This window comes from Lygodium microphyllum, chromosome 3 (genome assembly GCF_053477565.2).
Source record: "Lygodium microphyllum isolate KBCC chromosome 3, Lygodium_microphyllum_v1.1.10, whole genome shotgun sequence".
Classification (NCBI taxonomy): domain Eukaryota; kingdom Viridiplantae; phylum Streptophyta; class Polypodiopsida; order Schizaeales; family Lygodiaceae; genus Lygodium; species Lygodium microphyllum.
This window is the reverse complement of record NC_141137.1, coordinates 55,889,491-56,006,058: the sequence shown is the minus strand read 5'-3', so window position 1 is coordinate 56,006,058 and position 116,568 is coordinate 55,889,491. Positions and strand designations below refer to the sequence as shown.

Here is a 116,568-nt window from a genome sequence, read left to right as displayed (position 1 = left end):
ATGATTTGCATCCCTTGCACTCATTAAGGAGCATATGCAAGTAGTGCAGCTCAATGATGGCCTATGGAACAAAGTAGATCGTACTACAAGTGTCATCCTTTTTTTGCCTTCTGCATAAATTTCTCTATGCAATCCAGACCCAATTAGAAGGGAAATCCTAGTACAATAAATCATTTGCATTAAGATTCCTCTGATTGCAAAGAAACCACTTTGTCAAGGTACTTTGTCAATTAGCATCATTTGCAACCAATTGTCCAATTCCATCATTGTCATGAAAAGTGATTATGTTTTGGCCAGACAAATGGATTTGCAAGCATCGCACATCTAGTTTCTCATTGTGCAATTCAAAATCATAACTCCTCTAGCATGCCTCTAAAGCTGAGATGTACCTAGCATCCAAGTACATCTGGATCTCATGAGCATCATCACCATGACCCTAGGCATCATTTAGTTCTATTGAATTTCTAACCATTGCTTGAAACTTGATAGTAGCATGGTCATGCCCCTTGTAAACGTACTTGTAGAGGTACTTCACTATAGATATGGTTGAGCAAACCTCCACACTAATACATGCTTTGTATTTCCAAGAGAGGTACGGATTGTAGGGCACAACCCACTAGTTATCAAGGTAAACACCCCTAACCATGACCAATCTACTGTCATTCCTTCTCATGTATATAGGGTAGCCATTCTCATCATCCACCATTCTATTTGCAATGCTTTATGGATAATGTATTGCACACCTACCATCTATCATGCATGGACTATTAGCCCTCTTCTTGCTTCATCTTCCTCTTGTTGGAAGCATTGGCATCCTCTATTGCCCATAGGGATTTGAGAGTGAAATATTCAGCTATATGAGAAGGAAGAAGAATACAAGTTTGAAATGCATGGGGCACATTTTGGGACCAGGCATCATGAGCTTCAAACGCAAGTCCTATTCTAAAGGTCTAGTAGTCCCAATCTCCTATGGTCCACAACTCCTCTACTGGTTATAGTCAGAGGAGCAATCCACCACTTCTCTCTCTCATGTGCTATATAGCCCACCAACTTCTCTAGTGAGAAGGAGCCCCCATGTGTAGGGCTGTAACATCCTACTTCAATTGTCTAGAGGTATCCTTCTCTTGTTGCTGATTGATGTTGAACCTCATCTTTAATTTGATAGACTATGCCTTCTACTTAGCATTTCATTTTTCTTTCTCCTTAGTGATCATTTGCCTTTATAAGTTATACTATGACGCCTATTCCACAATGTAGCTTTGCCCTATGTTTTTGTTGATTGCCATTTCTTCCTTTGGCTTCAAAAAACAACACATGCTTTCTATGCTAAGGCTCCCCTAGAATAGCTGGCGATGGCCACTTAAGCATGTGGTCCCCTCAAAGCTATTTTTAAGATCTCACGTATATTCAACTTAATTCATAAATGCATTGGATTTCATAGGTTGGGCTTAGACAACTATGTTAAACTTGGGGACAAAAGCCTTCGAATTGCGTCAACATGCACTAGGATAGTGGATGAGACAGACATAGGAGCCTGATGGTAATATCCTTGATTGCCAGTATCTATGTAGAGGGTAGCGTCTCTTTGCGTCTCTCACATGCATTTGTTTATGCTGCAGGTTTCTCCCCTTTGATCTTGATACTTTCCTTTATTTTATTTTCTTTGCTTCTTATGCCTATCCAATTACGACAAATCATAGACTTATATATTGTTCTCCACTACCGTGCTAATGCTGAAGATGATCATCAAGGTTGAACATGTTTGAGATGACTTGACGCGCAATCGCACGACTGCTTGGCTTGGCACACAATCTTGCAGCTGTACACACTGTTTGTTAAGGGTAAATGCACCTATGCCTAGCCACTCGTGTATTAGTTACACTAATAGTACCCACACCATGTATTAGTTATCCACGCACTTGTACATTGCAGGCGACAAGTGCCCATCATTGTCACTTTATTCTTTATTCTTTCAGTGACATTTGAATAGAGGCAATGCTAGTCACACATTGTGACTGTTGTAGTTCCCACATATTGTGTCTCTTTCTCTTGCTCTTGCTCCTTCCACCATAGCTCTTGGCTTCCACTCCGTGCTTCCACTTTAATGCTCACAGCAAGACATGTTATTACTCTTAGTTGCCCCACCAAAATTGGAGGTGGTTGCTTAATATTTGACATCTCTAATCTAGCGTGATGACCAATCAATTTTGCCACTTGTAGAAAAATATGAAATATCATTTTATTTTTCAATGAAAGTATTAAAGCAGTGGCTCATTTCTATTTTCATATCTATCCCTATATTCGTCCATGAAAGTTGGTTAGAGGTCGTATGCTTTTGATTTTAGATTTTTGTATGGATGGCTTATGGTGGTTTTTGGGTGCATGCTTATTATTTATTGAAGCGCTAACTCCAGACTATTTTTGTGCATAAAATTTAGCTGTCTATTTTTTTGGTCTTTGGAATTCTTGAAAATCTCTATTTATAGTTCGGGGATTGGGGATGCATGGTTACTTGCCATGTATGACAGGAGATACGTGTGGGTGTTGTTTGAATTCTAGTCTGGTAAAGCAGTATAGCTGTAGGGCCTGCCTAGCCTCGCATAAATACACAGTTTCTTACGTGATTGCGTGCGAAGATGGCGATAAAAATTGCAGGCAGTCACTCGAGCCTCCCTAATTCGTAATGCACACAGCCCGATCGAGACAGGGGAGGCATTGGACTGCTGCTCCGAGCTCGACTTCCTCAGCTGCACCTAGCCATGGATTCTCACGAGCCGGCACCTGTATGCTTGTGTGCTCTTCAATGGCCTGAAATGACTGATGCACTCGGGGATCGCATGATACTGCGTACAGATTCAGCTGTCATGCAAGTACTAAGATGAACAGTTTCACTACTCTTGTTAATGGCTTGAGATGACTGATGCACTCGGGGATCGCATGATATTTTGGACAGATTTCAGCCGTCTCTCTGGATACAAGCTCAAAGATAGACAGCTTCAGTAAGCTTTTTATTTAAGCTTTAAACTTGGTGGAGGATCAATGATGGTTATGCAGTGTTGTGACGGCACCTGTATGCTCGTGTGCTCTTCCATGGCATGACATGATTGGTCCATGTAAGGATCAGATGATACCCTGGATAGATTTTAGCCGTATTGCTGGATGGACAGTCTCAGTACCTTTGCTGAAAGCTTTTAGTTTACACTTTAACCTTGCTGGAGGATCAATGATGGTCACGCAGTGCTCTGGCATGCATTGGTTGACACACCGCTCAATGCAGAATCCCAAAAATTAAAGTGTCTATTTGCTTATGGTACAGGAGACTAGCATTCCAACCCTCATGCCCATGGCAGCACGCCTTAGTCATCAAAGGTCTGAGATCAGAAGATGGGCTTCTGGCTTATACTTATCCAACCGCCGTAGCTGGCTGGTTGTTGTTTGGGTTTTTGTTTTCATCTCTTTTGCCCTTTGGCAGATAAGAGTGGTTACATGGGTTAGGCCAGTTTCTCTTGGCATAGCAATGCCAATCCCTCAACTGCGTCCATATGTTTATAATCTTACTCAATTTGGAGCTGTGGGTGATGGAAAGACACTAAATACAGCAGCTTTTAAGAAGGCTGTTGCTGCCATTGCTGCAGTAGCAGAGGCTGGAGGCGGGCAGCTTGTTGTGCCAGCTGGAATGTGGCTTACTGCCCCATTCAATCTAACCAGCCACATGACATTGTTCCTTGCAGCAGGCTCTGTAATTCTGGGTGTGCAGGTATGCCCTTTTTATATGTTTTCTGTTGGTTGCATGTTCTTGACGTCTATGCAAGCACTATTGTCATGTGCCAACAGCAAGTGGCACACATGCCCCTATGGTTCTGGCTGGTGATTGGTAATAGCTTTGGCATGCAGGATGAGGCCTATTGGCCAGTCATGCCTCCATTGCCATCTTATGGGCGAGGTAGAGAGTATCCTGGGCCTCGATATGGAAGTCTTCTTCATGGACAACACCTAGAAGATATTGTAATCACAGGTGGAATTGATCACTGTTTGATGCCTTGTACTCGTGGTGGTTGCAAATCTTAGTTTCTTGTACTGACAGCTTGTACCATATGACAAGACCTTTTTGGTGGGAGTTTCAAATATTAGATGAATGGAGATTGTGATGTTGAAAAACATGTTTGTTCCACGAGGAGAATTGCAGATTATGATTTCATTATGTACTTCCACAGTGTTCTAGTTGTAAATGTGTGGTATATATCTGGAAAGGTAAGGATGGGCTTGAGCCTTTTTTGATTTTTCAGCATCATTTGGATTGCAGGGCATAATGGCACAATTGATGGTCAAGGAAGGAGCTGGTGGCTTAAGCACAAGGCCAAAAAGCTTCAAATCACCCGGGGTCGTCTAGTTCAGTTGATGTGGTGCAATCATGTGCAGATATCAGATATTACATTAAGGAATTCCCCTTTTTGGACAATTCATCCATTTGATTGCCGCAATGTGACTATCCAGGGAGTGACAATCATTAATCCTGTTGATGCTCCCAACACAGATGGCATTGACCCAGGTAATGTTGTTCACTTGCAATAGTTGCATGTAGTCTGTCAATGAATAAAGCGATCTATTGTGACTATTGTTTTGTAAGATGGATAAATGAATTGATTGTCATTGGTGATATACTAATGTGAGACCTGTTGTCAGATTCCTGTCAAGATATGCTGATAGAGAACTGCTACATTAGTGTTGGAGATGACTGCATTGCTATTAAGAGTGGATGGGATCAGTATGGTATTGCTTATAGTCAGCCTTCAAGTGACATTATCATTAGAAACATCACAGCACATTCACCTATAAGGTGAGTCTGGATCCTCCTAATTTGGTTTTGATTTTGGTTTAAAATGGAAGTTGACCATGTGGGAAATGTCTGGTGCGTAGAAAACTATCCAGGTCTTTAAAATTGTCAGACTCCTCAAAGCTGAATTACTGGATGGAGGAAAACTACCAAATTGTCTCTCCTTTGTCTGTAGTTAGTCTAATTAGGAGCCATTTGAGGAGTCTTACTGGATGGAGTAGAACTACCAAATTGTCTCACCTATGTCTATAGTTAGTCTAATTAGGAGCCAAAACAAGAGAGCTCCAAAAATACCATCTGTTAGTTGCGGGCCGTATGCAGGATATGAACCATCACACCAACATTCAGTGATACCATTCCAAATGGGATGCAAAAGAACATTCAACACCCCAGGGTTCTCATGCTCTGGTCGTTGTAATGATCACTGATGAAGAAGAGATTCTCTGTTTTGGCTGGTAGTTGCAGTCCTGGCAGCAGAGGTCGTGTTTGGGGCATCAAACAGCTGTGTTTTAGGGCTGGATGCTGCATTTTTGATGGCAGGTGGCTTCATGGGCAGCAATCTGGGGCTGTAATGACTGTGTCTTGGCTGCATGCAGGGTCAGCAAAGGCTGGAGGATTTCACCAAATTTATTGAAATTTTACTTATTTGAGTGAAATTTCTCAATATTGGACCCATAAAACTAGGGGCTTTTGCTGTATTGGTGAAATTTTGTTCACCTGAGTCAGATTGGCTGTCATTGGTGCACAATTGGACTTGAGAAATTTGGGGCTTTTGCAAAATTTTGTGAAATTTTGCTACTTTTGCCCGTTTTATGCTTTTGGGAACATGTATGAGAAATTTGGGGCTTTTGCAAAATTTTGTGAAATTTTGCTACTTTTGTCTGTTTTATGCTTTCGGGAACATGCATTAATGCAATTGGGGCAGATCGGTTAGTGAAATTTTGGGGCTTTTGCTGAAATCTGTTGATTTTGGCAAAGTCAATGCTTGAAATGCACTTTGGGAATATTGCTGAAGCAATCTTGTGGTTATAAGCAGAGTGATTTGAGCATTTTTATCTCCCACTTGTGCGATTTTGAAGAAATTGCTTGGTGTTCTGTGTATCAGAAGTTGATATGGACACATATGTATGCAGTACACATGTTGGACCGCTCCCATTGTGTCCATGTATTGCTGATTATTCATGTTGCAGCAGTCTTAGTGATCATTTGCAGATCTAGGCTTGTTGTACATGTATTTTTTGGTGATATTGCTGAAGTGGGAGTTACCTGGCAGTGACGTATGCATTTAATGTATGCTGACATTGCAGTCATACTGCTGAAAGTCATTCGTTCTACTGCTGTACATGTACTTGGACTGAATCTTGCTATTATTTGCTAAAACATTGGGCTGAAAGCAGCTGAATATTCAGCTCATTTTTTGCTGTCATAAATTGCAGCATTGAATTTCTGGTTTATTGCTGAAAAATGGCTGCAAATGCTTCTAGCAGCAGTGACACTAAATCCCTCTTTGAAATCAAGAGGTTTGATGGCACTGGCTTTGACTTGTGGAAGGATAGGATGCAAGGCATTTTGTTTCTCAAGGACTGTGAAGACGCTCTCTTGGTGGAGAATAAGCATGCATCTATCACAGATGTGGATTGGGCTAGACTTAATAAAAAGGCCATTGCATACATTAAGATGGCAGTGTCTGATGATGTACTTACAGACATCAAGCATCTTGATACAAGTTATGCTATATGGAAAAAGCTTAATGACACTTATGAAAATACAACTCGTGTGAATTAAGTGCATTTTATGCGTAAACTTCTGAACATGGAGTTGGATGAGTCTAAGCTAGCATTTGAGCATTTGAGTGCTTTCATAGGGGTTTTGAGTTAGTTGCAGGACTTTGGTTTGGCGGCTTCCGATGATAAATTGAAAGCTATTTTCTTACTGATGACTTTGCCTGATAGCTGGGAATCTTTGGTTGTGTCACTTACCAACAATCGTGCTTTGACTTTTGATGGTGTAAGAGGTTCAATCCTTAATGAAGAAATTAGAAGAAAGTCTAGTGGTAAAAGCAGTGGCTCAGCTTACCATGTGAGAGGTAGGTCTGAAAAGAGGGGTCATGCAACTAGTAAAGGAAAAAGCAGAAGCAAAAGCAAGGGCAAACATCAGGATGCCACATGCTATCAGTGTGGGCGTAAAGGGCATAAAAAGCCCGATCGTTGGTACTTCAAGAAAGAGCAAGAAAGAAAGAAACAATAGGGTAAGAAAAAGAAGGATGATAAGAAAGATGATGACAGCTCTTCCTCAAAAGAAGTTGCAAAGGCAAATGTTGCATCTTGTGTGGTGATTGAAGAGCTTTCTGACATTGAAGAGATACTTATTGTAGCCTTATGTAATGATGCAGATATTATGGCAGCAGCAGGTGATATGCACATCACCAAAAGGGAGGTAATTGAGGCCTTACTTTCAGCCCATGATGGGCTGTCATAATCATGGATAGTGGACAACGGTGCCTCTTTTCATGTTATCCCCGCTTTGGAGTCATTTTCTGCATACATTGCAGGTTACCTGGGCAAGGTTTACTTGGGTAATAACTATGTATGTGAGATCGAGGGTGTTAGCACCATTCACTTGGCTCTTGAAAATGACCAAGAGCTGATTTTGCAGGATGTTAGATTTGTACCTGGCATAAAGAAAAGTCTACTATCAGTTGGGCAACTTGATGCTAAAGGGTACTTTACTACCTTTGGTGGTGGATCTTGGAAGGTCCATAAGGGTTCTATGCTGATTGTTAAAGGCAGCTAAAGGGGGACTTTATATTACTTGCATTGTAAAGTATTACATGGCAAGTTTTTAGCTGTGCCTGAAGTCCATTCATAGATGGAGCTTTGGCACAAAAGACTTGGTCATATCTAAAAGGCTTTGGTGTTGAATTTTGTAATGATTGCTTTTATGGAAAACATGTGAAGTCTCCTTATTACTCTGGTGTCATTAAGAAGTCTAATGCTCTCGACTTAGTACACTTTGATGTGTGCACTATACCTGTTAATTCGTATGGGGGTGCACGCTACTTTGTTACTTTCATTGATGATTTCAGTAGTCATGGGTGTATGTATTGAAAAGCAAAAAGGAAATGTTGGATGCCTTTAAAAAGTTTCATGCTTTTGTTACCACACAGAAAGGATTTAAGTTGAAAGCCATAAGAACAGATAATGGGGGTGAGTATGTCTTAAATGAATTTAACAAATTTTGTGAGATGCATGGCATTAAGAGGGAGTTGACAGCCCCTTATAATCTGTATCAAATGGCGTGGCTGAAAGATTTAACCGCACACTTTGTGAGAGGGTCAAATGCATGTTGTCCATAGCTAATCTCCCACAGCAGTTTTGGGGAGAGGCTCTTAAAATTGTAGTTCATGTATGCAATGACTCTTCCAATTGTGTATTGGAAAATGGCATTCCTGAAGAGGTTTGGTCTTTCAAACGTGCTTCATATGACCATTTACGTGTCTTTGGTTGTGATGCCTTTGTGCATGTACTTGTAGAACAGAGGACCAAACTAGACATGAAATCCATCAAGGGCATCTTCATGGGATATGGAGATGAGGGAGAGATGGGTTATAGAGTTTGGCTTCCTCAGGGCAGGAAGATAGTACGTAGCCGAGACATAGTGTTTAATGAGGCAAAGTTGCTGAAAAATGCTACACATGGTGATCTTGACAAAAAGAAGGTCAAATTTCAGCATGAACAGCCAGCCATTTTGTAGCCATTAGCTGAAAATTTTGTCCCTTTTGATACTGAAAATGAGTAGCAACCTATTATGCTATAGCCGGAAGATTATGGACAGCAAATAGATGCACATGATGAAATAGGACAGTCAGAAGAACATGCTGAAAACAGATTACAGCAGCAAGAAAATGCTGAAAATCAGCCTCCTGGTGATGGTGTGCACATTCCTCATGATTTAGGCCCACTGCTTGATAATACAGATCATTGGATAAGACGGTCTATACGTGTTAGAAGGCAGCCACAGAGGTTTCAGCCATCTTTGGATTGCATTTTGTTGACTGATGAGGGTGAGCCTCTGACATTTAAAGAGGCACAATCATGTGAAAACGAGAAAGTGGGAGCTTGCTATGTAGGAAGAGATGAAGTCTCTATATGCAAATAACACATGGGAGCTTGTACCTTTGTCTAAGGATAGGAAAGCTATTCCTAATAAATGGGTTTACAAAGTGAAATGTATTGATGGGAAGCCCAAATACAAGGCACGGTTGGTTGCTAAGGGCTATACACTTAAGGAAGGCATAGACTTCAAAGAGGTCTTTTCACCGGTGGTGAAGATGACTACGCTCCGTGTTTTGTTTGCTTTCACAACATCCTTGGATTTAGAGTTGGATTAGATGGATGTGAAGACTGCTTTTCTTCATGGTGACTTGGATGAAAAACTATACATGAAGCAGGCAGAAGGATTTGTTATTCTAGGAAAAGAGCATATGGTTTGTAAGCTAAAACGCAGCTTATATGGGCCGAAACAAGCCCCTAGACAATGGTACAAAAAATTTGATACCTTTATGCTCAGCCATGGATTTAAACGTAGTCATGCATATCATTGCTTATACACTAAAAAGGTTGATGATGGAAGTCTTATTGTGCTGGTTTTATATGTGGATGATATGTTGATTGCAGGACAGCATAAGAGTATTTTGAATACTCTTAAAAGGCCGAGTTCAGCCTTCTCCATGAAAGATTTGGGGGCAACTGAACACATTTTGGGCATGCGTAGTAAAAGAGACAGAGGGCAGCATTTGTTTCTGTCACAGAACAAGTACATCAGTAAAGTACTTGACAGGTTTAATATGACTGATGCTAAGCCTCTTGGTGTGCCTTTACCGCCACATACAAAGCTTAGCAAATCTGATTGCCCTAAGGATGATGCAGTTGCTAGCACCATGAAGGGTATATCTTATGCATCAACTTGTGGATCTTTGATGTATGCTATGGTTGCAACTCGCCTTGACATTGCTTATGCAGTGGGAGTTGTTAGTAGATTTATGTCTAACCCTGGCAAGCCACATTGGGAAGCAATGAAATGTATCTTCAGATACTTGAAAGATACACAAGAAAAGTGTATATGCTATGGAAAGGGTACATTAGAGTTGTAGGGAATTTGTGATTCAGACATGGCAGGAGATCTTGACACCAGGAAATCTACCAGTGGGTATGTTTTTACTTTGGTTGGTGGGGCTATCTCTTGGTGTTCAAGATTGCAGAAAATTGTGGCACTGAGTGCTACAGAGGCTGAATATATTTCAGCCATAGAAGCTTCTAAGGAAGCTATTTGGCTTGGCTGTCTGGTCAAGGATTTTGATCTTTCTTGACGTACTCCAGTGCTTGGTTGTGATAGCCAGAGTGCAGTATGTCTGGCTAAGAATGCCATGTTCCATGCACATACCAAACACATAGATATTCGGTATCACTTTATTCGACAGGTCTTGGATGATGGTCTTGGCACATTGACTAAGGTCAAAACCCAAAATAACCTTGCAGATATTTTGACTAAGTGTCTTATAAAGGCTCAGTATGAGCATTGCATTTGTTTAGTGAGAGTTGGTTAGCTTAAAGGTACCACTTCAGGCCTTTAAGTGGGAGGTTGTTAGGTGTAAAGTCCCTTCGTCTTTGTGTAAATAGACTTACGCCTATGAATACACACTTAATGCATCCTAACATATAAATACATTCTTTTATTCTTTGTGTACCGTTACAATCTGGTACACATGTCTTTGCGTTCATTCTCTCTAACTTTGAGCTCTACAGCTTGTGCATCGTTCTCACACTCCATTGCGCTCTCTCTCCCCTTCACGACACACTCTCTAGCTCATTATCCGTGCCCTGATCCTTAAGATACAGGAGGTCAAGGTACAATATTCATTCACTGCATAGTGTGTTTGCTGCATGAGCATCGTATATTCAGTAGTCATATCACTTCATTCATTCACAATGTTTATTGTCTCTGAGTTACCCTAACTCTAATTGCGCTTTTTTATTAGTCTGTTCTTTGTTGTACGGTTTCTGTTTATGTTTCTGTGTTAGGGTATTTCTTTATATGGAATCAAAGCATGGTACTCTCCAAGAAACCTAGGCCTTTGATTTGAAAGCTCTACAGAAGAAGCAAGAATAACAATAGGTTTAAATGACTTCGAACACAACAACACCGATTCAGTCTCCAAAACCAACTATGCCGAGAACCAAGTAATGGTGGGCTAATCAGCTTGCTCCACAAAGTTCCGACATGGTGGAAGACACTTTTGATTACATGGAAGAAAAGCTAGGCAAGTTGACCTCTGAAGAATACAAATTGATCATAGCTTATAGACAAAAGAAGATTGAGGAGCTCGATAGAAGGATTGCCGTTCAAGAAAAGTTCTAAATGAAGGTATGCATGTATTTCTCTCTTTAGACGTTGTACGTAAATCTAATGATGTTGCAGGGCCGTTGAGACCTTCATCAGGAATAGGTCCCCCTCTTGGAGAACAAGACCCGGAGTATGTTTCTTTCTTTCATCCTCTTTTGTCCACTCCGGTGCAAGGTACTTTAGATTCGTCTTTTGTTCCTTTTTCTTTTACCTCTTTTGCTTCCCAATATTTTGGTAGAGATCATGTGGAAGAAAGAGTCCAATTTGTTGACTAAGAAAGGTACTATTGAAGACCAATTTTTATATAGTAACACACGTCGTGGGGATTATAATTAAAAGCCAGGTACCTCTTTTTCTAACCTTCCTTCTTTTTTGTTTATTTCATAAAATCAGAATGAATTTGGTGTTCCTTTTTCTTCATTGCATGGTGCATCATCATCTTCACATTTTTATTTCCAATCATTCAATGATAAAAATGAAAGCAATGCATCTGCACCTCACACAATACATTTTTAAAACCCAACCATCCCACCACATTTTTCCGTTGCTTTTCTACTTCCATTCACACCATTTACATTTCCATTTCAGACACCTCATGTCTTATTGCACATCACACCGCGGAGTTATGAAACCATAGGCACATTCTTTAGGACCTCATCCTTCCCTCAGCTGGGTGGTGTTCCACCTAATTAACATACATTTTCGGGATCATTGCAGCCTGGGTATCCTCCCCAGTCTTTCTCGAGTGTGGATTAGTTGATTCTATAGTTTGCCTCCGTGGGTTTACCTAGTAGACCTTTTGGTCATATTGCTATGCCCCAACCTCACTTTGAATAGGGCTTCCGTGTCCCAGCGCCTCCACCTACATCGGTACCTTATGCAAACATTCATGTTCCTGTGTCTCTGTCTCAATCGCCACTCATTGGATACTCACAACCTACTTCTGCCTACCCACCTCTATCTCCTCCTTCCATCTATTAGATATATCCACCTCCACCATCTTATCCCCTACATCCATCTTAACCCACCTACCTGACACCTCATGGTTCTAGCTCATCTTTTGCTTAGCATGCATTTAATGACAAGACTCGTTTTAACGGGTTAAACTTGACCACTTGGTCGAACTTGATAAGACATGTCATTGACTTCCAGAACCTATGGAATCTTGTGCAAGGGTTGGAATCCCAACCCGATCCTGCACTTGTTCCATACGAGGTTGTCCACTCATGGAAGGCTAGGAATGCCTCTGCTATTATCGAGCTGATGTAGGGCTTATTGCCTGAGTTTCATTTTGAGCTTCAACATTTTGACTTAGCATTTGAGCGATGGGTACACTTGACTGACCGTTATGTAGCTCGGGACAGGACCCGTCGTATCACTCTTAACCATGAGCTCCAGCTTTTTAAAATCATTGACCGGGATGACTTGAAAGTCAAGTTGGCTGAGTATTAGCGTCTTCTCGTTGAATTCTCCACTATGGAGACTCCCAAGTTCTCTGACGATCAGGTCACATTGTTCCTAAATAAACTTTTTAGGAAATATTTCAATTTTGTGGAAGGTATAGTTTCAAAGCCTACCATGCCTACATTCTATAAATTTGAGTGTCAGCTGTTGCATTACACACGGTTGTTTGATGAGTTTCATATGAATTCCTCTTCAGAGGGGACTCTTGTTGCTCATTCTCAGAAATGGCAACGAGGGAAGGGAAAACAAAACTAAATCTCCACTCAAAATCAAAATTAAAATCAAAAGCAAAAGCAAAAGCAAAATCAATCTGGGGAATCACAAGGAACATTCGAATGTCTCAAACTTGGGTGGCAAAATGTACCTAAAAAGAATAGGTATTGTCAACATTGTTAAAAGGCTGGCCATTTTGATGAGGAGTGTCGATTAAAGGCAAGAGGCACAACACCAAAATCTACATCACAGACCCTTGCTCTCCAGTCGGATAATCCCCGGCAAGGGAGGTAGGGTGATGGTAAGGGGTAGTTTAAAGGTCAAACTCATACTGCCACTCCTCAGGCATCTTAGTCGACAAGGTTCTCAACTCCAGAGGGCTTATTTGACTGGTCTGCAGAGGCTCACATCGTCTCCATAGAGACATCTGATGCGAGTCTTGTCCACGTCTGTGAGTTGCCTCAAGACGAGGTTACCGCAGTGGCCCACTCGTCACAGCCGAGCACTTCAGCTCGTGTTTGGATTGTGGACAGTAGAGCTACACATCATATGACTCCTATAGTGGATATTTTCCGTTCCCGAGCCCTTGCAGCCGGACGGGTCTACGTAAGAAACAACTCCTCGATCAAGATTCATGCTCAAGGTTGCGTCGGTTTTGCCACTGATAAGGGTCCAGATTTGGCTTCATTGGACAATGTATATCATGTCCCTCAGCTTGGGGTAAACTTGTTATTTGTTTCGTAGCTTTGTTGGTTGGGGTGAGCAGTTTTCTTTACAATGACCACAGTCTAGGTCCTTGACTCTTAGATTGGTTTAGTGATTACTCGTGGTGAGGCAGAACCTAATTGCCTATACCACATGACACATTTTCTGATCGAGCCGATAGTTGAGGGCTTCGTGTTCCATAGCTTCTACACCTAGCCACATCTCGGGAGCCTACGAACAATGAGCGCCTTTGGCATTTTCGCTTAGGGCATCTTGGTTATGACTCTCTTTATGAGGTGTCACACCGTGAGCTGGTTAAGGACCTTCCACGCCTAAAGCTAGCTCGAGATGTTTGTAAAGCATGTCAGCTCGGGAAGCAGCACCATACCTCATTCCCTCAGCAAGCCTCACATCGTGTTGAGGTGCTTCTTAGATTGATTCATGTTGATCTTTGTGGGGCGACACCACTGCTGCCTTGAACACTGCGCTGTACTTCTTTTTGATAGTGGATGATCATTCCAGATACATGTGGGTGTATTTTCTCAAGCTGTTAACGTTTTAGTGTACATCCTCAATTGGTGTCCGACTGTAGCTCTTTCTCAGAAGACCCCATATAAGACATTTTTTGGCTCTCTGCTTGTTATTTCCCACTTCAGAGTCTTCGGGTGTCGTGCGTACACGCAGATACGTCTGATGACAAGATAGGAAAGCTCAGTCCTCGAGCTGATCTCCTTATTTTTGTGGGATATTCCTCTGAAGCGAAAGCCTATCGTTTGTTTGATCCTTGGGCAAACAAGGTGATTGTCAGGCGGGATGTTGTCTTTGACGAGAGGGATATCGTGCTGTCCTTTGCACAAGACTCCAATCCGATTCCCTCTTTCACATCATCAGAGATCGTGCTTACTCAGCTTGGTCTACTTCCTGCTCTTGACATTTTTACAGATTCTTCCGCTCTCAGATTCCCTCCGCGAGACCCGTTACCTCGTTGGTACCAGCAAACCTTGTGGGATTCATGGATCCTACCACTGGATTCCACTCCGGAGGGACCTAGAAGATCTACCCGGCTTGGTCCTCAGGCATCATTTGTGTCTCTATTTACAGCTGGTTATATAGCGCATTCTGAGTCGCAGGAGGCTCTTTAGCACTATCAATGGCGAGAGGCCATGGAGAAGGAATTAGAGAGTATTGATTGAAATGAGCCTTGGACATTGGTGGATCGTCTGAGTTAGAAGAAAGTCATTGGAACAACGTGGATTTTTAGGACCAAGCTAAAAGTTGATGGAACTTTAGACAAGTACAAGACTTGCCTTGTAGTGTACGGGTTTCGACAGAAGCATGGCATTGATTATGAAGAGACCTTTGCTCCTACTGCGCGGTTGACTTCCTTTTGGTTGCTCCTCGGGCTAGCCGCTTACCACGGTTGGCTGATACATTAGATGGAAGCCAAGAGTGCCTTCTTGAATAGTTTCTTGGAGGAGAAAGTCTATGTGGAGTAGCCACTGGTGGTGGTGGGTGTGTCTGATAGTGAATGAGGGGGGAAAGGTGGGTAGGCAAAAATAAGCTGGGAGTGTCCAGCGAGTGCTGATTGCTGCGAAGGCATTGGAACATCAAGGTTTCCATAAGGTGCCGATGGAGGTGGAGGCACTGGAACACGAAAGCGCTATCTAAAGGTTGGCTGGGGCACAACAGAATGTCCAGAAGATCCACTAGGTAATGCTATAGAGGCAAGCTGTGGAACCAATTGATCCACACTTGGGAGAGACTAGAGGGAGGGATACCCAGGTTGCAATGATCTTGAAAGTGTGTGATAAGAAGGTGGAACACCACCCGACTAAGGAAAGGATGAGGTCCTAAAGGCAGTGTCTATGTTTCCATAACCCCTCGGTGCGGTGTGATGTGCAACATGAGGTGTTTGAAAAGGGAATGCAAATGGTGTTAAAGGAAGTAGAGAAGTAGCGGAAGAATGTGGTGGGATGGGTGGGTTTTGAATTTTTGGTGTGAAAGATGTAGATGCATTTTGTTCATTTTTACCATTTGATGATTGAAAATAAAATGATGATGATGATGATGCATCATGCAATGTAGAAATACGAACACCAAATTCATTCTGATTTTGAGAAGTAGATTGAAAAGAAGAAGGTTAGAAGAAGAGGTAACTTGCTTTTTCTTATAATCTCCACGACATGTGTTAACATACAAGAATTGGTCCTCAAGAGAACTTTTTCCGTAGTCAATGGATTGTACTCTATCTCCCTCATGATTTCTACCAGTATATTGCAAATCTGAAGAAGTAAAAGATGAAGAATAAAAGAAGAATCTAAAGTACCTTGCTCCGGAGTGGACGGAAGAGGATGAAAGAACAGAACATACTTCGGATCTCTTTCTCCAACAGGGGGCCCCATCGCTAAGGGAGGTCTTGACGGCCTTGCAATATCATTAGATTTATGCGCAACATCTGACGAGAGAAATTCATGCATACCTTTATTGAGTAGCTTCTCCTGAAGGGCAATCCTTCGATTGAGGTCCTCAATCTTCTTTCGTTTAAAGACCATGATGACATGATATTCTTCAGTGGAAAGCTCGTGTAGCCTTTTTTTCGTGTTGTCAGAAGTATCTTCCACCATGTTAGAACTTTGTGGAGCAAGCTGTTCTACCAACTCTCCCTCGGTTCTCGGCATAGGTTGTTCTGGAGACTGAATTGATGTTGATGTGTTCTAAGTCATTTGAACCTATTGTTGTTCTTGCTTCTTGTGGAGAGCTTTTAGATCAAAAGCCTAGGTTTCTTAGAGAGTACCAGGCTCTGATACCATGTAAAGAAATACTCTGACACAAAAACACAAATAACAATAGTACGACAAAGCATAAATTGATAAAAGAACACAGTTAGGGTTATGGTAACTCAGGGACAATGAACGCAGAAAATAACTGAAGTGATATAACTGTTGAATATAGAATGCTCATACAATAAACACACTATGTAGTGAATGAATACTGAACCTCGAACTCTTGTATCTCAAGGATTAGGGCAGGGGTAATGAGCTGGAGAGAGTGTCGTACTGTGAACAGATCCCGAATCACAGCAAGGTAGCCTCCAGTTGTCGAACAACAACAAACGCAGTAGTGAGAAGCTGGATGTGATGCAGACGGCAGTGAGGAGAGAAAATATGCAGTAAACGCAGGCTGATGAGGTAGAAAAACAGCCAAACGCAAGCTGTAGATGCTGGGCGACAGAAGAGGAGAGAGAAAATCTGTCAAACGCAAGCAAGATAGCCTGGTGACAGCCTGTAGGAGCCAGTGGCAGTTGGAGGAGAGTGAAAACTTTCAAACCCAGGTAGGACAGCCTGGCGACAGCTTGTAGGAAGCAAACGCAGGGGTGTGATGACGTGGCAGGTTGTAAGACCGCAAGTCTGTGCAAGAATAGTAGTCGCCTGGGTGGGATCAGCTCCAAACTACATGAATAGGGCTGGAAAACAGGCGCCAACTGATGTAGACAACAATGGACAGCTTCGGCTGAGATATCCTCCACGAACGGGGTGTGGGCAGCAAGCTGAAACACTTGAAATCTACAAAAACGAGATTAAGGGCTGAATGGAGGGCAGCATACGTATTTATAGAAAGTTTGGGCCCTCCCAAGTGGGTTTGTGGTTATGGGACATAGAAACTCTCTAGGATCGCGTTTCTTTTAAATAAAAAAGGTTTCTTCATTAATTAAGTTTGTTTTGGGGCTGTTTAAGTAAAGCTAATGCAATTTTAGCTCAACACCAAACGCTTGTTGAAAAGTTCCAGCCAGCATAATCAAAATATAATTGACTGAAAGAGTCCAAAGCTTTTGCTAGAAACCCATAGGATGTATCTAGTACTAAAATATCTCAATTGTTCTTGCCAAACCACCATAGTAAAGCATAGAGTGGACCAAAATCATGGCTGAACTATCAATGGCATTTATAAAACACATCGCTGTTCATAAAAACAGCTGAATAACACCGAAAACTAATGATCATTCACTACAAACCTGCAAATGGCAATAAACCTTTGATGATCATAAACTGATGTAAATGTATGGTTTCAGAGCCATATATGAAAAATCATATAATATGCATACTAATTACATTGACTAGTACACGGAATAGTAATCTCATGGCAAACATATTTTCAACAAGAGTACCTTGGATGCATGTGGAATACATTTGAGACCATTATATACACGAGCTATCCATCACAAGAGAAGTGGAAGTGCTATCTCCTCCTTGAGCATTAGGTACTGCTCTAGACCTTCTATTGTGTTGCACTTGAAAGAGCTCGAACTAAAGTCGGCTCTAGTTGAAATACCTCTAGGTAATGCTACAACAACTAAGAGTGGTTTGCCAAGTCACCCTTTTCTTTCCATTTAGCACCTATTCATAGGTAAAATAATCCTAAAATTTCACCAAGTAGCATATGGAAACTTTACCTCTTATTTTCCTCAGGATCAGAACTATGTGAAGCATTCATATGACTAGCATTAATACCATGATTTCCAAGCATACCAAGGTTAGCAAATGTATTACCAAACAATGTGCCATTTTTGTGCTCCAAGCATCATGCCAACATTATTATACACGGGGTTTTGCATTCTAGTTGCCATACCCAAATACATTGGGCATTGCATTCTATTCCCCTCGTCATACTCGGATACGCTGGACCTTGCATTCCATACATTGCTTGTTGCATACCATAAGGATTCGGGCCACACATTTCCATAGATGGTCCTTGACCAGCCATTGCATGGAAAATAGATGCACCTCCAAAGTATCGCGGGTGCCCACATTAGCATGCATGCCTTACCATCCAAAACTGATTGGATTGGCTCTACCAAGTTGGCCTTGCATTTGTAATACTTGGCCCATTGCATCTTTTGCTTTTGGTCATTACCAACATCTTGTGGACTTGTGACTGAAACGACTCTTCTTTCGGAACCTCATGCTATCTTGAACCTCTAGAAGATGACTTTTTTTTCTTGCCTTTGCTGTCCTTTGAATGTCATTCTTGGCATACCATGGTTTCTTAATAGATTATTCTCTTTATTCGTTGACTATAATACTCATGTACTATCTTTTGAACTGGATGATTGCTATTTTAGGATTGAGGGCTGTTCACCCTCCAAGACTATCGAAATTAATATACATATTATATCTTCTTTGGAATTAAGTAGATGTTTTTGTGATCCGAGTGTTGTTACTTATGCTTGTTTCATTGAAAAAGTTTAATTGTCTATGTTATAGTGTACCTCAATTTCTTTCAATAATAATCTTGATATTATTAGATATAAGTAAATTTTTGGATTCAATTCTACATGAGTACGTTGATATCTTTCCATCCAAATTAGCCAACAGACTTCTGCCATCTTGTGGTATATTAGATCATAGTTTAAGACATTGCTTGGTAGCCATCTTGTCTCTCACAACCCTATAGGTTTAGCTTGAAAGAGGAGGATGCAATAGCTAGGGGACTTCATGATTACCTAACTAAGGGTACCTAGTAAATCTTCGTGGGATGCACTTGTCCTTCTCGCTAAAAAGAATGATGGTACGATACGCTTTTATGTAGATTACAAGAGTCTCAATACGTTGATTGTTAAAAACAAATATTTGTTATCTCAGATGGAAAAACCTTATAGGTCGGCCTTGTGATGTGTGATATTTCACCAAGATCGATCTTAGGTCTGACTACCATTGGATATGGATAGCTTCGGAGAATATCTAGAAGACTACATTTCGAATGTGACATAGACACTATTAAATTTTGGTCTTGTCTTTTTGATTAACTAACACTCTTGCAAATTTCTAATAGATGATGAAGGATTTATTTCATTTGTATCTCAAGAAGTCGGCAATCGTTTTTCTTGACTACATACTTATTTATAGTAAGATTGGAGGAGCATGTGAACGGCTTGTCTATTGTCTTATATCTTTTAAGATAAGCAATTATTTTCAAAACTATCCATGTGTGGATTGTTTTACACGGAGCTTTATATCTTGAATATGCCATCTCGATTGATCGCATTTATATTGATTTTGAAAGGTTCCAGTGCTTGATTAGTCTATTTCAAGGACTATAAAGTAAGTAAGATCTTTTTTGTGTTTTATTGGATTCTTTGGAAGTTCATTAAGGACAATACTCATATTGCTGAACCTTTAAGTAGTTTGCTTAAGGGTATCTAAAGTAAGAAAAAACATGTTAGTTCATTTATCATTTGGACTAGTGAGCTTGATCAATGTTTTCAAACATTGAAATAGTTGGTTACTATTACAACGATGTTGTAGATTATCGATCCAAATAAACCTTTTGAGATTTATACGGATGCAAGTGATTATACTATGTGTGTTGTTCTTTAATAGGATAGGTAATCCATTACATTTGAGAGTGGTAAGCTAATAGACTCTCAAATACGTTACACCGCTCAATAGAAGGAATTGTTGGCAGTTATGCTTGTTCTTAAAATTTGGTGTCATTATTTGTATGGCCTCATTTCATTATTTGAGTTGACCACAATTGGCTGAAATACCTTTGCGATTAGCCCGATCTCCGTGGCCATAAGGTGAGATGGGTGGAGCTCATGCAGGAATTTGACTTCGAGATTCGTTATCAAAAGGACGTAACTAATGTGGTCATTGATGCTCTCGGTTGGATCCTTGAAGTTAATGCCTTGTCCTGCTCCAAGATATCCACAGATTTTTATCTTTCTCTTAAAGGGCATTGCCAAAATGATCCTCACTTTGGTAGAATCTGGGAACTAATTCAAGAGGGATCTAGTAGTCCATGAAGCTTTGGTGGTCCGGATACTTGGAAGCTGGCTAGGGAGAGAAAGATGGCGGAAGATTACTTTTTAAATAAGACAAAGTGTGTATGTTTGACGATCATGATATCTATAAGAGAATTTTGTAGGAGTGTCATGATGTGTTGATTAGCCTTAGTTACTCGTTATTGTTATTGTCTGTACATGAAGACTTTGGTCGAATCTTATGTGCGTGAGTGTCTGTGCGTGAGTGTCTGCAGTGTTAGCTCAATAAAGTTAAACGGCATAAACAATTAGGAATGTTACATCCTTTACCAATTCTAGATAGGAAGTGAAGTAGCATTTCTATGGAACTTGTAGTAGGATTACTCTGTACAAATTGAGGTTGTGATGCAATTTGAATGGTAGTTGATTAATTAACAAAAATGGCTCAATTCGTTCCTACAAGATAACCATGAAAAGCCATGAATTGGATAGTCTCTTTGTTGAGCATTTCTATAGGCTTTGTGGTTTGCTTGATGGGATAGTCAATGATTGAGATCCTAAGTTTATTGGCCGTTTTTGGCAGATGGTTTTCCAAAACTGAAAACTTGATTGCCCATGCCATCCTTGGAGCATCTTGAGACCGATATAAGATTGAGAGGACGAATTAAACTATTCAGGATATGCTCCATACATATATTTCTTATAGACAATTTGTTTGGGAGTGTTATCTTTCTTAAATTGAGTTTGTTTATAGCAGTGCTAAGCATTTAGCTACTGGCTATAGCCCCTTTATGCTTATGTATGTTTATGAGCCAAAACCATTGATTGTTGTCATGCTCAAGGGGAAAAATATAATTGGTGGTTGACTTGAAACGCGATATGCAGGAGATATTGATGATTGTAGGGAAAAGAATTAAAACGGCCAAGGATCGTGCCATGTTTTATGCTAACCAACATGATATATCGTACTCCTCAAGAGCTCCTACAAGGCATGTGGGTTTAATTTAAAGTCCCAAAGGACTTTGATTCAATGAGTATTAGTAGGTGTATAGTTGTCTTTGAGGTATTGTGGTCCTTTCCAAATTACCAAGAAGATAAGTAGTGCATTCTACAAGTTGGATTTAGCTTCAGAGATCTGAGTTTACCATGTGTTCCTTTCCAAATTACCAAGAAGATAAGTAGTGCATTCTACAAGTTGGATTTAGCTTCAGAGATCTAAGTTCACCATGCGTTCCTTGTATGTCGTTTGCAAGCATAACTTGGGTAAGGTGAACTAATTGTTTCGATTGAGGAAGTCTCTTGGCTTGAGGACATTGTTTGATATATTCCACTTGAACCCGAATTTGTTCTCAACCATAGGACTAAATGATCTTGTTGGATCATTTGTCTTGAGTATTTAGTCAAGTGGAAGAACCACCCAAAGGCAGAGGCTACTCGGGAGTTGGTACATTTGTTAAAGTCTCGTTTTCCCCACTTCATTTTTGAGAATATTGCTAAGGACAACTATCATTCATAAGGGAGAAACTGTTAGATTTTTGGACATCTTGATGGGCGGTAGTAGCATTGGTCACAATGGTCATTAAGTGACTTAGTGTAGATGCACTAAGGTCACTTTAGGGTTAGGATAGATGAGTGCTATTTATAGAACTCAAGGCCCTAGTGTGCACATTCACTGTGTGATTACCACTCTTGGACTCTTGATCCTTAGTCCAATTCATTCATACATTGAGATGGTGTGGGTTGGTGGTATAGGACGCCACCTCTTGGGATGTGACTTCCAAGCTCAGGGGTGAGCCTGTTTGGCTCTATGGCTGGGAGATGAGTCTGATGTCGAGCTCCTTTATACTCATAGATATAGCTTGTTTCATGTCTTGTATGTAGGTTGGATCCTAGATGGGCATTTTAGCTATTTTACCAAGGGAGCCCAAAGTTACCCTAGAGAGGCCAAGGTATCCGACAAAGGGTGCTCGTTGGCTACTTTTGTTTTGATTGAGTGTTTTTGTTCTATCAAGCGTTTGTGCCCAAGAGGAAAGTGAAATGGCATGGTTAGGTCCAACATACCATAAAACAAACAAGCCATCGCAACTAGCCATGGGTGTTATCGAAGAAGGAAAAGGTATGGGGGTAGATGTGTAGAGTTGCCCTAGAGATTGCCTAGGGAGATTGCCATGTGAGTTGCCACGAATATGTTGGATCCAGAGTACACCACTCTCTCTGATTGAAAATGAATAAAGATGAACAGATGTATCTTTTCAAGATCAAAATTCCAACGCATGTGGTAATGCAAAGGACAATGCAATATATCATGTTCATGCAAAATGCTATGCAATGGTGCCGCTTGGATAGTGCCCTCATAGGGATATACCGATCTTGGGTAAAAAGTATTGTAGAATTGGGAAGTTGACCAATTTGGTCAAGATATCTACAAAATGGTCTGATGATGGCACAAACTCTAGGTAGATGGTGCCTAGCTCAACTCGCTCTTTGGTGAAATGGTAGTGTGCTTCTATGTGCTTTTTATTCAGAAAGATGATGAGGCTACCTGTAAGTGTGATGGCATTGTGGTGGTTGTAGACGATCACGTTCAGAATGTCACAGGGAAACTAAAGCACTGCCACTAAGCTCCTTAGATAGACGGCCTTGGTTGTGCCATCATAAATTGCCACGTACGCTGCCTTGGCAGTGAAGATAGCCACTATCTCTTGTCTATTGTTGTTGGACCAAACAATGGGAGCCATACCTAGGGAGAATATATAACCACCATGGGAACATTTGGTATTGGGAATGCCTGCCCAATCGTTGTGCAAAGTTAAACTGTGACCATATGCCAATCTACAAGAATAGATACATTGATTATATCTCAACACATGTATGCATATAATCCAATGTGACATCTTGGATGCATCAAAATACTAGTTGAGCAAAGACATTGACTAATGTAGCAACTGATCCTAGTGAGTGGCTAGTGTAACTAACAGGTGGAGTGATATCAACCACGCATTGGCAGTAAAGATCTCTTCATAGTCAACATTGTGCTTTTGTCGAAACCCTTGTACCACAAGGTGAGCCTTGTACTTGTCCAAATTTCCATTAGCTTTTAATTTATTCCTAAAGATCCGCTTAGTCCCAATGACCTTCTTAAGGCTTGGATGATCCACTAAGGTCTAGTGCTTGTTCTGTTTAATGCTCTTAAGCTCCTTTTCCATGGCCTTTTGCTGTTAGGGATACTATAGAGCCTCCTTCCAACTCTCTAGCTCAAAGTGTGCTGTAATTGCAAGCCAAATAGATCTTCTTGGGCCCTTTGGGATGGAATCTTGTGGAAGGATCCCCGATCTTGCATGGTTTGCTAGTTACCAACGAGGTAATGGGTCTCTAGTAGGAGTTCTGGGAGCTGTACAAGTGGGTTACGAGTAGGTAGTAGACCCGGTTTAGATGACACTGTCTTAGGCAATGTAGGCTGAGGAATCGACTTGGAGACCAGCCATCTGAATCATATTTTGGAAAGAGCATCTGCTGAAGATAAATGAGATGAGTGGTATCTCTTTTGCACGCACCTCTTTTTCTACTTATTTGTGGATAGGAGATACCTTTTGATCTTGCCTACAGGGCACCCTAGTTTTATCAAATTACCCCTGCTTGCAAGCTTTTGGTTGGGGTTTTAGTTATAGGGAAGGAGCCATAGAAGGACTTTCAAAACACCAACTTCACTACTATGTGTTCAGGAATGTTAAGGGAATATCAAGCTTTTGTTCTCCTAACAATAGGGGTACCTTGGCTACACCAATCATGAAAATTTGTGGATGAGACTGACAAGTGTTAGCAGTTCAAACAGCTCGTGTGAGTTTGATCTATGCTAGGCATAACTAGTTATTTAGGCATTTTATTATGGTTATTATGATGCTTAGTTGGGGCATTTTATGCTCGTTGACCTACCCCTATTTGGCATTATTTTCTTCTTTATATACCAGGCTCCCACATTCAGTCACATCATCGCCTATAGTTTCTGTAGAGAGAGGGAGTCGATGCGAGTGTCTTGGAGCTAGAGATTCACTGTTGTACACGTCATTCTCATGTTTGGTATATGGATTCCATTTCTTGAGCACATCTTTGAGTTCTCTTCTTTTGCAATGTTCTTTTGTTTTCTTTCTTTTCTGTCTTGTGTTCAACAATTTATTTCAGCATTTGTCTATGCTTCCATTGTTGCACCACTTCTAACATGGTATTAGATTGCAGGATCTAGGTTCTTGTTGTGATTTTTCTGCTGATTATAGGTCTTTCTTTCCCTTGTGATTCTAGCTTGCAATGTATACATACATACATACATACATACATACATACATATATATATATATATATATATATATATATGTATGTATATATTCTTAAGGATTTTGAATGCTTTATGGTCTTGATTTTGATCAGTTTTATTCACATGCTTGGATATTGATTTGGCATATTTATATATAGCTGGTCTTATTGAATTTTTAGCCAATCATAATGTTGGAAATTACATAGATTGCATAAATTGTGGGTAGCAAATTGACGAAGGACAATATGGTCCTATTGTATGGAGAATTTCTTGATGCAAAGAGGTCTTTGGGACCTTATTACAGGTGAAGATGCATATCCAGAATTACCTGATGAGCCCATTGAAGATCAAAAAAGAATATACAAGGATTGGACTTGCAAAAATAAAAAAGTCTTGTATTGGATACATTCAATGCTCCACTAGCCTGCGTTTTTCATTTCCTACCCCTAACCATGGCTGGTGATTGCTTGTGCAAGTGGTTTTTACTGTTTTTGGCAGTTTTTGATTGGTTTTTCTTTAATTTGCAGCACAGCAGTTGGCCTTTGTTTTTTATTAGATTTTTGGTTACACTACATGTGAACTCTCATTTTGTGAAGTATTTGTTGTTGATTTGGCTGTATCCTCTCTTTGTGTACCCTCTAATCTCTTTCTTCTTTTCTTCTCCTCTCTAGATGGCTCCTCTGTGCACTTCTACAAATGATAAGTTACATGGACTTGACTATCTTACATGGAGTGTTGTGATGAAAGCCTAGTTTGTGTAGAAGCGGATTTGGTACATTGTATGTGGAGCTATTCCTCGGCCTCAATGTCTTGTTTTTCTTCTCGAAGATTTTGATGAGGACAACCATGAGAAAGCTATGTTTACATGGGATTCGGATGATACATGTGTATATTTTGCACTGCTTCAATGCATTTCTAAAGAAGTCCTATCAACGATTATCTCTTGCAGGACATTGCTAGAAATATGGTTGAAGCTTCAAATCTTGTACGAGGAACCTTCCACCATGTGTGCCACGACTCTTTATGGATAGCTTCAGGAGATGAAGTTTGAGCCGGCGGACATCGTTCAATCATTTTTGCTCTGTGTTACACAAGTAGAGGGCTAGTTTGGACACATGCACTCTGCCTTTCCACGGCACATCTAGTGGAAACGGTACTCTACAAGCTCTCCCCAGAGTTTGATGGAGTGGCCAATGCTATGCAAGCGCAAACATCATCTACATTGTGAGCTTTTCATATATGTTCTCAATGTTGCTTGAGTATGAGGCATCTTTGTGTTTACAAGGAAGGCTTCCATCTCATTATGGAGGTTCTAGTGAGGCATTCACAGCTTCAGAGAGGGGTGACAGGAAGAAGTCGTCGAAGGCGAGTGTCATCATTGTGGTAAGAAGGGCTACTTGCGGAAGGACTACAAGGAGTTAGCAGCCGCACGGAAGAAGTAGGAGACGATGAAGAAGCGGGATGTGGACTCCTTTGGTGAGTCACCCTCTTCCTCAGACTCGGACTCCAATCCTTTGACCAAGGAGAAGTCTAAGGTGCGAAAGGGCTCCACTTCTTCAGACCAAGGGAAGGCCTTGACTGCCTCTTCCTTTACTGCTTTCTAGTCTAGGTGATGTGGTCATCCCTCATAACTCTCCAGTGCCAGAGAGGGAGTGTAAGAGGGTGGTGTAATGGGGCAGCTGAGTCTCATCTATACAAGTATACATGTGCACAAGTTCTAGAGAGGGATGTCTCTGACACATCTGTAAGAGTGAAGTACAACAATGGAGCAGAAAGAAGTGTATACGACTAATAGAGAGAAGGAATGGTTACGAATGTTTGCATAATGAAATATAAAGTGCAAAGTACAAAGTCCAACCCTTAGACTTTAGGGTTGAGTAAGTGACTTAAAGTGCATTTACGCACAAATGTGTGTATTGTGGAGTAAGTGACCAAAATGTGTAATGTAAACACACAAATGAAAATAAAAGTGAGTAGGGGAAAAAACCTCTCTTACGGAGAGTAAAATGTGCCCCAATGTTCTACGTCGGATCATTGACACTCCTATGTGTTAGGATTTGCCGATTCTATGGGCAGTGCCCAATGTAATTTGTGTGGTGTGGACACTTATTAAAGTGTCAATGTAAGGTGTGTACACCTAGTGTCTTAGAAACTTAAAGTAGTGACACTAGGCTCTAGAGTAAAATAAACCTAACTCTAGTTAGTTGGTGGAAGGCTGTTAGGTCAACCCTTGACCTAAACATAAGTTGTACTTTCACTTTATCTTTCATTCTAGTAAGTACACTCTTCTCTTTTTGCTTCAACTCACTCTCTTGCTGTCATTGTCTCTCTTCTCTCTCTCCATAGCTGACCTAAACATAGGTTATACTTTCACTCTATCTTTCATTCCAACAAGTACACTCTTCTCTTTTTGCTTTAGCTCACTCCCTTGCTGTCATTGTCTCTCCTCTCTCTCTCCATAGCTTGCTGCCATTTTCCAACATTTGGTATCAAAGCAGTTCGTACGCGTGGATTCTGTTCAGCCACCGTCAGCCAGTGCCATCTTGCCCAAGGTCCTATTGCTGCCAGCTTGGTTCTCAGCTCAAGGAAGAGTTTTTAGCTGCTGTGAGGTGCTGCTGAAGTGGAGGAGGAGCTGTAGCTGAGCCATCTCTTGTCTACTCCAGATCTGTCCAGTTCAGCCATTAGCTCCAAATCTGTCCATTTGCTCCAGATCTGTCCAACTTAGTCATCTGCTCCAGATCTGCTGTTTTCAGCCTGTGCGCAGCCCTGCATGCAGTTTAACGTGCAATCCCACACAGCGCTGCACGCAGCCCGATGAGCTGCTGCTGTTTTCAGCTCTGCCCGCTATTTTCTCAATCTTGCCCGCCAATTTCTGCAAACCCTAAAAAGTGCAGAAACCCTAATTTTCAGATTAGGGTTTTCTCGAAATTTCTGGAATTTCCAGTCTAATTCAGCCATCTCTTCTCAAATGTCAACTCGTGCTCCCCAAAAATTTGGGGCTTTTGCTAATTTTTGCTCCCGGGGTTCGAATTGATAACCAATTCGAAGAAATTTCTCAATTTCTTGGACATTCCCACCAAAATTTGGGGTTTTTGCCCGATTGGAGGCCCTTTGCGCAAATTGTTACCAAACTCATAGACATTGTGCAATTTCTTCCACATTGGCTTAAGAAAATTTGGGGCTTTTTAGTTTTTTGGATCTGGCACGCATCACGAGGCAGATTTCAGCTGCTGTTCACTGTTGATATGTATCTCGATGCGACATTTTTGTAGAAGTTCTAGCTGTAAGGTACAAATTTCTTCAATTTCTGTGAAATTTTAGAAAGAAATTTGGGGCTTTTGCTCGACATGCACTCCAAGGCAAGCAACAAGTAGTACAACAACATTTAATTGCTGTTACAGTCAGATTGGGTAGAGAATTTCGGGAAAATTTAGTAAATTTTGGTAAGAATCAGCATTAAGTTATTGTATTTTGTACTTTTGTGGACACATATTTCGAGGCGGGTGTAGTACAGTAATATAGTGCTGTAATTTGCTGGTTGAGTGTTGATTTGGGTGGCATTGTGCACACTTTGGCATTTGAGTGACAATTTTGTACTTTTTTCTTAATTTCGTGGGGGATTTTGGTACTTTGAGGAGTATACTCTAGACTTCAGCATTGAAGAATTTGGTTGCAGATTTTTGTCTATCATTGACAGTATGGCACGTCAAGGGAATAATGATCAGAGCAACATCCTTGGTATCCTCACTCAAGAGGACAAACTTGATGGCTCAAACTACCCACTATGGAGTTTTATGGCCTGTATTCTTCTTGTGGCAAAGGAGTTGTGGGACTATGTTATAGGTGATTTGCAGCGCCCAGGAGGTCTTGCATCTCAGATACCTCAGCATAACACTTGAGGATTGGTTGTTGGTGCTGGTGGTGGTGGTATTGGTGCCGCTACTGCTGCTACCCCTCCTCTCCCTTCTACCGAGGATCAGAGGAAATGGGACTCAAAAGATGCATAGACACTTTCTTTGATCGCATTGTCGGTGAAAAGGGCAATTATTCTGCACATTCGGTCTTATAAGATCTCAAAATTAGCATGGGATGTACTTGAGCGTATATTTGCAGCACACAATGAGGCCAGGATATCCTATCTCTGCAGAGAGTTGGCCAATGTGACCATGGATGAAGGTGATAGTACGACAGAGCACCTTACTCACATACAAGATTTGCGTGAGCAGCTACTCAATGTTGATGAGGTCATTCAGGATGCTGAATTGGTAAACATCACACTGAACTCTCTTCCAGAGTCATATCTTGGTTTCCACACCTCTTTGATGTTGTCTTTGAGGGGGGCCAGCATCCCCTTACATTAGTGGAGTTGGAAGGCCTCTTACTACAAGAGGAACAGACTTGGAAGAATGTGGCATTGCATTTAGGTGATGTGGCTATGCTTTCCAAGTTCAAAGGCAAAGGAAAAGTCAAGTAAAATGTAAAAAATCAGCAAAAGGGTAATGTTGGACAGCCATCAAATAAGGTTGTCTAAGACACAGAAAAGACTAAAAAGAAGGGGAAATGCCATTATTGCAAGAAGCCCGGTCTCTATATCGATGAATGCAGAAAGAGATTGGCCAAAGAGAGGAAAAAGAACTCCGGTTTGGCTGTCCAAGAAACATCAGCCAGCAAATCTACTGATGATGATACTTCAACCAACTTTATAGAGGAGGACTATTCATTTCTCACATGCAATTATGATTCTTCAATGACTGATTCGGCATTTAATGCTGCTGAAATGCAACAAACATGGTATTTTGGTAGCGGGGTGTCAAAGCATATCACTTCCAGAAAGTGTTTGTTTACCTCTTTGCATTCGGCCCCTGTTGGAAAGCATGTTAGATGTGCGAACAATAGTAGTTATGATGTATGTGGCATTTGGATAGTCACTATTACTGCTGCAGATGGTTGCGATTTCATGCTTCTAGATGTCTTGTTTATACCTAGCATTACAAAGAACTTGTTGTCTATCTTTGCTTTTAATAAGCATGGCTTTTAGGTCATCTTTAAGGATGACTAATGCATTGTTAGAGACAGAGAGATGGATTATGCACTTAGGTTGTTCAGCACCTTGCATAAGGGTCTATTTTTGTTGGATACATATGATAGATAGTCTCATGATGCTTTAGCAGTCACTACTCTTTTGCCTGCTATGCAAAATGCGGAGCTATGGCATGCCCGCTATGAACACATGAGCTTTGAGAGTTTGATGACCCTTTGGAGGTGTCATATGGTAGATGCATTGCCTCAAGTGGAGACTCCACCTCCTCATGCATGTGAGGGATGTATTTTGGGCAAGATGCATGGTTTGCCTTCGAAAAGGATGGCGCCGTGTGTGTTGTCCAAAAAATGCAGCTTATTTACTTTGATGTTTGTGGTTCCATGAGGAGACGTGCACTTGGAGGTCATTAGTACTTTGTTACATTTATTGATGACTACTCTCGGTATACATGGATGTATGGGCTGAAGGCAAAATCATCTTGTTGCAAAGCTTGAAGTTGAAACTAACTTAAAAGTGCAGACACTTCACACAGATAGAGGGGCGGAGTACATGTCTCGTGCTTTTGAAACATATTTGCTTGATCATGGCATTACGCATCAAGCCACTGTTAGAAGGACTCCTCAGCAAAATGGTGTTGTTGAAAGGAAGAATCAAACTCTTATGGAGATGACTCGTTGTATGCTAAAAAGCAAGGGGCTACCTCATAAATTTTGACTAGAAGGCCTTCAGTGTGCAAATCATGTGTTGAATCGTGCACCCACTAAGGCACTGAAGACGATCACACCGTTCGAAGCTTGGCATGGTAAGAAACCCAAAGTAGACTACTTTTGGGTGTTTGGTTGCATAGCCTATGCACATGTTCCGAAAGAGCTTCGTGGGAAGTTTGATGACAAGGCTATAAAATGCATGTTTATTGGCTACAGTTCAGAGAGCAAGGGCTATCGCTTGTATGACCCACGCACGAAGAAAGTCTTTGTCAGTAGGGATGCTCTATTTGCTGAAAATGTTGCATTTTCACATGATCAGTTTCAAATGCCAGCCACCCATGACATTGGTGATGTCTTTGAGGGCCTTTTGCCACTTACTTTGGAGTCTGTGCTTGTAAATGGCAGGACAAACTTAATACAACAAGCTGTTGCTGCACCATATACTCCCGAACAGTGGGGTATCGATGATGGTTTGCCACATGCAGTGGAAGAAGCAATACAACATGAAAGGGCTGCTGTAAATGCAGCCAAAACAGTCCCAAGATGGCTGTTACAAACTCTCTAGGAGAGTAAAATGGATGCTCCTATACCTCAACGCACTAGAAGGGCTGCCAGAAATGCAACAAATGATGCAGGAGGGGCACATTTGATTGATTTTACGGAAGTAGATTGTGATGAGCATGTGTTTATGAGCTCACTATTGGATGATGATGAGCCTACTTACTTGGATAAAGCTCAGCAAGATGTACATTGGATGCAGGCCAAGCAGGATGAGTTAGACTCTATTGCCACTAACTCTATATGGGATCTTGTGGATTCCACCTGGCAAGAAGGCCATTGGCACAAAATGGGTTTTTAAACTCAAACGCAAGGTTGATGGTACAATTGATATGTACAAAGCACGGTTGGTAGCAAAAGGCTATGCACAAAAGAAGGGCATAGATTATGAAGAAACTTTTGCTCCTACATCCCGTATGAGTACAGTAAGATGTGGGATCGCTATGGCTGCAAATTATGGCTGGAAAGTACATCAGTTGGACATTAAGACAACATTCTTGAATGGGGATTTGCATGAGGATGTTTATATGTCACAATCTCTAGGGTTTGTGGTTAAAGGGAAAGAGCACATGATATACAAGCTGCATAAAGCTGGTCTCAAACAGGCTCCTCGTGCATGGTACTCCAAAATTGATGCTTATTTGGCTAGCAAAGGATTAAAAAATAGTCCAACTGCTCCCACTCTATACATTAAGAATGGGGGGGGGGGGGGGGAGGGGGGGGGGACTTGCTGATTATCATTCTTTATGTAGATGACATGTTGCTCACTGGACCTACAGAAGAAAAAATTGCAGATTTTAAGGCTGAATTAAAACATGCATTTGCTACGTTAGATATGGGCTGCCTACACTATTATTTGGGGATTCAATTCACCCAAAATCAGCATGGTATCATCATGTCACAGTCACAATATGTGGATAAGCTGTTACATAGGTTTAGCATGCAAGATTGCAAACCTACGTGCACTCCTATGGGGCTAGGCTTAAAGCTGTCTATGCATGATGGTGAAGAGATGTCTGTGTTGCAATTTACAGCCAGGCTATTGGTTGTCTTATTTATCTTTGCAACACATGCCTTGACATTCGGTATGCAGTATCTTAGGTGAGCAGGTATATGCATAGTCCACGGACCATACATTGGCAAGCTGTTAAGTGGATATTCAGATATTTGCAAGGTACTTAGTCACATGCATTATTATTTTCTAGGGGGGGGGGAGACTTACACTTACAAGCTTACAGTGATTCAGATTGGGCTGGTGATGTAGACACTACACAGTCTACTAGTTGATACTGTTTCTTTCTAGGCCGCTCATGCATTTCATGGCTAAGCAAGAAACATGCTACAGTGGCTACCTCGTCTTGTGAGTCTGAGTACAGGGTAGCCTTCAGGGCAACAGTGGAATGTGTATGGTTGCGCAGATTGTTGGTTGATCTGCATTTACTATTGGAGGGTCCTACACCCATTCTTTCTGATAGTTAGAGTGCTATTGTAGTAGCACGAAATCCTGTGTTTCATGCTCACACGAAACACATAGAGGTGCATTACCATTATGTCAAAGAGAGATACTACGTAGGAGAGATCGGCTTGATGTATGTACCCACACAGAAAAATGTTGCAGACATTTTCACCAAGATACTACCATGCGAGAAGTTTGAGGCTTTTCGAAAGTCCTTAAACTTGCTACCCTTTGGTGATTGATCATCCTTGTACTTCATCAAATTGGCACTGCAAGGGGGTGTTAGAATTTGCCGATTCTATGGGTAGTGCCCAATGTAATTTGTGTGGTGTGGATACTTATTAACGTGTCAATGTAAGGTGTGTATACCTAGTGTCTTAGAAACTTAAAGTAGTGACACTAGGCTCTAGAGTAAAATAAACCTAACTCTAGTTAGTTGGTGGAAGGTTGGCTAGGTCAACCCTTGACCTAAACATAAGTTGTACTTTCACTCTATCTTTCATTCTAGCAAGTACACTCTTCTCTTTTTGCTTCAGCTCACTCTCTTGCTGTCATGGTCTCTCCTCTCTCTCTCCATAGCTGGCTGCCATTTTCCAACACTATGTGAGCGTAGGCGTGAGTAAAACCCCAACAAACCTCCTTGGAGTGATAGGTGATGAGCATACAGGGGTTATGTACCAAAGGAGATCAAATTTAAAGCTTTGTAGAATGCTTCAAATTTGTCGAGAGGAAGAGCTTTGGTGAAGATGTCTACCGCATTCTTGTTAGGACAGCAGACAAGGCTGATATCCCTTGCATGTAGCCTCTCTCTGATAAAGTGATATTTTATCTCAATGTGTTTCGTGCGTGCATGAAACACTGGGTTCTGTGCCATTGAAATGTAACTCTGACTGTAAGTAAATAAAGGAGTAGGCTCAGTGACAGATGCATCGAGATCAGCCAACAAACTTCTCAGCCATACACATTCAACTATAGTAGTGAAAGCCATGAAATGCAAGAAGAGCCAAGAAATAAACAATTGCCATTGGCAGAGTGACAAGAATCAAAATCACCAGCCCAATTTGAATCACTGTAAGCATGTAATTGCAGCACCCCCCCTTGGCATAAAGCAATCCAAGAGTCTTGGTGCCTTGCAAATAACCAAAAACACGTTTCACATTTTGCCAATGTGACATGCGTGGGTTGTGCATAAATCTGCTGTACAACAGCCCATTGGTTTTGCATTCAAAGGATCCGAACACTTCGTATGGAAGTTGAAAAGGCCTTGTATGGCTTGAAACGAGCTCCATGAGCTTGGTACACAAAAATTGATGCCCTTCTTACTCAGCCAAGGGTTCATAAACAGCCCATTAGAGTCTACTCTTTACATGTGCAAAGAGGGGCATCCTTCCTGGTCATCTATCTATCTGGACGAACTTCTGCTCACAGAGACACATGTTGATCAAATTTCAACATTTAAGTAAAATTTGCAGCAAACTTTTGATATGTCACATTTGGGGCCTTGGCATTACTATTTGGGCATTCAGTTTATTCATGATGCTAGAGGCATTGGATTGTCACAATCTAGATATATTGGTAAACTTCTTGACAGATTGCAAGCCAGTAAGCATACTGATGAAGACTGGACTTAAGTTGTCTTTGCATGATGACAGTGATATGTTTGATAGGCATGTATATGCTCTAATAATTGGCTGCCTCATTTATTTATGCAACACATGGCCAAATATTCAGTTTTCAATTTCAGCCAATGGCTTTCTTCCTTACAGGCAATTTAACTAAATGCCATGTTTGATTCTTCATGATAGAATCATATTCAGCTTGCATTGCTGCCATCCAATGCACACTCTGTTGTGCATCCTCATAAGAATCAGGCTCATCATCATCGTGTGTTTGCTGCCATTACAAACTCCATAGCATTAGCATAATCATGCAAATGTGTTTGTCTTCGAGTACGACTAGCAAGAGGAGCATTCAAATGACTATCTTGCATAGTCTACAAATACCATCTAGATATGTGCCTATTTTCTTGATTATGTACATGCTCATGTTGAACCTGTTGTTCAACATCTTGTTGAATATTCTAATCAGCTAGGCCAAATTTCTGCATTATTTAATAAAGCAGTAACTGGCTGAACATTTTGTTCATTTAATGGAGGTCTAGTTGCGTCATCAAAAGAATTGGGCAACATCCCTTCAAACACATCTTTTGTAGCTTGATATGTCATAATCAGCAAGAGATAATTCTGTTTTTTTTCCATGAAAAATCACATCTCTATTGATAAAAACTTTCTTGGACACAAGATCATACAATCTATATCCTTTACTTTCACTATTGTACCCCACAAATATACATTTGATAGCCTTATTGTCCAACTGTTTTCTCAATGCTTTGGCATTTTGAGCATATGCAAGACACTTGAAGGTATGAAAGTGACCAAAAGGTTTAGCGCTGTTCCAAGGCTCAAAAGGTGTAATATTTTTCAATGCTTTAGTAGGGCACCTATTCAAAACGTGACAAGCACACATAATTGCTTCTATCCAAAAAACATGTGGCAATTTCTTATTGTTCAACTTTTTTCTCAACGCTTTGGCAATATGAGCATATGCAAGACACCCAAAGGTATGAAAGTGACAAAAAGGTTTATCGTTGTTCCAAGCCTCAAAAGGCGTAATATTTTTCGATGCTTTAGTAGGGCACCTATTCAAAATGAAACAAGCACACATGACCGCTTCTATCTAAAAAACATGTGGCAATTTCTTAGCTTTTAGCATAGATCTGGCCATCGCCATGAGTGACCGATTCTTCCATTTTGCAACTCCATTCTGCTATGGAGTATATGCATTAGTAAACTAATGTGCAATACCTTTTTGCATTGTTGGCACATTGAACCGATTTCTCCTTGGCAATGTGTTTCATGCATTCTATGATATAATGACTTGGCTTTTTACAATAATGGCGCTTGCCCTTCTTAGTTTGTATGCCCCTTGCTTCTTGTTGTTCTGTGAAGTTTCAAAATTTCCAGAACTCTATAGAGCATTCTTGGGCTGATTGCCCTTATCTTTTTGCTCTGCCACAAAAGCTTGTTCAGAAGCTACTACATCCGCACCACTATTCTTTTTTGTTTGCTCTTTTTCCAGCAATAAGCTAACCAACTGAAGAAAAGCAAGTGGATGTGGAGAAACGTGCATTGTAAGATTCAATGTAGTGTGGAAGGACAAACAAGATGGTGGCAAAGAGTTCAAAGTAGTAGAAATCATTTGAGTATGTGAATAATACTCTATCTACATCAAGCAACTGCTCATGCAAGTCTTGAATCTTATTAAGGTGATCTTGCATGGCATTACCTTTGTCCATCTTCACATTTTCAAGCTCCGTTTTCAAAAAAGAAATGCGTGCCTCATTCTTACCGGCAAACTTGTGCTCAAGTGTAAGCCATGCTACTCGTGAAGTAGTAGCAGAACGAATATGTGGGATTATTGGCCATTGAATTGCCAATGAAATAAGTGACAATGCTTGGCATCCCTAGTGTCCCAAGCCCTCTGAGTAGTTGTTCTTTGGGGTGGTGGCTGTGCGGCAACTTCTTGCCTTTGTCCACGTCCTATTGCTTGTTGAGAGTTTGTTGTGGCACCCTCTTGCCTTTGTCCACGACCTCTTACTTGTGGAGGGTTTGCCGGGGCCAAATCACCAGACGTACTTTTTCCCCACTGACATAATCCCATAGACGTTTTGCACAAGCACATTTTTCATCATAAAGGACCACAGAGAATAGTTGTTGCTATCCAATCTATCCTCTTTCGAAACATAAGTGAAGACATCAGTCTGTCCATGAGCTGCCATAATAAATGTCACTTAATCAAATGCAAAAAGAGCAATTATAGAAGCTGACTGACCTGGAAATTTTCAAATTCCCAGAACTTGCAGCAAATGCCAAGCTGTAATCGACCAAATTTGGTGAAAAGAACCACCAAATCGTGTCATACTTAGTTAATACTACCTCAATGTGCTGAAATTTTCCAGATTTTAGCAAATAACACGCTATCCAATGCAATAACAGTGCTCAGTAGTACTAAAAACACAAAAGCCCCAAAATTTGATTGTCCAATGTGCATATGTTTAGTCAATTATAGACTAAAAACACATTACATGTGCAAATGTCTGCCAAAAATATAAAAATTCCAATTTTTTTGATCCAAAGTACAAAGTACAACCCTTGGGGTTGAGTAAGTGACTTAAAGTGCGTTCATATACAGATGTGTGTATTGTGCGGTAAGTGACCAGAATGTGTAACGTAAGTTCACAAATGAAAATAAAAGTGAATTGGGAAAAAAACCTCTCTTACGGAGAGTAAAAAGTATCCTAGTGTCCTATGTGCGGATCACTAGCACTCCTATGTGAGCAGGCATGAGTAAAACCCAACAATATGCGATCAAGGTCCGGTAGGTTCAAATCCTGGAGCTGGCCTTGACATCTAGGTTTATGAGGAGCTATCATTTGACACAGAGCGGGATTGGCTCCTAGTCCGAGCTCGCGTGAGGAGACACTTTGGTCACACATGTTTAGAGGCATTTTTGATAGGATGGTCTTGTATGCTATTGCGAGACATTGTTGACAAATACAGAGATATGTTATGACTCTTTTCTATTTTCAGGAGTTGGTACAATTGACATCGACATCAGGTTCTCTTCGAGGCACCTTGGTGGTGGCTTGATCACCCATTGCTTGGGTATCCATGGTTCTATTGTGGTGGTTCTATGTTGTACGGATTGTGATGAGTTATCATCTTTGTATCATTGTATTGTACCAGATCACCCATGATTTGAGAGAGGATATTAGCAGTTCAAACAGCTCATGTGTGAGTTTGCGGGCATGGCTAGGTTATTTAGGCATTTTATTATGGTTATTATGATGCTTATTTGGGCATATGCTGGCCAACCAGCATTAAATGCTGGCCGACCTGCCCCTATTTTGGCATTATTTTCTTCTTTATATACCCGGCTCCCTCCTCATTTAGTCACATCATCACCTACAGGTTTTGTGGAGAGAGGGAGCCGGTGCCAGTGCCTTGGATACTGATACTCACTGTTGTACGTGTCATTCTCGTGTCTGGTATATGGATTCCATTTCCCGAGCACATCTTTGAGCTCTGTTCTTTTGCAGTGTTTTGCTTTCTTTCTCTTCTGTCTTGTGTTTAGCAGTTTATTTCAGCACTTGCTTGTGCTTCTGTTGCTGCACCACTTCTGACAACAGGCAGCATGTGATTTGTAAATGTTCTCAGATTGCTACAGCAGCTGCTTGTGTAACCAGTTTACATGCAGCATTTAAAGTGGCAAAGCTACGTTGCCTTTGCACTAGGTAGAAAGCATTTTTTATTTGGAGAACACCTCCTTCAACGCATGAAATTTAAAAGTGTAAACAATGGAAAGTAAGTGCCGTTCTTCATCTGTTGAGTGTCATTCCTTTTTTGGAATGTATAATAATGGTTTTTAAAAACTTACCAAGGGGCTGGACTAGTTAGAATAGTTGATCATCTGGAAAAAAATGTGTGTGTGATCTTCAGTCCTCCAAAACAGAGTCTTTGGTGTCACTAAGGATGTGCTCTGCTCTGCCTTCATTGGGATATTGATGAGTGTTGATGTTGTTGGATATGTCCTGGCCCTCCTGAAGTTCTGACAAATTTTTAACTGTTGTTTTTTATCGAACTTGGAAGTCTTCATGTTTAATCAAATCTCATTATACCTGTTATATCATGTACTCTAGTTCTAGATCTTTGTTTTAAAACATGTGGGAATTTAACAGTGCAGGAGTATCAATTGGCAGTGAAATGTCTGGAGGAGTAAACAATGTAAGTATTGAGAATCTCCATGTATGGCAGTCAAAACGTGGAGTAAGGATCAAAACAGCACCAGGAAGAGGTGGATATGTAACCAACATATCTTACAAAAATATAACATTAGAGAATGTAAGAGTAGGCATAGTAATCAAAACAGATTATGATGACCATCCTGACAAGTACTTTGATCCAAAGGCTTTGCCTCTTGTGGAAAACATTTCATTTGACTCTGTGCATGGACAAGGCGTAAGAATACCAGTACGCATTTATGGCAGTGCAAAGGTGCCTGTGGAGAAGGTAGAGTTCCATGATTTTGATGTAGGAGTGACGAGAAAGAAAAAACACATATTTCAATGCTCTTATGTTCATGGGAAGGTAGTTGGGAAGGCATACCCACGTCCATGTGGTTCCCTTGATATTTATGATGAAAATGGCAACAAAATACAGGCTGCCTCTTTAGCAAACTATACTCAAAATTGAATGCACAGTTAAGTACTTCGTACATACAAGCCTGTTGTTTGATCTGGACAGAAGATTACAGGTGGCCCTATTGACGTACATTATGTGTAAAGGGCAGTCTTTGAAAGACGTTAATTGGGCAACTTTCTTAAGCATGACCAAAAGAATTTTGTTGAGTGCTATTATTCAGTTTGGTGTGCTATTATTGATGAGTCAGAAACCATGATCTAGCAACAATTTCTGGACAGATTTAAGTTGAGGAAGACTGCAGTGTGCACAGGGAGCACCTGAGGTGGAACAGAGTGCTTTGGCAGAGCAGTTTTTGGGAACTGGAAGCAAAGGCAGTCTTTATGGTGCAATCTGAACTGAAGAATCTGAAGTCTAGTGCATTGGTTTTCAGTAGTGAGGGCAGTAGATGTTCTACACAAGTGAACTCTTTTATGCAGCTGCTGACAGGCAGAAGCTTTGTTGAAAACAGGCAATGGAATTTGCTCTTATAGATTACTCTTTACCATCTTTGGTGCTGTCCATTTTTATATTGTGTATGCATGCATGCACGCACAAAGTTTTGCTCTAGGGACCAGAAGATGCACTAGCTAGAAAAAGGAAGACCTAATGCATTCTCAATGGCTTCTCAATCTTGTAACCTCTCTACTGCTGCCCTAACAATTAGGCCTCTTGGAGTCCGCAACAAAAAGAAGAGAACAATTTTTTTGCATTGTTGTGATGAATATGTGTGGCAATTTCCAATTTCTTTCGACAAGAAAAGGGGTGTGATTTTCAACTTTAATCAAATGCATGGAGGTTTGACAGAAGTATCTTCTCCATAAAGGTTATAATTCAGATTTTTGTATTTGTTAATCGTCATTCTTTTACTGTCTCGATATATTTGAAGGATGTGAACTAGCTCAAGAACATGAGAGCAACAGGCTACATGATTTTATCCTGGACTTTGTCGTATGTGCTTAGGATAGGCATCTTTTTGACTAGCTTCCTCATGCTATGTGGTAAGCATCAGTGGCAGCACAGAGAGAGAGAGAGAGAGAGAGAGAGAGAGTATATTAACGTCTCTAAAAGGCCAATGTGGCCTATGAGACCAAAGCAATACATACAATGATGGTGTATTTCTCATCTGGAACGAGAAAAAGATGAAAAACATGCCTATAAGACTGAAAAAATGAAATAGTGTCCTATAAAAGGGAAACATGTCAATGATCTAAAAGTGAGAGTAGAAAAAGGAAAACTCTCCATCAATGATATGTTTGTTTCCTAAGGAGGTGTATCTCTGCATGGCTGAGGCGTCTCGGCATTTGTCTCCTGTGGCGCTCAATGATGGCTTTAATTTGTCTGTGGTGTGGATATCTAGGCCTTCGTTCGGGTGGACGTGGGCGTCTCGACCGGCTAAGTGCCACTGCTCTATCCAAAGGGACACCTACAGAAGATGAGGTCCAATGATGATGTACTCCTGTAGGCTGTGTGGTAGTAGTAGTGGTATCTGCCATACTCTGTCGTGTATCAGTGAAAAAGTCAGTGATTGCTCTCTGTCTATGTGAGCCGAGCTATGGGGGCCTCCTACTTCGTAGAATTGTTGCTCTGCGCCTCTGGAGCGCCAAGAGGAAGAATCCCAAGCATCTTTGATCCTCAAACTGCATGATCCGTCTCAGGGGTCCAAAATCCTCTCAAAACAGACAGTGGTATCTACCTCGTATGTCATAATATACAGTGCATCAACAGATGTAGTGTTCCTCTGTCTTTGGCTCTCTGTCGCATAGTGGGCATATGCGTTCTTCTGTCTGTATACCCTCCTATCTGCCTGTCTCAATCCTCAGGTGGTGGGATGAGGTGCAGATCTGACCAATAACTGTGCGTAGTCCATGAGGCAGCTGTGTGTCCATGTAATTGGGTTGGGTGATGAAACCATCCTCAGATACCTGAAGGAAGTGGGTCTGGTAGTGTGCCATCCTTGTGCCATGGGGGGAGGGGGGTCGGACCTAGGTCTTCTCCCTATCTAACTTCAGTATGTCTGCTTTGATCACATGGTTTAGCTCTGATCGGCTTAGGTCAAGTGTAGGGCAATCCAGGCTATAGTCAAAGGGGGGGAAGTTTGTCAATCTGCGGCCCATGTAGACTCATCCATGTACTCATCTGAGCATACCAACAATGTCTGTCACCATTTGCTGCTAGTTGTCTAGAAGAGGCCAGGGCTAGCTGTGGGTATCTATCTTGGGGGAGCTCCCATAGTCTATGTATGAAAGTCACTGCTTGGACCAAGGCCTCAGCCATCATGGGTGATGCTTCTAACTCAGCTCTAATAATCTCATGTGGGGTCGAGCTTTTCGCTCGTATCATACGTGAGATCATCATGACCAGTGGTCTTTCCATATGCTCCCACCTGTCATAGTATTCCTTCTCTGGTCCATCCTGGTCTCCCAAAGGCTGTCTCCTTGTGTGAAAGAGACTCGGGCTCCAAATAGCTGTCCCATATAGGAGTGTGGGTGTAACCAGGGTGTCAAAAAGCCACAATTTGGTGTGCGGCTCATGAAATTGTATGTGAGCACATTGCCTCTCCAATGCACCTAAGGCTGCATATGCTTTTGCCAAACGAGCCTCTGATGTCTCTCTCCAAGAGAACTGTGGTCCCTTCAATGTGACCCCCAAATAGACATATTGCCTAACCATCTCCACTGGCTCTCCATCAAAAGTAAATTGGTGCTTAGCTCTTGTCACCCAAGCAGCTGAAGTGTTAAATACCATAACTTTAGTTTTCCCAAGGTTCACCTTAAGATCTCTATCTCTGCAAAAAGCTGATAATGCATCCAAGTGTCTATTTAGTCCCTCAGGTGAGTCAGATATAAGTACAATATCATTGGCATAAAGCAATAATGGTGTCAGCACTTGAGCTAGGCTGGCTCCGGCCCCACCAGTCCTGTCCACATATTTTGAAATTTCGTCTATATACAGCCCAAATAGTGTCGGTGAAAGTGGACAGCCTTGTTTCACCCCAATGGTGCTATTGATTGTATCTGAGATGCCCTCAGGTGTTCGTACTCTGCCCGTCATCGTCTCATACAAGGCATAGATACTCCACTGTATCTCTATAGGCACATCAATGTTTTGCATTCTTCTCATTAGTCTAGCACGTGGCACTGTGTCAAAGGCCTTGCGAAAGTCCACAAAACAGCAGTAGATCTTTTTCTTGAATGCATTGCCTTCTTCGATGATTGCCCTCAATGTAAAGATATGGTTTAGAGTTGTATATCCCCTCCTGAAGCCAACCTGGCCTTTTGATCTCAGGCCATGCATCTTGGTCCATTCACTCAATGCTTGTTCCACGATAGAGCCATATATCTTGGCCAGTATGTGTCTAATCATGATAGTTCGGTAATTACTAGGTAGTGCGGGGTCTCCACTCTTAAAGAGCGGCACAATAATATGGTGTGACCAACAGGTTGGAAATCCCTCACAAGCTGCCCTATTAAAGATGTGAGCCAGTGTTGGTGCCAAAATATCACAGGCATGCGCGAAGTGTTCAGCCACTAAACCATCATGATCTTGGGCTTTTCCATTTTTCAGTTTCCATATGGCATTCCTCACTTTTTTTTCTGTGAAAAATCTGTAATTTCCTGGTCTTGAGGTTGAGGGGAGTGGCATAGGCTCTTGGTCAGGAACATCATAGAGTGTGCAAGCATATCCATGCCAATCATCCGGTCTAGTAATCTGTAGGGGTGGTTGGTTCTCATGCATCTTTTTCCATGCTTTCTTGTTGTCCCGCCCCAAGAACATGGAATATATTTCTGATCCTTCTCTAACTTTGACATGTTTCCAACATTTTCATTATCAACCTCATTCTTAGTAAAAACCAAGTATGTTGAAAGGAGATTTTGGAAATGGTAGCATCCAATACAATAGGAACACATTTTCCTTTCAACTTTATGAATCAATCATTGCATGCACATGAAGGCATACCAAGCAAGACATCACGTCCCTCAAGTGGATCAATAAAGAACTCTTCACTGTCCACATATCCCTGAATGTGCAAATGAAGCTTTTCAATGAGTGGTATGACAGGCTCTATATGGTCCTTACATGCCATATCCACTTCTCTCATGGGTACCATCGCATCCTCTCTGATGCCTAGACGGACTGCAATGTCTGTAGAGATACAATTGGCTCGTGCTCCATTATCAAGACATGCTAATCTTTGATTTTTCCCCATGCTCTACATAACTTAGTAGCATCATCATTGGGCTAATCACTAACAACATCCGGCATCAATCTAACTAATCTATTAGGCTTCTTATCCTTGGGATCTCTTTAATTTTCTAATTTTGCAACTTTCTAGCTATTAGGACAATTCTTAGCCATGTGACCCTCTTGTTCATAAACAAAACATTTACTTGTAGCCCTTAATTCCCTATGTTATGTAACTATTTTCTAGCCATTTCCTTGCTCTTTTGACCTCTTTTCAAGCTGATTTTTAGATCTTTCCCTTTGCTTAGCCTTTGGCAACTTCTTATTCAACTTCTCCCTACTTTCTTAGAACCCTGAATCTTTCCCATGTAGCAATGCATCAGTTGTAGCAGCAGTCTCTATGTGGAGCCCCAAGAGGAACACCTAGGAAAAGGGAATTCTCTTGCAAGTAAATCTATCTTGTAACATCAACAAGCTTTTTTATTAGATTTTATATGATCACAATGAAGAAAAGAACACCAGGCACAACAATTCTTCATGCAGCATCATGTAGATCTCCCACGGATTTGATAGAATCAACCATATTCTTCAATATCTTCATAAAATCCATCAATAGAACAAAGAAAGCAAAGGAATACACCATCTTTGAATGGAAATACATCACATAGTATTCATCTTGAATATCTTCATAGTCTAGTCTGCTCAAGTATTCCAGCTTCTTTTTGCTTACCAATCGTTCGAGCATGCTTATGTGTACATATGCCAAGTGCCATCTCTTGCTGAAAACGTGCTCGTGTCTCTCTGCACTCATCATCATACCAGCCATTCTGTGGGGCATTACCTCGTGGAGGTTTATCTGACGGTGTAGTGTGTGGGAAAGAGTATGCTGTTGAAGTGTGTATTATCTCGGCCAACTGTCCTGTAAACTCATCCAGAGAGGCCTGTGTGTTTAGCTTCCTCAATGCATCTCGCACAGTAGTGTTGTATATGTGTGAGGTCGCTTCCACAAAATCATAGCGCGGTAATTTTGGTATGTGTAGCTGTGCTTCGTGTATATATGCCCATATTGCATTGTGAAAGCTAGAATAGCATGGTCTGCTGCTAATCCAATTGGTCTGTCTGGGATTTCAAAGCTTTTTATGTTAGGTAGCAAGTTGGGTGATCCAATCAAATAGTCCACAGTGCTTGACCCTTTCTTGTTATTCCAACACGTGAAACCATTAGATCTTGGCCACTGTGGCAGCTCGTTAAGGATGACCAAAGCATGTGCACTTTCCAATGCCAGTATGTGTGTTCCATATTCTGTTATCTCCCTATCTTGGGCTGTTCTAACTAATCCCACTTCATCTAATGCAATATCTTTGAACATCTCATCACTAGTGTTAAAGAAAGTAGATTGGTTGCTTCCTGTGCGTGCATTAAAGTCTCCTGCTAGTAGAACATCCCCAATTCTCATGTATCTCATTATGTCCTCATATAGTGGTGTATACGGGGATGCCTCTTTAGGGGCAAACTTAGAGTATGCAGGGGGAAAATAGCATATTGCAATATATATGTCTCGAGTTCTGCTTGTACGTAACCTGATCCACATGTATCTTGCCTCTATATCTCTATGTACAACTTGGACTGTATCTCGGAGCTCTTCTCTAAATAGAATTGCCACACCTCTTGATCCCCTCGTCCCTCCAGGCCTTCTAGGCTGAGGGTGATATACACTTTCCCATCTATATCCATATACATTAGGTAGACGGCTATCTTTACACTGACGTGTCTCAGTATACATAGCAATGTCTATCCCTTTGAAAGTATCCTCAAAATAACCTGCATCTGTCTTAAGGGAGCTGTTGCAATTCCACAGTGTGAACTTCAAGGTCTCATAGGCCGCGCATCATCATGCTGTCCTTTTCTCTGTGATGATGACTCTTCCATCTCTGTATACAGCCCATTTACCTGCTTTCCGTGCCTCTAGAATACGTGGCTTATTTTCCCTCTTGTGGGCTAACTGGGCTAGGGTGAGGTCTTCATCTAGGTAGATCTTTTCTCCTTTGAGAGCGATCCTCTTGGAGAGGAAGGCTCTTTCTTTTCCAAGTCTCCAAACTTCAAGATGAGAACTTTTGTTTTTGTGTCAGCTTTCCCGACTCGCCAAGCCCCAATGATGGGTACATCTGGAGCCCCAATTTTGGTGGCAAGAGTTGTAGCATCTTCAATTGGGGAGCTTTTCTCATCTAGTCCAACCACTCTTACATGGAGTGCGCGTGCCCATCTTTTTGCCTCTTCTTCCAAGATGGCATTCATAACTTCTACTTTGTTGCCATGCATTCCTTTGTTCTTTTTTACCACATCTATCCATTCTACATTTTCTTTGATGGTATTCTCAACATTCTTCATTTTCTTTTGGGTGCCTTCCACCACACTTGCATAGGTGTGCGTATCCTTTTTTAAAACATCCATTTCTTTTTGTAGTTCTGGTGTAATTTGTGGTTCCTTTTGTACATCCAGTTTCTTTTTGCATTCCTCTAGTTCTTCTTGTAGATTAGAGATCATTGAGTCTTTCTCTGCCATGTGTGCATCCAATGTTTGTTGCATCTCCTTTTTTAGTTCTTCCATCATTTCAGCTCGAACCCGCTCTTGTATATCCTTTTCCATTTCCTTCCTCATGGTACGCATTTCAGCACGGAGTATGGTCAATATCTCCTCACATAGTGTTTCATTAATTTTGCGGGACGTCTTCCCATATCTACTCGACCCTGGAGAGACATTCCAATCTCTAGTTTTACGCCCATAGGTTTTGTATCTCGTGTTCTTTGGTGGTGTATGAAACATTGTCTCCATGGTTGGTTTTGTGATTCCTTCATTGTCAGTTTCTTCCATCATGACTACAGTATGTGCTATAGCATAAAGCTGTTTACAGTCTGACTAGAGTAGTAAACTAGTAACATAAACTATCACTATAGCATGAACTGTCAATATATCATAAACTATCAATGTGACTGCATCATAAGATATGACTGTAGCACGAACTGTCAATGTAGCATAGAACTATCAATCTCACATAAACGGTCACTGTAGCATGAAATGTTAATGTGCGTCAGTCTGAAATCACGAAGGTCTCCAGTCTACATAACAGGCAAGGTTCACATCAGTCTGAGTATATCTGCAATCTCAGTACATTCACACAGGTCTGCATTCATGTCAGTCTGAGAGAGTCTACAGATTTCTTATACAGTCACAATTACGACCCAAAACTGTCCCATCAGTCATTGCACATCTTTGCAGATACTGTTCACAAGGCCCACCATTGTTTACTGCAGGTATATCTCGTCACTGTTCACTTAGTACTCATTTGTCACTGCTGCCACAGTACATTCGTCAAAATACATTCGTCAAAGTACATTGCTTTGCCAGACACGTATGCTAGTGTCACGTCTGTCTCGTCCGCATCCGGCTCGTCACGCCTGTCGCATCAGCATCCGTCCGTCGTGCCTCCCATGTTTTGTACCTATCTAGCATGCTAGAATATTGCAATCATGATGAGCTGTAAGAAGTCACATCTTAGTGGGTTTAATGAGATGTATATCATACATAGGGCAAGGGGCAATGAGAGCTCTCATGTGTATGTGTACCTATTGTAGGTTGTGCAATCTTTGGAGTCTCCCTAACCCTCTCATGGTGTGCCTAGATTTGAGAAGGTGCACAGTCACACGCAAATCCATGCACTGTTAAATGATGCGGATCTAGGACATGACACAAGCTATGGTGGATCAAAGATGAAGACCAAGTTCATAATGACATGGACAAGTAGAGATAAACTATTACACAAGTGAATTAGGTTCCAAGATAGATTAGCTTGGACTCATAAACACAATCTTGTGTAGAATTGACAATGACAGACACTTAACTGAAAGTACAAAGCATCATGATATTGTGTTTATTTCATAGTCAAGTACAATGCTTTATAGGCTTTGAGTTGTTCCACTCTCCTCACTGTGCATATGGGATTCAGGACAGCTCCTCTTGGAGCATACATCATTTGTCTATTTCTCAACACCCCCCCTCAAATGATGAGTCCCTACACTTGCTGGCTTTTGCCCCCCCTTCATGATAACATGGCCCGGAAGACTAGCTCATAGGCAGCCTAGTCAAGTTAAAGCTTGAGACTTTACATCTTGGCAAGGGTTGTACAAATCAAATTCACCAAGGAAAATAAAGATCCATTGTGGGAAAAACATATGAAAGATACAATGAAAGTTCTTCAAAACAATCTGTCAGAGTTGTTGATGGTAGTGGAAGCATATTCTTCTTCTTCTCTTTCTTCCATGTATTGGTTCTGGTGATGATCACTTTGCAATTGTTGGGCTCTTTTCTTGTGGAAACATTCACTGGCTACATGGCCAGTCTTACCACAATAGTGACATGTAATCCGATCCTTGTTATTGTTGTTGATGAATCCTCGACCTCTTCCTTTAGGTCCAGCAGCTCCTTTGGTGTACAAAAGATTTTCCCTAGATGATGAGACATTGTCTTTTGCATTCTTGGTTTTTACTTTGCCTTCTTCATCGAGTAGTGAGTGCTCAATATCTTTAAGTGTGAGGCTTGGAACATTACTCAAAGTGGACACAAGATTTTCATATGGATCCTTGTTTACACTTGCAAGCAGTACGGCTATTGCTTCATCTTCCTCAATATTCTTTTTAAGAGATGCAAGCTGAGTTTTTAAACTCTTAAACTTATTAATGTGTATGGTCATAGAAGCACTGTCTTTGATATCCAGTTTATAAAACTGCATGAGAAGTTTTACCTTTGAATTCTTTGCTTGAGTACCAAACATTTTATCAAGTTCCTCCCAGGCGGTTCTAGCATTTCTAATGCCAGATATATGATGTAACACATCATCACTTAATCCCCAGGCAATGATGCCTAGTGCCTTATTATTCATCTTCTTCCATTCTTTGGATTTGAACTGGTCTTCTTCAACAAACCCGTCTTCATCATCTTCCTTCTTGTTATCTGCATCATCTTCAAACAGGTCCCACAAGTCTTTCCGCATTAGGTGATACATGGTCTTTTCCTTCCAGGCATGGAAGCCTTCTCCATTGAACTTTGCTATTTGCTCAAGCTCTGACATGTTGCTAATCTTCAATTAACCAGCAAAAAATTGTATTTTAATGTGTCAAGAGATACAAGAGAATCAGTGTCAATTGACACTAGTTGAGTGCTAGTCGGTCCTTGATCTGCTTCCTCTCAGGAACTTCGTGGGTGGCTTCTGAGCTTCCTTGGACACTTCCAGACTAGTAATGAGCTTCAGAGATTATTCCTCAGTGATCAAAATCACTGTTGATGATGGCAATGAGAAAAAGAACAAGGTTACCAAGCTTTTCAAATTTCTGGATATGGCTTCCTCTAGGGTTTCAGACAGCCGACTGTTCTTTCAGTTCGTGCAGCTCAACCAGTTCACCATTGCCTAATATATTTTATGGAGACTAGGCTTGCATAGTGAGCTTCAAAAGCCCTATGCTCACAGGGTCGATTTCGAACTGTACGATTGGCGTCAGTAGTACGACCGTGGACAGGCGCAGACAGGACAGCGCGTTTCGATTTGTGTAATGCTGGAGCTAGGAAGCAGTAATGTCGTCGATTGAAGTGCTAGGATGAAGCATCTTGAGCAAGGGAAGATACCTCCAGAAGGAATCACCTGAAGATATGGCCCGTAGAGAGAGATCCAAGAGCTCCAAGGTGGGTAGGTGCAGTCTGGCTATGGCTGCCACAAGGTCCAACTGAGATTTGAAGTTGAAGCTAAAGATGTGAGCTAAATGTGAGCTGGTTAGAGATCACCAGAGGTGAAGGGAGACTAGAGATTCAGAGTATGAGCTGTGCCATGCCCAATTGGGCTCTGATACCATGTTAAATGATGCGGATCTAGGACATGACACAAGCTATGGTGGATCAAAGATGAAGACCAAGTTCATAATGACATGGACAAGTAGAGATAAACTATTACACAAGTGAATTAGGTTCCAAGATAGATTAGCTTGGACTCATAAACACAATCTTGTGTAGAATTGACAATGACAGACACTTAACTGAAAGTACAAAGCATCATGATATTGTGTTTATTTCATAGTCAAGTACAATGCTTTATAGGCTTTGAGTTGTTCCACTCTCCTCACTGTGCATATGGGATTCAGGACAGCTCCTTTTGGAGCATACATCATTTGTCTATTTCTCAACATGCACACGTATGCACATGCACATAAACTTATAGGGCTTGCAATTGTGTGCATAGCAAGTTTGGGCAGTAGGTTTCTGCATTGCCTCAGCAAGAGGCGCTAGTGTACAGGGAGGGCTTGCCGATTGCACTAGCGTTTTACCTTGCTTTTGAAGTTGCTGGCATTGTTGAAATTGCCAATGGAGCTTCCATTTGATGAGAACAACAATATTTGGAATAAGCATACGTGAGTGGTCGTTTTTCTTAGTGTAGTAGTGGCATATTACTGGGGTGACATGCACAATATCTGGAGATTGAAAATCTATTTTGTAGATTCTAGACATGAAGTATTATAGCATATCTCTATTTTCATAATAGGGTGGTGAATTTCTTTTTCACAAGTAGAGTTTTGCTAATGTTCATGATTAGACAATGGTTTGAATACTAAACATTGTTAGGATATTGTGAAGAGATTTTTGATGGACCAAGGGAGTTTTTTGAGGTCTTGTTTGATTCAATATAGATTTTGCAATAGGTGTCTTTATTTTTGGAGTGGTCAATTAGTACATGTCTCATGAAAAGTATTGGAAGAGTTTCATGAGATTCTAAGATAAAAATGTCCAGTTTTGGTGGAGGTTGAGGAATGTCTTGTTATGGATTAGGCATTGCTCCATAAGGTTATGCAGGTATTTGGGGAAGTGTTGGTCCTAGTACAAGGGCAAACAATAGAAATAGATGAGTATTCCTTGGGATCTTGCTCAAAAGAGCCTCTTTTGGTTGCACATGTTACACATGTTACCTTCGGGCATGCATTCTATCTATTTTAGGTTAAAATGAAGAGGCATAGGTTGACATTATTTCAGATATGGAAATTGGGGCATTTCATCGGTGAGTGTACATAATGCTTCATAGTAGTTTAAAATGTTGTTAATGGTCGTGTACTTGGTGAGGATGATGAGTGTACACAAGGTTCCATGGAAGTAGTTTAAAATGTTGCTAATGGTTTACTTCGTGTGAGGATGTGAACTTGCACCATAATTATGAAATCATAGGTGTTGATGATATTGCATGCATGCTTGCAACCTACAATGACAAACTTTTATATGCTTGGAAGATATTTGATTGTTGAGGCTAAGCTTTTAGGCTTTATGGTTGGTTGGATTGCATGCTCCAATATTGGGCATGCACTAAGCTTATTGTGGAGAACTTTTAAGTGTAATTGTCTTTGGGTTGTCAATGTCTTATCATGGGTGATTTGAATGTTGGTGATCCTAAAACAAAATATATGAACTTGGTTAAACCCACAAGATCTAGGTTTCACTTTTGATTCTACTTACCATACAACTTGGTACAACTTGGAGTAGGCTCGATAGGATGCTTGTTATGCAAGATGACAACATTATGGAAAATATGGATTCCAAGTGGATCCTTTAGCTTGGGAGTTGATGACTTTCCTCATTGCAAGAAATTTGAAATGGATCGATGGGAGGGGGTGGTGTGCACATTTTGTCCACTTCCTTGTTTCCCTTTGACTCACCAGTTGTAGACTTGTCCTCATATCTCCCCTTTACCCTTCCCCTCCACTTTTACCAATCTTATATCAAGTGGCTTCATTGGGCATTCAAAAGGGAGGCCAAAATTCGAAAATTTTTTCCTTGCTTTCTATAAAAGGCATTTCTCTTCTCGAATCCTCATTTATGTCATGTATAGTCAAGGAAATCAAAATTTTTGGTGCCTTTGCAAGAAATGCTTCTAGTTTGCGCATTCTCTTACCTTCATAAATGTTTTGATTTGATATCTTATTACATAGTCACCATATTTTCTACTCATCCCCTAGCTTCTCCCTTTCTTTGATTTACATTTCTACCACTATTCTATAGTCCTCTTACTTGCTTTTAAGTGGCATTCCTTTCATCCTAATTATTCTCAAATCCATTCTAATGGCATCTAGGTGTTAGTAAAGGTGTCCTTGTAATTCTATGTGCTATTTTTGTGAATTTGGAAAGGAGCAATGCTTGATAAGGATTCATGGGTTTATATAATAGTCAACACTTGGGTCTCATCGATGGACTTGTCACAATAGCTCAATATGCTTATATTGCAAAGGACTTGAAGTTAATTATTTTCTAGTTGCACACTAAATAGAGGAATAAATGTGTCATCTTTAATATAGACCATTGCATTATTCATTAATATAGCAACCACTCTATAACTTGCATCCCTTCACGATTTTGCATTCATTGAGCTTCACAATAAGCTCTAAGGTTAGAACAATGCATAGGAAATATAATTTGCCTAAACGTATCAAAATATCACATTAAATCCTCAATGTTATACTATAACAAGTCAGTACCTTATTGATAGGAATTATCTTTTTGGCAATCATGTACTAGGTCACATAATTTGGAATACATAATTGGAAAACATGAGACTATTATACAATGACCCTTAAGAGTACACAAGTATAATATGATATTATGTCATAAAAAAATATGTGGTTCATTATATCTAATTGGAGAAAAACTAATCTATCATATAATATAACATTTTTTTTCCACAACTTTCTTTACTACATACGTATCTTTAGTATGAAAGAACTCATTACTATATAAGACTCTAGATTTGGGCTACTGAATCAAAAGTCCAAGTCAAAAAAAATAAAGTAATTATAATTGCGGTTAATATGCTTGATAGTATTTTGTGTAATGAACCAACATCTATATTTGATAGATTTATTTTGCAAACCTTCTCTTTTGAGCCCCATTACATAGTTGATGGGGCAGCTCACCTCTCGGTATGTGTGGAGTTTTGTTTATAATCAAACAATTTAGGTACAATTAGGTGAGTGCATTTATTTATATATAATGTGTTTTGTGCATGGGCATTAGGCAATATATTGAAGTTTTTCTTGGGGATCTTGATCAAAGGGTTGACATGGTAAGATGTAAAGACATGCAATGGTATTAGACATTACATTAGATACCCAAATTAACATGCTATGTTTAAATTCTTCATGCACAACTTTGTCTAGTAATAGGTGATATTGAAGTTCTCATGAAGAATTTGACTTGTTAGCAATGATGATACCCTTAGAGAAGCGGTTCTATAATTTGCAAGGTCATATTGTAGTGTTTAAATTGCAAGTTGTTGTTTTCCATTTGATATACGATAGCTTCCATCACAAGTGATTTTGGCCATATTTATCTATCATTATCTTAGGAAGGAACTTTGCAAATTTATTGTTTGCTTGAGCTCATTCACTTTATACTCATCCTTAATTTTTGTTCTAAGAAGAAATGGATGAGGTAAGACCATAGGCTTTATCTTGTTATGAGCCAATGTATTTGCTATTATGTTATATATGGGCTCATTGTCTTGTTGACTAACCTTGGATGTATCACAATTTATTTAAAATTTTTTCACATATAAACTATTAAGGACATCTAGAATAACCATGTTCAATGTAGCAAGGTGAACTCCTTGATACAAAGGGTCTCTTGAAATTGCAAACTACTTAGCCTTGCTTGGCCTTTGACATTTTCTCAAGAGAGTTTCTAAAAACTAGTGTAGACAATATTACATGATATAGTAAACCAATATTGTCTTCTAATAACATATAAATGTTTTTAATAACCCTATAGACCTTGTTCACCATTTCTAACAAGGGAGCAACAAATAAATATAATTGAAAGGCTGATACAAAAGAAGAAGTACCTTATTTGGAAGACCTTCTTCACCATTTCTAACAAGGGAGCAACAAATAAATATAATTGAAAGGCTTGATACAAAAGAAGAAGTACCTTATTTGGAAGAGTTGGGAGGAAAAGTAGATACTATGGTAGCATGAAAGGACACTTGAAATTGGGCCGTAAGATTGATGCCACAATCATGGAAATCAAGGTTGTCCAAAAATTGGCCAATGTTAGTTCTTAAGTGAAATACAAGCCTATTATATAAGTGCCATAAGAGAGTTTTGATAAATTGTGCACTTCTCTTCATAGTGAGATGCTTTGTGTAAAGCTATAAATGGAAAAAGAAATTTAAAAGGAGTGTGTAACAAAAGAAGAAAGTAAGAGTGCGTAAAATGTAATTAATGTACAGGACTTTTAGCATCGGTTATAGCTTAATAAAGCTTAAGGACCTATGGTGTGACTAGGTAAACTAGCCAAAAGCTAGCCTAGGGTCTAAACTTGACTAGTTTAAGGATCCTAAGTTCAACTAGTCTAGGGATTGTAAGAACCTAGCTTGGGGTGGGGGGGGGGGGGGGGGGAGAGGGAGGTTCCACACTAATCAAACAAGCCACAAGGCAATGACAAAGGGGGCAATCCATAATGCACAATAATAGTAGCAAATCATTGATTGGATGGGCGACTAAGGGGTGGAGCAACTATGCTACCTCTCTTGTAACTACCCCCTCTCAATCGCCATGGAGGAACACCACCATTGCATTAAATGGAGATGAGATTAGATTAGAAGTGGAAATTTTATCTTTGGATATAAGTATCCTTGCCCTTTGAGTGAATGGCGAATCTTGAAGCTCAAAGGTGCAAAATGGTGTATACCTAAGAAGGCTAATGGGCCCAAAATATATAGAAAGATCTAAGCTAATTTGAGAAAAGATAGGAAAAAGCTATGGAAAGAAAAAGGAAAGTAGTTGTTAGAACCTAAATAAAAAATATTAAACGATTGGAATGCACATGATTTGAGAATGCAACACACCAAAACCAAGCTCATACGAAATGTAAAACATTGAGGAATACCAAGTATGCCTATTTGAGTTTTGCTTCTAGAGCTTCCTCGATTTACATATTTGTAAACGTTTAGGCCTTTTAGGTGACTTACATTCAATGCTTTAATATCAAAAGGAGAAACAAAGAAAGAATTTGGCTTATACAAACCAAAAGGATTATATGAACATACCAATGGGCCTGGTTGAGAGAAGATCTTGGCTTGCAAGTCATACATTGGACTATAGACTTCTTCTTGAGCCAAGAGGTGGCCATCCTTAGCAACTAGTTGTCGCAATAAAATATCCACCTTCTCAAAAGAGGAATATGGAGAGAAGGGAGAGTGGGCCTCGAGGATTGATACTATCTATTGATATACTCCAAAAACTCCATATTTGTTAGCCTTCCAAGATCTTCTGAATGTAGAAGAAGAAAAGCAGTATATTCATCCATGTTGTTGGGTTAGTTTCACCTATTAGAAGTGAATGTAGCAATGAAGTCATGAGAACTTGTTGTAATAGATTGCACAAATAGAAGAGAGACGAGAAATACTGCAAAGAAAGAAGAACACTACAAAATAACTCAGAAGATAGATGCTCAAGAAATGGAATCCATATACTAGGATAAGAGATTGTATAGAAAAAATAATGATTCATCAACACTGGCACTAACTCCCTCTCTTCAATAAGACCTAAAATAATGGTATATGTATGGGATGATCTAGAGGAGGGAGTAGTTAGCCTATAAATAGGCCACAACTATGATCAAGTTGGCCAACATTAGTGAGGCCTCATTAATGCATTTGATTAGCATATATAATGCCAAGCATCCAGAAATAGGCACCCAAAAATCTAGCAAGTAGATCACTTTGGTAAAAGGTATCCAATCCATTGGAACATGCACAAACTCACACATGAACTCACAAATTCATTAACACACTTTCTTAGATCATGGGTGTTTTGGTATGATACCATTATACAATGATAATAACTCATTGTACTACATACAAAAATGACCATCAGAATGGACCATAGATATCCAAGAAGTGGGTTATCAAGCCACCACCAAGGTGCCTTGGAAATAATGCGATATTGATGTTGATCATATTAGCTCTTGAAAGTAGAAAGGAACCATCGTAGCTCTCTATGCATGTCAACAATGCCTTTGTAGTACCATGTGTGACCATCCTATCACCAATGCCTTTGTAGTACCATATGTGACCATGGATTTCCCCACCTTTGGCAATACAGTCAAAGTGTCCCTACATGTGACCTTCGATCAGGAGCCACTGAACATGTCTACATGCACCTCGAAGCCAATCCTAGCTCTAGGATTTCAATCTACCGGTTGTAAGGAAAAACCCCTTTGTGGGTCCTTTACACTTATGTGAATGTATAGATGAGGCTCAAATGCCCCACCTCCACCACCCTCACACACCCTCTCTAGCACAGGAAATTTGTGAGGGATGACCACATCACCAAAACTAGAAGGTAGTAGAGGAAGCCTACAATGGCCTTCTCCCTTTGTCTTGTCACCCTTCTTTGAAGCTACAAATGCCTCCTCTTGGCCACCATAGTAAGATGGAAAACATTTCTTATAACCACAAAGATGCCTCATGCTCAAGTAATATGGAGGACATTTGATTAAAGCTAACAGGGGCCATCTATGATGTCTAGGCATGCAAAGCAATGGCCACTCCATCAAACTTTGGAGGGAGCTTACACCATAGTTTGGAGCTAACCATAGAGGGTAAGAACATGTATCATCAATGGAGCATTGTACATCTGTAACTTCTCCCACACATTAAAATTTTCTAGGAGGAAACCATCTGAAGGGATGTAAAAGTACATGCAGAACGATCACTAAACGCTATCACATAATATGTAGAATAATCACCCAAGCTAGTTGAAGATGTTGGATAGGTGAACATAGATATTCAAGGTAGAAAACGGCTCTATGTGGTTCAGTCACAAGGGTTTCTAGGAAAAGAAAATAATCATAGCAATCCAAAAAGAAGTAGATCAAGGAACAAACAATGTAAAATACAAACACGTAGTAGTAGAAATCAACACCATATGACCTAACATGACTATTTGATACCATGCCAGAGGTGAGTGCAACAATGCAAGTATGAGAACTTGTTACAATAGATTGCAAAAATACAAGAGTGAAGAGAAAAACTACAAAGAGAGAAGAACACTAAAAACTAACTTAGAAGACAAATGCTCGGGAGATAACAGACACCATAGAGCCAACATTGAGTCATTGACTCTTTGGGCATTGGCACTGCCTCCCTCTCTCCAAGAATACCTACAATAATGGTGTATGAACAAGATTATTTGGAGAAGGGAGAAGTTAGCCTCTAAATAGGCCACAATTATGATCAGGTTGGCCACCATAAATAATGCCAAGTGCTCAAAAGAGGTGCCTAAAAATCTAGCAACTATATCACTCTTTGGTAAAAGGTATTTGGCCCATTAGAACATGCACCAAGTCACACATGAATTGATAAATCTACTAGCACCACCTTAGCATTCATAGAGAGGGAGTAAAGATGAGTGACAATGAGCTTTTGAGGTGAGGGTATAATGACTTCACAAACCAATCACTCATGATAGCTTATAAAGCTTTTACCAAACCACCGACTTTGATATCATGTGAGGATATTCTAGGGTTGTAAAGGACATGCATTGTATGAACATGAAGCAGAAATGAACTGAAAAAAAATACAAGAGAAAGTAGGAGAGAATGAATGATGAAATGAAACTTAATTAACCAAATAGTGTATGCTACGTGCAATATAAGGTGCTCAAGGAGTGGAGGACTATCCAATAAACACAATGTCTTGTGGGAGTGGATTGAGAGTGTCATCCTTTGAAAAGGATCATAATAAACAACCTCTAACTTGATCCCAAATCTAATGAAAGAAGCCTTGATAGTTATAAGACAAAGAAAACATGAAACAATTTCAAAGCAAAGAAGGTAGTCAAAAAGGTTGAGAAAGCAAAACATAACTCCACAAACTTTTGTGATGACTCTAGATGTCTTCATAGGAGGGTAGTTTCTCCAAATGATGTCATAGTAGTAGTGACATTACATCAATTGGATCAATGCAAGGTTGGGACCTCTAAACAACAACACATTGATGGACTGATGTCATTAAGGCAAGATTGGGACCTTCGACCAACAAGTCCATAATGAATGATAAACGAGATCACAGAGGCACAATTAGATGAGGATTTAGCATCAACAATAAGTTTTTAGGTGATGATGATGACATTATGGGCTAGCATTAATGAAGGTCAGTTAGCAAAATTTGATGATGATGACAAAAATATGGCAAAAGATGAAGGAAGTATGATGTGGAAAAAGGGATAGGGTGGAATAAGATATTGGTGCACAGATTGGTGCCCTTTTCTATAACTTTTAAAGCCATTTGTCCTTTTGAAAAACTTGTAAGTTTGTATTGAATTACCATTAATGTTGAAAAAGATTTGGGGTCGCATGCAAGTGAAAATAATATCCAAGTTGAGATTAAATTTTATGTAACTCTAACGTATATTAATGTCATGGCTAAACTCACAAATGAGTTGCCTATCCCTAGACAATTTTGGAAGTGCACACCCTACAACTTTATTGATAATCACCTAATCCACACCCTTGATTTTCAAATAGTATCCCATGAACCCTCTTCAATTATGCACACATTTCATTTATGCATAGACCATTTTGCATTACAATGATTGATAGAAAATAGAAGGTTTGAGATTTTTAAGACGAGTATTTGTGTCAATTGTATTTTTTAATTTTTGAGGAGAATTTTACAAGGAAGATAAATATTGAGTCCTTTTTAACTTTCTTTTTTGTTCTTTTTTAGTTTTTCTTTTGTAGTTTTTTTTTTTTTGGGGGGGGGGGGGGGGTGCTTGCGTGTGTTGCACTTTCTATTTCCTTGTCAAACAACTACTACTAGGAGAAAGCTTAATGAGAGCTTTTGTTGCCCATAACCTTAAAGGCAAGGATCATTTGGAAAGAAGATGGTAACATTTAGTCATTGAAAAATATTGAAAGCATTACATAATTTCTTTTCTAGAGAATTGTATTTAAGTCTAATCTAGGTCCCAACAAACTTGAATTGTAAATGCCAAAATTTTAATTTAATTACTTTTCTTTCTGATATATTGATACTAGCCAAGTATGCAGTCAATGACATTCTTCCCAACATGTTCTCATGTATACGACCATGCCCAACACCTTATTGGACAATTCTCTAGCACAAATTATACACACTTGTTTAAAAAAATAATGGATTCCTTGATGTGAATATGGCCAAGATAAGCATTACCAAACTGCAAAGTAGTGACAAAAGTGAGCGAACACCTAAACAAATACATTTTCAAAGCACAATGTTTATTCTTGAAAACTAGTACACAAAGATATCGCTAAACATTTTCAAAGCACATTCTTCAACATTGATACACAAAGATACCACTAAATATTTCTTAGTCTTTACCTTTTATCCATCGAAGTGTAGTTGGAAGGGTGGGAAATGCTAGCAACCCTAGCCAATGAAAGATGCATTGTGCATAAACTACAAACAAGCAAATGCAAACGAGCCACCCCACCACCACTTGGCAAAACAAAACATAGTCTCAACTTGTTGATCATACTAGTTTGTGTGTGGTAGCATCACACAAAAAACATCCAAAATGGCTAACATGTCATAACTAATTACAAATAGTAATCATAACTACTCCATATGAGTGATGTTCCTTTATTTGTGCAATGATTGACACAATTGAACCTTGGTGAGTGTAATTTGATGTATGAACATGTGCAACATATAAACATTATAAATTTACTACTACATTTCTTCACAAATTATATATGTAGTCTTCTTTGCCTCCATTCTTAGAAATCCATGAATGAACATTGGTGAAGTCTAATAACATTACTGAATGAGCAAACCTTGTGGATTAGACTTTTTTGTACTCACATGGAACACATGCACCTCATTTGTAATGATTAAATCCTCCTTAATGACTTGCATTGGTTCTGATCTTATCATTCATTGGACACCTTTGTTAACTTTGATCTATAGTTACTTGACCCTGTATTGCTAAGGTATTAATCTATTGAGGTTATCTATGACTAATGTCCATGACAATAGGTTCCACATATTCAAGAACAAATTTTGCTCTTCATAATCTTGCAACTCATCATTATTCACCCTTGTTTCTTTTGCAACCTTCTAAATTCCTACAGCCAATCTCATGCACTTCACATGTATGTGTAAAACATCTACTAGATAAATTGCTCAAGAATGCCATTCTCATGTCTCCTTTTCATGCAAAAGAGTTCCATGACTTTCTAATCTTCCCAAAGTATTTGGCATCGCATGACCTTGGTGGATACTGTTTTCAAGAAAGTATAGCCAAACAATGTACTAAAACTATTACTGTCTATGTTCATGTCCCTATAAAGAAACCCATTGTGCACATTTTTGAGGTAATTTTATTACTCTAATGTAGAAAATGCATTTCATAGGATATCTTTATCTACACTTTTTTCCCCTTAAATTTACCCACTGTCTACTGAAAAGATTGCTATGCGTATCTATAGGCCACATAATTTAAAATTCTCTCAGAGGGCTGACTTATCTAATAGGATATATTTACCAAAGGTCACTAGCTCGAGGGTGAAGTGGCCAAGTGTTTAATAATCATATATGCATGATAGTTGATGCTTTGTAAGACACTCATTGCTAGATATATAGTAGCTCTTTACAAGGAAATATATTTGTGCACATCTGGGCTTGCTCCTCACTAGCTCTTATTCTCAAATGCTTAATCTCAAACAAATTAACAATGGGAACAATCTCAACCTTATCATGTTTAGTGAGGAAAATTTCTATCCCTTGAATAACCCTTATATAAAAGGAAAACAACCACATTTGTAATTCAGTCAACTCTCCATCTTTGACAAGTGTACATGTCCAAAAATTTACTACTTTACATTTCCACTTTTTCATAGAATCTTCTTTTGTTGCATCTCTCCATCCAAGCAAGGTTAAATGGGTGCTTATTGCATCTCACTTGCATGCTTAAACATATAGATCTTGTTTTTTTGCTACATGAGTATTTAAAAAAAAAGGATATACATACCCCTTGAAGATGAGTTTGGTTGTGGTTTCTTTTTTTGTATTAGCCTAAAGCCATGCTTCAACAAGTAGGTTTTTTGCTTTGGTTTTTATTCCTCACTTTTGGTTCACTACAGGAGTGAAATTGCATTCTTGTAGCTTCCGTTGGTTATAAAGGAAACTATGTTTATGCTAAGATAAAACATAATTTAGAGCTTCTTTGGGCTAATATCAATGTTAAATCCAACATTCTTTTTGTTGATTGGAATATGACATGCTCTAATAGCATAACAATAGTTGGGAGCTTTTTTGGCTAATGACACTATTGAATCCAACTTTCTTTTTGGTGATTGGAATATCAAATAATCTAATAATGATAGATCAAGGCTTTTAGTTAGATGATTGAGGAGAGGCAACATTGGAAACCTTTATGTTGCCTCCATGATTTGGCAAGCAGCTAGAATGGACAAGATTTATATTAATCAAGGTGGTTTGATTGTTACCTTAAAACAAGCTAAGGATTATGATTGGAATGATTGATTTTGATCACTGTTCTATTGAATTTATTTATAGCTTGATGTTTCCAAGTTCTCATAATTGCGTATGATGCCTTTCTACTTGAATGTCTCATTTTGTAATGATTTCTAGTTTGTTGATAAAGTTGAAGGAGTTTTGGATCACATCTAAAAGTCCTTCCTTATTTGGAAAACCACAAACTTGTCTTATTGTTGTTATTTTCTTCTCTAAAGGTATGAGAAATCTCAAGAAATAAGGAGAAGATATTTATTAGCTACTTGAGAACATTTATTAATGATATTGGTCCTCATCCTTCCTATCAACACCTTGTGCTTCTCTTTCAAGAAACTAAAGAATCTCTTAAAGATTAATAAAAATTTACAATTGAGGGTTATAGATTTTGGTTAATGGCTAAGTGGGATATTGATGGTGATGCTATGACTTATTTCTTCTTTCAGTCACTCAAGTTTAAATATAGAAAGGAGTTTATAGTATACTTCACGATGAGGAGGGTACAATCTCACACTTATGATGTCTCAAAATGTCAAGCATCTCTTTATCATTATTGTTGTTAAGACTTCAGATTTTGTTGGATAGATTTCAAATACATACATGTTAGAAACATTTTTCAATATATGTGTTTTCAATTTATGGTGTTACCTAACCAAAGATTGCAATGCCTTCCCTTTAGTAATTGGTGTTAACATTTAGTAATCAATGTTCGCTAACCAAAGATTTCAATGGCTATTTAGAAGTTGGAAGCTGCAATGTCCAACCATAATGCCTTCATGCCTTGCCACTTGGTCCTCTTGGCAAGTTGTTGGTGGATTTGAATACTATCTTGTCTCCCTTTGTTTGATTTGTATGTTAGTTTCGTCCTTTCTATAAGTAAATGGAAGCAAGTCAAGGAGATTTCTAGAGAATCCTTACACAAGTTTGGCTCATCTCAGAAATGGCATTTTGTTTCTTGGGATACTTTGACTACTGTCAAGTTTCAATAGCAGTGTTGGTGTGGAGGCATTATGCTTAAAAGAGTACAAGACTCTTGTTATTTCTTGCGGAAGATGGACATTGCACAACCTTGGGCTCATATTTTGGGGGTTTGGATTGGTAGGGCCAAACTGACAAGAGGTGCTTAGGAGCAAATACAGTAGTTTCATAGGTGTGTATGTTCTAACTTTCCTATCCAAATCCCTTATTTGGATACCATCTAGGCTTTGGTCAATGATGGGAAGCTACAATGGAATTTTGAATTAGATAGAAATCAGATAATTCTCTATTTTAGATCATTTGGAGATTCCTTATGCATTTGAGGATGGGTGGGATTTCTCCTATGCTAAAATATCCATGGATAGAGATTGGGAAAGTGGAAAGCTTGAGAAAGACTATTCATAATATTGTTGATCATTATAACTTATGAAGTATATTGGCTAGAACAAACTTCATTGACTTTGTCACTTGTCACAAGATACACCTCCGTTTAAATTCTTTGTGGATGAGGGGTAAATTAGCCTATAAATTCAAATCGAGAAAATTTTTGGAGGATAAGAGCAACATAATTTTCCTTAAGATCAAGGAGGATTAGAATGGTCATGTTCCACAAGGACTTCTTGGAGGAAATACAAATGTAAGAGAGTCTGGGATACACCATCTATGAATTTAACATCTTACTTTGGCAGTTAACCACAAAGAAATTTCCTCCTAAACACAACTTTGTTAAATTCAGAAACAATTTTTCTTTATGTCCAATGTGTTTTTGAAAGTGGAAACCTATTTCTCATCTTTTTGGCAATGCATCAATGCTTCAATGGTCCAGAATAATACAGAAACTTGGTTTACTAGATTTGGGTTAAAGCCTAATATATCCATGTGACTAGGGTTGTTTGGAGATCTACTATGGACTCTAAACTCTTTGATGCTTTGGAATGTTATCAATGTGATTTTTTTGTACCTTTGAAAAATAAGAAATTGGGTACTTATGTACAAGAGTTGTTGATATTGGCAAATAGAGTTTAATCTTGGTGTCAAAGATGTCTAGCTAGTTTAAGAAAGTAAAAGAAGGGACACTATGCCTTTAGAGATGCATTTAGGCTTCTTAGTAGGGCCTACAAGGTGAGGGTTTTACCTTGCTACATCCTTTGTTGTTGTAAACATCTTTTGATATTGAATTTACTTATTTTCACATTAAAAGGACTTACAAGCAAAGAATTTTGATATATGAGAGATCAACAAGCTAAAAGCTAAGCTCATTGTTGGACATATTATTTTGGCAATAGCAATAATCACTGCATTGGCTCTAGGCCTTTCGATTAATGTGACTTGTGTCTTTTGAAATATCCTCTCATATAATGAATACCACTTGCTTTCTATGGCTTACTCTCTCTTCAAAAGAATATCCTATCTTTCCAAGTTGATTTTTTATAGTTAAACACTAAGATTGTTATTCCAAACATATTTGAAAAAGGTGGTCATTAACATGCAATGGAAAACATGACTCATATCAATGAGTTCAATCTCCTAGGATACATGTGATGATTCAATAATGAAAACATGATGATCATATGTCACATGCTTGAGTTAGGTTCCATCATCCTGGATAGGGAAATAAAAGATACCATAAGTTGATGGAGTGGGCCCTTTGTGAGAGCAAGAACCAAATCTGACAAGCACAAAACACTACATGTCAATGTCTTTTGGACTTCCTATTCCAAATTACGCTTCATTTGAAGTGCAAGGATTGGGCATAAGCTTTGCTTTGTAAAGGGAGAATGACCTCTTTTGGACTCTGATCTTTCTTTAAGGACCTTAAGAAGTCTTTCATTAGACTAGAACATTTTGTCGCTCATGATACATTGAAAGAGATAATGTAAAGCTATATGAACTTCCAAAAGATACATGTTGACATTTCATACTTTGGCCAATGTAAATGCATAAAATTAATAATATTGTTAACAATAATGATCATGTGGTTAATTGAAAACTAAAACTTTTCCAACTTCTGCTTCTTGATTTCATCTTTCTCATATCCCCCTAGCACATGTTTCTCCATAATGTCAACTTACCTATCATTGTGACAAGAATACATGAAGAGAACATGAAGCGAAAAATCCAAGAAGACTCTAGATAGACTTGAAAAAGAAGAAACGAAGCAATTTGATAATTTCTTTGGTCCTTAACCTTTGTTTTAGTGCTACTACAATTACCAAACAACGAGAGCAATTATGTTTGTTTATGTTAGTTGCATTGACTATATATATTATTGAGGTAACAACCAATGTGGCCAGCCACCCATCTCACTCCCTAACCCTAACTATATATGTATACACTCATTATTTATTATTTATTCTTTGAGTGGTAAGACAATAAGGTGTTGCTCACAAAAGAATTATTGGAGGCACCACAAACAAACGTCTTATGTATGTGCACAATTCCCATCCACTATGCAACTCCAATAACTTGTATCAAAGTGGGAGAGAATCTCTAGCTAGCACCAACAAAAATCTTCATGATCTCTCCTTTGGACAAGATTTAAAGAAAATGTCGACATATTCTTGGGGATAGCAATTAGGGTTGAGTTTGCTCCATTTTTTGATCTGAGATTACTTCGGGCTTTGTTTTTTAACTATAAGTGCTTCACATGATGTTTCATATTTTTCTACAATTTTGCACAAGTTGTTTAAAAACAACAAAATAGGTCAAGGATTATAGTGTCCACTGTAGAGATGTTTGTACAAAGGTTACCGGGCATCAGTACTAGCGACAAACTGCTAGACACAAGAAGTTTCGGGTTGCAAGTAGTTTGACATATGTTACATATTATATGCTATAACAATTCTTGAGCTATACACATTATCATATATCCATGTGTATTTACTTGTAAATGAGTAAGAATGTTATTCCTTGATGTATCGCAATGGTTTCAGGGAGATCAATCTTCCGACGGACTTTTGAACATCTAGATGTTGTTATGTTGCTTTAATTGTGAGGAAACATTGATGCTATAATACCATGCTTTAAGTATGTAGTGATGTTCACAACGTTTAAATAATGATATATACATTATTGCTTGAGAAGTAGATCATTTTCAAATTTCTCTCAAATTTGATTATGCTAAGCAAGTGTTGTAAAAAGTTTGTAAGCTTCATGTTACAATTTGCTAATTTTCTGGTTGCTGTCATTCAATAGTTGATTGTTGTTTTGCACAAATGGCTCCATCTTCTACAATGGATAGGGAACCATATAACATTAGGAAGTTTGATAGTACTAACTTTAGTTTGTGGAAGGAGTAGATCTAAGAAGTCCTTATTCAGAAGAAGCAACTGAGGCCCATAAGAGGCATAGATGGAAAACCAATAAACATGTTTGAAGTTGATTGGTCAAAGCTTGATGCATTGGCTAAATCCACTATTAGGCTACATTTGGTAGAATTTGTGGATTTTGAATTTGTGAATTTATGAAAGAAGGTATGTGACACTTATGAGTGAGGAGACAACCTCTAATAAGGTGTATCTAATAAAAAAATTGTTTGAGTTGTAGATGGAGGGCTCTACTATTGCCTCCCACCTCAATGAATTCAACATCATATTTATCAGAAAGATATATTTGGAATAACAATCATTAATTTAGCTCCAAATGGTGAGTTCAAGTTTAATGATATTGTGGGTAGTTTATTGGTTGAAGAGATATGCAAGAAATCCATGGACCAAGGTAGAAATGGTCAAGTATTGACAATTGAGAAAGAAAGAGGCAAAAAACAATATAAAGGCAAGAGCTAGGACTATCAATGGTAACATAACAAATCCAAGTCCAAAAAAGACATTGAATGCTTCCATTGTGGTAAAATAGCTCATATCAAGAAGGGCTATTACAAATGGAAGCAAGAGCAAAAAGATAAGAAGCATGATACAGATACTAATAGGAAAGGAGGTAAAGGAAAAGTAAATATTAAAAAAATCAATATAGTGACTATGCATAATGATGACGGTGAAGTGCTATTCACTTCTACTATTTCTACACATATGCTAATTGCAAGAGATATACAATTGGGTCAAAATTAGATACTTGATTTTTGTGAATCTTTTTATGTGACTCTTCATAATAATGAGTGATTTTGCTTATATGATAGTAAAAAAACATGGATCAATCCATTTTAGAAATGACTATGTATGTGACATAGTTGGTGCATGTGATGTGTAGTTTACTTTTCAAAATGGATTTATGCTCTTTGGAATGCACACAATGTATCTAAGCTTACTAGGAGCCTAATATCTACTAGTCAGTTAGATGACTTGGGATACTTCACTACTTTGGGAAGTCAATCTTGGAAAGTCCAAAAGGGATCATTTGTTGTTGCTAAAGGATCCAAATGTGGCACTTTGTATCTCCTTCATGTATGTTCTATAAAAATATATATATAATTGCAATAATTGAGTATCCAAATGTATCTTTGTGACATCGCTGCTTGGGACATATCTCTAGAAAAGGAATGGAAATGCTATCTCATTTGAATTCCTTGCCTTCTCTTAAAATTTTTTATCTTTTTGTTTTTGAGCATTATATATATAGAAGACATGCATGTTCAATCCATAGAAAACTTAAATAGGAAAAGGAGTGAGTTGCTCAACTTAGTACAATAGTGATATATGTGGGCCCATACCTATAAAGTCTATAGGGGGAGCATCCTATTTTATCACATTCATTGATGATGTAACTAGAAAAGTGTGTGCTTTCACCATGGGTGGGAAAGGTAATTGTCTTGTTTTAGAAATTTTGGATACCTGCAGAATATTAGTTTGGCAAGAGACTTAAATGTCTCATAATTGATAATGGTGGAGAGTATGCCTCTCATGAATTCATAATTTTTTGTAAAGCACGTGGAATAAAAAGAGAACTCACACTACTCAGTAGCCCTACCAAAAATGATGTCACTCAGAGTATGAATAGGGCGACAAATGGAAGAATGTTGAGTATGTTATCTAATGTTGGTTTTACTCAAGGATTTCGGATTGAGGTTGTGGCAACTGCTGTACATTTGATAAATAGATTGTCTAATACTAGTTTGAATGGTGGTAGTTCTAAAGAGGCATGGTCACGTAAGAAGCCTTCTTATGATCACTTAAGAGTGTTTGGTTGTGAAGCTTATATATATGTGCCAAAGGAATACCACAGTAAGTTAGAACCAAAATCCTTTAAGTGCATCTTTTTGGGATATAAAAGGTAGAAAGATTGTTCCTAGTAATGATGTGATCTTCAATGAGAAGAAGAAGCATAAGTAGCCGCTTAAGGAAGTGGAAATAAGAAAGATTGCTTTCTAGGATGCAATGCCACCTATTATTTTACCATGTAGGGCAAGTGCTAATGCACTAAGTATCAGATAGAGGGCACAAGTGATGCTTTTGCTAGCGAGCAGGAAGTATGGAGACTATTGAACAATAGGTTGAGAGCCCTATGGTGCTTTATGAAGAAAGAGTGGAGGCTGAAACTCCCACTCCAAGTTAGTCCGTTGTGTTATGCAAATCTACTCATATTCTCATCCCCCCTTGAGAGATTTCAGCTTGGGGTTGACTATGTGATGTTGACAGATTGTGGGGAGTCGTATTGTTATAAAAAAGCCATGACTTGTGATGATAAAAGCTTAAGTCGAAGCTAGCTATGTAGTCTGGAATGGATTCCATTATGAAAAATCAAAGTTGGGAATTGGTTCCTTTGCCAAAGAGCAAGAACGCTTTGCCATCCGTTGAAGGTTATAGGTGATGCTAAACCAAAGTATAAGGCAAGGTTAGTAACTGAAGGTTTTAAGTAATAAAAAGGTGTGGATTTTGATGAGATCTTTTCACCTGTGGTGGTGAAATTGACTACTCTTCGCATTGTGCTTTTCTTGGTGGCTAAAGATGACATAGACATTGTATAATTGAATGTTAAGACAACATCTCTACATGGTGACCTTCATGATGAGAACTACATGCAACAACTAGAGGGTTTTGTGGAACATGGCAAAGAAAAGCTTGTCTGCAAGCTAAAAAACAGTTTGTATGGATTAAAGAAATCTCCATGAGAATGGTACAATAAGTTGGATGACTTTATGTAGTCTCATGGCTACTTGAGAAGTGAGACAAATCACTACTTATATACTAGAATAGCTAAAGATGGCAGCATGATAGTGTTGATCCTTTATATGGATGATATGTTGGTAGCTGGGGAAAAAAAGTATGAGATTGATGTCCTAAAGAAAAGGTTAATGGAAACCTTTGATTTGGGACATGCAAATCACATTCTTGGCATGCACATGATCAAGGATAGAATAAAGAGATTGATATATCTGTCCCAAAAGGATTATATCGGTAAAGCGTTGTAATGTTTCACTATGGAGGGGAAAAGGCAACTACTGCTCCATTGCCTCCATATGTGAAACTTAGTACTCTAACAAGGAGAACTTTGAAATGTCCATGGTTCCATATCATTGTCCTAAATTTGACGAGGAGAAATTTGAAATGGCTAAGGTTCCATATTCATGATGTGTGGATAGAATCATGTATGATATGATTGCCACTTACTTGGACATTGCATTTGTAGTGGGAGAGTGAGCAGGTATATGTCAAATCCTAGCAAGAAGCATTAGGAAGTACTGAAAGGTCTCTTGAGATACTTGAGTGGTACAAGAGTTATGTGCATATGCTTTAGGAGAAGAAGTAGTGATGTACTTGGATATGTAGACATGGACTATGCATGGAATATTGACAACATGTTATCAACCACATGATATGTTTTTACCTTACATTGTGGTGCAATCTCATGAATGTCTTCCTTGTAGAAATGCATGGCATTATCTATGACTATAGTAGAGTATATTGCAACCATGGAGATGTGCAAAGAAGCCATATGGATTACTCATCTAGTGGGAAACTTAGGCCTCGATGAAGACATGCCATTATTGCACAATGATAATTAGAGTGCCATCATGTTGGCAAAGAATCCCGTGTTTCATGTTCAAACCAGGCACATAGAAGTGAGGTATCACTTCATTTGTTAGGTTCTTGAGGATAAGCAAGCTGGCTTACCAAAGTTCACACTGATGATAACCCTGTAGGATTTCTCACCAAGAGCCCGCCCTCCAAAAAGTTTGCACATTGCAAGGAGTTGATGGGCATTGGGTTTGGGTAACTCACATGTATTATATCTCACACATTCTCTCAGTCTTTTGTCCCCCTTAGAGGAACATTGGCCTTTAGGTGGGAGCTTATTGGGGTAAAGGCCAATGTGGCCGGCCACCCATCTCACTCCCTAATCCTAACTATATGTGTACATACTCATTCTTTATTCTTTGAGTGATAAGACAATAAGGTGTTGCTCACAAGAGAGCTATCTCCATTCTTTCTGTATCCTTGAATACCTTAAATTATTATTTTCATGTACTAGACATGAAATGCCAAAAATATTTTGTACTAATATACAATGTTTAATAGTTGATGCGTTTGGGATCCACTCTGGAAGATGACTCTCATTTAGCTTCCCTTAGCTCTTGTGCTTGAGAGAAAGTGACTATTATACAATGCTCCTCTCTGAGAGCATCCATTATATCATACCTAGCATGCTCAATTTGATTATTGAATCGCATTTCATTATTCATTCTTTTAATAGAAAGGTGACCCATTCACATGAATTCTAAATGAGTGCTTTGACTTATAGCATCTAACAATCATTTTCCCTTCACCTAAAAATATGTGCACTATGTATTGATGGCCCAACTTGTTCAAATATGATATTGATCATGTACATAAATGCTATTAGTAGCCCATCTTGTTCTAAGACACTATTCAGCATATCCAAAGAATGACCATCCTATATTGCTTAAAGAATATGAAGCTTATTTCCATCAAGTCACTCACTTATTTTAAATATGGGTAATAAAGCATGTTAGGCCCTTCATTCCAGCATTAGCCTCCAACTCTTATTATTACCCTCTTATCCTTGAGCATTGCTATATTACACCTCACATACTCAATTTTTCCATTAAGCTTTCTACTTTCATTCATTTCCTTCTTCTTCATTTGCATTTTATTTGAGATCATTGTATTAGTTGTGTTTGTACACTGTGTTTTCTTTGCAAACATTAGTGTATCCTCACATGGTATCAAAATTAGTGTTGTTCCAGATATTATCAGGCACAGTTATTGTGAAAGCTAGGCTAGCAAAGGCCACACATATTAATGTATGATGTCTCATTCCCCTTCATCTTGGGAGCTTCTTACCACTGCATCACATCTCCTCCTCTAAGGGCTGTAGGGGTGCACTATTCCCTTGGCATGGAAAACAATACTTCCTCCTCTTCTTCATCTCTATCTCAAACCTATGTAGATTTTGGATGGATGAACCCTTAACATATTCCTCCATCTACTTTAGCATAGAAGATCATTGACTTACCCAAAGGTATATTGGAGGGAGGTGTATACTAGTCATGACAATCAACTAGTGAGAAATGGAACACTACTAGGGTAGGACAAACCACTTTCAAGGCAATTAGTAATCCAATGCCTTCATCTCAACTAGGCTTGATGGCAAGTTCCTATAATTCTTTTGAAATGTGTAGGCTAGAACACCTCTCTATTGCACCTTCTCTTATGCAAAAACTACTTGTAACATATTGAAGAGACCGATGAGTATCCATATGAAAATACCAAGATAAGAGGCTCCACATGCAAGAGGCCTCAAACGATTGTATATGTGTAACTAAAAGCTTACCTTTTGTTTCATATGAGCATGGTCTTGGTGCCAATCATTCTGAAAGACCTCTCTGTTAGCTTGTCTTGGCCAATTGATCAGCTCTTGGTTGTATGCAATTGTCCCATTTTATGGGCAAGTCGGGGGCAGTCGGCCAGTTTTTGATGATGGGGTACTATTTATAACTACCCCCCTGTCAATCTTATTCACTTCTTCTGCAGATTCTAGCACACACTCCTTCGTTCCCACTCTGACATTGGTGCTATTGTCTCCATCCTGATTTGGTGCCCTCACTAACGCTTGTGCTAAATGTAGGGACTGATCAACCCACAGTTGTGTATTCAACATTCATTACTGTGGGTGCAGATTTTCTTCCTTCATTTTCTACTTTCTCTTTCTCTCTCTCCCTCAGTGTTCATGTTTCTTCTTCCGTTGTGCCCTCTCACATGGTATCATCGCCAAACTGAGAGCCCCGAGAGCCTTCCTTACAAGGAGTTCACTATCCATTGTAGCCTTTATCTACCTTGTCCAGCTTTTGGCGGTTCCTCCAAGGTTGACACGCAGCGTTGGGTATTTAGCACCCCAGGCAAACTAGCCGACAGTCTATTTGCAACCATTTGCTTGTGTTTGCATCAAACGCAACTGTCTTGTAGTCGTCCTCATCATCAAGGGCAGAGGCGGCATCATCTGGATCCTAGAGACCGTCATCAAGGTTTCCCCCACCTGTGTTTGTATCCAATGCAGACTTTTCTGGCATCCAGGCGACATAATCCACCTCCTCTGGCAGGCAACAACACTTCCTATGTCTTACATGCATAGGTGACTTCATTGTGATTGTTCGATTGCAGATTCTGTGGTGTTTGTAAATTCGGAAGATGTCTTACTAGTTTTCAAGCTTTGATGACTCGGAGGATGAGCTTCTTTCTCATCATTCCTCTGAGCAGAGATGTGATTATCAAGAGGTTCGACGATGGGAGGAGTCTCCTTGTAACCGTCCTTCAGTCCGTGTATCTCAGAGGGCTCCATTTACTGTGAAGGTTCCATCGGCGAAGACTGCTTCCGATGCCCATATGCCTTCCTTGATTCCCTCAATACAAGTGCCTATACTCCCTTCCTTTTCGAAGGAAGACAAGTTGGATGGTTCCAACTTTTCCGTCTAGTCGTGCAAGGTGGAGTGCATCCTTGACACATTCGACCTATGGGAGCTAGTTTCTTCACCCATCGATTGTCCCCCAGTGGATCTTTTTGATGGGGCCTCTCTAGACCGTGCAGCCTTGTGGGATCGGCTCAACTCACGAGCTCGTTCCTTTCTCTTTATGAGTCTTCATGACTTAGTTATTGTTCATGTTCATAGATTGAAGACCATGGCAGAAGTGTGGAAGAAGCTTGCATGTTTGTACCAACATAAGACGTTTGCTTACAAGATCTCTTTGGAGAAGAAATTGCGGATGCTCAGTCTTGATGATTCTTCTTCTATGAAGGCACACATCACGAAGATGGAGGATATGAGAGGTGAGCTTGCCTCTCTAGGTCGGGTGATCTCTTCCGAGGACATGGCGATGATTCTCTTGACTCAACTGCCATCACCCTGGTTCGATGTTTTCTATACTAGCCTCATCACCTCGAGGACCCGCAAGAAACTCTTATGGGAGGAGCTTTTCCCGCTTGTCTTGGAGCATGAGGAGCGTCTCAGAGAGGTGGGTGCCAGTAGCTCTGGCTCCACCAAGGCTTTTACTACAGGTACTGGTGGCGGGAAGAAGAAGAAGCAATAGAAGGAGAAGCCTAAGGACAAGAAGGAGGAGGACAAGAAGGATGCGAAGGAGAAGAAGCCCAAGTGCCCACACTATGGGAAGGGCACTCAGCCTGAGGAGAAGTGTTGGCAGAAGTACCCTCATTTGAAGCCTAAGGAGAAGGACTCGAAGAGGCAGCCCCTGCCACAATAGAGTCTGCTTTTGTGCATGTCTTTGTTGAGGAGGATACAACCCTACCTTCTTCTACTTAGGAGAAGCCTTGGCTCGTGGACAGTAGAGCACCTTCTTACATGACCTTCAGGAAAGATTGGCTTCAGGACATTCGTTCAAGAGGGGGCACTGTCACCATTGGCGACAACTCTACAATTCCTGTTCGAGGCGTGGGAACTTTACCTATGTTCTCAGGCAAGCGGTCTTCTTCTGCCAAAGTTCTTTATGTACCTAATTTGGGTTTTAACCTCTTGTCTGTGCATGATCTTACCCGAGTCATTTTTACCCAGGATGCTGTCATAGTGGAGGATGCTTCTACAGGTGATGCTCTTTGGACCGATACATAGGAGGGTGGGCTTAACAAGCTCACAGCCTTAGGGCTGTGAGGGCTTCCCACAAGCTTGGGCTGCTTTGGCATGCTCCTTATGGGCATCTCAATCTTGATGCGATTCGACTAGCTTCCTGGAGGAAGATGGTGGAGGGACTTCTAGATTTCCCTCCTCTTCACACTTTATGCCCCAGCTACTTGAGGGGCAAGCAACACATGCAGCCTCATCCACAAGTTGCTTCCAGGCAGGCTTCTTCACTGCTCGAGTTGGTTCACACTGACCTTTGCGGACCTATGGGCACGGCCTCCCTTGGGAAGGCCAAGTATCTGATGCTGATTGTGGACAACTTCAGTCATTATGTGCGGCCTTACTTTTTGGACCTATGGGCCTATGGGCACAGCCTCCCTTGGGAAGGCCAAGTATCTGATGTTGATTGTGGACAACTTCAGTCGTTATGTGTGGCCTTACTTTTTGGAGTACAATAGCGAGGCATACTCTCGTTTTTGCAAGTGGAAGGTGTTTGTGGAGACAGAAACTACTTCCAAAGTTTGTGGCGTATGAGCCGATCATGGTGGCGAGTTCACTTCTCACCTCTTTTCTCAGTTTTGTAGGGATCACGACATTCAGGTGGAGTATTCCCATCCGAATACACCATCGAAGAATGGTGTTGTGGAGCATGTGAATCAGACCATGGTGGAGATGGCCCATGGAGCATTGAAGTCTTCCTCATACCCTTTGGGGTAAGGCGGTGGCAACTGTAGTGCATATACGCAATTGCTCTCCTACTTCGGCATTGTAGGACACAACTCCTTATGGGGCTTTCTTTGGGGAGAATCCTTTCGTGTCTCACTTTCGCATCTTTGGATGTGCTGCTTTTGTCCATGTGGACAAGAAGAAGAGGCTGACGAAGCTAGACTCTAAGTTGTGACAACTTATGTTCGTGGGCTATCGCACAACCACGAAGGGATATCGGCTCTACGACCTTACGATACGGAAAATTGAGGTGAGCCAGGATGTGATCTTCGATGAGGCTACGGCCTCCGAGGACCCGATTGATGGTTCACTTCCAGGTGATTCCTCGTCATCGACCGATCCTCCCCCAGCTTCTCTCCCCTCTTTTCCTTCCAAATTACCTCTTAACACCCCTTCTTCGTCATCGGCTACTCCCCCTCCTTTTCCTCCTCCTTCAAGTACTTTCACCCCTTCTGACTCCTCTCAGGAGTCTTCTAGGGATAAAAAATCATTTAATAGGGAGCCTTCTTCAGATGAGGAGACCTACCTTCCCTTGGTGAGGGGGAGTCTCTTTCCCAAACAGGTGCTTTATAGGTGTTGGAGGCTCCCCGGTCTCCCTCGTAGCAAGAGGAGTCCCTTAGGATTCCTTTGTGATATCGCCATCTTATCAAGGATTCAGGTGTTACTTCCTTTCCTGCTCCTTCTATAGGTCCATGCAAATCAGCCCAATTACAGGCCCAGCAGGATAGTTCACTCTGTGTGAAATATGCTCTTATGTCACAAATTCTTCAGGATTCCGAGCCTTCAACTATTGAGGAGGCTCTTGCACAGGATGTTTGGAGATAGGCTATGCAGGTAGAGCTCGATTCCATCGAGCGCAATTAGACTTAGGAGCTTGTACCGCGTCCCAAGAAGCAGAAGGTGATAGGTGTAAAATGGGTCTTTAAGACCAAGTATCTCGCTGATGGTTCCTTAGACAAGCATAAAGCTAGGCTTGTTGCCAAGGGTTTTGGATAGCTGGCAAGATTGGATTATTTTGATACTTTTGCTCCTATTGCTCGAATGTCTACCATCCGCGTTCTTTTGGCTCTTGCAGCTCACCACCATTGGCATGTTTACCATATGGACGTCAAGTCAGCTTTCCTGAATGGCATCCTTGAGGAGGAGATCTATGTTTCCCAACCTCCCGGTTTTCTTGCGCAGGGGAAGGAGGATCATGTCTACATGTTGTGGAAGGCCTTTATGGCCTAAAGCAGGCTCCTCGTGCTTGGTACAGGAGGATTGACCACTTCTTTCTACAGAGTGGTTTTCAGCGCTCTGATCATGACCCCAACCTCTACTTTCAAGTTGTGTGTTTTACTGATCTTGTATGTGAATGATCTTATCATTATTGGAAGTGATACTTAGGAGGTGGATCATACCCAGTCTCTTCTATGGCAAGAGTTTGACATGACGGATCTGAGGATCCTTCACTTCTTTCTTGGATTGGAGATTTACAGATGGCACAGGGCATCTTTGTCTCGCAGCACAGGTACATTTTTGAGCTTCCTTCGAAGTTTTGTATGGCCAAGTGTCCGCCTATCTCATGCCCCTTGGACCTTGAGTCCAAACTTGTGGCAGATGGAGTTCCCCTTACTGATGCTACCCCTTACCACCGGTGCCTTGTTGGCTCTCTCATCTGGCTTATTCACACTCGTCCGGATATTTCTTTTGTGATGGCATTGTAGTTTTCTTTTATGAAGACTTCTACATAGGATCACTGGAGGGCAACCTTACGTGTCCTTCGGTATTTGTAGGGAACTCGATCCTATATGGGATCATGTATAGAGAGGGGGTCACTTTTTCAAGATGGAGTGATTCTGATTGGGTAGGTGATGTGGATTCAAGACGATCCACTACAGGTTATGCTTTCACCCTTGGCTCTGGCATTGTCTCTTCTTGGAGCAACAAGAAGCAGCCTAATGTGGCACTTTCCTCTATAGAGGCTGAGTATCGGGCCTTATGTTCGACTGCTAGAGTGCCCTTGCTTTTGCGAGAAACCCACTGTTTCATGCTTGTACAAAGCACATTGAGGTGGTTCAGTACCACTACGTTCTAGAGCGGATCATGGATTCGGAGCTGGTGGTGGCCTACTATCCCACGGTAGACAATGTGGTTGATCTCTTCACGAAGCCTTTGCCTTATGCTTCTCTGCTTCATCACATGTGTTTGTTAGGCCTTCAGACTCTCCTAGGATTTGAGAGGGGGTCTTAGCTTGTCTTGGCCAGTTGTATGCAATCGGCCCATTTAATGGGTAGGTTGGCCAGTTTTCTGGCAAGACGGCCAATTTTTTATGATGGGGGGACTATTTGTAGTTGCCTCCCTTGTCAGTCTTATTCACTTCTTCTACAGATTCCAAGACACACTCCTCCGTTCCCACTCCGACATTGGCCTATCGTCTCTAGCCTCCAACATTGGTGCTATCGCCTCCAGCCTATGATCTGGTGCCCTCACTGACCCTTGGGATGCGTGTAGGGGCTGATCAGTCCCTAGTTGTGTATTTAGCATTCATTATTGTCAGTGCATATTTTCTTACTTCATTCTCTGCTTTCTCTTTCTCTCTCTCCCTTAGTGTTTGTGTTTATTCTTCCATTGCGCACTCTCACACTCTCTTTCCTCTTCCTTCCTCATTCGTTTCACAATTTGGCCTTAAAACCTACCTTTGCATCTTCTTCTAGGTCTTTTAACAGAGGTTAAGGGTTAGGTTATTCATCTCCTCCAAGCTCCCTTTCCACATGCTAGCTTAGATACTTCTTTTTTGTATTTTAGACCTTCTTTAGGTTTCCCTACTAACAACAAATGAGTATCACCTTGCAATTTGGCACTCGAATACCCAAAATGCCATTTGCACACTATTTACATCCCATCTATTTGCAAGTGAGTACCCCTGTGCTTCCAAATTGTTGTGTTGGGTGTCCTCTCTTGTGAGTGAGTACTCTAGGTGCTGGAGTAACAAAATGTCATCTATAGATTTACATCCATCTACTTGCAAGTGAGCACCATGCGCTTCATGGCAATGATGCATTGAACGTCCCCCTCTTGCAATTTGCACCACTTACCCTTGTCCACTTTGACTCATGGATATCCATCCTATGCTTAAGGTGCACCTCTCTCTCCTCCTTGGGTTACTCATATAGTGGCCACAGATGTCTAGTCAATCTCTTTACACTCTTTCTTAATCCACTGTGCATACTTTATTGTTACATAGTCGGAACTTTGGGGCAAATCGATAAGTGTAATCCACTCTCTATCCATACCTTCCCTATCTTACACTCAACATGCATATGCCAATTGCTACGACCAAGAATGCATTTACTTATAAGACACATTTCAAGGAGTCATGATATGACTCATTTAAAGAGGTCGAACTTCATGACTTGATCAAGCCTCATGCAATAAGTTCTTGAGCACATGGATTTGGTATTGGGAACTAGTCCTTGGTTTAAACACTCCTTAACTTACCCACCCTACTCTTGTCCACCAATGAAAGGGTCAAAATGCTATGGTCATTGTTGAGTTAACGTAGGCACTCTTACTAGAATTCCATATACCAATTGCAATTGGATTGTTGGAGTCATCTCATTAACCACTATACAATTAGATACCATACTTGATGTATCAATCTCGATCATGAGCTCCAAGAGTTTTCCATTAAGGAAGGGAATGATATGAAAGTTCAGCTGGCTAAATTTAGGTGACTACCCATCAAGTTTGCCACAACTAGCTTACCCAAGTCAAATGATAATCATGTCACTCTATTTCTCAACAAGTAACTCCCTATTTACTTCAATTTTATGCACCAAGTCCTCCTATTTCCCACATTATCAACCTTCCAAGAGTTTGAATTTCAAGAATTGTTATGTACAATTGCATACCAAGTTCACAAGTCCTCTTATTCACCTTTGTTATCTTCAAAGGGGACTTGAGTTCATCATAAGGCAATGGGAGCTCAATCTTGGAATGTTCCTTTAGCATGAACAACATGTTGAAAATGTGGGTTTTGATTAGGAAGTCCTTCACGGCCTCCTAATGCTGAAAATCAAGAAAAGGAGGATTCTAATGCTCATTTTAAGGCACATTTCATGGCATTTATTGAAATTTTGTGTCAACTTATAGAAGATCCTTGATTTGCTAAATTTGTGCATTCATATAAGAACAAAAAGAAAAAAACTTATAAAACTTTAGAAAAGTTAAAGTAGTCCAACCTCACAAGGCACCAAAGGCTAACAATGAGCAAATTGAAATGTTGCCATTGGGGTAAGGACAATAAATGTACAACAAACTTGGAAATGCCTATCCAATGTTTTTGGACAAATATGTATGTATCTTATTGTTGGGCACCTAGAATACACTGAATACATGGTCAAATGTAAGCAGGAATGGCTAATGGAATGCATAATCCAATGCATAGCCATATTGGTATGGTACCCTTTGCACAATTGAGTATGTTTTATAATGCAATCACTACTCTTGGTATGTTTGAGGCTCATGAAATCAATGTTGGTCTAACAAATGCTATATTTAATGTTGGTCATGATGGGAAGGCAACAAATATACCCTTTTGTGCAAGACAAATTAAAGTCATTGACTTCATATAGCACTTTGATGTTGCGTATTTAAGAAAAAGTTTCACGAATCATCTAAAGTTCATAAGGCTACCACTTTTATGAAGGGGTCATGCTTTGCAATGGCAAACATCAATTCTTACACAAGGTAGAGCATCATCCACATGGATGACTTAAGCAAGTGTTTGCATTAGCATGGCGGACTAGTATCTTTTAGGTTGATGCTATGACTACATGGCATAAGCCTGATACTTCTCAGTGCAAAACTTTGAAGCAATATATTAAAAAACTTTGGGAAGCATTGTTGCGGGTTACCTCATACTATGTAGTGCCTCTTTTAGGACAAATAGAACAAGATTATTGTGGGTTGTCTATGGAAATTAGAAATTTTTAATTGAGACGACAATGAACAACATGCCTCAACTTATAAAAATGGCAAATACAACTAATGCTTTATTGCGTGGAGAGCCTTTTGGATTCAAAGGGAATGAAGAGAAGCCAAAAGAAGACTTCTAAGACTAAGAAACAAGGAAGGACTACTTTTATACTAGAGGCAAAGATAATAAAGTAGTACCTGAAAAAGTGATGAAGAATGCAAATAATTTATTAGCGACAAATAAATTTTTGTGTATGAATAAGAGGGGTATCGTTTTAAAAACTTAAGCAATAGGCAACAAATTGAAAATGTTGAAAATAAAGGTAATCCAAAGGATAAAGGGCCCAAAACTACTACTATTTTGGTGATAGATATACTCGATGAGCAACCAAATGATGATGTTACAGAGTTATAACACACATGAGACAAAGTAAAAAATTGGCATGCATTGGTATTTTCATCTCCACACGATTGCTAGACTTGGTATTATAGAGGATGAGCTGAAATTGATGGGAAAAGTGGATACAACATGTCGTGGTCACACAAAGCCAATAATGCCCACATCGAAAAGCTTCACATACATGTTCAATGTTGTGGACAACGAAGAGTTCTTTATTGCACTATTGGATAGATGTGATGTATTGCTTGTAATGCCATGGTTGCCAAATAAATCTAAGAAATTGCAACATATTTAAAGTGGATTGCCCATCTAAAGTCAAAAGGACTAGCATGCAAGTGTTGAAGACTAGATTTGTGCCCAAATATGCATTAGATGAAGGGGTAGTTAGGGGATTTATGCTTTTGGTCATTTTTGTCGCCCTTTATTCCTAAATTTGTAGAGAGATTGACCAATTGACTAGGGAAGAGTGGATTCTTGGAGAGCAATCCCTCTCAAATCTAAGGTAAGGTCTTCACTCTTCTCACTAGTTAGAGTTCAATTCCAATGTACTATATAGTCCAAGGATAAAAATCTAAAGAAATATTACAAGCAACATCAATTTTGGGGCCAATTAGCGATTGGCAATCCATTATTAATTCATGATGTGTTTATTTCAATTTCTTTGAATTTTATTGCTAGCCGCAATTACTAGTTAATCAGATTATGTGCCAGTCTGTTTGAGAAGGTTGGTTGGTTTAGCCAAGCACACCCACAAGTGTCAAACTAACACCCTTCAATAGTAGCAGATAAGATGTTCTGCTCCTGCACCTCCTATACTCCCTACTACTTTTGGTGCCCACACAACCAAGTGGTAATCTCTCAATCAACACCCTTCATGACGTCTAAAGCCAAGGCTATGGTTTATGGACAACCCCATGAGTCGTAAACTTTCATGACATTCAAAGGCATTGATTGTGGCTGTGTGGACCTCATCTAGACCTTACTCAAGTCCATCTAATCACCCTTCCAAGGATGCACAATGCACCTATGATCTATGAAACTTCACCCACTCAACATAAGTTCCTTTGACATAAACCTACCAAAGGATGTTGCAATGATGGTCCTACCCTTAGGTTAGATTTCTCTAGATCCTCTAGGATAAGTTAGGCTAGTTTGTTCATAGGCTAGTGTAGCTCATTCTTCTTGTAGCTCTTTCGCCTAACTGAGTCAAGCCCATTGACCTAACTACATTTACACTAAGTACCTTCATCGAACGATCCTTTCTTTTTCCATGACATCCTTTTAGCCTAGATTTGTATCTTTAGCTTAGCACAAAAGAATCTCATCATGATATTAAGTATTTGTATACAAGTTCTAGTCTCTCTTATGGTACTTACATGTAAGGCTTGTATTTTAGTTAGGGACTAACATTGCAAATATTCATCAATCCAAGATTGGTGGGCTAGAGGCAAGTATTTTGGCCTTCCCTTGGTGCCTCCATGTTCTAGTTGAGTCCTACTGCCTGGATAGGCATAAAGGCTTTCCCTCTACAGGTTGAGCAAAGGCACAAATTAATGCTACCACAATGGTTGCTTCACTGACGTAGCTCCTCCACCTGAAGTGTTACTTTGCTTCTAGGTCTTTTGCACTAGGTTCTTGCCACCTTAGCCGACTTCAACTTCCCCTCCAATATCCACATCCATGGTTAATCCTTACAATATAAAAAGGACATTTGGGCAGGTCAATAATTCCCCTACAAAGGCGATATCCATGTAAAATCTTGTTGCATGAGCACATCCCTTATTGTGTTGCCTTTGCATAACATTGGGTTTTGTGATTTGGGCACCTGGAATGGGTGAAAAACTATGATTGTGGCCATATAGCATGTTTCCTTTCACCTCATTGACACGAGCTTGCATTGCTCATCCGAAGATCCATGCAATTACCACTCTCCTTGCAAGATTTTCCCCTCTACTTCATCATACCCTCTACATCAACAACCTCAATGACAGTTTTGTCACATTTTTGTAAGAACTAATAAGCCAGGTTAAATGTTATAAGACAAAACAAAAATCTAAGTTCCACAGGAGAGTTCATCAACTTTGCAATCATTCCAAACCGCTGCATAGTCCTTTATGACACACCTGGCCGGATTCTTGATATTGCTAGGATAATCTCTTAGGCAACTCAAAAGAACACATCCTACTGCCGCTACACATGACCCCTACCTCTCTACCTCTCCGTTTGGTCCAAGAGCTAGAGACTGCATTTTGAATGACCATATCATTGCATTGTGCTGCTGCATTATGCTGATTTTAGGCATCCCATCAGCCTCAGCATGGCCGAGACCACTGCATTTTGCATCTTCTTGCTTGCACTCATCTTCATCATTTAACATCAAGCTTAGCGGTTTGCTGCACTCTGGACCTGTTCCAGAGGACACCTCCCTCAGCCTGCTCCCCGCAGAGACTAGCTGCTGGACAGCCCTCTGCTCCTTCGGCATCTGTTGTATCACAGATGAGTCCATTAAGTTAGCCATCTTGGAGACACTGTTTCTCTGCAAACACTAGTCTATCCTCACAGCTACTGCCTTAGGTATGACTGGGGTCCAAGTGCAAAACTGCCAAAAAGCTGTGCACACAGCAGTCACCTAATAAAAGCTCTAGCTGGTAGAGCTGAATTAATCCACCTCAGTCAAGTTGCTCTTTACAACAGACAGTTTTGACCAACATGTGCTCTCTGCCATCCAATGTTGAAAAGACCTCTCCCAATCATACTAACACAGAATGGGTTTGGGGGATGGGAACAAGAATAAGAACATGAATTGCCATCCCCTGTAACATGGGGACGGGATTGGAACAGTATGCAGACAGGAAGATAGAAAATGGCCATCCCATGTAACTATGGGCAAGTTCCAATAGGAACTTTGAATGTACCCAGCATTTCAACTGAGAGAAGGGAAGATGAATAGTGGAGGACTCACTTATGGGTATCAAAACACCATTTGCATGCACACCAAAAATAACTGACCAAAAGTAAGTGCCTGCATTTTGGTTGGTATGCAAGTTCTCAGAATGCTAAGTCATTCTAACACTAATTGCATCAAAGCCTGTACATGAACAGGTAGGTATCATATGTACCTTGTGATGTTCATTTCACTGAAAGCCTCAAACTGCGTAATAATATCAAAAGTCCTGAAAATCAAACGATTTTCAAAGAATCTCTCTAAATTAGCAGTTCAATAATGGGAATTTCTTTTGCATGTCTGCATAGAATACATCATAATATTTTACATCTATACATGTACTTGTGTTAAGTTTCTAAATTCTGTAGTCTGAAGCCCTTTTATATCTCGCATGTACTACTGTGCACCCTCTACCAAATGCCAATTGACCAAATAATTGGCAATTCAGATTATTTTATCTGTTGTGCTAAAAAATACAGCAACATTGCTACAAGAGAGACCATTTATAACAAGAGAAGGTAAATAGCTTCATACCCCGTTTAGGACATGCTGCTGAGCTAGTGGATAAAAGAGAGCGCTCAGTTCTGCATCTTGTGGGTTTAGCATGGGTGTTAACACAGGAAAAAGTTGAATAAAACCACAGAAAATATGAAGCAAGGGTTCTAAACATTCTACTGCAGTTCAGAATTATCCAGTGTTAGAAAAATGGTCAAACTAAATACCTCCATGCCTCAAACATGCAGCTGGGTTGGCAGATGAACGAGAGGTTGAGGTTTCTGTTAAACACCTGCGCTTCAGAATGAGCACACCGTTTTCCATCTATATATTTAAACAACTCATCACATCTTTAACACAATGAACATGCACATTTTACTGATGATGTTTTACAAAAACCACCAACGCCAAAGGGCTGAGAACCCAGTCAATGAGGTAACCACATGAGCTATCAATTGCTAGTTGCAGGTCTATTTAATGACCAGTCCAACAAAGAGATTAGGGAGGACACTTGAACAGAGCCCGAAGAGACTTTGTTTCTGTACAGAACAAAAAGAATAACTTCAAAATTGCTCATAAAATGAGCAACTTCAACTGTAGTGCAGAGGAGAGGTATTTTAGATGCCACCACATTGCTTGGTGCTGAATGTACATACCATAGGCCTGCCATTGTTTGCTAGAGTCTCAAGACCTATGCTGGTTTCCGTTTTGCTAAGAGCGCCAAGACCTACGCTGGTTTCTTTGCTGTTGAAACCGATTGCGTCGCCAAGTTAAAGCTGAACTAATTTCTGTGCTTCTGCTACGGTGCAGCGGACTGGTCCTTGTGGAGTCTGCTCTGCTACGCACCCGGGAATGATCTCGTAACCGAGAGGGTAATATCCTTCCAGCACCATCAGAGGCACCGAAGACTTGTAATAGGCAGAAAATTGTCCACCACTCCGGAGGGCCACCTAAATAGTCTGCATTCTCATTGTCATTCTCCAAGTCATCCTCGATGACATAATCTCCTACGACAGTTGCATGTGGCATTGCAGAGCGAATGGAGCTTAGAACATCACCCACATCAGTTCGCCGTTCCAGACGCCTCCATTCTCTCTCCCGAGCTGGATCCACATCAGAAGGTCGAGCAAATGGATGCTCCCGTCTGGCATGAGCACGCAGTTCTTCATAGATTCCAGAAAATGAGCAGGATTCTTGTGCACAGCTCCTTGCTTTGAGATTGAGATGCTCCCTAGCTGCAGCAACTACCTTCCATTCATAAACTTTGCCCCTGCAAAGTGGACACACCAAACCCTTCACATCATCTTTCTCTTGAGATGAATGAATCCTGGAATGATCTGATGTATGTGGCTCATAGCTATCAACAGGAACCAGTCTGTGATCATAATATTGTGCTCCTCCAGGTCCTGCTCTAGTGGAGCCTCTTCCTGTTATTTGATTACTTCGTGAGTTCAACCCCCTCCTATGCAGGTTATCCAAAGCATACTCTCTGGACTCACAATTTTTCAATACTCCTGAATGGTCTTTCCAATATTGATCCAAACAGTTTGAGTGTCGATAACTAGTATTGCATATGTATGGGCGACACCCTTTATCATGCGAGGAGCATATCAGAAGAACAGCATTGTGAGGGTGGTCCATGCATATAGGGCATTTTGCATCCTCCCAATCCTTCGTCCCAACCTCTGAAGATTTCTTCTTTGAATCAGCATGGTCATTTTCGCAATCTGCGTATGGATGACTTCTGTATTTCTGGGATGAGGACGAGCGGCTACTCTTTTCTTTAGGCATGGTTGAGCTTAACAAAACACCTACTGGATCAATGCGCAGAAAACCAAAATCAAGCATGTGATGAATGAAAACTGAACAGGCAGCTGAACAGAGGTTGCTTGAGGACTCTAAAAGCATGAAACATGGTGGTGCAGACATGAAAGGCAGGAGGACTGACAGAGCAACGAAAACACCACATGCTGAAATAGGGAAAGCAACAGAGAAATACAGGCCTCAAGATACACATACACAAGGCCAAACACTGCAGCGTATGGATGGCATCATGTTCAGGCCTCCAGATACACATACACAAGACCAAACCCTGCAGTCGATATATGGCCTCATATTCAAGCCTCAAGATACGCATACACAAGACCAAACACTGCAGGGCATAGATGGCATCATATTCAAGAGAATGATGGCAAGTAGCAGAAATCAAGCAGATCTAAATAAAATTCCTGTTTAACTCATCCCTGAATAATCACAATCAAATCGGGAAAAATCAGGAAAACGCAAGGGATACCGCATCTAAGATTGGACGAAGGGGAAATTTGTCTTCCTTTTGCGATGTTGATTCCTGCTACTGGTAAATCTAAGGGCAGGGCGGAGGCCAGACATATTCAATAAGCAGGGAAAGAAGGTGGAGGAAGCCATACCTCGGGGCCCGTGTGCGCGAGCTCGATCGTGATCAGGAAATCCGAGTCCCAGCAAACACCACAAGCACAGAAAACAGAAGCAGAGAATTGCGAGGGTCCCTTTTTATATATATTTGTTGAGTCGATCCAATTTTGATTAATAAGAATTTAAAATGAAAAATAAAAAGATCCCAACTTGCGTACTTCAATTGGTAGTCATTTTATTATTATTACTAATTTCTACCTTACCAAAAATACTTATTATTTCACTCCCAGTAATTGTCCAGCATGCTGACCCAAGGCGGTGGCAAGCTTTTTTACCCATTCTTCCGCTTTCGTTTTTCTACTGCCCACAAGGAAGACAAATATATTTACTCATGTTTATTTTTATGCAGTCACTTTTACTAGACACTTTGTGTCTCAAGCCACGCTATGCACGAGAAGAGTAAGTGAGAGCGTTGTTAGACATATGTTTCATACAGAAGTGTCATCTTTGATCGATGTAGCTTTCTATCATAATTTTTTTTTGCAACCGGTGGGAATCACACCTCTCTAAATGTCAAGGGCATGTGTTAGGGCACTTAGTATGAGGCTCATTGAAACATGGATGACCAAATATTTATTAGTTAGCAGTCCCCCGCAAAATGCACTACATGCTTCGTCCCACCCACTTGCAATCTAGCCTACTTGCTCGCCCACCCACCCGCTCGAACCCGCCCACTTGATCCTGGCGTAAAGTATTGCCAGGCGCTAGGCATGAAGTGCCTAGTATTTACTAGGTGCTTTCTATCCAAAGCTACACTTTGCACAACAAGAGTAGTGCTGTTAGACACGTATGTTTCATACTTAAGTGTCATGTGTGATCAATGTAACATTCTATCTTAACTTTTTGTGTGAATGGTGGGAATTACACATATTTCTAAAGGTCAAGAGTGTGTGTAAGGGCCCTTAGTATGAGGCTCATTGAAGCATGGATGACCAAATATTTATTAGCTAGCAAGCTATAGTAGTGGATAGGAGAAATTAGTAATGGCCTTTAATTTTAGAACTTAAATTTGTTTTATCCTTTAATTTCGTAAGAACTTCCAATTTTAGAACTTAACATGTTAGCATAGAGAACAAAATTGAAAAGAAGTTAAAATTCAAGAGCATTTGCTTCAATATTCTAGAACTAGCGTTCCACGCGCGCGAAAAACAAAACGCTAGGCCGCTTTGCAGCAGTTTCATTTTCTCGAAGCGGCAAGCGAAGTTGCCGTGCTATCGCAAGGCAACTTTGCTCAACAATCTATTTCTCATCTTTCTCTCTCCTCTTTTTTCTCTCTCTCTCTCTCCCCCCCAAATTCCCTATGTCTAATTTTTTTTTCTCTCTTTCTTTGCCTTCTATTTTAGTTTATTTTTTCTTTTCTCATGGTTCTCTCTCTCTATCTCTCTCTTTTCTCTCTCTCTCTCTCTGTCTCTCTCTCCCCTTTTATTCTCCCCCCTCTCTCCTCTCTTTTCCTTCTCTCTCTCTCTCTCTCTCTCTCTCTCCTCTTTTTTCATTTTTTAAATTCTTCTTCTCTCTCTCTCCTTTTCTTCTCTTTGCACTTTTCTTCTCTTTTCCTTCTCTCTTTCTCCTCTATTTTTTATTCTCTCTATTTTTAAATTTTATCTTTTCTCTCTCCATAATTCTCTCTACATGTTCTCTCTCTATTCTTCTTCCTCTTCTTTCACTTTCTTTCCCTCCCCCCCTAGTCTCTCTTAAAGTATGTAAATTTTATCTTTTTCTTATATATAATTCTCTCTTTATGTTTATATTCTCTCTCTTCTTCTCCTCTCTCTCTCTCTCTCTCTCTCTCTCTCTCTCTCCGCCCCCTTTTCTTCTTCTCCCCTTTCTCCTAATTTTTCTTTTTTTCTTCTCTCCCTCTTTCCCTTTTAAATTTTATATTTTTCTTCTCTTCTTCTCTCTCTTTTAAATTTTATCCTCTCTCTCTCTCTCTAAAAATATTTAAAATTTAAAAAAGTTCTATTTTCTCTTTTTTTCCATCTCTCTTCCTCTCTTCCTCTTTTCTCTACTTATTATTATTCTTCTCTCTCTCTACCCCTCTCCTCTCCTTTCATTCTCTCTCCTCTTTTTTCCTTTTTTTAATTCTCTCTTTAAATTTTTTTCTTTTCTATTTCTTTTAAATTTTATCAACCTCTCTCTATAATTCTCTCTGTGTTTAAATTCTCTCTCTTCTTCTTCTTCTTCTTATTTTCTCTCTAATTTTCTTCTCTCTGTCTCTATCCCCCCCTCCTGTTTTTTTATTTTTTCTCTCTCTCTCTCTTAAATTTTATATTTCCTCTCTTTATAATTCTCATTCTCTCTATTTCCCCTCTCTCTCTCTCTCCCTCCCTCTTCTTTCTTTTTTGCTCTTTGTATATTTCTCCCTCTCTCTTTCTCTCTCTCTCTCTCTCTCCTTATTTTAATTAAAAAGAAAGTTTATATTTTTTATTTTCTTTTTCTTTTCTCTTTCTTTTAAATTTTATATTTTATTTCTCTATAATTCTCTCTATGTTCAAATTCTCTCTGCAATTCTCTGTCTATAATTCTTCTTATTTTCTCTCTCTGTCTCTCTCCCCCCTCTCTCCTCTCTTTTTCTTTTTTCTTTTCTTCTCTCTCTCTCTTAAATTTTATATTTTCTCTCTCTATAATTCTCTTTCTTTCTTTTAAATTTTGTCTTTCCTCTCTCTATAATTCTCTCACTGTGTTCAAATTCTTTCTCTTCTTCTTCTTATTTTTTCTCTCTCTCTCTCTCCTCTCTTTTCCTTTTTTCTTTTCCTCTCTCTCTCTCTCTCTCTTAAATTTTATATTTCCTGTCTCTCTCTCTATAATTCTCTTTCTCTCTATTGCCCCTCTCTCTTCCTCCCTCACTCTCTCTCTTCTTCGTTTTTTTTGCTCTTTCTCTCTCTCTCTCTCTCTCTCTCTCCTTATTTTAATTAAACAAAACGTTTACATTAAAAAGTTTAGAGAGAGAGAGATAGAGAAAACGTAGGCCCTATGCATGAGAGAGAGAGGAGGGGGAGAAGAAAAATATTTAATTAAAAAATACTATTCTCTTTCCTCTTTCTCCCCATTCTCTCTTTGTCTTCTTCTTTTTATCATTCTTCTTCTTCTTCTTCTCTCTCTCTCTCTCTCTCTCTCTCTCTCTCTTTTATTCTATCTCCTCAAAGTGTGTGAAAAACTATGTTCGAAAAACTTTAAATTAAAAAATCTTTTAAAATATTTAATTTAAAAAATTTAAATTAAAAAGTTTAATCTGAGAGAGAGAGAGAGAGAGAGAGAGAGAGAAACCTAGGACCTACACATGAGAGAGAGACGGGGAAGGGGGGAAGAATTTAATTGAAAAGGGGATGGGGAAAAGAAAGAGAGAGATTATAATTGAGAGAGAGGGGAAGGGGTTTTAATTTAAAAAAGGAAAGTGAGGGAGGGAAGGCTTTAATGAAAAAAGGGAAGGAGAAGAGAAAATAAGATATTGCACGTGAGAAATAGAGGAGGGGAGGGGGCTTTGATTGAAAAAGGGAGGTTTGGAAAAGAGGGCAGATTCGGGAAGCCCTCTAGAGGTTCGGGGTTTTCCGAACCTATAGCTAAAATAATATAGTAGTAAGATAATTTTTCTTATTATTTTCTCTCTCTCTATCTCTCTCCTCCCCTCTCTCCTCTCTTTTCCTTTTTTCTTTTCTCTTCTCTCTCTCTTTCTCTTAAATTTTATATTTTCTCCCTCTATAATTCTTTCTTTCTTTTAAATTTTATCTTTCCTCTCTCTATAATTTTCTCACAGTGTTCAAATTCTTTCTCTTCTTCTTATTTTCTCTCTCATTTTCTTCTCTCTGTCTCTCTTCTCTCTTTTTCTTTTTTCTTTTCCTCTCTCTCTCTCTCTCTATCTCTCCTTATTTTAATTAAACAAAACGTTTACATTAAAAAGTTTAATGTAAGAGAGAGAGAGAGAGAGAGAGAGAGAGAGAGAGAGAGAGAGAGACATAGAAAACCTAGGCCCTACACATGAGAGAGAGGGGGAAGGGGGAGAAGAAAAATATTTAATTTAAAAAAGACTATTCTCTTTCCTCTTTCTCCCCATTCTCTCTCTGTCTTATTCTTTTTATCATTCTTCTTCTTCTTCTTCTCTCTCTCTCTCTCTCTCTCTCTCTCTCTCTCTCTCTTCCCTTCTCAAGGTGTGTGAAAAACTATGTTCGAAAAACATTAAATTAAAAAAGATTTTAAAATGTTTAATTAACGAAAAGTTTAAATTAAAAAGTGAATCTAAGAGAGAGAGAGAGAGAGAGAGAGAGAGAGAGAGAGAGAACTTAGGCCCTACACATGAGAAAGAGAAGGGAAAGGGGGGAAGAATTTAATTAAAAAGGGAATGGAGAAAAGAAAGAGAGAGATTATAAGTGAGAGAGAGGGGAAGGGGTTTTAATTAAAAAAAGGGAAGTGAGGGATGGAAGGCTTTAATGAAAAAAGGGAAGGGGAAGAGAAAATAATATATTGCATATGAGAGAGAGAGGACGGGAGGGGGTTTTGATTGAAAAAGGGAGGTTTGGAAAAGAGGGCAGGTTCGAGAAGCCCTTTGGAGGTTCGGGGTTTTCCGAACCTATAGCTAAAATAATATAGTAGTAAGATAATTCTTCTTATTTTCTCTCTCTATCTCTCTCCCCCCTCTCTCCTCTCTTTTCCTTTTTTCTTTTCTTCTCTCTCTCTCTCTCTTAAATTTTATATTTTCTCTCTCTATAATTCTTTTTCTTTCTTTTAAATTTTATCTTTCCTCTCTCTATAATTCGCTCACTGTGTTCAAATTCTCTCTTCTTCTTATTTTCTTCTCTCTGTCTCTCTCCTCTATTTTTCTTTTTTATTTTCCTCTCTCTTTCTTAAATTTTATATTTTCTCTCTCTCTATCTCTCTATAATTCTCTTTCTCTTTGTTCCCCCCCTCGCTTGCTCGCTCCCTCCCTCCCTCCCTCTCCTCTTCTTTTTTTTTGCTCTTTCTCTCTCTCTCTCTCTCTCTCTCCTTATTTTAATTAAACAAAACGTTTACATTAAAAAGTTTAGAGAGCAAGAGAGAGAACCTAGGCCCTACGCATGAGAGAGAGGGGGAGGGGGAGAAGAAAAATATTAATTAAAGAAAGACTATTCTCTTTCCTCTTTCTCCCCATTCTCTCTTGGTCTTCTTCTTTTTATCATTCTTCTTCTTCTTCTTCTTCTTCTTCTTCTCTCTCTCTCTCTCTCTCTCTCTCTCTCTCTCTCTCCTTCTCAAAGTGTGTGAAAAACTATGTACGAAAAACTTTAAATTAAAAAAACTTTTAAAATATTTAATTAAAAAATTAAAATTAAAAATTTTAATCTAAGAGAGAGAGAGAGAGAGAGAGAGAGAGAGAGAGAAACCTAGGCCCTACACATGATAGAGAGAAGGGGAAGGGGAGAAGAATTTAATTGAATAGGGGACAGAGAAAAGAAAGAGAGAGATTATAAGTGAGAGAAAGGGGAAGGGGTTTTAATTTAAAAAAGGGAAGTGAGGGAGGGAAGGCTTTAATGAAAAAAGGGAAGGGGAAGATATTGCACGTGAGAAAGAGAGGAGGGGAGGGGGCTTTGATTGAAAAAGGGAGGTTTGGAAAAGAGGGCAGGTTTGGAAAGCCCTCTGGAGGTTTGGGGTTTTCTGAATCTATAGCTAAAATAATATAGTAGTAAGATAATTCTTCTTCTTATTTTCTCTCCCCCCCTCTCTCATCTCTTTTCCTTTTTTCTTTTCTTCTCTCTCTCTCTTAAATTTTATATTTTCTCTCTCTATAATTCTTTCTTTCTTTTAAATTTTATCTTTTCTCTCTCTATAATTCTCTCACTGTGTTCAAATTCTTTCTCTTCTTCTTATTTTCTCTCTCTCATTTTCTTCTCTCTGTCTCTCTCCTCTCTTTTTCTTTTTTCTTTTCCTCTCTCTCTCTCTCTCTTAAATTTTATACTTCATCTCTCTCTCTCTCTCTCTCTCTCTCTCTATAATTCTGTTTCTCTCACTTGCCCCTCTCCCTCCCTCCCTCCCTCTCCTCTTCTTTTCTCTCTCTCTCTCTCTCTCTCTCTCTCTCTCTCTCTCTCTCTCCTTATTTTAATTAAACAAAACATTTACATTAAAAAGTTTAGAGAGAGAGAGAAAGAAAACCTAGGCCCTATGCGAGAGAGAGGGGGAGGTGGAGAAGAAAAATATTCAATTAAAAAAAGACTATTCTCTTTCCTCTTTCTCCCCATTCTCTCTTTGTCTTCTTCTTTTTATCATTCTTCTTCTTCTCTCTCTCTCTCTCTCTCTCTCTCTCTCTCTCTCTCTCTCTCTCTCTCAAAGTGTGTGAAAAACTATGTTCAAAAAACTATAAATTAAAAAAAGCTTTTAAAATATTTAATTAAAGAAAAAATTAAATTAAAAAGTTTAATCTAAGAGAGAGAGAGAGAGAGAGAGAGAGAGAGAGAGAGAAAACCTAGGCCCTACACATGAGTGAGAGAAAGGGAAGGGGGAAAGAATTTAATTAAAAAGGGGATGGGGAAAAGAAAAAAAGAGATTATAAGTGAGAGAGAGGGGAAAGGGTTTTAATTTAAAAAAGGGAAGTGAGGGAAGGAAGGCTTTAATGAAAAAAGGGAAGGGGAAGAGAAAATAAGATATTGCACGTGAGAAAGAGAGGAAGGGAGAGGGTTTTGATTGAAAAAGGGGGGTTTGGAAAAGAGGGTAGGTTCAGGAAGCCCTCTAGAGATTTGGGGTTTTTTGAACCTATAGCTAAAGTAATATAATAGTAAGATGCACATGCTTAACAATGATGCAACATATCGAACATGTGAACTTATGGTCATTACCATGGATTGGGCTCTCTTGCTAAGGATTACCATAAACTCAAGATATCAATTATTAAAATAATTAGCTACTGCAAAGAGTTTTGTATTTACAATGACGAGATCTTGATTGTCATTAAGAATATCGTATTTTGTAAGAAGCTTACTGGGTAGTTACATGGATGCAATGTTTGATGCAATGCTTTCAATCCTTTTTCAATGGATGGTGATATAAGGTCGACTTTTCACAAATAGGGATGTGTCCATTAAGAAAGGCTCACCATTAGTTTAGATCACCAGTTGTAGAGAGTAGTCACTTGTCTTGAGCCCACATATTGGAAGTCATAGTCAAGAAGCCACTAACATGGATTTTCCCATCCTAGGAATACCATCTCAATCTTAGCAATGCTCGTCATAGACAATGGGACAAAGGAGAAATCATCGTATAAGGAGAGTAAATTATCAATTGAATATTTATCTACTTGCATTATGTTAGAGTTATCATTAGTAAAGGATTGGCCATTAGATAACCACATTGCTTTGATTGACCTCTCTTCACTCACTAGCTTGGCAATCTTCCTTAATAGGGGGTCAGTGACTAGTAGGGAGGCTATGTTGTACCCTTGACAAAGTGAACCCTTTAGAAATGATACCATTATCTAAGACTTTCATAGAGGCATTCAAAGAGGTCCTTATCATGCAAAATCATGTGTCAAATCCCTAGTGTGTTACTATACCAATTAAGAAGTCCCACCTTACATGATCATACACTTCATCCAAATCCATATTTAATAATAATGCCTTCTACAACTACACACATTATAGTCCATCAAAATCTAAGATTAAGGACTGCATCAAGAATTTTCTCACCATGTGTGAATCCATATTGCCAAGGGTACATTAGTTGGGATAGAATTTTCTCACCATGTGTGAATCCATATTGCCCAGGGTACATTAGTTGGGATAGAAGGTGTTTGATCTGCAAGGCTAAAGCCTTAGAGAAGAATTTGTAAGATAGATTAAGTATTGTGAGAGGGTGCATGTTTGAGGTCTAGAACCTAACAAGAGCCTTGGGAATAAGTTTGACAAGTCCCTCATTTATCTTCTCATCCAACATACCATTTTCCTTAAAAAACGATGAAAAGTGTCAAGTCCCTTAGAGAGAGACATCCTACATACCTAAGTAAAATTCAACTTGAAAACTATCTATACTTGGAGACTTCCCTTTATGCATGTACTTCAGGATGAATAAGACCTCAAACCATCTATACTTGGAGAGATCTTACATACCTAAGTAAAATTCAACTTGAAAATTATCTATACTTGGAGACTTCCCTTTGTGCATGGACTTCATGATGAATAAGACCTCAAACCATCTATACTTGGAGATTCCCTTTGCTCATGAACTTAAAAGGATGAATAAGACCTCATTCTCAATAAAGGGAGAGTTCAATAGCAAGACAATATTAGTGGGAACTCTATCAACTTCATCATCCAAGAATTGAGCAACTGACTTCTTTTCTTGTTTAGCTTTGAGGGTGTTGAAATAAAATTGGTTGGGGGCACCTCAAAATAGATCCTACTTGACTCTCACTAGACCTTTACATTTTCAACGCAATGGTGCTCTTGCCCCTTAAATGGAACTTTAGCATCTTGAAGGAGGAGAAAAAAATTTTCATTAGAAGGAGCCAAAAAAGACAACAAACTGAATGTTAGGCCTTGTAATGCACACATAAATCAAGCATCCAATAGCTTGCTAATAGAAACTCCTTAAGATCTTTGATCTTGGTTAAAAATCTATCTATGGAGTCACCTTCATTCATATGTTAATCCTCTAATTGCTTACGCAGGTAAGCAACATAGGGCTCATTTCCTACTTGATACAAATGTGCAAGTGTATCCCAAGAATCCTTAGTTGTCTTACATGAGTGAATATGCAAGATCATGGTACATTTAATAAACAATGTAATCAAACCATAAGCCTTGCATCTTTACAATCCCAATGAATTTTCTTAGGAGTAGATGGTGGCGGTGCTCTAATATTACCTAGAGTTCTCTATATGGGTGAAAGAACTTGTTGGAAATATCCCATTCTCATGTGGGCTTAAATACAATCCTTTGGATTCATGACAAACACTTTGGAAGTGTTAAAAAGTTTGGACTTTGACCCTTGCAACAATGTACCCTCCTAAGATACCTCGAGTGAAGCTACACTAATACTTCAGGTGAGGGTGATCGGATCCCTTTTCCATAAGTACATTGTGTCTTGTAGCTCTCAACATTTGAATCTTGTCAACTCCTAGAGCTTGCAAACTCTTCCACCTAAGTGTATCATAATCCTTACCTTGTGTAGCTATCGACATTTGAATCTTGTCAACTCTTAGAGCTTGCAAACTCTTCCACCTAAGTGCATCATAATCCTTCAAGTGTGCACGTACCACTGGTACTAAAAGTGGCATGAACCCAAAATACCACATGTGGCTTTGAACACTCACCTTGATCTTTTAGAGATTCCAAGTAGGATAGTTCTTGGCATGCACTAGCCACAACACTTGTACCTTAACCATAGGAATACAAACATCCAAGCATACACTCAAGGTATTCCATATTCGAGCGATGGATACCTTGATTGAATTATTTTCTCTTAAATCTTGGCCAATGAGCCCCATTTCAATCCTTGTGCCTCTCTAAGGTGCACACTTGACTCTCAAAATCTCTATCACTTGTTTTTGGCACCACACTTAATTGAAGCATTGATAAATTATGCAAACCACTTTATGCTTTAACTTTGAAACTACCAAGTCCCCCCCATGGCACCTTGTTGAAAACTCCAACTATCTTCTTTACAGTAGACTTATATTAGTTGCTTGGCACACAAAAAATCATGAGTATCTTGAACAACACTTAGTCGACTCCTTAATACCTTGACTTAGGTCAAGGTAAGCTTGCCAAATTGTAGGGTAGATGCCAAAGGTGGAGGTAGTTTCACGTATTCTAAACTTTTCAAGAGAACCCTCTTATGAGCTTGGCTAGGAAGGTCCTGCTCTAAGCATTTTGGAAGCAAACTAGCACTTATTAGTGGGTGGAAGCTTGGTCATTGCACCCTATAGCACCTCGCATATGAAGCCTTGAACACCACTTTGAGAAGGTGGCTTTCCTTTCCAACTAGTAGAAGTACCATGAGTGATCTCAAGTGTTGAGCCCCCATTGACACACAAGTCACCAACTTAGTTCACAAAGACATGATCTATGGGCTTGGCCTTCAAAAAGGAGTTGTAACTCATATCAAAACATAGTCTAGGTATGATACCTAGACTAAAATACCTCGACTCAAATTGGCCAATTAGAGAGTGAAGTCCTAATCAAACCCCTTGCCCACATTGACCACCGCTTGACCTTGTGAGGCCTAGCACCCAATCAAGAAATCAAACCTTGTAGTAGATTATAAGCTTCATGCAAAGCATGTGCCACCATTATAGGAAGTGGTTTTGTGTACTACCTTGAAGACTTTGCCCACTCTTGAAACAATCTCATTACATAAACACACACAGGTACCATCAAGAGATAAGAGTGAAGAATTTTAGATCTAGACACAAAGAGAAGGGACGTCGGGCCCAAGTAGTAAATCTCTCCAGTCAAGGTATTGCAATCTTGACTAGACCAATACATGAACTAGTTGCATTACTTCCCAAATTGTGCTAGTCCCTATCTAAGATTCTTGACTACTCGATCCCAATAGCTGAGTGTAGTGGCCTTTGTGAGTTGAGAAGACTTTTTTACTTTGGCTTATATTTGCACACTTTATAAGTAGAGGAATGGATTCTTTGAAACTTGAATTGTATCCCTTTGCTTATTGATTGGAATCCATTGACCCCCAACACAAGCCATAGAACTTTTCCAAAACTAGTGGGGAAGATTCTCTTATATATTAGTGCGGGAGCTCTCGCTTAACCGGCAAGACCCACGGACCGCTTATTGTTTCAAGTGTTCCAAGCTGAGCACTGATGGCTACCTCTCACATTGCCGATGTGCCTTCCATATCTACGGGTGTAGTGAGCTTACCTCCATGCTGGTCGAGTTACCTCCTCTCCCGCGCACTCCGGTAGCTCCACGATCCAAGTGCAAGCTTCAAGAAAGCTCCATCCTCAAGCTCCACGCTCCAAGCTCCATTGTCGCGAGCAAGAGAAGAGAAGAGAAGAGAAGAGAAGAGAAGAGAAGAGAAGAGAAGAGGAGAGGAGAAGATGGAGAGCTTCTCCTCCCTAGTCCCTCACCCTCACACACTCACTCCCTCACACTCTCACGCTCCCTCTCTCAAGCACAAGCTCAAGCAAGCAAGAAGAAGAAGAAGAAGAAGAAGCGGGGAGCCACTTTTGGCCACACACAAGAATGAGCTTCTCATTCACTTTTCAACTTTATATACAAAACCCTAAATCCCTTTTGGGTGATCATCCCCTTATCCCCTTTTTTACATGGCCGGCCATAGCCTCTAGGCCCTTTTTTCCATTGTCCTCCTATCTTCCTAGCTTCCTTCCTACCGCCCATCTACCTTTACAAATTGCATGGGTGAGAGCCCGGAGCTCTTTAAATTAAATCATGATGCGCTTGCGCTCTTTTACAAAAGTATTGACTTGCGTTTTTTCTTGTGCGCCTTTTTCCTTTATTTAGGACTTTTCTGCACTTCTTGTGTTTCCATATTTTTCTTGGCACGCCTTCATCTTCCGTTTCACTTTTGCCTTGGCCTTTGTCTTCTTCATCTAAGGATTAACATTACCCCCTCCTAGACAAGTGCCGGTCCCATGGCACTCACCGTCGTAGGTAGCAAGATTTGGCATGCACCGAAGATATGGGACATCTGTGGTTATTGTGGAGGTGTATTGGTGGTGAAGGTCGTTGGGGGCATGTTGTTGGCCTGGGTGGCTAGTGTGGTAGGGTTGTTGGAGTTGGTAATAGGGCTGTTCTTTGTTGGGGATTGTACTGATGATGGTTGGCATATGTATTGGTTTTTTGGGATTCTGCACATGACAATTCTTGGCGGGCTTGCAGAATGATAAAGGATAAGAATTCAGAGTTGAGTGTCGATGAAGAGCGAATGACACTTTCGTTGGAGTCGGATGGGCCGAGTGCGATGCGATTTTTGCCGGACTTCAAAGAATTCATCGCACCGAGGGATCGAGGCCTTCCTACCTGTTGAGCACCTCTAGATCCAAGCTACTCATGTAGGGAAAGGTGTGGAATTACCTGTGCTGGGCAAATAACTCCCAGATGACTAGATCGAAGCAGGTCCACACAATGAAGCTTTCTCCCTCTCTCTAGCTCTCCTGAAACCCTACAATGGAAAATGTGGCCTTTCTTGCCACTCCTAGCTCCTTATCACCCTGCCCAGGCCTACACTCACCTTAGTATTGCTCCCTTCACCAACATTTAACCCAAAATTTTATTTTTTGCCATTCTTTTCCCTGTTTCAATGTGTTATACAGTAACAGAAAACCCTACTGCGTGCTCCAATGTTTTGCTCCTATCCTTCCTAAATGCAAGAAAAAATCATAAGGGAAATACCTACACTACTCCATCATGCTTTTCCAAGTCCAAAAACCAAAAACCTACTTGCCAAGGAGATTGAATGCCTCTTCAAACTCCCTCGCTTCCTACCTATCTACCTCAAGCACCGGTTCGGGGAAAACCCTACTTCGATGCTCGATTCAAAGCGCACAAGCACTCAACACTTGAATCCGTTGTTCCTGGCAACGGAACCAAAATGTGGGAGCTCTTGCTCAACCGCCAAGACCCACGGACCGCTTATTGTTTCAAGTGTCCCAAGCCGAGCACTAATCACTACCTCTCACATAGTCGACACGCCTTCCATATCTACGGGTGTAGTGAGCTTACCTCCAGCTGATTGAGTTACCTCCTCTCTCACACACTCCAGTAGCTCCACGATCCAAGTGCAAGCTTCAAGCAAGCTCCATCCTCAAGCTCAACGCTTCAAGCTCCATTGCCGCGAGCAAGAGAAGAGAAGAGAAGAGAAGAGAAGAGAAGAGAAGAGAAGAGAAGAGAAGAGAAGAGAAGAAGAGAGGAGAATATGGAGAGCTTCTCCTCCCCAGTCTCTCACCCTCACACACTCACTCCCTCACACTCTCACACTCCCTCTCTCAAGCACAAGCTCAAGCAAACAAGAAGAAGAAGAAGAAGAAGCAGAGAGCCACTTTTGGCCACACACAAGAATGAGCTTCTCATTCACTTTTCAACTTTATATACAAAACCCTAAACCCCTTTTGGGCAGTCATCCCCTTATCCCCTTTTTTACATGACCGGCCATGGCCTAGGCCCTTTTTTCCATTGTCCTCCTATCTTCCTAGCTTCCTTCCTACTACCCATCTACCTTTACAAATTGCATGGGTGAGAGCCGGAGCTCTTTAAATTAAATCATGATGCGCTTGCGCTCTTTTACAAAAGTATTGACTTGCACTTTTTCTTGTGTGCCTTTTTTCTTTATTTAGGACTTTTCTGCACTTCTTGTGTTTCCATATTTTTCTTGGTGCGCCTTCGTCTTTCGTTTCACTTTTGCCTTGGCCTTTGTCTTTTGCTTTAGATTTTCTGGATTTTCCACCTTGTTCGTCTGAGGGTTAACAATTGAAACATTGCCTTGCAATGTGTAAACCTTGCCAACTACCACCCCTCATTAGCTCTAAAATCTAGGAAAATGCCAATTGAGCTTGCCTCTGAAACCCTCAAGAGATAAGTTCAAAGAATCATGCTTTCATTGATTTATTTGGTCCATAAGACTCATTAAGGAGTTATATCTCAAAACCAAGTTGAGAAGCAAAGGCCCCACCTAGTCGCTTTGAGCCCTATCAAGCTCCCAAGGAATATACACATGGTCAATTGACTCTAGGTAGATAAGGACTCTTGAAGTCCACCTAAATAATAAAGTTCTGAAGACTACATGAACTTCTAAGAGGATAGAGTGCCTAGAGATCCCTCAAGTTAAGTAGAACTTGTAAGAACATACAAAGAAACTATCCATCTTCCTAGAGGTCAAAGGATTGTAAGTTTAGTAGAACTTGTAAGCAAAACTTGAAGCACAAAGATCTTGAAACCACAAAGAATAGGAGTTACTAAAAGATCTAGAAATAGGAAGAAACATCAACAAAACTCTAAATATGTAAGAACATAGAATTGTAAGAGTTGAAGACCCAAACTTGAACAGTGTCTTCATAAGTTGACCTCAAGAACACTCTTATCTTGTCTTTGATTTGATTGATCAATACTTCCATTTCAAATGAAAATAGAATGGTGGAGTAGAAGTACTTTGGTTGTGCCTAGAAAGTCCAAGATCTGGTCAATCAATTTAGTAGACAAAATTTTCATTGAATTTCATGGAACATCTACAAATGATGAACATGAATACCCAATGTCGAATAAGGAGGAAGAGTCAATAACATAGTTTAATGGACCCCCTCACAAAGAGACACAAAACGCAAAGCAAACAAGGCAATAAATGCTCTCAAAAGACTAATCATCATGATAAGAGTGGTATGAACATTTGATGATACACCATTAACCCTTTTATTGCAATTGCTAGACACATAGAGTAGCACCACCTTGGTCACTAGTATCACTAGAAGACTAGAAGTAACTTTTGGAAGTGAGGAGAAATCCAAGATTTCCATTTATGGCAAAGTGATTGGATAAGTATGAGATAGGAAATGACACCCTAGCTTTTTGGAGTAGTTCAAATAGGTTTTATTGGAAGTCAATCAAATTCCCACCTCTCAAGTCACCTACTATGAACCAAGTGGCAAATATGTAAGGCCTCCAAACGAGGAGAAGCCATGATGGGCATTGGACATTGGCATGATTCCTAGTTTAGACACTAGAAGGGGTCTAACCTTGATGACCAAGTGGTTATGAGATGGCCTATGTGGACTTGACCATTGGGTCAAGTAGGAAAGAGTTAATGGTATATACATTGAGTGATAATTAATGGGCATTTGGAGAATATTCCTAGGAATACTCTCATGTGGTGGGGCTGGTGGGTCAAATGGACCATGTGGGTGAAGAGTTAAGGAGAAACATGTGAGTGGTGAGTTAAGGGAGAGTATGTTGGAGGATATTTAATATCCTACATGTTGATGGAGGATATTTAATATCCTACTCCCCAATGCCCTTATCCACCCACCTCTGTCTCACTTTAATGGATCCTACTTATAGATCCACATTTTCCTCACCTACCATCCACTTTATGGATCCACCTACCACCCACTTTATGGATAAACCTAGCATTCACTTTATGGATGCACTTACCATCCATTTCATGGATCCACCTTTCTCTCACCTCCCATGTTGACCTCTTTATGAGGTTGTTCTATATATAAATACAACATGGCTCTATTGAGCATGTTGAGATAATTGTCACATACCTTTTACGCTAATTGTCCTCCATCCAACATCTTTTTAGATCACCATTGAAGCTCATAGGAGAGCATTGGTGGACAAAGCCATTGGCCATTAGTTGTATGAGTTTAGTAAAATAGAAAAGTATTATTTTTTTAATCCTATTCTCTTTTATACTTGCGTTTATTGTTATTTTTCATTGTACTCTATTTTCTTACATGGTATTAGAGTTCTAGGCACTCTAAGGAACAACTTTGTACCAAAAAAAGAAGTGATGTCAACTAGTGGCGGCCGTGGTAGTAGTAGATGGAGCAACAATGTGGCTGCACCAATGTGGACCTTACGAATTCAAATTTGGATGTAGTCTTTAGGCGACAATCAAGTGTGGAAATTTTTATCATCTAGCATTCAAGTGGTTGCATGACCATTGCCAAGTGTTGAAGTAGCAAAATGTAGAGTTAAAAGAGTGGATTATAGTATTACACAATAATGTTGTCAAGTACCATGATGACTTTGAAGCCAATGACAAAATATTGCACAACCATATTCCAAAATTGGTGTGGAACACTTTTCCTACTACTATACAAAATGCTACCTTGGCCCTTCCTTTGCTTGATTTATCTTACCTAGCCCTAGCTAGTTCTACCTCCCAATGACGCTAAACTTGTTAGGATGTTGTATCGGATAAGATACTGGCCAAGGGGTATGAGTCACTTCTCTCCACTTTGTCAAAGAAGGCCGAGTCAATGGGAATGTGCTTTGGCAAAGTGTCAACTAGAGTCCCAACTAGACATCTCCTTAAGGTGAGGTAATTAGAACATCAAGTGGACAAGGTACTCTAGTACGTTGAAGTGCAATCCAACATGATTCATATTGTTTGTGATGATCATGATTGGATCCATCAAGAGTGCTGCAAGAGGAGACAAGGTTTATTGACGTTTTGCCATCTAAACTATTCTTTACAATATTCCCTAGCCTCATCTTTGGGTGTTGATTGACACTTCTATGGAGCATCATCATGATAATTATAATCATTTTTTTCCCTTCCATTCCAACCGTCTAGTCTTTGGCCCTAGTTTGATATTGGGCTCCTACTCTTGATCTCACTCATACTCCTCGGAATCAATAGCACCTCTAGCTATTAGCTCTAGGGGAACAAGTAAGAAGTGACATTTTTATGGAAACCCCCCTAAATTGATTCCACTTGCCATCACCACCACGACTACCTCCTCCTCCTCCATCTCCTCTAGTAACACCACCACCACCACTAATACCCCTACGAGTGCCTCTCTCTCTCTCTCTCTCTCTCTCTCTCTCTCTACGCATGACTCTTATCTTAATGTCTTGGTATGCGTGTCTATCCCAACTTTGTATCTACATACGTGTGTGTGTTTCCATTTGTGCTTTGCATATGCCTATGCCACACACACACACACACCCTCCCCATCATTCACTCACACTCTCTCACATTCTAATAGAAGTTTGACCTAGGCATGGATATTACATTTGTCACATGTCACAATGAGTGGACTCTCACCACAAAGCTCCCCTCCTCTTGGCTTCTCATTTTCTCATCTTATTCTCTTTGGTTCCTTTCTAGCCCCTCCTTGGGCCCTTCCCATGTCATCCTCATCCAATGTTAACATTAACTCTGGTAAGTGAGTCATCACCACCACCACCACCACCACCACCATCATCATCATCATCATCATCATCATCATCATCATCATCATCATCATCATCATCATCATCATCATCATCATCATCATCATCATCGTTGTCGCCGTCATCGTCGTCGTCGTCGTCTTCTTCTTCTTCTTCTTCTTCCATGATGCTCTCTGGCAAGTTAATATCCTCATATGTCCTTTCCAAACCTAGGTCTAGAGGTTGTATGCATAAAAAAAATGAGAGCAAGTGTGTGTGTGTGTGTGTGTTTGTGTGTGTGTGTGTGAATGTGAATTGAGAGAGAGAGAGAGAGAGAGAGAGAGAGAGAGAGAGAGAGAGAGAGAGAGAGAGAGAGAGAGAGAGAGAGAGAGAGAGAGAGAGAGAGAGAGAGAGAGAGAGAGAGAGAGAGAGAGAGAGAGAGAGAGAGAGAGAGAGAGAGAGAGAGAGAGTGTGTGTGTGTGTGTGTGTGTAGCACTTCCCTTGGCTGTAATTATTCTTGGATCCTTCTCTTGTCTCCCTCTACTGCTCGTGATCTCAACCTGCTCCTCTTCTTTTTCTTCCTACTTCTATTCTTCTTCTTGCTCTTCCCTCCCATAGAGATCTAAATAGCCTTGCCAAAATGAGAAAAAATAAAAAGCACAAAAAGCAAAAGACAAAAGCAAAAGTAAGATTCTCCATAAAAGAGAAAAGCTATAGACTTGCCTTCAAGCCCCCTAGTTTATTGCCCCCTGCTTCACTCCTTTCTCTCATTCTGATAAAAAGGACACTATATTTCTTATTTTTTCATTATTTTTAACCTTAGACTTAAGATTTCTTATGTTTTCATCATTTCTATGAAACCATGGCTACTACAATATGAAATTAAGGCTCCAAACATACAATGAATTGATTTCACCTCGATCTACTCATCTAAACTAAATTTTGTGATATTTCAAAGTGCAAGCTCTTATTCCACCACTCATTGGTGTAGAAAGTATGTGCCTAGTCAGTTGATCTTGTTTGTATCCCAGTAGCAATAGAGCCAATATGTCAGAGCTCTTCCAAGATTAATATAGATCTAATGGAATGCTTATTAGTGCAAGCACTTTGAGCAACATGGCTATGGATACCTCTCACATAACCAATGCACACTCTCATGAATACCATAACAAACTCACTAATTTACCTCATTATTATAATTTATCCACAAAGGCTCCTCGATGGCTTGAAGATTAAAGCACTACTTCCCAAGCATGCTTCATCTCCATAGCTTTGATTTCTTTAAGATTTCTTCGTGTGAAGAAGAAGAAGAAGAAGAAGAAGAGGTGTAGAGCTTCACATACTAGTCCCTCACTCCCCATCACTCTCTCTCACCCTCTCCACACAAGCAAGAAGGTAGAAGTAGAAGTAAGAAGATTTCAAGAACATGAAGGACAAGTTTGGATTGTTTTAGAGATACTAAGGATGCACAAGCTCTATGCCAAAAAGAGCAAGTGCATTTTCTTTAAGAAGAAGATTGGTATATTGAGCTCATAGTGTCAAAAAAGAGGATTGTGGTGGAACCAACCAAGATCAAGAATGTGCAAGAATGCTCATCCTCAATGATGGTCAAAGAGGTGTGAAATTATCTAGAATTAACTAGATGACACCACATATCCATCAAGGATTATGCCTTGATCATGGCTATTGTCACTGACCTGTTCAAGAAACATGCTTACATAGTACGAATTCCAATTGAGCAATCTAGCTTTGACAAGCTTAATAAAGCCTAGTAATAGCCCCTATATTGAAACTTTCCAACTTAAAAAAGGAATTTGAAATAGTCATAGATGTAAGGTCTCTTGCATTGGGATGTATCCTTATATAGAAAGGACATCAATTGTCCTACTCTTTAAGGAAGGTAAAGTCTCATGAAAGGAATTATGTTACTTACAATTTAGAGTTGTAAGTTGTGATTCATGCCCTCAAACTTTGAATGCATTATTTACTTACAAAGAAGTTCACCGTAGTGATGAGTGTCTTATTATAAAAGTCTCATGTGGATTTTCATTCAATCAAATCTAAATATGAGGAAGTGAAGATGAATTGAAGTCTCGGGTAAGTTACTCATGAATATATGTATGCATCACGTGGGTTCAAAATAAGGTATTTTAAAAATACAATTTTTATACATTTTTTACATACAGAAGGGTGTAATATAAAGGGGTTATTTACCGTTTGAATAGAAAAGGGTTATGTTTTATTCAAGAAAAATTCATAGATAAGGATATTTATAAATAGGCCTTGAACTGACGTGAGGTAGAGGATATACATATAGTAACTTCCTCGAGATTGAAGTCTTATAAGAATATGGCTTTGAAATGAAATACATGCCAGACAAAAAGAATGTAGTACTAGATATATTAAGTTGCAAAGCTTTCCTTAATGCCCTCATCCTAGAAGAGCCTTCAAAGTAGAATCATTGACCTTTCTAGTATCAATGCCTAGTAATACCATCATTCAGATGGCGAAGAAAGAAACATAGAAACATCCAAAGTATGAATAACTAAGGTAGGATATTAAACTTAAGCATCAAAGTCCTAAATCATAGCTTAAATATCAATACTTCTTTGAAAGGCGGAGCAAGAATGAGAGCGCAAGTAGAAGCAAGACGATGTAAGAGCTATGGAGGTTTAAGCAAGATAGAGAGCAAGACACCATGTGGGAACTCCAGAGAGAGAGAGAGAAAGAGAGAGAGGGAGGGAGGGAGGGAGGGAGGGAGGGAGGGAGGGAGGGAGAGGGAGGAGAGAGAGAGAGAACCGTGTGGAGGGTAGGGGATAGAAAACAAAACTTGAATTGCAAGGGGAGGGGGTCCTTTTAAAGACAAAGAGAGAGAGAGAGAGAGAGAGAGAGAGAGAGAGAGAGAGAGAGAGAGAGAGAGAGAGAGAGAGAGAGAGAGAGAGAGAGAGAGAGAGAGAGAGAGAGAGAGAGAGAGAGAGAGAGAGAGAGAGAGAGAGAGAGAGAGAGAGAGAGAGTCACATACTGAGAGTTATGGGAACGATTCGCAATGTGAAAAGGGGGGATGGGTCCTTTTATAGGTGAAGAAGAGAGAAAATGGGAGGAGAGAGAGAAAGAGTGATAAGAGAGAGGAGGGAAGAGAGAGAGCATGCGATATGTGTAATTTTTTTCTCACCAAAAAGGGGTCACCAGTAGCCCCTTATTAGATGATTTTTTTTCGTCAACCCATTCTTGGCAAAAGTAAAGTTTCACCCAACTGGATTTGTGGGTTTTTTTGACCAATAAGGGACTATCGGCAACCCCTTTTTTGCGAAAAAACAAACCACAATTCGGAGAATAGACAGCATGGGGAGAAGAGAGAGTAACATAGTGTGTGTTTTTTTTTCGCCCAAGAAAGGGGCTATTGATGACCCCTTCTTGTTGAAAAAAAAGAGTCCACATGTTTGAGAATAGAGAGAATGGGGGAAAGAGAGAGTAAGAGGGTGATGAGAGAGGGAGAGCATGCAATATTTTTTCATCTAGGAAGGGACTTCTAGTGATTACTTCTTACTCAGCCATGATATGCACAAGTGACCAAGCATGAAGCAAAAACCACTTATGGATACATGAGTATCAGAGCAACTAGCATAGTTAGAATCCAAAAAAGCATGTAAATCTAGTACTTTTGATCTTCCCTTGGGATAGAATACCCAGAGGTATTGAGTATTACTCAAGTAGTGAAAGATTCATGTCACTACCTACTAATGCATAGTACTTGGGCTATGCATAAATCTACTCATGTTTGGCTAGAAACTAAATGTCAAGCCTCATAATACACACATAAATTAAGCATCCAATAGCCTATTAATAGTGGATCAAGAAGAAGAAGAAGAGGGAAAAGAGGGAGAGAGAAGAAGAAGAAGAGGGGAGAGAGAGAGGGAAAGAGAGAGGAGAGAAGAAGAAGAAGAGGGGGGAGAGAGAGAAGAAGAAGAAGAAGGGGGGAGAGAGAGAGAGAGAAGGAGGAGGGGAGAGAAGAAGGAGATGCAAGTTGTACCTTATATATAGTAATGTTTGTAGTTTAATGCCAAACAATATCTTTTGGCAACTACTTGTACTGTATAACTTTCATTCATGACTAATCTAGGCATGCATGGGCATATGGTTTAAAAGTTAAGTTCAAAGTACTTTTGTGCTGCAAGAAATTTGTTAGTATGGTTGAAAATTTGTCAACATGTAAAGGGGGCGCTCTCCATTCTAATCAAGATGGGATATATGTCTAATGAATTTAATGCATATGTGGCTAAATGTGGGATAAAACATCAATATACAATGCAATATATACCACAACAAAATGGTGTAGTTGAGAGGAACAACAAATCACTGATGTAGATGGCATGATGCATGATTAAGTGCTAAGCTTTGCCAGATAGTCTTTGGCTTGAAGCTACTTATATGTGTAGCCTATGTATTTAATAGGTATTCCACTAAGACTTTGTATTATCACTCCATATGAGGCTTGGTATGATAAAAAGCTATATGTGGCTCATCTATGTCAAGAAGGCCATTGGTAACAACTAGGCTTACAATTTAAAGTGCAATCCATATGGTTGTGTTGATTGCTATAAAGATAGACTTGTAGAAAAGGGTCATGCTTATTAGAAGGGCATTGATTTTAATGAGATATTTTGCTCCCACTTTCTGTATGACAAATATTCATGGCATCTTTCTCTCCCTCCTCCTCCTCCTCCTCCTCCTTCTCCTCCTCTTGTTGTTGTTGTTGTTGTTGTTGTTGTTCTTCTTCTTCTTCTTCTTCTTCTTCTTCTTCTTCTTCTTCTTCTCCTCTCTCTCTCTTCTCTCTCTCTCTCTCTCTCTCTCTCTCTCCTTCCTTCTTCTTCTTCTTCTCTCTCTCTCTCTCTCTCTCTTGATCTTCTTTTTCTTCTCTCTCTCTCTCTCTCTCTCTCACTCTCTTCATCATCATCATCATCTTCTCTCTCTCTCTCTCTCTCCCCCTTTCTCTCTCTCCTTCTTCTCCTTCTCTCTCTTCATCATCATCATCATCATCTTCTCTCTCTCTCTCTCTCTCTCTCTCTCTCCTTCATCTTCTCTCTCTCTCTCTCTCTCTCTCTCTCTCTCTCTCCTTCATCTTCTCTCTCTCTCTCTCTCTCTCTCTCTCTCTCTCTCCCTTCTTCTTCTTCTTCTTCTTCTTCTTCTTCTTCTTCTTCTTCTTCTCTCTCTCTCTCTCTTCTTCTTCTTTTCTCTCTCTCTCCTTTTTCTTTTCCTTCTTTTCTCTCTCCTTTTTCTTTTTCTTCTTTTCTCTCTCTCTCTCTCTCTCTCTCTCTCTCTCCCCCCTTTCCTTTTCCTTCTTCTTCTTCTTCTTCTTCTTCTCTCTCTCTCTCTCTCTCTCTCTCTCTCTCTCTCTCCCCCTTCTTCTTCTTCTTCTTCTTCTTCTTCTTCTTCTCTCTCTCTCTCTCTCTCTCTCTCTCTCTCTCTCTCTCTCTCTCTCTCTCTCTCTCTCTTTTCTTTTCCTTCTTGTTTTTCTTCTCCTCTCTCTCTCTTTCTTCTCTCTTCTTCTTCTTCTTCTGTCTCTCTCTCTTCTACTTCTCCTTCTTCTGTCTCCTCTCTCTCTCTTTCTTCTCTTTTCTTCTTCTTCTTCTTCTTCTTCTTCTTCTTCTTCTTCTTCTTCTTCTTCTTCTTCTTCTTCTCTCTCTCTCTCTCTCTCTCTCTCTCTCTCTCTCTCTCTCCTTCTTTTTCTTTTTCTTCTTCTCTCTTCTTCTTCTTCTTCTTCTTCTTCTTCTTCTTCTTCTCGAGACCTAAAATGGGCCCGACACTAGCTATAGGCACTACCCGGGCCTCTTTAACACTCACAAGACAACCCCACACGGCCTCGCGGCCAGGAGCGTCCAAGGGACACACTGCCCTAATTGCTTATGTAGATATTCTGTTTTGTAGTGGAACGTAGTTCAATGATTGCCCTTTGTTACTCCTCAGAGGAAGATCCCACACATCTTGGTGTAGTACACCAATGTGATACAAACATAAAAGAGGCACCCCTTCAGCTAACTGCTGAGGCCCCTTTGCAGCTCTCCTACACCGAGGGGATTGGCCCCTCGATGCACGGCTAACACAAATAACACAAACGTAACAAGATTCACTCTTGTTTTAAACAATCCACGATATAGAAATTTCCTCACTTGATGATCTCCTAAGGAACCCAAATGCCTAAACCTACAACTTAGGTGCCTCACAACTCAGCATGGGTCATGTATATTAGAAACCAATTGCAATGCATCCAGGAGTTACCATGTGATATGCGCAATGCAACTGTGAATGCCATAGTGCTCAAACATTTTATAAATCAGCATTGTGTGGTGTAACAAACATGTCTTTCCATGATTTCAACCTATACATCATGCTTCTTTGCTAAGCATCAGCCCCTTGAGCATCCTGGTGCGGCTTAACCCCCTTTTAACTTAATTTATAAACGTCCTATATGGTATGCATAAGCAAATAGACCAGAATTTCATATATTTTCAGCAACTAATCAACATCAAAACCCCTCTTCCCCCCTACCGTTTAGGTTGTGCATCGTTAATAGGTGTAAAGAGTAAATTTTTTGGTGTGTTTTTCTTATAAAAAGCAATAAAAATGGACTTTAACATGTAGACACAATTGAAATTAGGCTTATCCCTCATGCTACAGCCATGCCATACATTCACGAACATAAACCTTATTTTTTTCTAGTTTTCTAGTGAAAAAAATAAATTTTCTTATTTTTTTGCTATTATCTTTATTTATTTCAAAAAATTGATATTACTGGTTTATGGGTTGGGATTGATTACAAATACTAAAAATTGATTTTATATTCATTTCTACTCCATGTGAACCCCAAAATCACAATAAACCCCCAAAATTTGTCATTTTCATGAAAATCGCTTAATTGTGGGTTTTGTGTGTTTTATTTTAAATTATTAAATGACTAATTTTTTTTTGGTTTTTTTCAAGATTTCTTATCAAGTTTAGCATTTGCAATCAAATGAATCCATTTATAAACAATTTCATCAAACATCTTTCATGAAATGAATAAAATGAGTGCTTACGTATAGAAACCCCGTTTTGAAGGGGCATAATTAATGGTTGGGAGGCCGTTGATGCTCTCTCATAGCCTGATCTACGATCTTCTCTGCTTTGGGAGATCATCATTCCATAAAAAGTGTCCATCAAAACCCACCTCCTTCTCTCATAGAATTACGCATGTGAACAGGCAGCAAGAGGAGAGAGGAGAGAGAAATACTAAAAATCAAAATTTCGATTCCCTCCATGAAAATCAGCATGCTTACACCCAAAATGGAGCCCTCAGGGAGTAGATCAGGAATGTGCAGTCGGTTCTTGATAATGCCCAGTATCGAAGAGGCACAAATCTCAAGAAAAATGGGGCGCAAAAAAAATTTGTGCCCCCTCCCTCCTCATGATCAATTTTTTGGGTTTTCTTTCATTAATTAAGGTTAAGGTTTTAATGTTTAAAATATCCAGTTCATCTCTTTGTGTTCACACTGTCAAGATTGTGGGAGAGAAGGAAGGAGTCTCACTTGTAACTTTCTTGCTTGCACAATGGGGGAATACACACAAGGGTGGAGGCTGAAAACAGTTTTCCTCTTCTTAGTTGTGTAAGCCAAAAGGAACTCTAGTACATAGAAATAGAAGAACCCTATATATGGGTCTCAAACCAAACTCAACTAACTAAGGTGGCATACTAACTGAGCCACGAACTAGAGTAGATAAGGATAGCTGTCATCTAGCTATTATTCATGGGCGGTGTACCAACCGCATCTGCAACTGACAAGTCAGTGACATAAATACACAATGGTCACCCTGGCATATCACGAGTGGAGCTCGATATCTCAACACTCCCCCTCGAGCTCAATCCCAATTCCTGCACACCAAGCAGGTCTCTGAACTTGTGCAGCTTCTCTGCGTCCAATGCCTTCGTGAATATGTCAGCTACCTGATCCTCTGTGCTGACATAAACTAGATCAATAAGACCTAGTAAAACCCTCTCCCGCACATAGTGATAATGCACCTCAATGTGCTTTGTTCTAGCATGATAGACTGGGTTATTTGCCAAGTATATACTACTCATGTTGTCACAATAAATGACAACTGGACCATCTGTAGGCTGATGCATATCATAAAGTAGCTTATGCAACCAAGCTACCTCACATGCAGCCATTGCTGCACCCCTGTACTCAGCCTCTGTGCTTGACAAGGCAACGGTAGGTTGTTTCTTGCTGCTCCAAGTGACTGCAGCACTCCCAAAAGAGAACACATATCCACTAGTAGATCATCTATTAGAAATACTACCAGCCCAATCAGCATCAGTGTATCTATGCAACTGTATCTGAACCCCAGTCTCATAAAATAGTCCATACTGCAATGTGGACTTCACATATCTGAGTATGCGTCTAGCCACATCCAAATGTGGTTTCCTTGGGGCCTGCATAAACTGACTTACCAATCCAACAGCATAGCTCAAATCTGGGCTGGTAATAGTCATATAAATCAAACTTCCTACTATGTGTTTGTACATAGTAGGGTCTTCGAGAAGCTCACCTGCATCTGCGCTCAACTTCACATTCTGCTCCAAAGGAACTGAAATAGGCTTACAGCCTGTCATCCCATATTTGGACAGCATGTCCAATCCATACTGCCTCTGCAAGAGCCATATCTCACTTGGTGATCTAATCACCTCAATGCCCAAGAAATAACGCAGCTCTCCCAAATCCTTCATCTCAAACTTTTGCTTCAATAGCATTTTCACATGAAGGATATCTTCATCACTATCATCTGTGATAATCAAATCATCAACATAAATGACAAGCAGCATAATACCTTTCTCTGTTTTTCTCACATAAAGTGAGAAATTTGCCTTGGAAATTTGAAAGCCAATAGTGACAAGATACTGTCCTATCTTGTCAGACCATGCTCTAGGTGCTTGCTTCAAGCCATACAAGGCTTTCTTCAACCTGCAAACAAACTCAGGATGAACAGCATGCACATAACCTGGTGGCTGCTCCATATAGACCTCTTCTTGCAAATCACCATGCAAGAATGCATTCTTTACATCCATCTGATGTAAAAACCATCCCTTTGATGCAGCCATAGCAATGACTGCTCTTACGGTTGCCATCCTTGCAACCGGACTGAATGTTTCTTCATAGTCAATGCCATATGTTTGTGCATACCCCTTGACTACTAATCTTACCTTGTATCTGTTCACAGAACCATGTGCATTGTGCTTCACCTTATAAACCCACTTACAGCCAATTGAATTCTTATCTTTAGGCAAAGGTACTAACTCCCATGTAGCATTTGCTTCCAAGGCATCCATTTCTTCATCCATGGCTTTCTCCCATTTTTCTTTTCCCATGGCTTACTCAAAAGAAGTGGGTTCTGGTTCCTGTATCACTTTGACTATATATGCATAGTGAATGGCTGTAAATCCATCATATTTCAGCCTATCCATAGGATACCTAGCTCTGGTAGACCTATGCAAAGTAGGCTCACTTCCAGGTGCTCTCAAAACATCCCTGGTCTTCTTTAATCCAGGTGTAACAATAGAAGGAATACCCAACTCATCATCAATGCTCTGTTCTGAGCCACTAGATTCACCATCCATATAAGAGTGACCTGCATTCACATCAAACATGGGCTGATCTACCTTCTCTTTTCCTTTTCGTGATACCTGCATACCACTATCTGCATTGCTTTGAGAAGATTCTCCTGATCTCAATCTGCCTGTCCATGGCGAAGAATGTGAACCACTGCTAGAGGACGCTCCAGGTCCACTAATATCTTGTGACTGCTGCTGTGAATTCTGTGCAGCATTATCATTTTGTGCATCTACATGATCAATCACATTTACTGGTTTATACCAGCTACTCATCTCATAAAAAACAACATCTCTGCTCACTGTAAACTTACGAGTAGAAGGGTTATAGCATCTATACCCTTTTTGCTGCAAAGAGTAACCAATAAAGATGCACTTCTCAGCTTTTGGATCCAACTTGGATCTCAACTCATCTGGCACATGAACATAGGCAATGCAACCAAAAATTTTCAAATGAGAAATATTTGGTTTCCTACCAGTATACCTCTCCTCTGGAGTCATCCCATGTATTGCTGCAGTGGGAGTCCTGTTCATTATGTAGACTGCTGTAGCAACTGCCTCAGCCCAATAAAAATCTGGCAGGTCTTTTTCATTGAGCATGGCATGAGATACCTCTCCAATATGCCTGTTTTTCCTTTCTGCAATTCCATTTTATTGTGGGGTATGACTGCATGAATATTGCTGCTTTATGCCATGCTCCTGCAGGAACCTTGCAAACTCATTTGAGAGGTACTTTCCCCCTCCATCTGACCTTAGGCATTCTATTTGCAGGTCTGTTTCTTTTTCAACCATAGCTTTAAGAGTTTTGAAATGCCCAAATACACCCAAACTTTTCTGCTATAGTCATCAATAAAAGTGACAAAATAATGACAGCCTCCAAGAGATGCAGCTTTAGTAATCCACACATCAGAGTGGATTAATTCCAATGGCTTCTTACTCTCTTGAACTTGTCTAGGAAATGGTTTCCTTGCCTGTTTTCCAAACTGACAGGCTTCACATACCTTATGCATTTCTGCAACCTTGAATTTAGGCAATCCTGCAATAATATTTTGGGTCTGCATTGATTTAAGTCGCTGTACATTAACATGACCAATGCGTTTATGCTAGATATCAATATCTGCAAGTACACCGGTCCCATGTGCAAACATTGCTGCACTCAATTCAGGCATATCTGCATCCAATGTAAACATTCTGCCCTTCTTCTTTCCTTTTGCTATCAAGCGACCTTTATTTTTCATATCCTCAACAAAGCATCCATGAGGATTAAATCTGACCTGCAAGCCCTGCTCAATTATTTGACCAACAGAAACCAGATTCTTGGTGATATTCGGGACATGAAATACATCTGACAGGTATTTCTTTTTCCCATCCTGCATAGACAAAGGAATTTTTCCAATCTGCACAATAGGATATGCAGTATCATCACCAGTCTCCACAAATCCTGGTTTTTCCATTTTTCTTGCATCCTGCATCCATTCTGCATGACCTGTCATGTGGTTTGATGCACTTGAGTCAACATACCACACTTCGTTGCTTTCTTCTACACTTGTCACTGAATTGTTCATGTGCTGCATCATAAACATTTGCTCATTTTTGTCATCACCCTGTCTACTAGAAGATGCATAATTTCCTTGTTGCAATTTTCCATTCATGATGTCATTCTGCTTTTTATAGCAGTCTTTAGCCATATGACCCATTTTACCACAATAGTAGCATTCAACATTGCTGTTTGCATTTTGGCCTTTTTGCCATCCACCACGACCTCTTTGGCTCCCCCTGCCTCTAGAGTTACCACGTCCTCCTCCATAGGAATGGTTTTCTTGAATCTATTGCATATTCTGATTTCTACCACGGCCTCCAGATCGGCCTCCTCTACCTTTGCCTCTACCTCTTCCAGCATTTGAGTAGAAGACAGTTTCTTTTGAAGTTCCTCTTGAAGAAGATGCACCACCATTTCTCTGGTCCTCAGAAATTAGAAGAGCAATCAACTCCTCAAAATCAGAAAATCTTTCACGAACTGAAATGGATGTCCGAAACTGTGCATAATCCTTTCCTAGACCATTCAAGGTCACAGAAACTAAATCATCATCTTTCACTGGCGACCCAATGGAAGCAAGTGCATCTGCAATCTTCTTCACCTTCATGCGGCAGTCATTGACGCTCATACTTTCTCTTTGCACATTATGCAACTCTTGCTTGAGCTGCATTTTCCTGGCTTGCGTATTTGTGCTATACATTTTTGACAAAGTATCCCATGCCTCCTTTGGCGTACTTGCATCCTGAATATGCACAATCATAGAGTCTAAAATACTGATAGACAGCCAGTACATAACTTTCCTGGCTCTCTCATGCCATGCTTTAAATGCCTGCATTTGCTGTTGATTGGGAACATAAGGAAGAACCGGTTCTTCTTCATTTCCTGCAACAAATTCCCAATATTCTTTTCCCATAAGGAAATTCGTCATTCTAAACTTCCATGCTTGGAAGTTGTTCTTGTTAAGCTTTTCAGTTACAATCTGTGAAAGAGAATCAGACGCCATTACAGAACACTGCAAAGAATTCTGTCACTGCAAAAACACAGCTTCACCCTCACAAGGGCAAATCTGCAAAACTGGCGAAAGTGGTATTTGACCACACAGTCACTTCCTAGTGACGATTTTGCATAAACAGGAAACAAGAATGATTTTGTAACTCCCAATGTCTCTGCACACAAGCATATGATGCAATTTCTATGGTAACTTTTCACCGACCTGTAGAACAGTGGTCGCACAGCATAAAACAGGGCCTTTTCCTGAGTGCGTGCAGAAAACTTCCGCCTCCAAAACATGCCCTGAAATGGCCTCAAATCAAAAAAATAGAATCTCGAATGTGCGTGCAGAAAACTTTCGCCTCCAAAATAGGCATCGTGCGGGGGGGTGTCGTGAGGAAGGCCACCAATCATCACCCGCCAAAGAAAGACCTTGCATTTGAAAGGTGTCTTATTCAACCAGCCCTCCATCACAGTTGCCTTCCACCATGACTGAGATTTCCGCAATCCCCATACAGTATTAGCTTTCACACCCAGCCATTGATGATCTTTAATGAGAAGATGATACACTTGATTAGCAGAGGCCTTTTCCAGACTCAACCGGCCTACAAGGTTCCAGTCCTGCCAAGGACGATCCACAGCCAGGGCAGGAAAGGGTTGCCTATCCCGAAGCACCGACAAAAGCTGTTCCCATAAATCACGGTATCTGCACGGGATCCTGAAAAGTCTCCTTGCAGTATGAAATGATGTGAAGACATTGCGAGTGGCAAGGGTAGCATCCGCAACTGAAGTCACACCCAAACAGGCCATGCGGTTAAATCTTGGTCATTTGCAATGTCTTCGCATCATTTCATACTGCAAGGAGACTTTTCAGGATCCCGCGCGGATACTGTGATTTATGGGAACAGCTTTTGTCGGTGCTTCGAGGTAGGCAACCCTTTCCTGCCCTGGCTGTGGATCGTCCTTGGCAGGACTGGAACCTTGCAAGCCGGTTGAGTCTGGAAAAGGCCTCTGCTAATCAGGTGTATCATCTTCTCATTAAAGATCATCAATGGCTGGGTGTGAAAGCTAATACTGTATGGGGATTGCGGAAATCTCAGTCATGGTGGAAGGCAACTGTGATGGAGGGCTGGTTGAATAAGACACCTTTCAAATACAAGGTCTTTCTTTGGCGGGTGATGATTGGTGGCCTTCCTCATGACGCCCCCCCGCACGACGCCTTTTTTGGAGGCGGAAGTTTTCTGCGTCGTGGGGGGGGGTGATGATTGGGGGCATATACTGCTCTCTTGCTACACCGCGAAGGGTGTCTTAATCCGAGACAATGCACTCTTGCACTTTTTGGCTGTGCTACCTGCAGAGACTTGCTCCCAAAACAGAAAAATGAAAGCAACACTGGTCCTCTTACTAGAAGACCGCAAACTTGGCTTGCTTTCTTGAGCTCCTTACCACGAACAAGGCTCTGATACCATGTCAAGATTGTGGGAGAGAAGGAAGGAGTCTCACTTGTAGCTTTCTTGCTTGCACAATGGGGGAATACACACAAGGGTGGAGGCTGAAAACAGTTTTCCTCTTCTTAATTGTGTAAGCCAAAAGGAACTCTAGTACATAGAAATAGAAGAACCCTATATATGGGTCTCAAACCAAACTCAACTAACTAAGGTGGCATACTAACTGAGCCACGAACTAGAGTAGATAAGGATAGCTATCATCTAGCTATTATTCATGGGCGGTGCACCAACCGCATCTGCAACTGACAAGTCGGTGATATAAATGCACAACGGTCACCCTGGCATATCACGAGTGGAGCTCGATATCTCAACACACACAACAACCGAAGTGGACTTTTCACTTTTAGAGGGTCAAAAGAGCTCGAATTTGAGATCCGTCTGGCATGGCCGAATAGCTTCATGACATTGAAATCTATAAACTTGGGCCTTGTGATGCACTTTCTGGTTCCCAGATCATGTAGTTGCTTCATAACACGAAACCTTGCAAGGATTAAATGGGGGGTCAAAGGGAATTTCATCAACGAACCGAGACTTGCGTTGGGTTCTTGGCATTGAAATCCATCTAGGAAAACTCCAGCTCATCGATCCACAACCATTTCATTTTGCATGAAAATTCGGTCTTTTACGGCCTCTCGGGATTTTTTTCGCTTCAAAAAGTGTCTTAAAAATCCGCTCTCATTGGCGACCATGAGATAGGGCGACTCAGCTCATCGAATCCCATGAACTGATCTACACAAACAACGATCAGAGAAAGCATAAAGCTGCCACAAAAAATATACTCAACAAAGTACAATAATAGCTCTCACCCTACCCCCTGACAGAATCAAGGCATGAAAATCCACAAGGGATAGGCCCAGCATAATCTAACAGAAATCCAGAGCGAGTCGCTAACCAATTGCTCAAACACGGACTGGCTAAAAAACCTATCACAGAGGTCATCCTAGTGGTGGTCTGAACTACCTACCTAACTTAGGATAACTGGGCCAAGACCTCCTACTAAGTGAGGACTCCTATAGCTTGGTCACCATAGTTTCCTTTTAGCACATGTTCTTCCAAGGTTTCATACTCGGGCGTGTAAAAAGGAGGGAGCTTAGCATAGAGTGACCCAAGGAGAATAGGGTATCGGCATCATGTCTTGATTCGGTACCTAAGAACCTACCAAGCCCTCGCAAGGCGACACTTAATCCTTTTTTAACACTCACTTTTATTTTCACTCCAACCTTCCTTTCTTTTCTTTTCGGCTAGTTGCTACCCCTAGGAAGACAAGGCATCAGCCCTGGGTCTGTTCCTAGGAACCTACCAGGCCTCCGCAAGGTGATGAGTAATAGCTCATAACATTTTTCCTTTCTTTCCTTTTCTTTTTGTAGGGGTTAGAACCCCTTTTTACACATATTTGTATCTTCTTTATCTTTCACATATGCAGGGTTTTTCCTTCTATGTATATTTTTTCTGATAGGCTTTTCTAACTTCCTCAGAACTAACAGAAACTCCTAGAATGGCCACCTAGCAAGTTAGCAGAATAGGGTCACTAGAATTACCTTCTAAAACATGTCTTTTAATGC

At 40.1% G+C, this 116,568-nt stretch overlaps 2 protein-coding genes across 4 annotated transcripts; one reads left to right on the top strand and one right to left on the bottom strand.

Annotated features, from left to right (window-relative positions):
* Window positions 1–2,509: 2,509 nt before the first annotated feature.
* On the top strand, window positions 2,510–39,250 carry LOC148038365 (putative polygalacturonase). Its single transcript, XM_087671115.1, has 5 exons — window positions 2,510–3,757; window positions 3,895–4,015; window positions 4,304–4,549; window positions 4,684–4,837; window positions 38,247–39,250. Exons 1-5 carry the CDS (start codon window positions 3,308–3,310, stop codon window positions 38,758–38,760), a joined length of 1,485 nt encoding a protein of 494 aa, XP_087527241.1. The 5' UTR covers window positions 2,510–3,307; the 3' UTR covers window positions 38,761–39,250.
* Window positions 39,251–82,502: 43,252 nt separating this feature from the next.
* LOC148038364 (uncharacterized) lies at window positions 82,503–84,640 on the bottom strand. Of its 3 annotated transcripts, none has more exons than XM_087671103.1 (2): window positions 84,499–84,640; window positions 82,503–83,870 (listed from the first exon to the last, which is right to left on the bottom strand). In XM_087671103.1, exon 2 carries the CDS (start codon window positions 83,861–83,863, stop codon window positions 82,784–82,786), a length of 1,080 nt encoding a protein of 359 aa, XP_087527229.1. In that variant the 5' UTR covers window positions 83,864–83,870; window positions 84,499–84,640; the 3' UTR covers window positions 82,503–82,783. The 3 variants fall into 3 exon arrangements, with proteins under 3 accessions (XP_087527229.1, XP_087527212.1, XP_087527218.1); XM_087671086.1 differs by having other exon boundaries at window positions 82,503–83,883; window positions 84,499–84,618; XM_087671092.1 differs by having other exon boundaries at window positions 82,503–83,886; window positions 84,499–84,560.
* Between the last annotated feature and the right edge of the window lie 31,928 nt (window positions 84,641–116,568).

What these genes read in the sequence shown, in the direction of transcription:
- LOC148038364 (XM_087671103.1), bottom strand. Translation starts at nt 83,863, where the DNA reads ATGCCTAAAGAAAAGAGTAGCCGCTCGTCCTCATCCCAGAAATACAGA.
- LOC148038365 (XM_087671115.1), top strand. Translation starts at nt 3,308, where the DNA reads ATGGTACAGGAGACTAGCATTCCAACCCTCATGCCCATGGCAGCACGC. An exon ending in CACAGATGGCATTGACCCAG is followed by an intron (nt 4,550 to 4,683) that starts GTAATGTTGTTC and finishes ACCTGTTGTCAG; the next exon opens with ATTCCTGTCAAGATATGCTG. An exon ending in ACAGCACATTCACCTATAAG is followed by an intron (nt 4,838 to 38,246) that starts GTGAGTCTGGAT and finishes GGAATTTAACAG; the next exon opens with TGCAGGAGTATCAATTGGCA.